Source organism: Cololabis saira, chromosome 7, assembly GCF_033807715.1.
Source record: "Cololabis saira isolate AMF1-May2022 chromosome 7, fColSai1.1, whole genome shotgun sequence".
Lineage (NCBI taxonomy): Eukaryota > Metazoa > Chordata > Actinopteri > Beloniformes > Belonidae > Cololabis > Cololabis saira.
Genome location: NC_084593.1, coordinates 42434838 through 42572224, shown reverse-complemented (window position 1 = coordinate 42572224; position 137387 = coordinate 42434838). Strand labels below are relative to the sequence as shown.

The 137387-nt window shown below is 48.2% G+C and overlaps 68 non-coding genes across 68 annotated transcripts; all 68 read left to right on the top strand.

Moving 5' to 3' along the window:
* The first annotated feature begins 40276 nt into the window (after positions 1-40276).
* trnav-cac (transfer RNA valine (anticodon CAC)) lies at positions 40277-40349 on the top strand. Its single transcript has one exon. It is a non-coding gene; the product is annotated as a tRNA-Val (tRNA).
* Positions 40350-40793: 444 nt separating this feature from the next.
* On the top strand, positions 40794-40865 carry trnad-guc (transfer RNA aspartic acid (anticodon GUC)). The gene has a single exon. It is a non-coding gene; the product is annotated as a tRNA-Asp (tRNA).
* Positions 40866-41750: 885 nt separating this feature from the next.
* On the top strand, positions 41751-41823 carry trnav-cac (transfer RNA valine (anticodon CAC)). Its single transcript has one exon. It is a non-coding gene; the product is annotated as a tRNA-Val (tRNA).
* A 444-nt stretch (positions 41824-42267) lies between these two features.
* trnad-guc (transfer RNA aspartic acid (anticodon GUC)) lies at positions 42268-42339 on the top strand. The gene has a single exon. It is a non-coding gene; the product is annotated as a tRNA-Asp (tRNA).
* An 864-nt stretch (positions 42340-43203) lies between these two features.
* trnav-cac (transfer RNA valine (anticodon CAC)) lies at positions 43204-43276 on the top strand. The gene has a single exon. It is a non-coding gene; the product is annotated as a tRNA-Val (tRNA).
* Positions 43277-44843: 1567 nt separating this feature from the next.
* On the top strand, positions 44844-44916 carry trnav-cac (transfer RNA valine (anticodon CAC)). Its single transcript has one exon. It is a non-coding gene; the product is annotated as a tRNA-Val (tRNA).
* Positions 44917-45360: 444 nt separating this feature from the next.
* Positions 45361-45432, top strand: trnad-guc (transfer RNA aspartic acid (anticodon GUC)). Its single transcript has one exon. It is a non-coding gene; the product is annotated as a tRNA-Asp (tRNA).
* Positions 45433-46483: 1051 nt separating this feature from the next.
* trnav-cac (transfer RNA valine (anticodon CAC)) lies at positions 46484-46556 on the top strand. The gene has a single exon. It is a non-coding gene; the product is annotated as a tRNA-Val (tRNA).
* Positions 46557-47000: 444 nt separating this feature from the next.
* On the top strand, positions 47001-47072 carry trnad-guc (transfer RNA aspartic acid (anticodon GUC)). Its single transcript has one exon. It is a non-coding gene; the product is annotated as a tRNA-Asp (tRNA).
* A 1051-nt stretch (positions 47073-48123) lies between these two features.
* trnav-cac (transfer RNA valine (anticodon CAC)) lies at positions 48124-48196 on the top strand. The gene has a single exon. It is a non-coding gene; the product is annotated as a tRNA-Val (tRNA).
* A 1701-nt stretch (positions 48197-49897) lies between these two features.
* trnav-cac (transfer RNA valine (anticodon CAC)) lies at positions 49898-49970 on the top strand. Its single transcript has one exon. It is a non-coding gene; the product is annotated as a tRNA-Val (tRNA).
* A 1567-nt stretch (positions 49971-51537) lies between these two features.
* Positions 51538-51610, top strand: trnav-cac (transfer RNA valine (anticodon CAC)). Its single transcript has one exon. It is a non-coding gene; the product is annotated as a tRNA-Val (tRNA).
* Positions 51611-52053: 443 nt separating this feature from the next.
* trnad-guc (transfer RNA aspartic acid (anticodon GUC)) lies at positions 52054-52125 on the top strand. The gene has a single exon. It is a non-coding gene; the product is annotated as a tRNA-Asp (tRNA).
* A 1050-nt stretch (positions 52126-53175) lies between these two features.
* On the top strand, positions 53176-53248 carry trnav-cac (transfer RNA valine (anticodon CAC)). Its single transcript has one exon. It is a non-coding gene; the product is annotated as a tRNA-Val (tRNA).
* A 445-nt stretch (positions 53249-53693) lies between these two features.
* trnad-guc (transfer RNA aspartic acid (anticodon GUC)) lies at positions 53694-53765 on the top strand. Its single transcript has one exon. It is a non-coding gene; the product is annotated as a tRNA-Asp (tRNA).
* A 1051-nt stretch (positions 53766-54816) lies between these two features.
* trnav-cac (transfer RNA valine (anticodon CAC)) lies at positions 54817-54889 on the top strand. The gene has a single exon. It is a non-coding gene; the product is annotated as a tRNA-Val (tRNA).
* Positions 54890-56269: 1380 nt separating this feature from the next.
* On the top strand, positions 56270-56342 carry trnav-cac (transfer RNA valine (anticodon CAC)). The gene has a single exon. It is a non-coding gene; the product is annotated as a tRNA-Val (tRNA).
* Positions 56343-56786: 444 nt separating this feature from the next.
* Positions 56787-56858, top strand: trnad-guc (transfer RNA aspartic acid (anticodon GUC)). The gene has a single exon. It is a non-coding gene; the product is annotated as a tRNA-Asp (tRNA).
* A 1065-nt stretch (positions 56859-57923) lies between these two features.
* Positions 57924-57996, top strand: trnav-cac (transfer RNA valine (anticodon CAC)). The gene has a single exon. It is a non-coding gene; the product is annotated as a tRNA-Val (tRNA).
* Positions 57997-58440: 444 nt separating this feature from the next.
* On the top strand, positions 58441-58512 carry trnad-guc (transfer RNA aspartic acid (anticodon GUC)). Its single transcript has one exon. It is a non-coding gene; the product is annotated as a tRNA-Asp (tRNA).
* A 1067-nt stretch (positions 58513-59579) lies between these two features.
* On the top strand, positions 59580-59652 carry trnav-cac (transfer RNA valine (anticodon CAC)). Its single transcript has one exon. It is a non-coding gene; the product is annotated as a tRNA-Val (tRNA).
* A 444-nt stretch (positions 59653-60096) lies between these two features.
* trnad-guc (transfer RNA aspartic acid (anticodon GUC)) lies at positions 60097-60168 on the top strand. Its single transcript has one exon. It is a non-coding gene; the product is annotated as a tRNA-Asp (tRNA).
* A 1568-nt stretch (positions 60169-61736) lies between these two features.
* Positions 61737-61808, top strand: trnad-guc (transfer RNA aspartic acid (anticodon GUC)). Its single transcript has one exon. It is a non-coding gene; the product is annotated as a tRNA-Asp (tRNA).
* Positions 61809-63148: 1340 nt separating this feature from the next.
* trnad-guc (transfer RNA aspartic acid (anticodon GUC)) lies at positions 63149-63220 on the top strand. Its single transcript has one exon. It is a non-coding gene; the product is annotated as a tRNA-Asp (tRNA).
* Positions 63221-64271: 1051 nt separating this feature from the next.
* On the top strand, positions 64272-64344 carry trnav-cac (transfer RNA valine (anticodon CAC)). The gene has a single exon. It is a non-coding gene; the product is annotated as a tRNA-Val (tRNA).
* Positions 64345-64788: 444 nt separating this feature from the next.
* trnad-guc (transfer RNA aspartic acid (anticodon GUC)) lies at positions 64789-64860 on the top strand. The gene has a single exon. It is a non-coding gene; the product is annotated as a tRNA-Asp (tRNA).
* Positions 64861-67177: 2317 nt separating this feature from the next.
* On the top strand, positions 67178-67250 carry trnav-cac (transfer RNA valine (anticodon CAC)). Its single transcript has one exon. It is a non-coding gene; the product is annotated as a tRNA-Val (tRNA).
* Positions 67251-67694: 444 nt separating this feature from the next.
* trnad-guc (transfer RNA aspartic acid (anticodon GUC)) lies at positions 67695-67766 on the top strand. The gene has a single exon. It is a non-coding gene; the product is annotated as a tRNA-Asp (tRNA).
* Positions 67767-68630: 864 nt separating this feature from the next.
* Positions 68631-68703, top strand: trnav-cac (transfer RNA valine (anticodon CAC)). Its single transcript has one exon. It is a non-coding gene; the product is annotated as a tRNA-Val (tRNA).
* A 444-nt stretch (positions 68704-69147) lies between these two features.
* On the top strand, positions 69148-69219 carry trnad-guc (transfer RNA aspartic acid (anticodon GUC)). Its single transcript has one exon. It is a non-coding gene; the product is annotated as a tRNA-Asp (tRNA).
* Positions 69220-70474: 1255 nt separating this feature from the next.
* trnad-guc (transfer RNA aspartic acid (anticodon GUC)) lies at positions 70475-70546 on the top strand. Its single transcript has one exon. It is a non-coding gene; the product is annotated as a tRNA-Asp (tRNA).
* An 863-nt stretch (positions 70547-71409) lies between these two features.
* trnav-cac (transfer RNA valine (anticodon CAC)) lies at positions 71410-71482 on the top strand. Its single transcript has one exon. It is a non-coding gene; the product is annotated as a tRNA-Val (tRNA).
* Positions 71483-71926: 444 nt separating this feature from the next.
* Positions 71927-71998, top strand: trnad-guc (transfer RNA aspartic acid (anticodon GUC)). Its single transcript has one exon. It is a non-coding gene; the product is annotated as a tRNA-Asp (tRNA).
* Positions 71999-72862: 864 nt separating this feature from the next.
* Positions 72863-72935, top strand: trnav-cac (transfer RNA valine (anticodon CAC)). The gene has a single exon. It is a non-coding gene; the product is annotated as a tRNA-Val (tRNA).
* Positions 72936-73379: 444 nt separating this feature from the next.
* trnad-guc (transfer RNA aspartic acid (anticodon GUC)) lies at positions 73380-73451 on the top strand. Its single transcript has one exon. It is a non-coding gene; the product is annotated as a tRNA-Asp (tRNA).
* A 2190-nt stretch (positions 73452-75641) lies between these two features.
* trnav-cac (transfer RNA valine (anticodon CAC)) lies at positions 75642-75714 on the top strand. Its single transcript has one exon. It is a non-coding gene; the product is annotated as a tRNA-Val (tRNA).
* Positions 75715-76147: 433 nt separating this feature from the next.
* On the top strand, positions 76148-76219 carry trnad-guc (transfer RNA aspartic acid (anticodon GUC)). Its single transcript has one exon. It is a non-coding gene; the product is annotated as a tRNA-Asp (tRNA).
* Positions 76220-77280: 1061 nt separating this feature from the next.
* On the top strand, positions 77281-77353 carry trnav-cac (transfer RNA valine (anticodon CAC)). Its single transcript has one exon. It is a non-coding gene; the product is annotated as a tRNA-Val (tRNA).
* A 444-nt stretch (positions 77354-77797) lies between these two features.
* Positions 77798-77869, top strand: trnad-guc (transfer RNA aspartic acid (anticodon GUC)). Its single transcript has one exon. It is a non-coding gene; the product is annotated as a tRNA-Asp (tRNA).
* An 8091-nt stretch (positions 77870-85960) lies between these two features.
* On the top strand, positions 85961-86032 carry trnad-guc (transfer RNA aspartic acid (anticodon GUC)). The gene has a single exon. It is a non-coding gene; the product is annotated as a tRNA-Asp (tRNA).
* A 1051-nt stretch (positions 86033-87083) lies between these two features.
* Positions 87084-87156, top strand: trnav-cac (transfer RNA valine (anticodon CAC)). Its single transcript has one exon. It is a non-coding gene; the product is annotated as a tRNA-Val (tRNA).
* Positions 87157-87600: 444 nt separating this feature from the next.
* On the top strand, positions 87601-87672 carry trnad-guc (transfer RNA aspartic acid (anticodon GUC)). The gene has a single exon. It is a non-coding gene; the product is annotated as a tRNA-Asp (tRNA).
* An 866-nt stretch (positions 87673-88538) lies between these two features.
* Positions 88539-88611, top strand: trnav-cac (transfer RNA valine (anticodon CAC)). The gene has a single exon. It is a non-coding gene; the product is annotated as a tRNA-Val (tRNA).
* Positions 88612-89055: 444 nt separating this feature from the next.
* Positions 89056-89127, top strand: trnad-guc (transfer RNA aspartic acid (anticodon GUC)). The gene has a single exon. It is a non-coding gene; the product is annotated as a tRNA-Asp (tRNA).
* A 1052-nt stretch (positions 89128-90179) lies between these two features.
* On the top strand, positions 90180-90252 carry trnav-cac (transfer RNA valine (anticodon CAC)). The gene has a single exon. It is a non-coding gene; the product is annotated as a tRNA-Val (tRNA).
* Positions 90253-90696: 444 nt separating this feature from the next.
* Positions 90697-90768, top strand: trnad-guc (transfer RNA aspartic acid (anticodon GUC)). Its single transcript has one exon. It is a non-coding gene; the product is annotated as a tRNA-Asp (tRNA).
* Positions 90769-91816: 1048 nt separating this feature from the next.
* On the top strand, positions 91817-91889 carry trnav-cac (transfer RNA valine (anticodon CAC)). The gene has a single exon. It is a non-coding gene; the product is annotated as a tRNA-Val (tRNA).
* A 433-nt stretch (positions 91890-92322) lies between these two features.
* trnad-guc (transfer RNA aspartic acid (anticodon GUC)) lies at positions 92323-92394 on the top strand. Its single transcript has one exon. It is a non-coding gene; the product is annotated as a tRNA-Asp (tRNA).
* A 1052-nt stretch (positions 92395-93446) lies between these two features.
* trnav-cac (transfer RNA valine (anticodon CAC)) lies at positions 93447-93519 on the top strand. Its single transcript has one exon. It is a non-coding gene; the product is annotated as a tRNA-Val (tRNA).
* A 433-nt stretch (positions 93520-93952) lies between these two features.
* trnad-guc (transfer RNA aspartic acid (anticodon GUC)) lies at positions 93953-94024 on the top strand. Its single transcript has one exon. It is a non-coding gene; the product is annotated as a tRNA-Asp (tRNA).
* Positions 94025-95076: 1052 nt separating this feature from the next.
* On the top strand, positions 95077-95149 carry trnav-cac (transfer RNA valine (anticodon CAC)). The gene has a single exon. It is a non-coding gene; the product is annotated as a tRNA-Val (tRNA).
* A 444-nt stretch (positions 95150-95593) lies between these two features.
* On the top strand, positions 95594-95665 carry trnad-guc (transfer RNA aspartic acid (anticodon GUC)). Its single transcript has one exon. It is a non-coding gene; the product is annotated as a tRNA-Asp (tRNA).
* Positions 95666-96539: 874 nt separating this feature from the next.
* Positions 96540-96612, top strand: trnav-cac (transfer RNA valine (anticodon CAC)). The gene has a single exon. It is a non-coding gene; the product is annotated as a tRNA-Val (tRNA).
* A 444-nt stretch (positions 96613-97056) lies between these two features.
* On the top strand, positions 97057-97128 carry trnad-guc (transfer RNA aspartic acid (anticodon GUC)). Its single transcript has one exon. It is a non-coding gene; the product is annotated as a tRNA-Asp (tRNA).
* An 864-nt stretch (positions 97129-97992) lies between these two features.
* Positions 97993-98065, top strand: trnav-cac (transfer RNA valine (anticodon CAC)). Its single transcript has one exon. It is a non-coding gene; the product is annotated as a tRNA-Val (tRNA).
* Positions 98066-99445: 1380 nt separating this feature from the next.
* trnav-cac (transfer RNA valine (anticodon CAC)) lies at positions 99446-99518 on the top strand. The gene has a single exon. It is a non-coding gene; the product is annotated as a tRNA-Val (tRNA).
* A 444-nt stretch (positions 99519-99962) lies between these two features.
* Positions 99963-100034, top strand: trnad-guc (transfer RNA aspartic acid (anticodon GUC)). Its single transcript has one exon. It is a non-coding gene; the product is annotated as a tRNA-Asp (tRNA).
* Positions 100035-102724: 2690 nt separating this feature from the next.
* Positions 102725-102797, top strand: trnav-cac (transfer RNA valine (anticodon CAC)). Its single transcript has one exon. It is a non-coding gene; the product is annotated as a tRNA-Val (tRNA).
* A 444-nt stretch (positions 102798-103241) lies between these two features.
* Positions 103242-103313, top strand: trnad-guc (transfer RNA aspartic acid (anticodon GUC)). The gene has a single exon. It is a non-coding gene; the product is annotated as a tRNA-Asp (tRNA).
* A 1546-nt stretch (positions 103314-104859) lies between these two features.
* trnav-cac (transfer RNA valine (anticodon CAC)) lies at positions 104860-104932 on the top strand. Its single transcript has one exon. It is a non-coding gene; the product is annotated as a tRNA-Val (tRNA).
* A 444-nt stretch (positions 104933-105376) lies between these two features.
* Positions 105377-105448, top strand: trnad-guc (transfer RNA aspartic acid (anticodon GUC)). The gene has a single exon. It is a non-coding gene; the product is annotated as a tRNA-Asp (tRNA).
* A 1052-nt stretch (positions 105449-106500) lies between these two features.
* trnav-cac (transfer RNA valine (anticodon CAC)) lies at positions 106501-106573 on the top strand. Its single transcript has one exon. It is a non-coding gene; the product is annotated as a tRNA-Val (tRNA).
* A 444-nt stretch (positions 106574-107017) lies between these two features.
* On the top strand, positions 107018-107089 carry trnad-guc (transfer RNA aspartic acid (anticodon GUC)). The gene has a single exon. It is a non-coding gene; the product is annotated as a tRNA-Asp (tRNA).
* An 887-nt stretch (positions 107090-107976) lies between these two features.
* On the top strand, positions 107977-108049 carry trnav-cac (transfer RNA valine (anticodon CAC)). Its single transcript has one exon. It is a non-coding gene; the product is annotated as a tRNA-Val (tRNA).
* Positions 108050-109772: 1723 nt separating this feature from the next.
* trnav-cac (transfer RNA valine (anticodon CAC)) lies at positions 109773-109845 on the top strand. Its single transcript has one exon. It is a non-coding gene; the product is annotated as a tRNA-Val (tRNA).
* A 433-nt stretch (positions 109846-110278) lies between these two features.
* trnad-guc (transfer RNA aspartic acid (anticodon GUC)) lies at positions 110279-110350 on the top strand. Its single transcript has one exon. It is a non-coding gene; the product is annotated as a tRNA-Asp (tRNA).
* A 1255-nt stretch (positions 110351-111605) lies between these two features.
* On the top strand, positions 111606-111677 carry trnad-guc (transfer RNA aspartic acid (anticodon GUC)). Its single transcript has one exon. It is a non-coding gene; the product is annotated as a tRNA-Asp (tRNA).
* Positions 111678-112563: 886 nt separating this feature from the next.
* On the top strand, positions 112564-112636 carry trnav-cac (transfer RNA valine (anticodon CAC)). The gene has a single exon. It is a non-coding gene; the product is annotated as a tRNA-Val (tRNA).
* The last annotated feature ends 24751 nt before the right edge of the window (positions 112637-137387 follow it).

Below are 137387 nucleotides of genomic sequence, written 5' to 3'. Positions count from 1 at the left end.
AGTAAGAGAGAGTTCAGGCGCCATGTTCTAAATGTCTGAGGTTGCTCTGGGAAAGACAATTCAAAAGAAAGGGGGGCGTGGTCAGAAACAACAATTCTATAGTATGTGATGCGGTCAGTAACAGTCATTAACCGAGTGTCGAGGAGAAAATAATCGATTCGAGAATTAGTAATGTGAACTGGGGAGAAAAAGGAGAATGCTCCTCCGGTTGGGTAATTAAACCTCCATGGATCGAACAACCCGTACTGTTCTATGTAGTAATGACTGATCTTGGCGGTTCTAGAAAGCGGTCCAGGTTTAGCAGTGGAGCGATCTAACTCAGGACAGAGGACACAGTTAAAATCCCCACCGATAATTCAAAAACCTCGGGCAGGGCTGAGAAAAAAGACTTAAAGGAGCATGAGGCAGGATTGAGAAAATTCGTATACGTTTCAAGTTTTCTAGTAATAATGTCAGATGAAGCGTTCCAAACCAAAAAGAATGAGCCCTCTAGTGTATCTCTCCGTTGCCTTGAACAGGCTGTGTGCTGCAAAATGCGCTGCAATTGTGGGGCCGAATTTCCCGCACTGTCCTGCGGATGTGACGTCAAATGACGCTGCATACGCGTTCTCCCCGTTCTCCCGTGCCGGCTTTGCTGTTGGCTGCAGTACCCCCGACGGCCGTCGTGGTATGCTAATGAGTCTCATTTCTTAAAAGGAGCCTCATGCTCCTTTAATAAAAGTCTCGTCATCCCAGTTAGTTGCATATACATTTGCTAGGATTACAGGTTTATTTAGGAGTTTACCAGTGACTATCACATATCTACCGTTTGGATCGGCAATACTTTTCTCAGCTTTAAATGAAATATTTTTATGAGTAAGTCTGGCAGTTCCCCTGGCCTTTGCATTGAATCTCGAGTGGAAAACCTCCCCAACCTCCCCAGCTTCTTTTGATTTTATTAACCCCAGCGTTGCATAAGAGTGTTTCCTGCAGGAACGCTATGGCCACATTCAGTTGAGAGAGGTGAGCCAGTACTCCTTTTTACTGGGAGGTTCAAGCCCTTTACGTTCCATGAGATCAAATTGAGCTTTCTATTGTTAACCCCATTGGCAGGAGAGGTAAAACTGTATATATAAAGTAAATCCATGAAAGAATATTTTGTTCAATAACCAGGCAATGTAGGTGAACATAGCTGTTGTTATTATAATGGGAAAAAAGAAGGTGCGAGACAAGAAAAAGAAAAGGAAAAAACAACAAAAAAAACACAAACAAGAGGATAATCCCCCCACCCCCCTAACCTCACAGCACTTAAACCAACCAGGTGCTGTCTACCCGAATATTACAATTACCTTTAAGATGCATTAAACCTAACACATGCATCTTGGCACTCGTCACTGAACACTCAAACTGGAAGTGGCAGCTTATCTTATCCAAAATTAACCAACTAAGAGCTGATTAGTAAAAAGTGAGTGGGAAGTGACAATAACAGCAACGCCGCAGTTACAAAACAGCATTGACTGTGACCGTAATTTCTATCAGCGTTGCCATTACCATCATCATCATTATCACCACCGTTATTAGTTTAGAAAAGCAAATAACTAAGGAAAAAATAAGTGGAAAAAAAATAAATTAGAAAGTAAAAAAAAAGAATAGAATTGGTGTTAAAGAATAGAAAGTGACTGTTAGAAACGACAAATCGTAGCATATTTGCATTTCGTGCAAAACGTATCACTGTCACAGCAGGTCATAAATGCACGCTTGCTGTAAATGGTAACCTTAAACTGTTTCCTCCAAAAACACAAATAGGAACAGGAACAAGTGAAACAGATGCATCTGGCCGGAAACTTAATTATAATGTTCCCCGTGGGAAACAAGTAACAAGTGGTAGCCTTAGATTGTTTTTCAATACAAAAAATAGTTAAATTGAACAGGGTTATGTCTGAGACTCAGTACTATAATTGACAGCAGTCCGACACAGGCAGTGAACACATCCTCACTTACCGGCTGTGACAAGGTGAAACCTGTCCAGAGTCCACAGTGCTCAACTGCCTGTCCGATGGTGCACCACGGGCTGATCGTGAGACCAGCCAGGTAATCCTCCAATGCGGGCATATTGTCACTCTCTGTCACACCTGGCGTACACCTCAGTCGTTAGCTTTGACAAAGGCAGCTGCATCCTGCGGCATTTTGAACTCTTGTTTGGACCCACTGAACATGAACCAGAGCGTTGCAGGATATGCAAGCGAGTATTTCACACCCGCCTGCTGAAGCTGCTTCTTCACTGGGTTGAAAGCGGCTCTCCTTCGTACCAGATTGGTGCTGAGTTCCGGGTAAAAACGAATCTTCTGCCCACGGTATTTCAGCTGGCCAGCACGCTCCAAGGATAAACGCAGAATCAGTTCTTTCGTTGTAGTGATGCAGACGTGCAATCATGGCTCTTGGAGGCCCGTTTGGCAGCGGTGATCTGAGGGCATGGTGGGCGCGATCCACTGCTGGTTTATTAGGGAAGCTCTTCTCTCCAAAGACCTCGACTAAGAAAGTTTCCATGAAGATGGCGGGATGACCACCTTCAACTTTTTCTGGGAGGCCGATGACTCTGATATTCTGCCTTTGTGATCTGTTTTCCTGATCATCCACACGAGCATGGAGCTTTTCATTCTCAGCCTTCAGGTCCGTGTGAGGGAGCACTCCCGGACGGCTACCCTGTTATCCACGTCATTCAAACCGTCCTCCACGTCCTGGATTTTTGCGGCATGAGAGGAGACTGTGGACTGCAGTGTGGCAACCGTGCAACGAAACTCTGACAATATTTCGTCTTTCATGCTGTTCAGCATTCCCTTCAAATCTTCACGTGTAAGTTGAAAGCCAGTGCTGGCGATGGTGTTAGCTTTAGCTTCTGTAGCTTTGTCGGATTTGCTTTCGGTAATTGCGGTTTTGCTCGTGAGGGCTGCTCTCGTGCTGGGTTTTACGCTCATCATGAAGTCCTAGGTGGTTGTTGACTTTAACCACAAAGTCGTATACACAATAAATGTGTGTTTCACGGAATTAAGTTGACGGTTTAAGCTAAAAAATGTCGAAATCAGTGAGGAGTGCAGGAGTTTGTGTCTTCACTCCGCCATGACACCCGGAACTCCCAAACTGATACTATTCTTGACTTAGATTCCACTTCAAAGCTGATGATCATCACTTGCATCTATAATTAAAGTTGTTTTAATACCCATGTCTTCTTTCAGTCTGACAAATAATAATGTAATTTCATTTAAAAGCAATGTGCTCAAGGCAAAATATCATCTGAACATGACCACATATCTTCATAGTATCTTTTATTTTTTTAAACTTAACCCACAAACAAATATTCTCACCACTTCAACTTACCATCACTAAAATAACATTTTAAATATTTCCTGTAAGGTCCAACTTTATCTTAAACTTCTGGCTCCTACAGAAACTATCCTTGAGCAAAAAGTTGCTGTAATCTGCAGACATTAACACACTTCTCATGCAAAATGGGTATAAATAATTCCCCATGTAAAGGGTTTGAGATAACACGCGTGCCTGAAAGTTATATTCTGGGCACGTATAAGGATTATGAGTCATGCTATCGTTTAAAATAGCTGAAAGGGCACAGAGATCTGCACATAACTTGTCAGGCTTCACACAGACACACACGCACACCCGCACACACACACACACACACACTGACGCGATAATAATGGTGTTAAACAAGTGTAGTAGCAGGGAGTGAGACAAGCTTTGACTTTCATTATTCCAGGAAAAGGCTTGTCACATTAAATAGCAACATAATGGGAGGACTGTGGGGGATGGTGGGGATGCAAGAAAACAATTAGCGGTTGAATTAAGATGTGAAATAAAATGTTGGGTTGATAGTTAAAGGAGGATCCACTTCACTGTGGCCTGCTGTATGTGTCAAATCAACATTTTGGTTTATTGTGCTAAATATTTTATACATTTGTCTGTTTAAAAATGAATGAAAGCTTAGATCAATTGAATTGTCTGGAGGGAAAAACTCATCTCTGTTCATTCCTGAGCAAATAAATGCCGATTTATTAGCAGACCAGAGGAGCTGGCCTTGATACTGAAATATGGTACAGCACTGGTTTTCTAAATAGCACTGCATTAGTAAGAGTTGTGCTTTATCTTACTCACCACTTTTACTGACTGTGTGCACAGTGAAGGTCAATACATCTGAACTAAATCCTACAAACCAGTCTCCGAGGCCGTGCTTTTGTAATAGATACAGTATGAGGGCTGGCATTGTTTGGCTGAATGATGCAAGAGCTTCTCTGAAAATGACGCTGTCTGGATCGGAGCATAGTTTTCTCTAAAACCAACTTTTACGTTTCAGCTTTGATGGAAGGGCCACACTGAGAGTCTAAAATGAAGTTAGGACTGTGAGTTCAACCCCTGGGGGAAATTCCCATCAAGAAATAACCAACAAATGAGTTTTTTTAGTGCCCTAGGGCAAAACATGTTCTTTGGCATTGATCAGGCAAGGGGTGTGAAATTCCAGTCTAAAACCTTTTTAACACAGAGTCAAACACGCAAGCATGAACGTACGCACGAACGCACGCAAAAACACAGATACTCACACACACACACACACACACACACACACACACACACACACACACACACACACACACACACACACACACACACACACACACACACACACACACACATTACAAAAACAAACAAAATGGAGCCAAAATAGCACACACAATACAATCAAAACATTAACTCGATTTACCAGACCCAGAAATGGCCATGACCTCAGACAGATGAAACAATGACCAAAACACAGAATTCAAATCAAATTGCCGAAGCAGCAGAGAAAAAAGCATGTTGTGAGATGAAGGCAGGTGATGTTGGGGCAGCGTTGTACACGGTCAGGCCTAAAAATGAAATGCACAGAGCGAATTCAGTGATATAGTGTTTTGAGGAAATGTCCTTAACCTACTGGCATCCAGGGTGCAGACTTCAAGCAAGGAAAACAGAAAGCAAACAGCTACAGGCTGTTGTTATCTTTAAGAGCAAAAAAGATCCAACATCAGACAAGGGACAGAAAACTGTAAATCACTGTAACTGTGTCTGACTTTCAACATTTAAACAATGATTGCTATTCCTTCTTAATCCTGTATAGGGTCATGATGCTAGAGCTTATACCAGCTCATTACAGGGGTACACCGTGGTCAGCTAGTCCATCACTGTGCCTCATGTATCAAAATACAACCATGCACACTCACGGAGTTTACAATCATTAGTCACCCTAATTTACATGTTTAGGGATGTTGGAGGAAGGTGGAGTACCTGGAGAAAACCCACGCCAGCCTGATTTACTAAGATCCTAAATAAAGAGTACTAAATTGCGTGTGCACTGAAAAAGTTTGCACGTGCTGTTGTTGTGTGTTTTGCGGGTGATCAACTAAGATTGCGTGCGCAATTGATAACAGGTGCAAACAGCAGTATTTAAATGAGGTGTTGCGTGTCTTACGGTTTGCGAGCGCAAAATGAAATTTGACGAGTTGGAGTTAGAGATATTAGTGGAAGAGGCAAATTGTTGTGTCGTATTCAGCACCCCTGCCTTGAAAAGCACCCCCTCGTATATTCAATGATAAGTAGACCAAGAAAAAAAACAACACACTGACACTTCAATATATTTATATATACACACTCACACAAACACATACTTAGGAGTTTATATTATATATATTTACAAATATTATGGAAGACAACACAGTAAGCAGGCTATTAATTAATGACATCAATAACCATTTACCTGATTTTTGTTATCTGTGACTGTGATTGTGGGAAAGTATGACTATTGTGGAATCCATGAGCGCATTTAAACATGAATCATTAACACAAAACTGGATGCTAAACAAAACGTGACACGGAATGAGAATATAATTTTTGTCAGACGAGGGGGTTCTTTTCACGGCAGGGGTGCTGAATACGGCACAACACCGGGGTATGACTGCAGAACAAGTATAGGCGCACAATAAGAAACACTTTTTTCTCCATGAAAACACGTGATTTATTTATTATCACAAATAAAAAAATGAATGTGCCTCCTGTGGCAACCTTTTGCTGAATAATACTCGATTTAACATTCAAATAAAATATTTCTCCTTTTGCATGTGGAGAATCCTCACAATAAGTTGAGCCATCCCCACCCCAGTCCTCAAATCAGGCACCAACAAGCATTGGTGCGTAATGCTGGGCAGATTAGCACCTTCCTTTCGAACGTATTAAATACAGACGCAATCACAATCCCCGCAATTACTTTCGGGCTTGGTAAATCTCATTGCGTGTGGTAAATGAACCTATTTGCATTTTCCCCTCCCAGTATTTAGCGCTTTCTGGCGGGTACGCCCCATATTGATTATTCATCAGGGCAAAAGTACTAAATGAACAGCCTGTGCTATTTTGCTCATTTGAGAGGCGCAGTCCTCTTTGCACGCTGTTAGTAGATCAGCTTGCACATTGGTTTGCGGGTGATGTCAAGTTTGCACACGTTTTTACGCACGCAAACCTTTAGTAAATCAGGCCCTGAGTCTTTTACATTTTTCATTCTCACTTTCTCTCACTTTCACATGACCCTGGATCTTTTTTTAACTTGGCCTTCTCACCAGAACTGCCTCTCTTCTTTTCATTCAGCACTCAGACTCTTCGGGTTATTGGTCATGGGCTTGTTGTTGTGGAAACAGTATACAGTTGTGGTGGGGATGGCAGTGCACACACAGAGGTGGGGGTAGTTATAGTGATTAAGCTCATGTGATCCCCGGGTGCAAATAACATCACAGGCCATGTTTTCAAATAAAGGAAGAACAGGGATGGCTGTAAACAGAAAGTCAATAGTTTGGATTCAAACAGTACTGTCAAGCCCACATCAATACACAGAGGAGGGTGAAGACAAATTCAATAATAAACAATAAAACACTCATAGATGATGCTTCATTTTCAACAATGAACTCAATCAGATTTACATAAGTCTTTTTGTCGATGTCCAATGCTGATAACTGTTAAAAATCCAATAACCTCCTGCCACACAAGTTCTTGTTAATCTTGTTTGAATTTCGGAATATTTTTGTTATTTTTTACTAGTTATTTTGCACTATTAAATTAATCTTATATCTCTGCCTTCATATTCATCCCCCATGAGTCTGTAAATTGAAGAATCCTTCTGATTAAAGTAAATTTCTAATCAGAGGGGCAATCTTAATTAATTAATTTATGAATTAATTAATTCATTTTCCAACAGTTTCCATGAGGAGAATTATCATAATCAAATCAGTCCAGTATTCAGATAATGATGGATTATTAGAACATGTCGTGTATCCCACCTCTGCGTAGCTGGTTCTACACATGCATAAGCATGTTTTCTGGGGTAAAGGATCTGAAGCCACTGGCTTCATACATCCTCCTCCCACTCATCAGAATCTCACCATGACTTGACATCAACTCCTGACAACTTAAGTCCACTTCTTTGTATTGGTAAAAATACAAAATGACTTGGCTCAGTTCTTCAAGAGTTCACTGAGAGCCCTCCAGAGATGTTTTTCTTTCTGCTGTCCAGATTACTTATTGTGACAGAGATATTGCTGCTTGTCTGCCCTCTTACACATCTCCATAAATGAGTGACAGGTCTTGTATGACTCACTGTAAGGGTTTAGCTGGAGAAAGTTGGAGAAAGTTGTGGCACATCCAGTCATTAATCTCCTCAATGCATTTACCAAGAGCCTGTATAGGGCCTCTGCCTCCTGGTGACACTGTAATATATATCTGCTTGTCATCTGCATAGCTATGGTAACTCATTTTGTTGTTCTTTATAATCTGTGCCAGTGGGAGCATGTAGATGTTAAACAGAAGAGGTCCTAGGATGGGACATCTTTAGAAAGGTTCCATCCCTTCTAAAGGATGCACGATTTAAGGTTTCCTATTGACACAACGTACTTCCTGTTCTCTCACTGTTTTGAACCAGTTTAGTACATATCTGTAAAGACCTGCCCAGTTCTCCAGTCATTTGAGTAAAATATTGTGATCAACTGTATCATATGCAGCACTGAGATCCGGTAAAACTAAGACCGACATGTTCCCAGTGTCTGTATTCAGTCATATGTGAACACTTTGGTCAGAGAGACTCAGTGCTGTGGTGCTGTCTAAAACCTGACTGGAAGGCGTCATAGCAGTTATTTTTGGTTAAAAAGTTATTTAGCTGTTGAAAACCCCCTTTTTTCAATGATCTTCCTTAAAATGGAAGATTTGAGATGGGCCTGTAGTTGTTCATTTGTGTCCCAAGATTATCCTTTTTCAGCAGATGTTAAAATTATAGCAGTTTTTTGTGCCTCGAGATTACACCTGACATTAAAAACAAGTTCACAATCTGTAAAAGTTCTGACTCCAAAATATTTTAGACCTTTTTGAAAAAAACTTGTGTGTAGGATGTCTAAACAGGAAGAGTATGAGTTCAGCTGACTTAAGATGTCCTCCAGGTCTTTGCTGTTAATGGGATGCAACTGAGTCATAGTATTTAAACAGGTTTTCTTTTTCAAACCAACATGGAATATAGATGGACCTTTAGTAAACTTACAGACTTCAGTCAATAAATCAGACATTAGAGATAGACACAAGGTATGAAGAGCTTCAAAGTCGTGATTTCATACAAATAATCTGTGAGAACAGGTAGTCAAGTAACTTTTAGTAGCAGAAATTGTGGTTATCAAGCCTTGTCTAATGTGCAAGATCAAAAATGTGACATAATTCATTGAAGGTAATAACTGGCTATTTTTTTCACATAGTACTTTTACCCTTTTATGTGGCAGTGTGCTACATTAGTGCACTAAACCTAACAGAAATAATGACTTAAAAATACATTTTTGATTCGCATAAACTATGTTTGAGTTTTCAACCAAATACTTAAGCAATGCTCTGCTCACACGTACTTCTCTTTATGTCAAACCATTCAAAAGTTATGGCAGAAAGTAGGAACTATCAAATATGGACCAATCAGATGAAGGTGGGGGGGGCTTTGGCGTCTATCATCGCCACGGTATGGCTGACAAAGTCACGTGGTGACTGAGTTGCACACTTTTCAAAACAACGGGGGAAGGTTTCTCCACCCAGTGGTGACTGAAAGTATTGGAGGCCTGATGGTCGGGGTACTAAAATGTCTGTGTGGGTTAGTAATAACGAAAGTAAAACTACATGAAAACATGGTCTGCATGAGAGACCGTCGGCACGTTACACAGTAATGGGCAAAACCAACAATGCAAACATAATCATTATGTTTGCATTGTCGTTTCTGCTTATTCTTGTGACTTCCTCAGCCTTCTTCCCTTTTGCCTCACCACGTGTATGAACAGCCATTGTGGCGTGGTCCGCCATTTTGTTGTAGGTCCACGTGACGTTGTCCGCCATTTTTCTTTTGTTCCGCGTGATGTTACGTGGTCCGCCATTATGGTTGTATGTCCACGTGATGTGACGTTCTTCTTATACACACACACACACACACACACACACACACTCACACTCACACTCACACTCACACTCACACTCACTCACTCACACACACTGACACACACATACACGCGCCGACACACACACAGATGATCAGAAGTTTGTGTTTAATGTTTAGTTAGTTGTTGTTTATGTGTAGTTTAGGCATCGGAATTTAACCCAAGTGTTGTTTTACCATCTTTTTGACACTTGTGTAAATAAATTCTGATTTGAATGAGAGAAGTTGTTTGTTTATTTTATACATGTTTGTCACAACTGCTGGTTGCAAAGGTCTGTGCTCAGACTAATTCCTTCACTATTATTCTGAGGAATAACTGTTACCTTGAGACACTTTATTACAATATTAGTATAACACACTATTTATTATACTGTACTTACTATGTTTATAGTACATTTAGTTTACAGTACACTTGTTCAGTTTCCTTTTTACTGTATTTTTTTATTTTTTATTTTTCATACTTATAATTTATCTTTATAGTTTATTTAGTCTGAGTTCATGTTGTCCGAATTTGAGCTGCTGAAGCACCCGAATTTCCCCTCTGGGGATCAATAAAGGACTATCTTATCTTATCTTATCTTATCTTATCTTATCTTATCTTTCCATAACGCGGTAGACGGTTGTCATAAGCAATAACAGGGACACAGATCCAAAGTTAATGTGGCTTTTTTTAAACAGTTAATTGACGCTTCTTAATAGGAAGCAAATATTCCTTCACACGAAATAGAAACTGATATTTTAACCTGGAAGAAAAAGTCTTGTGCTTTAACTGCAGATTAAACTAGGCTTTATCTTCAGTGACATTAAACTGTGTTCTCTCACAGTTTTGATAATTAGTTCCTGTTTTATTTTGAATTCTGTGTCTTTGTTTCAGTTACGTCTTGACTGCCCTTGTTCCAATCTGCCCTGATCGTCTGCACCTGTGGCTCGTCAAGCCTTCTGTGTATATCTTGTCTTGTCTTTCCCTTGCTCCCTGCTGGTCCACACTGTGTCGTCCCTCCACGTTTCCGGTCTGGTTTTTGGATTTTGTCATGTTCATGCTCTGTTTTTTTTTTTGCAATCTTGCCCAAGAGCACTTTTATTTAAGTTAATAAACACGTTTTTTGGAACTACTGCCTCCACAGTCTCATGCGTCTGTGTCCTATCAACCACTGCCTTGACATGTTCAGTACAAGCAGAAAGTCTCGTTATGATTTTGTCCTTTAACTGTAGCCTCAATTAACATTTGGCATCAAACCAAATTGTTTGTGGGGAAAGTTTTGGGTGATCAGCTGCCTGTTCATCTTAGCAGCTCAGTTGGTTGTCGGTTGGTGGTTCAATCCCTCTTCTCACGGTACTTGTAACTGCATCTGTGGTCTCTACATACTGTATTATTTCCCCAACCCAGCCACAGATCATTAGTGATTATCGTGAGAAAAGTGTTCCAACCTATTTTGAAGGAGATGATTATTGCTTTGAAAACTGAATCATGTGAAGAATACCACTTCTGACACCAAGATTATTCTGTAAAAATGACCACAGTCAGATTCGAAAGCAAAGGCTTGTCTGTTTTCTATTTTCAATCATTTGTTTCTTAAGGGAGTGTACTTGCTATCATATGATAAAAAGCCACTGGGTTTATTAAAAACAAGATTATTTATGCTTCTCTAAGACACATGCCCTGTGGCTTCATTTATAAAAGAGTGCGCAGGATTCATACTAAAAGTGCACGTAAAGCCAAAATCCGGATTTATAAAACCATGTGCACGCACACTTGCACGCAATGTTCGCTTTATAAATCACAGTCCAGCTGGAAGGTTGCGCAGGTGAATTCGGCTCATATCCCGCCCTCTACACGCCCACTTTTGTACCATTAATGGCCAATGCAAAGTAGTGTTTGCGTATGAATGAGCCTGCTGAGCATGCGCAGCGGCTTCCTGCAGCCTGTTTGGGCGTCAGGATGAATGAGACGCATGATGAGATGTTTCGAGCCACCGTGCCACTAAATTTCACGGAGACTGAGATCGAGATCTTGTGGATGAGGTGGAGGCCAGGAAAACTACTGTACATTATTTGGTGGTCACAGTAAAAGTATAAATAGTATTAAATAAAGCGAGTGAAAATAAAACGTTGTGAGGCGCAAGGGCGCAATTTCCACTGGGAACAGGGGGGATATGCCCCCCCCCCCCCCCCCTCCCCACTTTTCAAACTCATGTTTTTGTCCCCCCCACTTTTTACAGTTTAAGAACTAACGGTAGGCTCAGCCTGTAATTATAAATCATCAAGACACCCTGTGCGAAGACGGGACGGGAGCCCCGCTCCCCCTCCTCCCCTCCCCTCGGGGAGGGGAGGGGTTGCCGCGTAACCTACGGCGTAACCCTACGATAGGCTCTGCGTTGATTTAACATGGAACTATAATTTAGGCATAATTAGGCTTAACTAGTGTGTGGGTGTGTGACAGACGTGCATGGGACAATTGTGAAATACGGAATAAACTGCGTTCCGTATTGGTTCAATACGTAACGCAACTTTTAATTCCCAATTACGTAACAATTCCGTATTTCAAGGGACGGGTGGCAAGCCCACTCACCGCGGCTGCAGCTCCAGCAGCAGCTGAGCTGAGCGACGCTGTGCTTCAAACACAGACGGACACAATCAGCGGTATTATATTATAAGTCTGATATGTGATGACATTATTAAGAGTATGACATGAATCTGGCTTCATTTCACCACCTGACCGCCTGCGTTGCCAGTTCCCAATTTCTTAAGAATGTTCCTATGGGAGGGTCCAGGTTGGCGTAGGGATACGCAGATTTTTCGGTTAGTTTTTTCTTTTTAAATCCCAACCTTTTCTATAAAGGGTGGCTTGCGCATCTTTCAAGCCCTGTTTTGTGCGCAAGCAAGCTTTATAAATGAGGCCCCTGGTCATTATGTTTTAATATGATTTCAGAAGGCAAAACAACAGAGTTTGAGCCTGTAGAAATACACAAATTGATCTGAAGGGGGAGACAATCTCCTGTCTTACAGGCCTACATTTCACATTCACTGAGCTGACTCTTTGTGAGACCTAATAGGACATGAAGGTGGAGTAAATAAAACAAAGCTTATATCAATTGGAGTCCATACATGTGGCGCCACAGTAGTTTTTAGTGACAGTGCAGCAATCTGCTGCTCTAATTGGCTTGAAACCAATTCAGAAGAAGTTGAAGCGGGCGGTATAGGAAGGAAATACAATGCTACCAAGTGGACCTATCATATTTGTCGCAATCCATGTCAAACTGAAGCTTAAGTGCGTTTCTGGGCAGGTGCACATTCAGACTGGTTGAGGTCACAACTCCAGTTCTCCCTGCTGTGGTGGACATAAATCATCATTTTGACATATAAGTTATAGAAAGCAGACGGAACATTGTAATGTCTTACTGTATGTAATAGAAATTGGTATTGTGTATATACACACATATATGTAGTATATTAGACAGACAAAATGTATAAGCTTGATCTAAAGTTGACCCAGGCCGTGTTCCACAGAAGGATCCTTCTGTTGTTTAATCTTTGGACATGTACCATGTAACTGGGTCATTTGTGTGACATTTTGCAGTCCAGAAAATGACAATGTAAATCATCATGTGGTAGAAGAAGGATGTAGTGCATATGCAGTATATGAAATAGTGTTTGGTCTAACATGGAATGTATGAGGTTTGAGTTGTTTAGATGGTGAAAAGGGGCTCCTCTATGACCCTCCCTCCATCTAGAGCATGAAACTGTGGGAACAGCAGACAGGCAGGGTGCCTTCTCTCAGCAGCACGGTGCTTGCGGCAGTGGCAAGATGAAAGCTGGGAACGAAACGACAGGGACTGTTGCAGCCTGGGGAGCATGTTTGCTGTATCAGGGATGAGCCCCCTGGGTTTTTAGTGTCCCAGCAAATCGGAGGCTCATTTCTGTCTTTTGCTCTTCTCATATCCAGGTGTGAAGTGCTGCAGCTCTTGAGATATAAAGTTTGGTCCTCTGTTCTTTTGTTCAGACTATGTATTCCGGCTTTAATTACACACAGTCCTGACTGCAATCTTTACTGTGCAGCCTCCCACCAACCTTGATAGGTAATGAAACATGGAGCCAAGTACTCTGTCTCTCTCCCCGTCTCTCTATATATATATATATATATATATATATATATATATATATATATATATATATATATATATATATATATATATATATATATATATATATATATATATATATATATATTTTAACAACCTTGTGAGATATATATGTATATATTATATACATGTCTCACAAGGTTGTTAAAAGCTTCTAAAACTAACATTTTCTCTTTCTCTCGTTCTTCTTAGCATTTTATTACTGCCCCTGTTCATGGATCACTTTGTTGCCCCAAGTGAGACATTTAGATTTATTCTTACAGCCAGTGTGTACAGGACTTTAAAGCACTACTTAGTAAATTTCAACTGGTTGCATATTGACTCTTGTTAAGGAGCTTGACTTAGTTGGTACTCCCTTAATGTAATTTTTCAGCTCCCTGGATTGTGATCTATATCAGCATTGAAATGGCTCAGGATGTGTGAAAAAATCCTCCAACAGCTGTAGTCTGGTGATAGATGAGACCAGTTATGGGAGGTGAAGATGATTGATGGTGAAGTACAGTAGTAGTAGTACTCGTTATTTGTGTGAAATTACTTAGTGGATACTTCTTTACTGTCATTCCAGCATTTTAAACATCTTCATCTCAAATGAGACTTCAATTCCTAGTCACTGATTGTTTCCTTACCATCTTAAACTCGTATAAGGCTTCCTGGCCAGAAACATCGGCTATCACATTGTTAGAATGCGCACTATAGTTCAGAAAACTCCTCCTTTACTTGTTTACAGTTTGAAATGCTTAAAGCACTGGCCTATTGTTATTCTATCAAACATTAATACTTTAACTGACTGACAACTGAATTCATTCTTTCTGTTTGTTTGGAGTCTAGCCTAAGGAATACTCAGTGGCATTTCTAATTACTGCCTCAACTCTTCCAGCTACTCTCACCATATTACATCAAAGTTTTTACCATGAAGTCTTTGGTACTGATAGTTCCAGTCTCGGCTGAAAATTTGAAAAGAGAGACTTAACCAATACAGATGGTTCTCAGAGAATAAAGAGTTGGAGGACATTTTGCAGATATAAAAATAAGAGATCTGCTACTCTTCTAACTGTTTTCCAACCAAATTCATTTTTTCTATTTTTCCTATTTTTTAAATCTACTTCTTTTTCATTCATACTTCACAACATGGTTTCGCTTTGAGGATACATGAAGACCTGAAGTCTTATTATGTGCATGCCGTGGCCATATTGCAATCGTCCAGAATGGCCCAAATGGCAATGTTGCTGGCATTTTGCTAACAAACTAAAGTTGTAAAAGTCCCACTGCGCACCAGCGGGTGTACAGCATGACCCCGCTCTGATATGGAAAAAAAAAAGTCCAATAAAACATGGCCTGGAAAACCTGAAAAATGAAGGCGATATATTAGTATACAGAAAAGGTTTCCCTTTTCTTATTATTAGGGCCCGAGCACTTAAAGTGCGAAGGCCCTATTGTATCTGTAGGAATTTTTTCTTCTTTCTTTATTTTTCCAAAGAAAGGAGGGCCTTTTTCCCACCCTAAACGTGCCCCACAAGTCACTAAATTTTGCACGCAAGCCAGGCCTGGCGAAAAATTTGATATTTAATTGTTTGCATTGATGGGCGTGACAAAATGGCTCAACAGCGCCCCCTAGAAAACTTTGTGCCTCAAGCCCCACAATGGCGCCATGGCTGAAACCAAACAGGAAGTTGGCCATATTGAATTAATCGTGTAATTTTGGCGCAATTTATGCCATTCCTTCGGCAGTTAATGCAGACCGAACTGTAACGTGCACCTAGGTGTTTTATACATCAAAATGTGCGTCTCCATCCTGCGACGATGCGCTCTACTTTTCTCAGTCAAAAGCGTTACCATGGCGACGCAAGACGCCTCTTCTTCTGATTGGTTGGTATGTGATAGTTCTTATTTTCTGCAATAACTTTTGAATGGTTTGACATAAAGACTCGTGGGTGGTGTCATCGGACTCCGTTAAGCTTAAATAGGGGACTTATGCTTTAAGGTGCATACACTCATCATTCTGAAGTATTTTTTATTTCTGATCATGTATTGTTTTTCATGTTTAAAAAAAGGCAAAAAACAGCTAAAAAGATTTTCTCTTCAAGTATTTACACATCTGATTCTTTCCATGCCATTTTTATTTTTCCGTCTTTTGTTAAAGGGGACCTATTATGCAAAACACGTTTTTTCTTGCTTTAACATATATAAAGTGGTCTCCCCTCAGCCTGCCAACTCAGAGAAGGAGGAAAGCAACCAAATTCTGCAGTGTCTCTACAGCCGCCCGGATGATCCGTCCAGTGACTTCATGTCATGTGACTTCTACGAGCCGTTCAGATTATTCGCATTTTCGTCACGTAACCAAAATGCAAACCACGCCCACAACAATAAAACTGTGTAACTGCATGCGAGCGTCCGACTATCGCGTAGCACTGCGTGACATCGGACGCTCTCTGTCCATCTCCCTCCAGCCAGCTGCCACTTTATTGAGGTTTTTGTAGTGAAATGAGGAGGAATCATAGAGATATTTTAACTAACTGGATCAGCCGTTCCTCATCCATGACTGTTCCCTACAGCGCTTTCAACCGGCTTTCAACCGTCTTTCAACACGAGCGGTTGGAAGAAAATAGAAGCAGGGCGTCCGACAAATGTTCAGCTCAAAACGGCGCGCCGCGCAGCTCTGCGTCGCTGTGTCGCTGCTGCCAGTTAGGACAGTCCAATAGAAAATAAAGCAATGGAATTGATTTTGTCGCTAACGCTCGCTCGCATTGCATGCAGTTATGACACGGTGTATCTCCGCCGGGTGGAGCTTCCGCCATTTTTTCGTAGCGTTGTATCGTGTCATTCAGGCAGCCAATCAGCACAGAGCCTCATTATCATAGCCCCGCCCACTCAGAATCCCGCATAGAGAAGGAGGTTAGAGAATGGGAAGATAAAGACATGGCTCAGAGGCTGAATTTCTAATTTATTTAGCAAAAACAATCAAAAGCTTGTTTTTAAGACATTCAAGGCCTGTCTAAAATAGGGATTAGATGCCATAATAGGTCCCCTTTAAATAAATAAAACCCTTGTCTGCGGTCTGAGGTGACGGTCCATTGTCTGCCAGAGCTGGTGGCAGTTTCTCGGTGCCGTCTCGTCAACACATTCTGATGATGAAATGGAAGATGATTACATGCTGACACACCATCAGATTAATTGTGTTTTTGTGTAACCTGAAGCACTATCAGACCTAAAGTCATTTTGAACTCCATCAAAAGTGTGTGTGCGTGTGTGTAGTTACATCATTACTTTAATTTGTGAATGTGAATGAGATTCCTTTGATTCATTCAGACATTCTGGGTCTACAAAACATCAGTGTGTGTGTGTCTCTGTGTGTGTGTGTGTGTGTGTGTGTGTGTGTGTGTGTGTGTGTGTGTGTGTGTGTGTGTGTGTGTGTGTGTGTGTGTGTGTGTGTGTGTGTGTGTGTGTGTGTGTGTGTGTGTGTGTGTGTGTGTGTGTGTGTGTGTGTGTGTGTGTTCTTCTTAGTGTAACACCCAGCAGCCTACTTACCTTGGTGGTGCAGTAGAAAAACAAAAATAAGCCTTTTAAGACAAAAAAAGACAAGCTTAAATAGGGGACTTTAAGGTGCATACACTCATCATTCTGAAGTATTTTTTCTTTCTGATCATTTATTGTTTTTCAAATACATGTTTAAAAAAAGGCAAAAAACAGCTGCAACATTTTTCTTCAAGTATTTACACATCTGATTCTTTCCATGCCATTTTTCTTTTTCCGTCTTTTGTTAAAGGGGACCTATTATGAATAACACATTTTTTCTTGCTTTAACATATATAAAGTGGTCTCCCCTCAGCCTGCCAACTCAGAGAAGGAGGAAAGCAACCAAATTCTGCAGTGTCTGTACAGCAGCAAATCACAAACACCCCTCTTACTGTTACGAATATTTATAACTTAGATTAGTGTTAAATTGGGTCGTGATTCTTTTTCATCTGAAGAAAATGCAAAATTGGATGAAATCTTTAATCCCAGCACGGACCCTATTAATCCTATTCTTGATTGCTTTTTGGCTTTGAGTGTTTGCTGACCCTCAAAGTCTACAACGAAGAACGGCTCCTGGTCAAGTGCAACAGCTTAAATAAAAATGATCTATCATGATGGAACAGGAACTGACACAGCTGCTGTTTAATGTTAACCATAATTTAAATGATCAGCATAGTAATTTATTATTAGGGCCCGAGCACTGACAGTGTGAAGGCCCTATTGTATCTGTAGGAATTGTTTTCCTCATTTTTTTTTTCTCGTTTTTATTTTTCCGATGAAATTAGGGCCTTTTTGCCCCCCCTAAACGTGCCCCAAAAGTCACCAAATTTTAAACACAAGCCAGGCCTGGCAAAAAATTTGATATTTAATGGTTTGCATTAATGGGCGTTGCCTAATGGCTCAACAGCGCCCCCTAGAAAACTTTGTGCCTCAAGCCCCACAATACGGTTTGACGTACATGCACGAAGATCGGTACACACCTGTATCATGTCGCAACTTAAAGAAAAGTCTCTTGGCGCCATGGCCGAAACCGAACAGGAAGTAAGCCATTTTGAATTAATCGTGTAATTTTGCCGCAATTTATGCCATGTCTTCGGCAGTTAATACAGCCCGAACTGTAACATGCACCCAGGTGTGTTATACATCAAAATGTGCGTCTCGATCCTGCGACAACGCGCATTACTTTTCTCAGTCAAAAGCATTAACGTGGTGATGATAGATGCCCCTTCTTCTGATTGGTTGTCCCTATTTTCTGACTATAACTTTTAAATGGTTTGACATAGAGAGTCGTGGGTGGTGTCATCGGACTCGGTTTTGAGTACTTGACCTTCATTGGCATGAATTATCCCCGCCCCTTTTTCTGATTGGTCGATATTTGATAGATCCTATTTTCTGCCATAACCTTTGAATGGTATGACATACATAGTTGTGTGGGTGGTGTCATTGGATTCGGTTTTGACTCCTTCACCTTAATTGGTGTAAATTAGCCCCAGCCCTTCTTCTGATTGGTCGATATGTGATAGTTAATGGTTTGCATTAATGGGAGTGGCAAAATTGCTCAACAGCGCCCCCTAGAAAACTTTGTGCCTCGAGCCCCACAATACGGTTTGATGTACATGCACAAAAATCGGTACACACCTGTATCATGGCGCAACTTAAAGAAAAGTCTCTTGGCGCCATGTCCGAAACCGAACAGGAAGTCGGCCATTTTGAATTAATCGTGCCATTTTGCTGAAATTTATGTCATTCCTTCGGCAGTTAATACGGCCCGAACCATAACGTGCACCCAGGTGTGTTATATATCAAAATATGCGCCTCCATCCTGTGACAACACGCATTACTTTTCTCTTTCAAAAGTGTTACCGTGGTGACGCTAGACGCCAAAAAGTGCACCCACCCTTCATCTGATTGGTTCAGACAGAAAAAACTTTGTGCCTCAAGCCCCACAATACGATTTGAAGTACATGAACGAAAATCGGTACACACCTGTATCATGTCGCAACTTAAAGAAAAGTCTCATGGCGCCATGGCCGAAACCGAACAGGAAGTCGGCCATTTTGAACATTTTGAATTAATCATGTAATTTTGGCGCAATTTATGCCATTCCTTCGGCAGTTAATACGGCCCAAACCGTAACGTGCACCCAGGTGTGTTATACATCAAAATATGCGTCTCCATCCTGCGACTACGCGCATTACTTTTCTCTTTCAGCAGTGTTACTGTGGCGACGCTAGACGCCAAAAAGCGTGCCCTCCCTTTCTGATTGGTCCATGTTTGATAGTTCCCCAAAAGTCACCAAAGTTTGCATGCAAGCCAGGCCTGGTGATAAATTTGATATTTCATGGTTTTCATTAATAGGCATGGCAAGATGGCTGAACAGCGCCCCCTAGAAAACTTTTCTTTACCATAACTTTTGAATGGTTTGACATAAAGAGTCGTGGGTGGTGTCATCGGACTCAGTATTGAGTCCTTGACCGTAATTGGTGATAAATAGCCCCGCCCCTTCTTCTGATTGGTTGTCCCTATTTTCTGACTATAACTTTTGAATGGTTTGACATACAGAGTCGTGGGTGGTGTCATCGGACTCTGTATTGAGTCCTTGACCTTCATTGGCCTGAATTAGTCCCGCCCCTTCTTCTGATTGGTTGTCCCTATTTTCTGCTATAACTTGTGAATGGTTCGACGTAGGAAGTCGTGGGTGGTGTCATTTCTGATATGATTATGGGGGACGGTGGCCATGAGTGCGAGAGCCCGTTCATCGCTGCTTGCAGCTTTGTTATTGTTTTAGACTTCAAAAGTCTGATGGAAGCCAATTTTTTTTATTTCCCATCTCCCTTATAGATCATAAAAAGCAATCCCAACTCCATGCTATTGTGTCAGTTTACTGTATATCAGCCACAGAAAAGGAAATAACCTCTGTAATGGAAAAGAAGAAGTGTTAGCAAATGCATCAAGTAACGTAGCAGCAGGGGAATCAGATGTGCTGCACGAACAGTAAAACACCTGCAGATTAAATTACAAGCAGACCCTGGAAACAAGATACCCTCAAGAAGTGAACATTGTTGAAAAGTGTTAGACATGCAGATACATTACTTGTATTATTTGAAATGTACCTTTTTCCTGCATTAATTTTTTGTAAAATATGATATGATCATCAGAAGTCACAATAACAAACATAAAGTCATGAAGTTAATAATATTTATAATTTCTATTGTCTTTATTGTCTAAATTTGGAGCCTGATCTGCCTATTAACTATAGGCCTATATCTAAACTCCCCTTCTTGTCAAAAATCTTAGAAAAGGTTGTTGCCAACAAACTCATTTCTGTATTAGAAAGGCACAATATTTTTGACAAGTTCCAGTCGGGATTGAGAAAGATGCACTCTCCTGAAACTGCTCTCTTGAAAGTTTCCAATTACATTTCAATGTCTACTGATGCAGGTGACTGCATTGTGCTAGTCTTACTTGACCTCAGCTCTGCCTTTGATACAGTTGACCACCATATCCTGATCAAATGACTCCGTGACAGTGCAGGCATTACCCTAGACTGGATAACATCTTACCTCTCTGACAGAAACTTCTCAGTTTCAAATGGTGACCTTTCATCAGACTCCTCTCCACTGTACTGTGGTGTCCCGCAAGGTTCAGTTTTGGAGCCACTTTTATTTTCTCAGTATCTGCTACCCTTGTGACATAAACAGTTACAACTTCCCCTATAATTTATATGCTGATGACATCCAACTACATTTTTCTGTTAACCCAGATGAAGTTACAAAGCTATCCATACTCCAAGATTGTATTGGTGCAATAAGAAACTGGATGACAGACAACTATTTGCAGCTAAACGACAGTAAAACTGAGGTTCTGCTTATTGCTCCAGATAAATCACTCCACTAGTTCTTGGACGCATCACCACATTTTCCAATGCTGTTCACTCTAACCCGCGCAATCTGGGGGTAATATTTGACCAATCACTATCATTTGATTCCCACATTAAACAATTGACAAACCGGGGTGATGGTCCCTCTGTTTAAAAAGGGGGACCGGAGAGTGTGTTCCAACTATAGGGGGATCACACTTCTCAGCCTCCCCGGGAAAGTCTACGCCAAGGTACTGGAGAGGAGATTACGGCTGATAGTTGAACCTCGGATTCAGGAGGAACAATGCGGTTTTCGTCCCGGTCGCAGAACACTGGACCAGCTCTACACCCTCTGCAGGGTTCTCGAGGGTTTATGGGAATTTGCCCAACCAGTCTACATGTGCTTTGTGGATCTGGAGAAGGCATTTGACCATGTCCCTCGTGCCATTCTGTGGGGGGTGCTCGGTGAGTATGGCGTCCGGGGCCCTCTACTAAGGGCTGTCTGGTCTCTGTATGATCGGAGCAGGAGTCTGGTTCGCATTGCCGGCAGTAAGTCAGACTTGTTCCCGGTGCATATTGGACTCCGGCAGGGCTGCCCTTTGTCACCGGTCCTGTTCATAATTTTTATGGACAGGATTTCTAGGCGCAGCCAGGGGCCGGAGGGGATCCGGTTTGGGAACCACAGGATTTCGTCTCTGCTTTATGCGGATGACGTTGTCCTGTTGGCTTCATCGGACCGGGACCTTCAGCATGTACTGGGGCGGTTTGCGGCCGAGTGCGATGCGGCAGGAATGAGGATCAGCACCTCCAAGACCGAGGCTATGGTTCTCCACCGGGAAAGGTTGGCGTGCCTTCTCCGGGTGGGTGGAGAAGTCCTGCCTCAGGTGGAGGAGTTCAAGTATCTCTGGGTCTTGTTCACGAGTGAGGGAACGATGGAGCGTGAGATTGACAGACGGATCGGTGCAGCGTCCGCAGTTATGCGGTCGATGTACCGGACCGTCGTGGTGAAGAAGGAGCTGAGTCGAAAGGCGAAGCTCTCTAGTTACCGGTCAATCTACGCACCTACCCTCACCTATGGTCATGACCTTTGGGTAGTGACCGAAAGGACAAGATCGCGGATACAAGCGGCCGAGATGAGTTTCTTCCACAGGGTGGCTGGACGCTCCCTTAGAGATAGGGTGAGGAGTTCGGTCACCCGGGAGGAGCTCGGAGTCGAGCCGCTGCTCCTTCACATTGAGAGGAGTCAGCTGAGGTGGCTTGGGCATCTGTACCGGATCCTCCTGGACGCCTCCCTAGGGAGGTGTTCCAGGCATGTCCCTCCTCCCTAGGGAGGTGTTCCAGGCATGTCCTACCGGGAGGAGACCCCGGGGAAGACCCAGGACACGTTGGAGAGACTATGTCTCTCGGCTGGCCTGGGAACGCCTCGGACTCCCCTCGGAGGAGCTGGAGGAAGTGTCTGGGGTGAGGGAAGTCTGGGCATCCCTGCTGAGGCTGCTGCCCCCGCGACCCGGGAACGGATAAGCGGCGGACGATGGATGGATGTATATTATTATAAGATGTTTCCCTGCTTCAACACAGTCGCTGAATCCATTTATATGGGGATTTACTGGCCTTCAGCACTAAACCCAGGACCCGATATCACTGAGAAAAACAACCCCTGAGGGACACATGAATATCCACAAAACTCATGTCGACAAACTTCCACACCCACTCCAGGACCGAAGAGGAATTACAATTTCACATGATGTAGATGTGCAACCATTTTGAAGCCCTGACAATATGTTTTCATCTTTATTATAAAGTGGCTATGTATTGTTCTGTGAACCAATGAAGTGACACCACTGTTGACCGGAAATACTTTTCAGATGCTGTGGTCCATTTTTAATACATGCTTATGGAACAACTCCCATCTACGGAGCCCCTCTGGTGACATTTGAAAAAAATAAAATGCGTGGCCACGAGATATTAACTTGTGGCCATGCATTAATTCTCTCGTGGCCATGACTTATTAATGCGTGGCCACGTATTTATTTTTTTTTTTCAAAATAATGCGTGGCCATGAGTTAATATCTCGTGGCCATTTTGATGTATAACACACCTGGGTGCACGTTACGGTTCGGGCTGTATTAACTGCTGAAGGAATGGCATAAATTGCGCCAAAATTACACGATTAATTCAAAATGGCTTACTTCCTGTTCGGTTTCGGCCATGGCGCCAAGAGACCTTTCTTTAAGTTGCAACATGATACAAGTGTGTACCGATTTTCTTGCATGTACGTCAAACTGTATTGTGGGGCTTGAGGCACAAAGTTTTCTAGGGGGCGCTGTTGAGCCATTTTGCCACGCCCATTAATGCAAACCATTAAATATCAAATTTTTTGCCAGGCCTGGCTTGAGTGCAAAATTTGGTGACTTTTGGGGCACGTTTAGGGGGGCAAAAAGGCCCTCATTTCGCCGGAAAAATTAAAATGAAGAAAAAAAAAATCCTATAGATACAATAGGGCCTTCGCACTGTAAGTGCTCGGGCCCTAACAGTGGACTCCAAATGTTAAACCCCTACTTTATATTCAGTTTTCTTTTTCCACTGCAGCAGAACTGAACTGCTTCACTAAAACTTATGACCAATAAGCCAGTGTTGGATGGTTACATTTTTCTAAATTAAAGGAGCAAAATATTATTTTCTACCTTTTTTTCCCCATTGTACCAAGCTTGTACCTAACCGTGACTTCTGTGTACCGTTAAACCCCTATGTATGCCAAGGTAAATTGCGCCCCCCCCCCCCCAAATTTTTAGCACCAGCCGCCACTGGTATATACATCAAGCAAAGTAAATCATTTAGTAAATTAATTATTCTCTGACTCTTCAGCAGGTTGTCCCTGTATTTTTGTTAGTTCCCAAAGTTTGAAATCAGTGCATCTGTACCTTGAAGTCCTCTCTATTTAAGGACCGTGGATGACGTTCTTTGTGTAGTTCTCCAGGCCTTTTTTTCCTCCGAGGTTTTGAAGACGATGCAAAGTTTACTGACTTGGATTAATTTCAGTCAAAACCTTTGCTGCTATTTCTGATTGATCCAGAAATAACTCTGAGCTCCCATTTGGACTGTTGGAAAAAGAATGGGGCAGGAAAAAGATCAATCTGAGCCAGCAAGAGAGGGGAATGTGAAAGAGAATTTAAAAGACATAGTGAGTGACAGGAGAAAGAGGAAAAAATGGAAAATATCACCCAATGGTTGGTATCTGCTTCAATCACCGGTATGCTCACTGCATGGTGTTAAAAGGAGGGAAAACAAGTGCACAGTATGTGAAGAAGAGACTGCATTATTAGTGACACAAGAAAATATGAAAGATGAGCACGATAAAACCATGAGTTTCACTTAAACTTCACTGGATGTCATTTTGAATCAACATTAATGGTTATTGGCTAGAAAATGAATAATAAAGCACCATGAAATGGGGCATTCAGTAATACCAGCACAAGCTCACAATCAGGTGGTAGAGTGGCACCATTCAACAGCTAAACCTTTAACGCTAAATATTTAAGCAGCCTTCATATTACGGTACACAATTCTCATTTTTACTATGGGAACTATGAGGAAGGAAGCAAGGAGACAACGAGCTGCAACATTCAACGAGAGGATGACAACAAGAGAGACGAAGCATCCATGTCTGAATAAATCATTGCACAAACAACTCGCATCTCGCACTACTGCTTTCTTCCCTTGCCCTTTTCAAATGAAGCGCTCCCGCTGTATATGTGGTTTTACATCATTTCCCAAATCACTTCTCCAGTGTGTTTTGTGGAAAAAATATGATCTGGAGAGCAGATTTGCTGTTTTCCTGACATTAAACCTGGTTATTTAACATCGTGCAGCCCAGATGCTGAAAGAAAACATCACCACTTTTACACGTGGATGGTTATGTTACGACACACTTTACTGTCATTACAGTACATACTATCTTATCACAAGTGCAACAAGCAGCAGTATACAGTAGCTACAATATATACAAATATGTGCAGGTACAAGCAGTACTATAGACAGAATTAAAGGTGGGGGCATACTATCAACATGGTAAACTGATGGTTAGAAATATTAGGAAGATACAAATGGATTTGTGCAACAAACGTATGTACATTAAGCAGAACTATGGGCGTAATTTAGAGATAGATACGTACAATTATATTTTGAATGTACACAAAGCAGTGCAGGGGACCTAAAACGGCAAAAGATATCACTTCAGTATAATTGTATATAATTTTAACTAATGGGGATTAAGGAGGAGACTTACTTGCCTTCAAAGCCTCTAGTGGCCATTCAATGAAGTGCACCTCTTGATTTGTTTCAAGCAGGAAAACCAGATGTTACCCTTCGAACCCTTCGACAGTGTTATCTCCACAATTGAAGTCCAGGCCTGTATTCAAATATAAGACTTTCACCATCTTTTAGTTTCATGTTGATCAAAAGATTTTAGCTTTAAGCAGACTGAATGTTTTGCTGTTGCCAGTAAAATGAAATGAATGTTCTTATTTTTAAACATTTTATACATCCAAAATCTGCACAAAGAATGTTTGAAAAAAAAAACATTTTTCATTATGTTTCTTCATGAATGTGAAATCATTCTGGCAGCTCTTCCTCCACGTGACTGCATTAGGGGGTTAATTAGCATTCACAAAACCGGTCCATCTGGTCTTTTGGAGTATCATCACCAAAGGATGTAATACAGGAATGGTGTCCCAAGGCAGCCCATATGTTCCTGGTGCCAAGGCATGGCATGCAGCCACCCAAAACATTGTCATTGTTCACTAAGAGGCGCATTTAATGACATTCAGGTTCTTTTTAATAGAAACTGTCAGGCCAAACAAATAAAGAGCTGGCAACAAAAAACCTCTCAAAGGTCTATTACTGCCTGGCATATGAAAAATAAACAGAGAAAAGGGCGAAAAGTGAGTCATTAATTGAAGCGTGTGTTCTCTAAAACCCTCCAGAGCGTCATAGATGAATCCCACTTTATGGTTCACGAATGTTCCAAAAGGAACATTAAATCAAAAGGCAACAACAGTCCAAAATGTTGGTTATAAGGATGTGATAATCTTGATTGTTTAAGTTTAAATGGACAGCACTGTAATTGATCACAACATTCTCTCGCAGAATCTTGGACGTATTTCTGGGATTGAAAGATCCACTTTCTGATGGCTTGAGTCATTTTTGATATGCTTGAATCAAGTTTGTTCTTATAAACCTATTCAACAGCACAATCTCGGTCCAGTGATATTGTACATCAGAGCATTGGTGCATATTTAGTTTTGACCACAGTGTTTGTACAGCTGGAACCAATACTGAGATACATACAATAATATTTTATATAAGAAACTGATTTTTATTGACTGATAAATCTTTAGCAATAAAATGTATCACAGACAGAAAAGAGACAAGAAAGTAAGGGAAGAGTGATGGGGGGTCGAAGACATGGATAGATAAGAGAGCAGCAACAAGTTAACGAATTGCAAGATGAGGGGAGTTAGAAGAGGACTGAACTGTTTCCAGAAGAGATGTAGGAGTAGGAAGTAAAAATAAAAAAAAATAAACCCAACCTCACTGTCACTAGTCTTCAGTGTCTTCTGTTGCTTATTAAGGGATTACAGTTGGTGTGATACCGATACCAGTACCGGGAACACTCGCAGATACTCTTAAACATGATATGACATCTGATTGATTGCAGATCCTTCCGTGTTAAAAAAAAACGCATTTGTGGATTGAGTCACGTCAGGGGAGTGTGAAAAGTCACACACAAATGCAACGCAGCCCACAGATTGTAAATTAGGTTACATTTGTGTGTGTATCTTGTCCTACGCACGTGTGAATTGTTCTGTGCATTTTTGAATCGGCCTGTGCATTTATAACTCTTGTCCTGTGCAGTTGTGGAACGGTCTGTGCATTTGTGGATCGGCGTGTGCATTTGTGAATCGGTCTGTGCATTTGTGAATTATGAGACTGTTCTAGCCCCATAGAACTGCAGCAGGAAACTCTGTAGTGAGCCTTTTAGAAATGAGAGAAATCCTCAAAAGAAAGCTAGAAATCAGATCAATGATGGACAAAACTCTGTCTCCTGGATGACCAGCTCCTGTCAGTCATTGGAAATGGTTTGTAATCAAAATTCAGCTATTGGAAATCTAGATGTCTAAATGAGATGACGGCATGTCTTTTTCCAGCCTTCTACAGATCAATTACTCCTGATCGTTTGTCTTCAGAGAGCTTTCTTTTGTGAGGTATGGTTCATGCCAACAGATTAGATTTAGACAGATTTTATTTGTCATATTGGATTAGCATCGGAATTGGAATTCCGATGCAATGGCAATGTGGCACAGTAGTGAATATATAATATTTTTAGTTTCGATAAATAAACTAAAAAATAAGTATATTTACACAAAATGAGATGTGATATGTAATGTTTGTTTCACAGCAGTATGGCAGATAGATCCTGAGTGGGTGAGGTAGTCCCGTGTAGGTGGGGTGGGGGCATGGTTAGGAAGATAGTGCTCAGCAGTCTTATGGCATGTGGGAAGAAACTGTTTGTGAGTCTGGCTGTCCTGCTCTGTACGCTTCGGAATCTTCTTCCAGATGCCAGCAGGAGGAACAGTCCATGGTGGGGGTGGGAGAGGTCTCTGGTGATGTTTTGAGCCCAGGTCAAGAAGTGTTTTTTTGCATTATCCTGGAGTGAAGTCCCAGTGATTTTCTCCGGTGTCCTCACAACCCTCTGTAGGGACTTCCATTTTGAGGCACATCAGGCCGCCGCCCAGACTGAGATGGAGCTCGTGAGGATGCTTTCTATAGTTCTTCTGTAGAAGGTGGTGAGAATGGGAGGGGGAAGACTTGCTCTCCTCATCCTTTGCAGAAAGTGCATGCACAGCCAGTGTGGTTTGACCAGGTGAGAGAGTCAATTATCAGCATTCCCAGGAACCTGATGCTGCTGGCCATCTCCACTGCAGAGTTGTTTATGGTGAGAGGAGTGTGGCTGGGCTGGTTATTCCTGAAGTCCACCATGATTTATTTTGTTTTAGAGACATCCATGATCAAGTTGTTAGTTACACACCAGTCGGCCAGATGTGTTATCTCCTCTCTGTAGTCCTGCTTGTCATTGTTCCTTATGAGGCCCACTACTGTAGTGTCGTCTGCAAACTTCACGATGTGGATGGTGGGCAACCTGGCGCAGCAGTCGTGGGTCAACAATGTAAACAGCAGTGGACTCAGGACGCAGCCCTTGGGGGAACCGGTGTTCAGGAGATGGCATTTGAGAGGTTTTTTCCCACCCGCACGCGCTGAGGTCTGTTTCTGAGGAAATCCCAGCAAACCAGTTGCACAGGTGGTTACTGTATCCAAGAGGGAGCAGTTTATGTATCAGGTGTTGTGGGATGATCATGTTAAATGCGGAGCTGAATTCCAGAAAGAGCATCTGCACGTGTGTTTTTCCCCTCCAGGTGTTATAGGCTCCGATGCAGTGTAGAGGAGATGGTGTCTTCCGTGGTGCAGTTGGGGCTACAGTGGTTCCTCGTTTTTTGAGGGGGTTGCGTTAAAAAAAGAACGCTTGATAGGAGAAATCTGTGAAGTAGTAACCTTTATTTTTTTTCCAATTATTATACAAGGTTTCAAATTGCGGAGATCAGCACCGCCCCACCGCGACCCGATTGATTGGATTTAAACAGGAGAAAATGAAAAATGATTATAAAAAAAACAATAAGTACAGTAGGACAAATTGTGACTCGCTCGTATTTCACCGCTCTTCTGACTGTGCCGCTGCATCCTGACTCTGCTTTCCTCTGCCTTTTGGGCCCAACCGCAAGTGCCTCAGCAGTGCAGAACGTTTGTCAACATTATGGGTTTCGGAGAAAATTTGAGAACATTTGATGCATTTGATTAGCTGATTTACGTACATGTACATGTAAAGTAAATATTAAACCGTAACGTTATTGAAACAGGACACTGTTTAGCCGATCAGAATGCAGAACACAATGCACAATTCAAATCCGTGAAGCAGCCAGACCGTGAAAGGTGAACCGTGTTATAGTGAGGGATTACTGTATACGCAAACTGGTTTGGGTCAAAGGTTGGAGGGAGTCTGGAGACCATGTGCTTCTTTACCAGCTGCTCAAAAGACTTCATCATGATAGGTGTGAGTGTTACAGGAGGGTAGTCGTTGAGGGAGGAGTTTGTGTTTTACTTGGGTACTGGTATGATGGTGGCAGTCTTGAAGCAGGATGATACCACAGCCAGATGCAGTGAGGTGTTGAAGATGTCTGTGAAAACCCCAGTCCGCTGGTCAGCACATTCCTTCAGCACCTTTCCTGGTATGTTGTCAGGTCCAGCTGCTTTCTCAGAGTTGTATGGACATCAGTTGGTTCCAGACAGAATATCTGCTCGTCTGGGTGAGGAGTGTTTTTTGTTGCTGGGGAGGTGTTTAATTCCTCGAATTGCTCCTGTCTGTACCTGAATGTTGTTAGCCCTTCGAAGCTAACGGCGTCGTCTGGTACTGATGGGTTCAGCCAGGTTTCTGTGAGAATAATGGAACAGCAGTCCCTTGTTTCACTTGTGGTTGCCAGGTACAGCTTTAGGTGGTCCAGTTTGTTCTCAAGGGATCGGAACCGGTTAACCTTTAGCTTAGCTTTTAGCCCCAGTCAACACTCCCGCTTACACTTCCTGCTGCACCATCACTGTCTCCACCACTGGCAGACAGTGTTGATACGAGGCTCCGCTACTCCTCCGGCTCCTGGATGTGAACGCCGCAGTAGTCTGAGGCTGCATAGAAGCTCCAGAGTGGTCACAACTATGTTCCCGGAGCTGCTGAAGTTTAGTATTTTCCTGGCGGTCATATACCGTGTCGGAGTAGTTTCACTGCTAGTTTCTGTCAGAAATATGCAAACTATTGGTATTTTTTGGTATAAAATTAAATGTAGCTATCAGAGCATTTGCAGCCGCTGCCATCCTGGGCACCGCCAGCTGCTTTTAATGAACAGCAAACCATGTTTGAGTGTCTTTCATCAGTCAAGTAGCTCTAAACCACACTTCCAAACTTAATCTACTCAAAAACAAACTATAAACTGATATGAAGGATTGTGTGCATGTGTAGGCTATTTTTTAATTATTTATTGGTTTCAATCAGGTTTTATTTTATTTTATGTGTAAGTATTTTATATACTATGTGAGAAAGTGAGCAACCCCTCCCCTTCTCACCATCACCGGACTTTTTTTTAATGTGTGTGGCAGATTGGAGGATTGGTCGTGGTCTGCGGGGGAGCAGCACACAGGTCTGCCTGGTTCTGCTGATTGTGGCACACCTGTGTCCAATCAACCTCTCCACCCTGCCTGGGTTTATAAACAGCAGCTGTATACCAGAAGAGGGGTCTTCTGAATGGAGGAAGCTTGTGGAGAGGCTATCCTCAATGTGCCATTTTTTTAGAACTGATTTTGCCTTCGCCTGTATGTCTTTGTGCTTTTTTTTTTTGCACACAATAAAAAGCCTTATTTTTTTGGCATTCCACGCTCTGCAAGGTTCTTTTTACACCTCATCACCCAGGTCCAGTTTTGCCTTGTCCCCTTGTACGTGAGGAGGCCGCTCTGGTTCCTCACATTTGGTGTCAGGAGTGGGATCATTGGCGCCACCTGAAAAACTGGAGAGAAGAGGTGGGAAGCGAGGCCGTGGGTTTGAAGGAGTCTGGGAGACCCGGTGACCAGGAGGAGTCTGGGAGACCCGGTGACCAGGAGGAGGCTTGTAACCGGGAGGAAGCGTCCTCGGCAACCGGGAGGAAGCGTCCGGCAACTGGAGGAAGTGGCTGATTTCCTGTCTCGCAACGGGGTTGGCGAGACTCCAGAGGGGGAGGGAAGTGTGAGAAAGTGAGCAACCCCTCCCCTTCTCACCATCACCTGACTTTTTTTTAATGTGTGTGGCAGAGTGGAGGATTGGGCGTGGTCTGCGGGGGAGCAGCACACAGGTGTGCCTGGTTCTGCTGATTGTGGCACACCTGTGTCCAATCAACCTCTCCACCCTGCCTGGGTTTATAAACAGCAGCTGCATACCAGAAGGGGGGTCTGCTGAATGGAGGAAGCTTGTGGAGAGGCTATCCTCAATGTGCCATTTTTTTAGAACTGATTTTGCCTTCGCCTGTATGTCTTTGTGCTTTTTTTTTTGCACACAATAAAAAGCCTTATTTTTTTTGGCATTCCACGCTCTGCAAGGTTCTTTTTACACCTCATCACCCAGGTCCAACTCATGCTGCAAGTCTGAAATTAGAGAAACACAGGAAAACACTCAACGGGCACACAAGACCTTTGGAGTCTGCAAGACAGAAAACAAACAAACAGAAACGGGAACAGGCAGAGACACAAACAGCAACCATTCCAGGTCTCTAAAACTAAATCATGACTAGGCTACTGCGATTATCTGTCCCAAAACTGTGGGGTGAGTATGCAGGTGAGTGAACAGGTGTGTACATCTAGAATAGAATAGAAAGATTTCATTGTCATTGCATGTCAGACATAAAATGAAATTTGGAATTCTTCTCCATTTTGTGCCACAATAAATAAAATGCCATTAAAGTAAGATAAAATAATTAAAAAATATAAATAAAAGCAAGGCAGAGTAGAATTACATTTACAGTGTCTGTATTCCTTGCTGTTGTATGATTTCACCAGGATTTGTTCTTATGGACTGGTGTGGTTTTTATTTTTGTTTGTTTGTTTTTAAGTGCTGATGGCTCTGGGAAAAAATCTGTCTCTGAGCCTTTTGGTCCTGGCATTAGCGGTCCTGTAGCACCGGCCTGAGGGCATCAGGTTGAATAGATGATGTCCTGGGTGAGTCCTTCACAATGTTTGTCGCTCTGCTTGCGAATCGTGAGCTGGCAATATTGTCCAGGGAGGGTAGAGAGGACCTGGTGATGTTCTGAGCTGTGTTGATCACCCTCTGCAGGACTCTCCAGTCTGGTGCTGTACACCCAGCGTACCACACTGTGATGCAGTATGCCAGGATGCTTTCCACGGTTGCTCTGTAGAAGGACACCAGCAGCTTCTTCTCCATGCCGTTTCTCCTGAGAATCCTTATGAAATTGAGATGTTGTTGAGCCTTCTTCACGTCTTGGTGTTGGAAGACCAGGAGAGGTTGTCCATGAAGTGGACGCCCAAGAATGTAAAGGTCTGGACTCTTTCAACGCAGTCTCCATTGATGAACAGAGGGGCCAGCTCTGCCCTGTGTTTACGGAAGTCCAGGTTGGTGATATGCTGTATTCCCTGCCACATCTTTCGTGGGTTATTTTCAGTGAAGTGCTTGTCAATTTTCCTTTTAACGGGATCCTTGGCTTTTTTGATGCCTCTCCATAGGTTGTTTGTATAATAGTGTGAAAACAAGGCTTTACCTGAACTGCAACTACAGTGGAGGAGGGAGGGCACAAACCCCACCACCCGAGAGACCAGAAGCTGACAAGGAAGAAACCCGAACGCAGGCCACCAGCAGCCAAACGGAGGACCAGAAGAGGGACAGGAGGAAACCTCCCGCCAGCATCTTGTGATGTGTACATCTGTTGAGTGTAAAGATGTCTAAAACTGAGGAGCAGAGAGTCCCGGGGTTTGTAAGACAGCGTCCCCCACGCCTGGACCCCCCAACCCCTCAGACCTAAGTGAATGTGTGGGTGAGTCATGTAGAGGTGCAGGAGGAGTAGAAGAGCACAAAGCCAGGATGCAGGGCCAGCGGTACTGGCCCTGATAGGCACCCACGTTCCCCACAGGCCAAACCAGGGCGGGGTGGCTCCGGTCCACCAAGCCCGGCCAGGGCCACGCCACACTCCCAGGAGTGGGCCCCTTCCGCTGTCAGAGCCCCCACTGTGGAGCGGGACATGGTACAAACAATCCTCCATTCAGACCCACCACAAAGAACCTGAGAATAAGTCCCCCGGCTGCCACGCCCTTCCGGCACCCCCCACGGGGGGAGACCCACCCCCCGAACGCGGGGCACAGACGCCGGGGCACATGCCCCCCCGCCCCAACGATGTGTTTTAGGCTGAGCTTATAGCAACAGATACTAGTCTAATAAAACAGCATTTTAAGCAAATGATTAATAACAGGCCTCTACGGATATGTCTGTGAAATAAGATGCTGCCCACCCACACAAACAGACATTTTCTGTCAAATGAGCTGCATATGTTTACCACAAGACACAGATACATGTAAATCTCTGATGCGTATGCACACAAAGTCATTATTCTGCATTTAGATGTTCCGTTTGCAACAATCAAATGCAAATGAAGACATTTACAAAACCAAATAACGCAGCCTGATTTAATTTGCATGCATTTTGCTGAGATACTTTTGGTACACAGGTTTATTAATGGGACTTACTGCCTGTATTCAGCAGCAAAGCTTTTGAATTAAGCACACTACCCCACTAAGCTTCCATGTGAACTAAGATTACAGGAGGTGGGACGGCATGTTCCCTGTTATTCAAGCGGATGATTCATCTCAGGATTTCCCATGAGTTTTTAGACTTAACTAAATTTTACAATTTGAACATAACCCCCCCCCAGAACTCTGAGATCATTTTTGCCAACAGTAACAGCATTGCATCACATAACTTCTGAGCTTCATCTAGTGGACAGACACCTGACACCATCCTGGTGGAGCTCGCAATAATTCATTTTTCCCTCCATGATGGCAAACGTTGCCAACCGGGAGACATAAAAAAAAAGCCAACTCACGATGCTTCCTATACTATGTAGCTAAGCACCATACAAAGTGCTTTGTATTCTTGACCAACATAAAATAAAAATAATTCACCCAATACCACGTCTATTGGGTGAAAAAGAGAAGTTGTAGGCCTGGAGTATGGAGCTAGATCAGTCTCATAATTCACAATTGCACAGACCGATTCACAAATGCACAGGACAAATTCACAAATGCACAGACCGATTCACAAATGCACAGGACAAAATTCACAAATGCACAGACCGATTCACAAATGCACACACCGATCCGCAAATGCAGAGGACAAGATTCACAAATGAACAGGCCGATTCACAAATGCACAGAACAATTCACACGTGCGTAGGGCAAGATACACAAATGTATTTTTGATGCACACACAAATATAACTGATTTACAAAGGTTTTTTTTGTCTGTGAGCTGCGCTGGATTGGCATGTGACTTTTGAGACTCCCCTGACGTGACTCGATTCACATATGCGTTTTTTCTTAACACGGAAGGATCTGCAACCAATCAGATGTCTTCCTTTGTTTCAGCCAATCATAAGAGCGAACCCCACGTGGGGGACGATTTACTCATGAACCAATCAGATTAAAGGGGCGGATACACCTGCTGTTTGAATTGCGTTCGCGTCGTTTGCTTAGAAAAGAGATTCAATATTTTGAGTTGGTGGAGTAAAGATAGATAAACAAGACAGCAACATGGGATGGAGAGGAGATCACTGCTCTGCTTTTCTTGTGATCTCGTAAAGAAAATAGCACGATCGGAGATGGTTTGTCGGGCCGTTCAACCAGAGCCGTCGGGAGACTGGAGAGCTCTAAGTCCTGCCGATGCAGGTAATTGATGATGAGAAACAGCAGAGGTATTTATGTATTTGCTCGTTTTGGTTTGACGACGTGTTACATGGGATTGTTCCGCTGATTCAGCTCAGAACCAGACGGACCGCAGTAGAGAGCAGGCTGTGCTACCTGACGGGAACGAGCTGAAGCGGCCAGGTGGAGCAGCATGCGCATGTCGTCAGGAGATTAATTTACCGAAATATCTGGAGCAAAGTTGGTATCAGTCGACTGATAACTGAAGAACCTCTGTATCCAGCTCAGATGATTGATGATCGGTGGGTAAACCCTCCACCAGCAGCATCACCGCTGCATCTTCTGACGAGCCCTGACCTATGCATCTCTTGCCTTGGCCCAGAGCAGCTGGACCCATCAGCCACCCTCCACTCATCCCAGCCAGGGGACTTCGCTGAAGAGGTCGGCGAAGAGAATGGTGGGTGCCCCCAAACGACGGAGCTTGACGAGCCAGCTCTCCTCTAAAGTGGATCGCTTGGCCGCCGACATGGAGCAGATGAAGGCGCTCCTCCTTAATCGACAGCCTGTTGCTGGCCAGGTGGAACCTGCCATGCCAGGGTCTGTTCTGTGGTCGCCGCCGCCAGAGGAGGCCATGTTAGGTTCCTAAATCAACATACATAAATTAATAACTTAGGAAAGACACAGAGACTGTTAGAAATTATTTTTCAGGCCTTCTGCGCAAAGTCGGAGCCCTGCAGAGCAACATGGCTCTCTGTGGCTCTCGATGAAATGCTTGCTGGCTCCTTCTTTGCATCACGCTTTTATTGAGAAAACTGACAGGAACATGACCATTTTAAGACAACCAATGGTAGACAGTGGATGGACAATGGGAGGAAACAAACAGATAAACAGGACATTTCAGTTGAAGAGCAACTAATCTATGATATGCAGAGCCAACAGACATCTTTTCGTCCAGGAAGCAGGAACACATGGAGACACACACGTCAAGCACCGGAAATCTGCAACAAAAAAACCACAAACCGGCACGGAGCCGACCAAAGCACTGATCGCAGTCTGAGCTAAGCTACTGCTACCGCTACCTAACCCCAAAAACTACAGAGCAAGCATGCAGGTGAACAAGCCAGTGTGTGTGTCTATGTGTGTGTATGTGTGTGTGTGTGTGTGTGTGTGTGTATATGTGTGTGCGTGCGTGTGTGTGTACATGTCTTTGTGGCTATGTGTGTGTGTGTATGTATATGTGATTTCCACCTTAACCCAGAGGTAGGAATTGCAGTTCTGATACCGGCCCCCTACCTCCGGCCGGGTCAAGATGACCCTCATCAGAGACCCGGCGAACATTCTGGCTCTGACTCAGGAGTTGTCCGTCCTACTGGCGAAGGGCGCCATCGTGCCAGTAGACCCCCTGCTGCAGCCCCAGGGGTTCTACTCGACTGCTGCTGTTTGACACGGCAGGCCTGCCCAAGGGCAGTGGTCTGCCCAGGACCGCACACACTAGTGCTGGAGCTCCGCGCTGTGCACCTCGCACTCAAGCACTTTTTACCTCACCTGTGGGGGAGGCACATGCTGATTCGGTCGGACAATATGTCCACTGTCTCCCAGATCAACCACCAGGGGGGCACCAGGTCTGCACAGCTGCTGCAGGTGTCCCGTGGGCCGCTCCTCGCCTGCTCAGCCTGTGGGTGATGTACCTGCCAGGGGACAGGAATCAGGTGGCGGACTTCCTTTCCCGGCAGAAGCCTCCCCCGGGAGAGTGGCGGCTTCATCCGGAGGTAGTGGGGATGATTTGCGTCCTCTTTGACAGAGCAGTGGTGGACCTCTTCACCTCGGGCGACTCGGCTCACTGCCCCCTCTGGTTCTCTTGGACAGAGGAGACCAGTCCTCTGGGTCATGATGCCCTAGGGCACGAGTGGCCCGACGGGCTCCTGTACGCCTTTCTCCCACTACCTTTGATCCTGCCGACGTTGCAGATGGTTCAATTCAATTCAATTTTATTTATATAGCGTCTAATACAACAGATGTTGTCTCTAGACGCTTTCCAGAGATCCAGAACATGAACATAAACATAAACATAAACATAAACCCCCGATCAATTATTATATAAACAATGGCAGGTAAAAACTCCCATAGTGGGAGAAAAGCCTTAAGCCAAACAGTGGCAAGTAAAAACTCCCCTTTAGGAGGGAAGAAACCTTGAGCAGGACCAGGCTCATAAGGGGGGACCCTCCTGCCGAAGGCCAGACTGGGGGAGTCAGGGACGTCAGCAGCACACAGCAGGCAGGTGGAAGCAGCAGCGGGATGACCAGAGGTGTGGGGGGGGGGGGGGGGGGGTGCGTCAGCAGCACACAACAGTCATGTAGAAGCAGCAGTGGGATGACCAGAGGGGGGGGGGGGGGGGGTGCAGGCAGGCGGAATCAGCAACAGCAGACATCCATGTAGGCAGGTGGAAGCAGCAAGGGGATGACCGGGGATGGGGGGGGGGGGGGGGGGCGGGAACACAGGCCAGAACGCAGCTCCCGAGGCTCCAGCCTGGAAACATGCACAAAAGAGAAAAAAGGGGGGCCGGCACAAGAAACTACAGGAACGATGGACAAAAATGATAGCTATGAGATATTTATAATAAATAAAAATGGTAATGGAGAAGAGAGGCAGGGAAAAGGAGAGGAGAAGAAGGGTGAGAGGCACCGCCCAGCGGATCATGTCGGTGCCCCCCTGCAGCATAAGCCTATAGCAGCATATCTACCGCAAAGCTATATTTGAGACTAACTATTATAGTTTTGTTCTATAGCTGCAACTATGACTACTGACTCTAACACACTAGACTAGCCACTTGGTGGCCCCTTCTGGCCAGGGAAACCATAATTCCCACTGCTGCGGAGGCTCTGCTGCGGCGCGCCATGGCGCCTCCCCAACCGGAGGGACCTTCTGTCCCAGCTGGGAGCTCGGATTTGGCACCCCGACCCCCGTCGCCTTCAACTTTGGGTCTGGCCACTGCAGGACCCGACCCATTAGTGTCAAGCTGTACTGAGCCCGTCAGGGCTACCATCTTGAATGCCTGTGCACCTTCCCCCCGCCTCCAGTATGAGTGCAAGTGGAGGAGATTCTCTGCCTGGTGTGCAGACAGGGCAGAGGACCCTGCGCTTTGTCCCCCCCATTTCTCAAGGGGGCTCTGAGGCGGGTCCTGCCTGAGATGGAACCCAGATGGCTCAGGGGATAGGTTGTGGCCGAACGTGGCGTTCCTGCCCAAGGTCCTGCCACGCACCCATACTAATCGGCCTATCCAGCTGGCCCGGTTCGACCCCCAGCCTGTGGAGAGTGGGCCCAGCCCTTTGTGCCCCGTACGGGCCCTCGCTGCTTATGTTGATGCTACAGCGCCTGTGAAACGGTCGGAGCAGCTTTTTATCTGCCATGGTGGCCATAACCGAGGTCGTGCTGTTTCTAGACAGCGCCTGTCCCAATGGGTGGTGGACACCATCGAGCATAAATACAGGGCCAGTGGCCGCCCCTTGCCAACGGGAGTGAGGTGCCACTCGACCAGAAGCGTCTCAGCTTCTTGGGCTGCCCTGAAGGGGGTGCCTCTAGAGGACATCTGCACTGCGGCTTCATGGACGTCGCCTGACACATTCTCCAGATTCTACAGAATCAACGTCGCCACTCCCCAACAGTTGGATGTGGTTCTGCTCCCAGGTTCTTCTGCCCCTGGTCAATGATGTAGGTGACCGGGATTATTTGTGACGTTGTTGGTATTTGGCATCCAGTGCTTACAGCACCGCCTGGCGGTCATTAATGGACGAAATAGAATGAAAGTTACGACTGTAACTACGGTTCTATGAGTCCCAGATGACCGCCAGGTCTTCCGATCACTCAGAATCCTCGTGCTTTTGCGAGAAGATTCTAGGAACCGATCCCATGCCGATGCCGGAAGATATACCCCTTCCGGGGGTCATGCAGGGGTCACGGGGGACGTGACATTGTTGTTATTTGTACTCAACATGCGCATGCGCGAGCGGAGATATCCAGTGCTTACAGCACCGCCTGGCGGTCATCCGGGACTCATAGAACCGTAGTTACAGTTGTAACTTTCATTCTATAAACCCTGAGTCCTTCCTTCATCAACAATCCTAACAGTTATCAGCCATGCAATGCTCCTGTGTAGCACACTGGCAATTCAATTATTTGATGCTCACAAAGGAGAAGGAGCAGGTTGAGGATCCTGCCAGGGCCTTCACCATCTCAAACATCATGAAACATCTGTGGATGGAATTGAGATGAGCAGTGCATGAATTGTTTTTTTTTTAAATAAAAATAAGTGAAAATCTCCCCAAAAAGAAGTAAAACAGTAATTAAAAAAACATGAATACATGCACAAATATGACTTTTCCTACCTTTTGATCCACATTGGACAAAGTTTTGCTGCAGAACTGATTTGAAAGCTGTAGATGATAGGAAAAAAAAAGTATTTTCCTTAAAATATTTAAATTTGTCAACTTTAATATTATGCTTAAAAATCAGGTCATCTTACTTCCTCTGAGCTTTCTGCAGGGATGCCAACTACTGTGAGAGGAAATCATCTCTCTTGAATCCAACCATGAAATACAGGTGATTGGATAGTAATAGATTTGCTGCAGTAAAATGAATGAGAAGTATTTATTAAGGATGCAAGTGTAGGAGAAGGACTACAGGCCATGGAGGTGAGGAAAACTCTTAATTTAGCAAACACACTTTTTTAAGTTTCATCTAATTTTACTGATGAACCCTAAACAAGGGCACATACGTTCCAGGTGAAATAAATATTTCTTCAAGGTATCACTGCAATTCAGCAATGAAGTTCACAAGAGTTTTTCTTACTGGATCTTCAAAAAGCACCACAAATTCATCTACAAAATGACTGATATCTATCGAAGAGAAAACTCGGGTCCAACAGCTGTATGCACCAGTTCATGTGTGGAAAAAGTTACTCAAGTGCTGTCAGGGTATATTTTTTCAACCGTTTCTCAAACAAGAAGCCCCAAAGCCAATATGTCAAAACTCCAAGTACGTTTTGTCGACAAAGTATTTGATTTATAACAACTTAAAAATACATATGCAACAAAGATGGTGCCCCCAAAAGGAACAACACCCGCAACAAAATGCAACAGAACGCAAGATCAATTTTCTCCACCCCAATGTAGTGGGTATCATATGAAACTAAAAAAGCTACACTTTCAGATGATACTGAATCTAATAATTTCCGGGCCGACCACTTCATGCCAATTTCAAAAACAATTGGAAAGCAAAAATTAACATTTCACAGCCCGCACATCCGATTGCGTGTTCATCACACACTACGTCAGCAAATCCCCAAACTATTAAGCAGTATATTTTAATTCCTTACCGTTTCATTGTCATTTTCAGTGTATCCACACCATTCTTTGACCATAATTCACAGCTTAATCCTTCATAGTAGTGAAACTGCTTCATCCGCCGTCATTTCATATCCTGCCGGTCGCAGCCATTTTGTTGACTACTTGTGGCTTTTGAGAATTTACGTAAACCCCTTTAGACATTTTACATGTTGCAACCTTTCATCAGCATGAGTTAACATCAGCATGAGTCTTTGAGAGCAGCCAGGAGAAAACCTGCAGTATCCATCTTACTGTCAAGAATTGTAGCAGAGTTTTTTACAGGATTTTATTTTTATGCCCGCCATTTTCAAAGCATGTCTGTTTCCGTAGTGTAGTGGTTATCACGTTCGCCTCACATGCGAAAGGTCCCCTGTTCGAAACTGGGCGGAAACATGTATGACTTTGCAATAACATTATTTGGACTTGGAAAACCACTCCAGTCCTCTTCTTGGTGCACAGGACAGGAAGGCCGACCATCTCTTTCTCGCATTGGGTCTCATGCAGAAATTAATTTTGTTGCAGTTCCACAACTGACCAAAAGCCAGTCATTCTCCATTAACGTACACTAGCTCCACCACCAGACCCCAGCAGCAGAGGTTCCGAGAGGGGGTCCTCGGAGGTGCGGGGAACCCCGGACCAGCTGGACCAGAGCCTCGCGGCAAACCGAGCCGAGGCTCGCGGGGCTTCACCTGCATTCCCGTCGCGCTGAGACCGCGGAGAGCCGAGAATCGAGGACCGATATAATAGATTAAAAAGAGATGGACACTGACTTTCCAATGACATTGGTACACAGTTATTAAGTTCCTGCAATCAGGAAGATCTTTTGGCACAAAGCTGTCCTCGTTAGTATAGTGGACAGTATCTCTGCCTGTCACGCAGAAGACCGGGGTTCGATTCCCCGACGGGGAGACTTCTTGTTTCGTACGATGATACCTACATGATTGAGTCAAGTAAACATTGGTCATTAAGAAAATAGACTAGCAGTTGCTGTCTGCCTGCCAAAGAAGCTTCTAAATGCTGCAGCGTGATCAGAGGAAACTCTGATTGAGGGTGGTTTTTATACACACAGAAAATGTCATTGAAGAAGTAAAAAGAGCAGTTATTTAGGACAGCATCTAGAGCATCTCTGGGAGAATCGCTTTTTATGCCCGCCGTCGCCTCGTCCCAGACACAGACTGACAGAACGGCCCTGTAAGCCACTCACCAACCCGTCTCACCGCCCCGCTGCTCAGAAACTCACCTTTGACTCACCGTCCAGACCCGGAGCCATCCAAAGACCCGGCTCACCGTGTGAACCCGGGGACCCGCTGTTAAGCTCCCCCCCGACCAGCCACCGGAGTGAAAGAGCCAGCCCGCAGAAAGCCACTCACCAACCCGTCTCACCGCCCCGCTACTCAGCAACTCACCTTTGACTCACCATCCAGACCCGGAGCCACCCAAAGACCCGGCTCACCGTGCGAACCCGGGGACCCGCTGTTAAGCCCCCCCTCACCAGCCACCGGAGTGAAAGAGCCAGCCCGCGGAGCTGGAGGACCGGGGCCCTGGTACCCTAAACACCCAGACGCTCTCGGTACCTTGGACAGCACTCATGGACAGCACTCTGTCAGGTGCCACCACCACAATGTCAGACCACAATAACAGCAGAAATGGGTTCCATGGTGTAATGGTTAACATCAGCATGAGTCTTTGAGAGCAGCCAGGAGAAAACCTGCAGTATCCATCTTACTGTCAAGAATTGTAGCAGAGTTTTTTACAGGATTTTATTTTTATGCCCGCCATTTTCAAAGCATGTCTGTTTCCGTAGTGTAGTGGTTATCACGTTCGCCTCACACGCGAAAGGTCCCCTGTTCGAAACTGGGTGGAAACATGTTTGACTTTGCAATAACATTATTTGGACTTGGAAAACCACTCCAGTCCTCTTCTTGGTGCACAGGACAGGAAGGACGACCATCTCTTTCTCGCATTGGGTCTCATGCAGAAATTAATTTTGTTGCAGTTCCACAACTGACCAAAAGCCAGTCATTCTCCATTAACGTACACTAGCTCCACCACCAGACCCCAGCAGCAGAGGTTCCGAGAGGGGGTCCCCGGAGGTGGGGGGAACCCCGGACCAGCTGGACCAGAGCCTCGCGGCAAACCGAGCCGAGACTCGCGGGGCTTCACCTGCATTCCCGTCGCGCTGAGACCGCGGAGAGCAGAGAATCGAGGACCGATATAAAAGATTAAAAAGAGATGGACACTGACTTTCCAATGACATTGGTACACAGTTATTAAGTTCCTGCAATCAGGAAGTTATTTTGGCACAAAGCTGTCCTCGTTAGTATAGTGGACAGTATCTCTGCCTGTCACGCAGAAGACCGGGGTTCGATTCCCCGACGGGGAGACTTCTTGTTTCGTACGATGATACCTACATGATTGAGTCAAGTAAACAATGGTCATTAAGAAAATAGACTAGCAGTTGCTGTCTGCCTGCCAAAGAAGCTTCTAAATGCTGCAGCGTGATCAGAGGAAACTCTGATTGAGGGTGGATTTTATACACACAGAAAATGTCATTGAAGAAGTAAAAAGAGCAGTTATTTAGGACAGCATCTAGAGCATCTCTGGGAGAATCGCTTTTTATGCCCGCCGTCGCCTCGTCCCAGACACAGACTGACAGCACGGCCCTGAAAGCCACTCACCAACCCGTCACCCCCCTTTGACTCAACCTCCAGACCCGGAGCCACCCAGAGACCCGGCTCACCGTGCGAACCCGGGGTCCCGATGTTAAGCTCCCCCCGACCGGCCACCGGAGTGAAAGAGCCAGCCCGCAGAAAGCCACTCACCAACCCGTCTCACCGCCCCGCTGCTCAGCAACTCACCTTTGACTCACCATCCAGACCCGGAGCCACCCAAAGACCCGGCTCACCATGCGAACCCGGGGACCCGCTGTTAAGCCCCCCCCCCACCAGCCACCGGAGTTAAAGAGCCAGCCCGCGGAGCTGGAGGACCGGGGCCCTGGTACCCTAAACACCCAGACACTCTCGGTACCATGGACAGCACTCATGGACAGCACTCTGTCAGGTGCCACCACCACAATGTCAGTCCACAATAACAGCAGAAGTGGGTTCCATGGTGTAATGGTTAACATCAGCATGAGTCTTTGAGAGCAGCCAGGAGAAAACCTGCAGTATCCATCTTACTGTCAAGAATTGTAGCAGAGTTTTTTACAGGATTTTATTTTTATGCCCGCCATTTTCAAAGCATGTCTGTTTCCGTAGTGTAGTGGTTATCACGTTCGCCTCACACGCGAAAGGTCCCCTGTTCGAAACTGGGCGGAAACCTGTATGACTTTGCAATAACATTATTTGGACTTGGAAAACCACTCCAGTCCCCTTCTTGGTGCACAGGACAGGAAGGCCGACCATCTCTTTCTCGCATTGGGTCTCATGCAGAAATTGGCTTTTGGTCAGTTGTGGAACTGCAACAAAGTTAGTCATTCTCCATTAACGTACACTAGCTCCACCACCAGACCCCAGCAGCAGAGGTTCCGAGAGGGGGTCCCCGGAGGTGCGGGGAACCCCGGACCAGCTGGACCAGAGCCTCGCGGCAAACCGAGCCGAGACTCACGGGGCTTCACCTGCATTCCCGTCGCGCTGAGACCGCGGAGAGCCGAGAATCGAGGACCGATATAAAAGATTAAAAAGAGATGGACACTGACTTTCCAATGACATTGGTACACAGTTATTAAGTTCCTGCAATCAGGAAGTTCTTTTGGCACAAAGCTGTCCTCGTTAGTATAGGGGACAGTATCTCTGCCTGTCACGCAGAAGACCGGGGTTCGATTCCCCGACGGGGAGACTTCTTGTTTCGTACGATGATACCTACATGATTGAGTCAAGTAAACAATGGTCATTAAGAAAATAGACTAGCAGTTGCTGTCTGCCTGCCAAAGAATTTTCTAAATGCTGCAGCTTGATCAGAGGAAACTCTGATTGAGGGTGGATTTTATACACACAGAAAATGTCATTGAAGAAGTAAAAAGAGCAGTTATTTAGGACAGCATCTAGAGCATCTCTGGGAGAATCGCTTTTTATGCCCGCCGTCGCCTCGTCCCAGACACAGACTGACAGCACGGCCCTGAAAGCCACTCACCAACCCGTCTCACCGCCCCGCTGCTCAGAAACTCACCTTTGACTCACCGTCCAGACCCGGAGCCATCCAAAGACCCGGCTCACCGTGCGAACCCGGGGACCCGCTGCTAAGCTCCCCCCCGACCATCCACCGGAGTGAAAGAGCCAGCCCGCAGAAAGCCACTCACCAACCCGGCTCACCGCCCCGCTGCTCAGCAACTCACCTTTGACTCACCCTCCAGACCCGGAGCCACCCAGAGACCCGGCTCACCCTGCGAACCCGGGGTCCCGCTGTTAAGCTCCCCCCGACCGGCCACCGGAGTGAAAGAGCCAGCCCGCAGAAAGCCACTCACCAACCCGTCTCACCGCCCCGCTGCTCAGCAACTCACCTTTGACTCACCATCCAGACCCGGAGCCACCCAAAGACCCGGCTCACCGTGCGAACCCGGGGACCCGCTGTTAAGCCCCACCCTCACCAGCCACCGGAGTGAAAGAGCCAGCCCGCGGAGCTGGAGGACCGGGGCCCTGGTACCCTAAACACCCAGACGCTCTCGGTACCATGGACAGCACTCATGGACAGCACTCTGTCAGGTGCCACCACCACAATGTCAGACCACAATAACAGCAGAAGTGGGTTCCATGGTGTAATGGTTAACATCAGCATGAGTCTTTGAGAGCAGCCAGGAGAAAACCTGCAGTATCCATCTTACTGTCAAGAATTGTAGCAGAGTTTTTTACAGGATTTTATTTTTATGCCCGCCATTTTCAAAGCATGTCTGTTTCCGTAGTGTAGTGGTTATCACGTTCGCCTCACACGCGAAAGGTCCCCTGTTCGAAACTGGGCGGAAACATGTATGACTTTGCAATAACATTATTTGGACTTGGAAAACCACTCCAGTCCTCTTCTTGGTGCACAGGACAGGAAGGCCGACCATCTCTTTCTCGCATTGGGTATCATGCAGAAATTAATTTTGTTGCAGTTCCACAACTGACCAAAAGCCAGTCATTCTCCATTAACGTACACTAGCTCCACCACCAGACCCCAGCAGCAGAGGTTCCGAGAGGGGGTCCCCGGAGGTGGGGGGAACCCCGGACCAGCTGGACCAGAGCCTCGCGGCAAACCGAGCCGAGACTCGCGGGGCTTCACCTGCATTCCCGTCGCGCTGAGACCGCGGAGAGCCGAGAATCGAGGACCGATATAAAAGATTAAAAAGAGATGGACACTGACTTTCCAATGACATTGGTACACAGTTATTAAGTTGCTGCAATCAGGAAGTTATTTTGGCACAAAGCTGTCCTCGTTAGTATAGTGGACAGTATCTCTGCCTGTCACGCAGAAGACCGGGGTTCGATTCCCCGACGGGGAGACTTCTTGTTTCGTACGATGATACCTACATGATTGAGTCAAGTAAACAATGGTCATTAAGAAAATAGACTAGCAGTTGCTGTCTGCCTGCCAAAGAAGCTTCTAAATGCTGCAGCTTGATCAGAGGAAACTCTGATTGAGGGTGGATTTTATACACACAGAAAATGTCATTGAAGAAGTAAAAAGAGCAGTTATTTAGGACAGCATCTAGAGCATCTCTGGGAGAATCGCTTTTTATGCCCGCCGTCGCCTCGTCCCAGACACAGACTGACAGCACGGCCCTGAAAGCCACTCACCAACCCGTCTCACCGCCCCGCTGCTCAGAAACTCACCTTTGACTCACCGTCCAGACCCGGAGCCATCCAAAGACCCGGCTCACCGTGCGAACCCGGGGACCCGCTGCTAAGCTCCCCCCCGACCATCCACCGGAGTGAAAGAGCCAGCCCGCAGAAAGCCACTCACCAACCCGGCTCACCGCCCCGCTGCTCAGCAACTCACCTTTGACTCACCCTCCAGACCCGGAGCCACCCAGAGACCCGGCTCACCCTGCGAACCCGGGGTCCCGCTGTTAAGCTCCCCCCGACCGGCCACCGGAGTGAAAGAGCCAGCCCGCAGAAAGCCACTCACCAACCCGTCTCACCGCCCCGCTGCTCAGCAACTCACCTTTGACTCACCATCCAGACCCGGAGCCACCCAAAGACCCGGCTCACCGTGCGAACCCGGGGACCCGCTGTTAAGCCCCACCCTCACCAGCCACCGGAGTGAAAGAGCCAGCCCGCGGAGCTGGAGGACCGGGGCCCTGGTACCCTAAACACCCAGACGCTCTCGGTACCATGGACAGCACTCATGGACAGCACTCTGTCAGGTGCCACCACCACAATGTCAGACCACAATAACAGCAGAAGTGGGTTCCATGGTGTAATGGTTAACATCAGCATGAGTCTTTGAGAGCAGCCAGGAGAAAACCTACAGTATCCATCTTACTGTCAAGAATTGTAGCAGAGTTTTTTACAGGATTTTATTTTTATGCCCGCCATTTTCAAAGCATGTCTGTTTCCGTAGTGTAGTGGTTATCACGTTCGCCTCACACGCGAAAGGTCCCCTGTTCGAAACTGGGCGGAAACATGTATGACTTTGCAATAACATTATTTGGACTTGGAAAACCACTCCAGTCCTCTTCTTGGTGCACAGGACAGGAAGGCCGACCATCTCTTTCTCGCATTGGGTATCATGCAGAAATTAATTTTGTTGCAGTTCCACAACTGACCAAAAGCCAGTCATTCTCCATTAACGTACACTAGCTCCACCACCAGACCCCAGCAGCAGAGGTTCCGAGAGGGGGTCCCCGGAGGTGGGGGGAACCCCGGACCAGCTGGACCAGAGCCTCGCGGCAAACCGAGCCGAGACTCGCGGGGCTTCACCTGCATTCCCGTCGCGCTGAGACCGCGGAGAGCCGAGAATCGAGGACCGATATAAAAGATTAAAAAGAGATGGACACTGACTTTCCAATGACATTGGTACACAGTTATTAAGTTGCTGCAATCAGGAAGTTATTTTGGCACAAAGCTGTCCTCGTTAGTATAGTGGACAGTATCTCTGCCTGTCACGCAGAAGACCGGGGTTCGATTCCCCGACGGGGAGACTTCTTGTTTCGTACGATGATACCTACATGATTGAGTCAAGTAAACAATGGTCATTAAGAAAATAGACTAGCAGTTGCTGTCTGCCTGCCAAAGAAGCTTCTAAATGCTGCAGCTTGATCAGAGGAAACTCTGATTGAGGGTGGATTTTATACACACAGAAAATGTCATTGAAGAAGTAAAAAGAGCAGTTATTTAGGACAGCATCTAGAGCATCTCTGGGAGAATCGCTTTTTATGCCCGCCGTCGCCTCGTCCCAGACACAGACTGACAGCACGGCCCTGAAAGCCACTCACCAACCCGTCTCACCGCCCCGCTGCTCAGAAACTCACCTTTGACTCACCGTCCAGACCCGGAGCCATCCAAAGACCCGGCTCACCGTGCGAACCCGGGGACCCGCTGCTAAGCTCCCCCCCGACCATCCACCGGAGTGAAAGAGCCAGCCCGCAGAAAGCCACTCACCAACCCGGCTCACCGCCCCGCTGCTCAGCAACTCACCTTTGACTCACCCTCCAGACCCGGAGCCACCCAGAGACCCGGCTCACCCTGCGAACCCGGGGTCCCGCTGTTAAGCTCCCCCCGACCGGCCACCGGAGTGAAAGAGCCAGCCCGCAGAAAGCCACTCACCAACCCGTCTCACCGCCCCGCTGCTCAGCAACTCACCTTTGACTCACCATCCAGACCCGGAGCCACCCAAAGACCCGGCTCACCGTGCGAACCCGGGGACCCGCTGTTAAGCCCCACCCTCACCAGCCACCGGAGTGAAGGAGCCAGCCCGCGGAGCTGGAGGACCGGGGCCCTGGTACCCTAAACACCCAGACGCTCTCGGTACCATGGACAGCACTCATGGACAGCACTCTGTCAGGTGCCACCACCACAATGTCAGACCACAATAACAGCAGAAGTGGGTTCCATGGTTTAATGGTTAACATCAGCATGAGTCTTTGAGAGCAGCCAGGAGAAAACCTACAGTATCCATCTTACTGTCAAGAATTGTAGCAGAGTTTTTTACAGGATTTTATTTTTATGCCCGCCATTTTCAAAGCATGTCTGTTTCCGTAGTGTAGTGGTTATCACGTTCGCCTCACACGCGAAAGGTCCCCTGTTCGAAACTGGGCGGAAACATGTATGACTTTGCAATAACATTATTTGGACTTGGAAAACCACTCCAGTCCTCTTCTTGGTGCACAGGACAGGAAGGCCGACCATCTCTTTCTCGCATTGGGTCTCATGCAGAAATTAATTTTGTTGCAGTTCCACAACTGACCAAAAGCCAGTCATTCTCCATTAACGTACACTAGCTCCACCACCAGACCCCAGCAGCAGAGGTTCCGAGAGGGGGTCCCCGGAGGTGGGGGGAACCCCGGACCAGCTGGACCAGAGCCTCGCGGCAAACCGAGCCGAGACTCGCGGGGCTTCAACTGCATTCCCGTCGCGCTGAGACCGCGGAGAGCCGAGAATCGAGGACCGATATAAAAGATTAAAAAGAGATGGACACTGACTTTCCAATGACATTGGTACACAGTTATTAAGTTGCTGCAATCAGGAAGTTATTTTGGCACAAAGCTATTCTCGTTAGTATAGTGGACAGTATCTCTGCCTGTCACGCAGAAGACCGGGGTTCGATTCCCGACGGGGAGACTTCTTGTTTCGTACGATGATACCTACATGATTGAGTCAAGTAAACAATGGTCATTAAGAAAATAGACTAGCAGTTGCTGTCTGCCTGCCAAAGAAGCTTCTAAATGCTGCAGCTTGATCAGAGGAAACTCTGATTGAGGGTGGATTTTATACACACAGAAAATGTCATTGAAGAAGTAAAAAGAGCAGTTATTTAGGACAGCATCTAGAGCATCTCTGGGAGAATCGCTTTTTATGCCCGCCGTCACCTCGTCCCAGACACAGACTGACAGCACGGCCCTGAAAGCCACTCACCAACCCGTCACCCCCCTTTGACTCACCCTCCAGACCCGGAGCCACCCAGAGACCCGGCTCACCGTGCGAACCCGGGGTCCCGCTGTTAAGCTCCCCCCGACCGGCCACCGGAGTGAAAGAGCCAGCCCGCAGAAAGCCACTCACCAACCCGTCTCACCGCCCCGCTGCTCAGCAACTCACCTTTGACTCACCATCAAGACCCGGAGCCACCCAAAGACCTAGCTCACCGTGCGAACCAGGGGACCCGCTATTAAGCCCCCCCCTCACCAGCCACCGGAGTGAAGGAGCCAGCCCGCGGAGCTGGAGGACCGGGGCCCTGGTACCCTAAACACCCAGACGCTCTCGGTACCATGGACAGCACTCATGGACAGCACTCTGTCAGGTGCCACCACCACAATGTCAGACCACAATAACAGCAGAAGTGGGTTCCATGGTTTAATGGTTAACATCAGCATGAGTCTTTGAGAGCAGCCAGGAGAAAACCTACAGTATCCATCTTACTGTCAAGAATTGTAGCAGAGTTTTTTACAGGATTTTATTTTTATGCCCGCCATTTTCAAAGCATGTCTGCTGTTAAGCCCCCCCCCACCAGCCACCGGAGTTAAAGAGCCAGCCCGCGGAGCTGGAGGACCGGGGCCCTGGTACCCTAAACACCCAGACACTCTCGGTACCATGGACAGCACTCATGGACAGCACTCTGTCAGGTGCCACCACCACAATGTCAGTCCACAATAACAGCAGAAGTGGGTTCCATGGTGTAATGGTTAACATCAGCATGAGTCTTTGAGAGCAGCCAGGAGAAAACCTGCAGTATCCATCTTACTGTCAAGAATTGTAGCAGAGTTTTTTACAGGATTTTATTTTTATGCCCGCCATTTTCAAAGCATGTCTGTTTCCGTAGTGTAGTGGTTATCACGTTCGCCTCACACGCGAAAGGTCCCCTGTTCGAAACTGGGCGGAAACCTGTATGACTTTGCAATAACATTATTTGGACTTGGGAAAACCACTCCAGTCCCTTCTTGGTGCACAGGACAGGAAGGCCGACCATCTCTTTCTCGCATTGGGTCTCATGCAGAAATTGGCTTTTGGTCAGTTGTGGAACTGCAACAAAGTTAGTCATTCTCCATTAACGTACACTAGCTCCACCACCAGACCCCAGCAGCAGAGGTTCCGAGAGGGGGTCCCCGGAGGTGCGGGGAACCCCGGACCAGCTGGACCAGAGCCTCGCGGCAAACCGAGCCGAGACTCACGGGGCTTCACCTGCATTCCCGTCGCGCTGAGACCGCGGAGAGCCGAGAATCGAGGACCGATATAAAAGATTAAAAAGAGATGGACACTGACTTTCCAATGACATTGGTACACAGTTATTAAGTTCCTGCAATCAGGAAGTTCTTTTGGCACAAAGCTGTCCTCGTTAGTATAGGGGACAGTATCTCTGCCTGTCACGCAGAAGACCGGGGTTCGATTCCCCGACGGGGAGACTTCTTGTTTCGTACGATGATACCTACATGATTGAGTCAAGTAAACAATGGTCATTAAGAAAATAGACTAGCAGTTGCTGTCTGCCTGCCAAAGAATTTTCTAAATGCTGCAGCTTGATCAGAGGAAACTCTGATTGAGGGTGGATTTTATACACACAGAAAATGTCATTGAAGAAGTAAAAAGAGCAGTTATTTAGGACAGCATCTAGAGCATCTCTGGGAGAATCGCTTTTTATGCCCGCCGTCGCCTCGTCCCAGACACAGACTGACAGCACGGCCCTGAAAGCCACTCACCAACCCGTCTCACCGCCCCGCTGCTCAGAAACTCACCTTTGACTCACCGTCCAGACCCGGAGCCATCCAAAGACCCGGCTCACCGTGCGAACCCGGGGACCCGCTGCTAAGCTCCCCCCCGACCATCCACCGGAGTGAAAGAGCCAGCCCGCAGAAAGCCACTCACCAACCCGGCTCACCGCCCCGCTGCTCAGCAACTCACCTTTGACTCACCCTCCAGACCCGGAGCCACCCAGAGACCCGGCTCACCCTGCGAACCCGGGGTCCCGCTGTTAAGCTCCCCCCGACCGGCCACCGGAGTGAAAGAGCCAGCCCGCAGAAAGCCACTCACCAACCCGTCTCACCGCCCCGCTGCTCAGCAACTCACCTTTGACTCACCATCCAGACCCGGAGCCACCCAAAGACCCGGCTCACCGTGCGAACCCGGGGACCCGCTGTTAAGCCCCACCCTCACCAGCCACCGGAGTGAAAGAGCCAGCCCGCGGAGCTGGAGGACCGGGGCCCTGGTACCCTAAACACCCAGACGCTCTCGGTACCATGGACAGCACTCATGGACAGCACTCTGTCAGGTGCCACCACCACAATGTCAGACCACAATAACAGCAGAAGTGGGTTCCATGGTGTAATGGTTAACATCAGCATGAGTCTTTGAGAGCAGCCAGGAGAAAACCTGCAGTATCCATCTTACTGTCAAGAATTGTAGCAGAGTTTTTTACAGGATTTTATTTTTATGCCCGCCATTTTCAAAGCATGTCTGTTTCCGTAGTGTAGTGGTTATCACGTTCGCCTCACACGCGAAAGGTCCCCTGTTCGAAACTGGGCGGAAACATGTATGACTTTGCAATAACATTATTTGGACTTGGAAAACCACTCCAGTCCTCTTCTTGGTGCACAGGACAGGAAGGCCGACCATCTCTTTCTCGCATTGGGTATCATGCAGAAATTAATTTTGTTGCAGTTCCACAACTGACCAAAAGCCAGTCATTCTCCATTAACGTACACTAGCTCCACCACCAGACCCAGCAGCAGAGGTTCCGAGAGGGGGTCCCCGGAGGTGGGGGGAACCCCGGACCAGCTGGACCAGAGCCTCGCGGCAAACCGAGCCGAGACTCGCGGGGCTTCACCTGCATTCCCGTCGCGCTGAGACCGCGGAGAGCCGAGAATCGAGGACCGATATAAAAGATTAAAAAGAGATGGACACTGACTTTCCAATGACATTGGTACACAGTTATTAAGTTGCTGCAATCAGGAAGTTATTTTGGCACAAAGCTGTCCTCGTTAGTATAGTGGACAGTATCTCTGCCTGTCACGCAGAAGACCGGGGTTCGATTCCCCGACGGGGAGACTTCTTGTTTCGTACGATGATACCTACATGATTGAGTCAAGTAAACAATGGTCATTAAGAAAATAGACTAGCAGTTGCTGTCTGCCTGCCAAAGAAGCTTCTAAATGCTGCAGCTTGATCAGAGGAAACTCTGATTGAGGGTGGATTTTATACACACAGAAAATGTCATTGAAGAAGTAAAAAGAGCAGTTATTTAGGACAGCATCTAGAGCATCTCTGGGAGAATCGCTTTTTATGCCCGCCGTCGCCTCGTCCCAGACACAGACTGACAGCACGGCCCTGAAAGCCACTCACCAACCCGTCTCACCGCCCCGCTGCTCAGAAACTCACCTTTGACTCACCGTCCAGACCCGGAGCCATCCAAAGACCCGGCTCACCGTGCGAACCCGGGGACCCGCTGCTAAGCTCCCCCCCGACCATCCACCGGAGTGAAAGAGCCAGCCCGCAGAAAGCCACTCACCAACCCGGCTCACCGCCCCGCTGCTCAGCAACTCACCTTTGACTCACCCTCCAGACCCGGAGCCACCCAGAGACCCGGCTCACCCTGCGAACCCGGGGTCCCGCTGTTAAGCTCCCCCCGACCGGCCACCGGAGTGAAAGAGCCAGCCCGCAGAAAGCCACTCACCAACCCGTCTCACCGCCCGCTGCTCAGCAACTCACCTTTGACTCACCATCCAGACCCGGAGCCACCCAAAGACCCGGCTCACCGTGCGAACCCGGGGACCCGCTGTTAAGCCCCACCCTCACCAGCCACCGGAGTGAAAGAGCCAGCCCGCGGAGCTGGAGGACCGGGGCCCTGGTACCCTAAACACCCAGACGCTCTCGGTACCATGGACAGCACTCATGGACAGCACTCTGTCAGGTGCCACCACCACAATGTCAGACCACAATAACAGCAGAAGTGGGTTCCATGGTGTAATGGTTAACATCAGCATGAGTCTTTGAGAGCAGCCAGGAGAAAACCTACAGTATCCATCTTACTGTCAAGAATTGTAGCAGAGTTTTTTACAGGATTTTATTTTTATGCCCGCCATTTTCAAAGCATGTCTGTTTCCGTAGTGTAGTGGTTATCACGTTCGCCTCACACGCGAAAGGTCCCCTGTTCGAAACTGGGCGGAAACATGTATGACTTTGCAATAACATTATTTGGACTTGGAAAACCACTCCAGTCCTCTTCTTGGTGCACAGGACAGGAAGGCCGACCATCTCTTTCTCGCATTGGGTATCATGCAGAAATTAATTTTGTTGCAGTTCCACAACTGACCAAAAGCCAGTCATTCTCCATTAACGTACACTAGCTCCACCACCAGACCCCAGCAGCAGAGGTTCCGAGAGGGGGTCCCCGGAGGTGGGGGGAACCCCGGACCAGCTGGACCAGAGCCTCGCGGCAAACCGAGCCGAGACTCGCGGGGCTTCACCTGCATTCCCGTCGCGCTGAGACCGCGGAGAGCCGAGAATCGAGGGACCGATATAAAAGATTAAAAAGAGATGGACACTGACTTTCCAATGACATTGGTACACAGTTATTAAGTTGCTGCAATCAGGAAGTTATTTTGGCACAAAGCTGTCCTCGTTAGTATAGTGGACAGTATCTCTGCCTGTCACGCAGAAGACCGGGGTTCGATTCCCCGACGGGGAGACTTCTTGTTTCGTACGATGATACCTACATGATTGAGTCAAGTAAACAATGGTCATTAAGAAAATAGACTAGCAGTTGCTGTCTACCTGCCAAAGAAGCTTCTAAATGCTGCAGCTTGATCAGAGGAAACTCTGATTGAGGGTGGATTTTATACACACAGAAAATGTCATTGAAGAAGTAAAAAGAGCAGTTATTTAGGACAGCATCTAGAGCATCTCTGGGAGAATCGCTTTTTATGCCCGCCGTCGCCTCGTCCCAGACACAGACTGACAGCACGGCCCTGAAAGCCACTCACCAACCCGTCTCACCGCCCCGCTGCTCAGAAACTCACCTTTGACTCACCGTCCAGACCCGGAGCCATCCAAAGACCCGGCTCACCGTGCGAACCCGGGGACCCGCTGCTAAGCTCCCCCCCGACCATCCACCGGAGTGAAAGAGCCAGCCCGCAGAAAGCCACTCACCAACCCGGCTCACCGCCCCGCTGCTCAGCAACTCACCTTTGACTCACCCTCCAGACCCGGAGCCACCCAGAGACCCGGCTCACCCTGCGAACCCGGGGTCCCGCTGTTAAGCTCCCCCCGACCGGCCACCGGAGTGAAAGAGCCAGCCCGCAGAAAGCCACTCACCAACCCGTCTCACCGCCCCGCTGCTCAGCAACTCACCTTTGACTCACCATCCAGACCCGGAGCCACCCAAAGACCCGGCTCACCGTGCGAACCCGGGGACCCGCTGTTAAGCCCCACCCTCACCAGCCACCGGAGTGAAGGAGCCAGCCCGCGGAGCTGGAGGACCGGGGCCCTGGTACCCTAAACACCCAGACGCTCTCGGTACCATGGACAGCACTCATGGACAGCACTCTGTCAGGTGCCACCACCACAATGTCAGACCACAATAACAGCAGAAGTGGGTTCCATGGTTTAATGGTTAACATCAGCATGAGTCTTTGAGAGCAGCCAGGAGAAAACCTACAGTATCCATCTTACTGTCAAGAATTGTAGCAGAGTTTTTTACAGGATTTTATTTTTATGCCCGCCATTTTCAAAGCATGTCTGTTTCCGTAGTGTAGTGGTTATCACGTTCGCCTCACACGCGAAAGGTCCCCTGTTCGAAACTGGGCGGAAACATGTATGACTTTGCAATAACATTATTTGGACTTGGAAAACCACTCCAGTCCTCTTCTTGGTGCACAGGACAGGAAGGCCGACCATCTCTTTCTCGCATTGGGTCTCATGCAGAAATTAATTTTGTTGCAGTTCCACAACTGACCAAAAGCCAGTCATTCTCCATTAACGTACACTAGCTCCACCACCAGACCCCAGCAGCAGAGGTTCCGAGAGGGGGTCCCCGGAGGTGGGGGGAACCCCGGACCAGCTGGACCAGAGCCTCGCGGCAAACCGAGCCGAGACTCGCGGGGCTTCAACTGCATTCCCGTCGCGCTGAGACCGCGGAGAGCCGAGAATCGAGGACCGATATAAAAGATTAAAAAGAGATGGACACTGACTTTCCAATGACATTGGTACACAGTTATTAAGTTGCTGCAATCAGGAAGTTATTTTGGCACAAAGCTATTCTCGTTAGTATAGTGGACAGTATCTCTGCCTGTCACGCAGAAGACCGGGGTTCGATTCCCCGACGGGGAGACTTCTTGTTTCGTACGATGATACCTACATGATTGAGTCAAGTAAACAATGGTCATTAAGAAAATAGACTAGCAGTTGCTGTCTGCCTGCCAAAGAAGCTTCTAAATGCTGCAGCTTGATCAGAGGAAACTCTGATTGAGGGTGGATTTTATACACACAGAAAATGTCATTGAAGAAGTAAAAAGAGCAGTTATTTAGGACAGCATCTAGAGCATCTCTGGGAGAATCGCTTTTTATGCCCGCCGTCACCTCGTCCCAGACACAGACTGACAGCACGGCCCTGAAAGCCACTCACCAACCCGTCACCCCCCTTTGACTCACCCTCCAGACCCGGAGCCACCCAGAGACCCGGCTCACCGTGCGAACCCGGGGTCCCGCTGTTAAGCTCCCCCCGACCGGCCACCGGAGTGAAAGAGCCAGCCCGCAGAAAGCCACTCACCAACCCGTCTCACCGCCCCGCTGCTCAGCAACTCACCTTTGACTCACCATCAAGACCCGGAGCCACCCAAAGACCTAGCTCACCGTGCGAACCAGGGGACCCGCTATTAAGCCCCCCCCTCACCAGCCACCGGAGTGAAGGAGCCAGCCCGCGGAGCTGGAGGACCGGGGCCCTGGTACCCTAAACACCCAGACGCTCTCGGTACCATGGACAGCACTCATGGACAGCACTCTGTCAGGTGCCACCACCACAATGTCAGACCACAATAACAGCAGAAGTGGGTTCCATGGTTTAATGGTTAACATCAGCATGAGTCTTTGAGAGCAGCCAGGAGAAAACCTACAGTATCCATCTTACTGTCAAGAATTGTAGCAGAGTTTTTTACAGGATTTTATTTTTATGCCCGCCATTTTCAAAGCATGTCTGTTTCCGTAGTGTAGTGGTTATCACGTTCGCCTCACACGCGAAAGGTCCCCTGTTCGAAACTGGGCGGAAACATGTATGACTTTGCAATAACATTATTTGGACTTGGAAAACCACTCCAGTCCTCTTCTTGGTGCACAGGACAGGAAGGCCGACCATCTCTTTCTCGCATTGGGTCTCATGCAGAAATTAATTTTGTTGCAGTTCCACAACTGACCAAAAGCCAGTCATTCTCCATTAACGTACACTAGCTCCACCACCAGACCCCAGCAGCAGAGGTTCCGAGAGGGGGTCCCCGGAGGTGCGGGGAACCCCGGACCAGCTGGACCAGAGCCTCGCGGCAAACCGAGCCGAGACTCGCGGGGCTTCACCTGCATTCCCGTCGCGCTGAGACCGCGGAGAGCCGAGAATCGAGGACCGATATAAAAGATTAAAAAGAGATGGACACTGACTTTCCAATGACATTGGTACACAGTTATTAAGTTCCTGCAATCAGGAAGTTCTTTTGGCACAAAGCTGTCCTCGTTAGTATAGTGGACAGTATCTCTGCCTGTCACGCAGAAGACCGGGGTTCGATTCCCCGACGGGGAGACTTCTTGTTTCGTACGATGATACCTACATGATTGAGTCAAGTAAACAATGGTCATTAAGAAAATAGACTAGCAGTTGCTGTCTGCCTGCCAAAGAAGTTTCTAAATGCTGCAGCTTGATCAGAGGAAACTCTGATTGAGGGTGGATTTTATACACACAGAAAATGTCATTGAAGAAGTAAAAAGAGCAGTTATTTAGGACAGCATCTAGAGCATCTAGAGCATCTCTGGGAGAATCGCTTTTTATGCCCGCCGTCGCCTCGTCCCAGACACAGACTGACAGCACGGCCCTGAAAGCCACTCACCAACCCGTCTCACCGCCCCGCTGCTCAGAAACTCACCTTTGACTCACCGTCCAGACCCGGAGCCATCCAAAGACCCGGCTCACCGTGCAAACCCGGGGACCCGCTGTTAAGCTCCCCCCCGACCAGCCACCGGAGTGAAAGAGCCAGCCCGCAGAAAGCCACTCACCAACCCGGCTCACCGCCCCGCTGCTCAGCAACTCACCTTTGACTCACCCTCCAGACCCGGAGCCACCCAGAGACCCGGCTCACCGTGCGAACCCGGGGTCCCGCTGTTAAGCTCCCCCCGACCGGCCACCGGAGTGAAAGAGCCAGCCCGCAGAAAGCCACTCACCAACCCGTCTCACCGCCCCGCTGCTCAGCAACTCACCTTTGACTCACCATCCAGACCCGGAGCCACCCAGAGACCCGGCTCACCGTGCGAACCCGGGGACCCGCTGTTAAGCCCCCCCCCCCCCCCACCAGCCACCGGAGTGAAAGAGCCAGCCCGCGGAGCTGGAGGACCAGGGCCCTGGTACCCTAAACACCCAGACGCTCTCGGTACCATGGACAGCACTCATGGACAGCACTCTGTCAGGTGCCACCACCACAATGTCAGACCACAATAACAGCAGAAGTGGGTTCCATGGTGTAATGGTTAACATCAGCATGAGTCTTTGAGAGCAGCCAGGAGAAAACCTGCAGTATCCATCTTACTGTCAAGAATTGTAGCAGAGTTTTTTACAGGATTTTATTTTTATGCCCGCCATTTTCAAAGCATGTCTGTTTCCGTAGTGTAGTGGTTATCACGTTCGCCTCACACGCGAAAGGTCCCCTGTTCGAAACTGGGCGGAAACATGTATGACTTTGCAATAACATTATTTGGACTTGGAAAACCACTCCAGTCCCCTTCTTGGTGCACAGGACAGGAAGGCCGACCATCTCTTTCTCGCATTGGGTCTCATGCAGAAATTGGCTTTTGGTCAGTTGTGGAACTGCAACAAAATTAGTCATTCTCCATTAACGTACACTAGCTCCACCACCAGACCCCAGCAGCAGAGGTTCCGAGAGGGGGTCCCCGGAGGTGCGGGGAACCCCGGACCAGCTGGACCAGAGCCTCGCGGCAAACCGAGCCGAGACTCACGGGGCTTCACCTGCATTCCCGTCGCGCTGAGACCGCGGAGAGCCGAGAATCGAGGACCGATATAAAAGATTAAAAAGAGATGGACACTGACTTTCCAATGACATTGGTACACAGTTATTAAGTTCCTGCAATCAGGAAGTTATTTTGGCACAAAGCTGTCCTCGTTAGTATAGTGGACAGTATCTCTGCCTGTCACGCAGAAGACCGGGGTTCGATTCCCCGACGGGGAGACTTCTTGTTTCGTACGATGATACCTACATGATTGAGTCAAGTAAACAATGGTCATTAAGAAAATAGACTAGCAGTTGCTGTCTGCCTGCCAAAGAAGTTTCTAAATGCTGCAGCTTGATCAGAGGAAACTCTGATTGAGGGTGGATTTTATACACACAGAAAATGTCATTGAAGAAGTAAAAAGAGCAGTTATTTAGGACAGCATCTAGAGCATCTAGAGCATCTCTGGGAGAATCGCTTTTTATGCCCGCCGTCGCCTCGTCCCAGACACAGACTGACAGCACGGCCCTGAAAGCCACTCACCAACCCGTCTCACCGCCCCGCTGCTCAGAAACTCACCTTTGACTCACCGTCCAGACCCGGAGCCATCCAAAGACCCGGCTCACCGTGCAAACCCGGGGACCCGCTGTTAAGCTCCCCCCCGACCAGCCACCGGAGTGAAAGAGCCAGCCCGCAGAAAGCCACTCACCAACCCGGCTCACCGCCCCGCTGCTCAGCAACTCACCTTTGACTCACCCTCCAGACCCGGAGCCACCCAGAGACCCGGCTCACCGTGCGAACCCGGGGTCCCGCTGTTAAGCTCCCCCCGACCGGCCACCGGAGTGAAAGAGCCAGCCCGCAGAAAGCCACTCACCAACCCGTCTCACCGCCCCGCTGCTCAGCAACTCACCTTTGACTCACCATCCAGACCCGGAGCCACCCAGAGACCCGGCTCACCGTGCGAACCCGGGGACCCGCTGTTAAGCCCCCCCCCCCCCCCCCACCAGCCACCGGAGTGAAAGAGCCAGCCCGCGGAGCTGGAGGACCAGGGCCCTGGTACCCTAAACACCCAGACGCTCTCGGTACCATGGACAGCACTCATGGACAGCACTCTGTCAGGTGCCACCACCACAATGTCAGACCACAATAACAGCAGAAGTGGGTTCCATGGTGTAATGGTTAACATCAGCATGAGTCTTTGAGAGCAGCCAGGAGAAAACCTGCAGTATCCATCTTACTGTCAAGAATTGTAGCAGAGTTTTTTACAGGATTTTATTTTTATGCCCGCCATTTTTAAAGCATATCTGTTTCCGTAGTGTAGTGGTTATCACGTTCGCCTCACACGCGAAAGGTCCCCTGTTCGAAACTGGGCGGAAACATGTATGACTTTGCAATAACATTATTTGGACTTGGAAAACCACTCCAGTCCTCTTCTTGGTGCACAGGACAGGAAGGCCGACCATCTCTTTCTCGCATTGGGTCTCATGCAGAAATTAATTTTGTTGCAGTTCCACAACTGACCAAAAGCCAGTCATTCTCCATTAACGTACACTAGCTCCACCACCAGACCCCAGCAGCAGAGGTTCCGAGAGGGGGTCCCCGGAGGTGGGGGGAACCCCGGACCAGCTGGACCAGAGCCTCGCGGCAAACCGAGCCGAGACTCGCGGGGCTTCACCTGCATTCCCGTCGCGCTGAGACCGCGGAGAGCCGAGAATCGAGGACCGATATAAAAGATTAAAAAGAGATGGACACTGACTTTCCAATGACATTGGTACACAGTTATTAAGTTGCTGCAATCAGGAAGTTATTTTGGCACAAAGCTGTCCTCGTTAGTATAGTGGACAGTATCTCTGCCTGTCACGCAGAAGACCGGGGTTCGATTCCCCGACGGGGAGACTTCTTGTTTCGTACGATGATACCTACATGATTGAGTCAAGTAAACAATGGTCATTAAGAAAATAGACTAGCAGTTGCTGTCTGCCTGCCAAAGAAGCTTCTAAATGCTGCAGCTTGATCAGAGGAAACTCTGATTGAGGGTGGATTTTATACACACAGAAAATGTCATTGAAGAAGTAAAAAGAGCAGTTATTTAGGACAGCATCTAGAGCATCTCTGGGAGAATCGCTTTTTATGCCCGCCGTCGCCTCGTCCCAGACACAGACTGACAGCACGGCCCTGAAAGCCACTCACCAACCCGTCTCACCGCCCCGCTGCTCAGAAACTCACCTTTGACTCACCGTCCAGACCCGGAGCCATCCAAAGACCCGGCTCACCGTGCGAACCCGGGGACCCGCTGCTAAGCTCCCCCCCGACCATCCACCGGAGTGAAAGAGCCAGCCCGCAGAAAGCCACTCACCAACCCGGCTCACCGCCCCGCTGCTCAGCAACTCACCTTTGACTCACCCTCCAGACCCGGAGCCACCCAGAGACCCGGCTCACCCTGCGAACCCGGGGTCCCGCTGTTAAGCTCCCCCCGACCGGCCACCGGAGTGAAAGAGCCAGCCCGCAGAAAGCCACTCACCAACCCGTCTCACCGCCCCGCTGCTCAGCAACTCACCTTTGACTCACCATCCAGACCCGGAGCCACCCAAAGACCCGGCTCACCGTGCGAACCCGGGGACCCGCTGTTAAGCCCCACCCTCACCAGCCACCGGAGTGAAAGAGCCAGCACGCGGAGCTGGAGGACCGGGGCCCTGGTACCCTAAACACCCAGACGCTCTCGGTACCATGGACAGCACTCATGGACAGCACTCTGTCAGGTGCCACCACCACAATGTCAGACCACAATAACAGCAGAAGTGGGTTCCATGGTGTAATGGTTAACATAAGCATGAGTCTTTGAGAGCAGCCAGGAGAAAACCTACAGTATCCATCTTACTGTCAAGAATTGTAGCAGAGTTTTTTACAGGATTTTATTTTTATGCCCGCCATTTTCAAAGCATGTCTGTTTCCGTAGTGTAGTGGTTATCACGTTAGCCTCACACGCGAAAGGTCCCCTGTTCGAAACTGGGCGGAAACATGTATGACTTTGCAATAACATTATTTGGACTTGGAAAACCACTCCAGTCCCCTTCTTGGTGCACAGGACAGGAAGGCCGACCATCTCTTTCTCGCATTGGGTCTCATGCAGAAATTGGCTTTTGGTCAGTTGTGGAACTGCAACAAAATTAGTCATTCTCCATTAACGTACACTAGCTCCACCACCAGACCCCAGCAGCAGAGGTTCCGAGAGGGGGTCCCCGGAGGTGCGGGGAACCCCGGACCAGCTGGACCACAGCCTCGCGGCAAACCGAGCCGAGACTCACGGGGCTTCACCTGCATTCCCGTCGCGCTGAGACCGCGGAGAGCCGAGAATCGAGGACCGATATAAAAGATTAAAAAGAGATGGACACTGACTTTCCAATGACATTGGTACACAGTTATTAAGTTCCTGCAATCAGGAAGTTATTTTGGCACAAAGCTGTCCTCGTTAGTATAGTGGACAGTATCTCTGCCTGTCACGCAGAAGACCGGGGTTCGATTCCCCGACGGGGAGACTTCTTGTTTCGTACGATGATACCTACATGATTGAGTCAAGTAAACAATGGTCATTAAGAAAATAGACTAGCAGTTGCTGTCTGCCTGCCAAAGAAGTTTCTAAATGCTGCAGCTTGATCAGAGGAAACTCTGATTGAGGGTGGATTTTATACACACAGAAAATGTCATTGAAGAAGTAAAAAGAGCAGTTATTTAGGACAGCATCTAGAGCATCTAGAGCATCTCTGGGAGAATCGCTTTTTATGCCCGCCGTCGCCTCGTCCCAGACACAGACTGACAGCACGGCCCTGAAAGCCACTCACCAACCCGTCTCACCGCCCCGCTGCTCAGAAACTCACCTTTGACTCACCGTCCAGACCCGGAGCCATCCAAAGACCCGGCTCACCGTGCAAACCCGGGGACCCGCTGTTAAGCTCCCCCCCGACCAGCCACCGGAGTGAAAGAGCCAGCCCGCAGAAAGCCACTCACCAACCCGGCTCACCGCCCCGCTGCTCAGCAACTCACCTTTGACTCACCCTCCAGACCCGGAGCCACCCAGAGACCCGGCTCACCGTGCGAACCCGGGGTCCCGCTGTTAAGCTCCCCCCGACCGGCCACCGGAGTGAAAGAGCCAGCCCGCAGAAAGCCACTCACCAACCCGTCTCACCGCCCCGCTGCTCAGCAACTCACCTTTGACTCACCATCCAGACCCGGAGCCACCCAGAGACCCGGCTCACCGTGCGAACCCGGGGACCCGCTGTTAAGCCCCCCCCCCCCCCCACCAGCCACCGGAGTGAAAGAGCCAGCCCGCGGAGCTGGAGGACCAGGGCCCTGGTACCCTAAACACCCAGACGCTCTCGGTACCATGGACAGCACTCATGGACAGCACTCTGTCAGGTGCCACCACCACAATGTCAGACCACAATAACAGCAGAAGTGGGTTCCATGGTGTAATGGTTAACATCAGCATGAGTCTTTGAGAGCAGCCAGGAGAAAACCTGCAGTATCCATCTTACTGTCAAGAATTGTAGCAGAGTTTTTTACAGGATTTTATTTTTATGCCCGCCATTTTTAAAGCATATCTGCACTAGCTCCACCACCAGACCCCAGCAGCAGAGGTTCCGAGAGGGGGTCCCCGGAGGTGGGGGGAACCCCGGACCAGCTGGACCAGAGCCTCGCGGCAAACCGAGCCGAGACTCGCGGGGCTTCACCTGCATTCCCGTCGCGCTGAGACCGCGGAGAGCCGAGAATCGAGGACCGATATAAAAGATTAAAAATAGATGGACACTGACTTTCCAATGACATTGGTACACAGTTATTAAGTTGCTGCAATCAGGAAGTTATTTTGGCACAAAGCTGTCCTCGTTAGTATAGTGGACAGTATCTCTGCCTGTCACGCAGAAGACCGGGGTTCGATTCCCCGACGGGGAGACTTCTTGTTTCGTACGATGATACCTACATGATTGAGTCAAGTAAACAATGGTCATTAAGAAAATAGACTAGCAGTTGCTGTCTGCCTGCCAAAGAAGCTTCTAAATGCTGCAGCTTGATCAGAGGAAACTCTGATTGAGGGTGGATTTTATACACACAGAAAATGTCATTGAAGAAGTAAAAAGAGCAGTTATTTAGGACAGCATCTAGAGCATCTCTGGGAGAATCGCTTTTTATGCCCGCCGTCGCCTCGTCCCAGACACAGACTGACAGCACGGCCCTGAAAGCCACTCACCAACCCGTCTCACCGCCCCGCTGCTCAGAAACTCACCTTTGACTCACCGTCCAGACCCGGAGCCATCCAAAGACCCGGCTCACCGTGCGAACCCGGGGACCCGCTGCTAAGCTCCCCCCCGACCATCCACCGGAGTGAAAGAGCCAGCCCGCAGAAAGCCACTCACCAACCCGGCTCACCGCCCCGCTGCTCAGCAACTCACCTTTGACTCACCCTCCAGACCCGGAGCCACCCAGAGACCCGGCTCACCCTGCGAACCCGGGGTCCCGCTGTTAAGCTCCCCCCGACCGGCCACCGGAGTGAAAGAGCCAGCCCGCAGAAAGCCACTCACCAACCCGTCTCACCGCCCCGCTGCTCAGCAACTCACCTTTGACTCACCATCCAGACCCGGAGCCACCCAAAGACCCGGCTCACCGTGCGAACCCGGGGACCCGCTGTTAAGCCCCACCCTCACCAGCCACCGGAGTGAAAGAGCCAGCACGCGGAGCTGGAGGACCGGGGCCCTGGTACCCTAAACACCCAGACGCTCTCGGTACCATGGACAGCACTCATGGACAGCACTCTGTCAGGTGCCACCACCACAATGTCAGACCACAATAACAGCAGAAGTGGGTTCCATGGTGTAATGGTTAACATCAGCATGAGTCTTTGAGAGCAGCCAGGAGAAAACCTACAGTATCCATCTTACTGTCAAGAATTGTAGCAGAGTTTTTTACAGGATTTTATTTTTATGCCCGCCATTTTCAAAGCATGTCTGTTTCCGTAGTGTAGTGGTTATCACGTTCGCCTCACACGCGAAAGGTCCCCTGTTCGAAACTGGGCGGAAACATGTATGACTTTGCAATAACATTATTTGGACTTGGAAAACCACTCCAGTCCTCTTCTTGGTGCACAGGACAGGAAGGCCGACCATCTCTTTCTCGCATTGGGTATCATGCAGAAATTAATTTTGTTGCAGTTCCACAACTGACCAAAAGCCAGTCATTCTCCATTAACGTACACTAGCTCCACCACCAGACCCCAGCAGCAGAGGTTCCGAGAGGGGGTCCCCGGAGGTGGGGGGAACCCCGGACCAGCTGGACCAGAGCCTCGCGGCAAACCGAGCCGAGACTCGCGGGGCTTCACTTGCATTCCCGTCGCGCTGAGACCGCGGAGAGCCGAGAATCGAGGACCGATATAAAAGATTAAAAAGAGATGGACACTGACTTTCCAATGACATTGGTACACAGTTATTAAGTTGCTGCAATCAGGAAGTTATTTTGGCACAAAGCTCTCCTCGTTAGTATAGTGGACAGTATCTCTGCCTGTCACGCAGAAGACCGGGGTTCGATTCCCCGACGGGGAGACTTCTTGTTTCGTACGATGATACCTACATGATTGAGTCAAGTAAACAATGGTCATTAAGAAAATAGACTAGCGGTTGCTGTCTGGCTGCCAAAGAAGCTTCTAAATGCTGCAGCTTGATCAGAGGAAACTCTGATCGAGGGTGGATTTTATACACACAGAAAATGTCATTGAAGAAGTAAAAAGAGCAGTTATTTAGGACAGCATCTAGAGCATCTCTGGGAGAATCGCTTTTTACGCCCGCCGTCGCCTCGTCCCAGACACAGACTGACAGCACGGCCCTGAAAGCCACTCACCAACCCGTCACCCCCCTTTGACTCACCCTCCAGACCCGGAGCCACCCAGAGACCCGGCTCACCGTGCGAACCCGGGGTCCCGCTGTTAAGCTCCCCCCGACCGGCCACCGGAGTGAAAGAGCCAGCCCGCAGAAAGCCACTCACCAACCCGTCTCACCGCCCCGCTGCTCAGCAACTCACCTTTGACTCACCATCAAGACCCGGAGCCACCCAAAGACCTGGCTCACCGTGCGAACCAGGGGACCCGCTATTAAGCCCCCCCCTCACCAGCCACCGGAGTGAAGGAGCCAGCCCGCGGAGCTGGAGGACCGGGGCCCTGGTACCCTAAACACCCAGACGCTCTCGGTACCATGGACAGCACTCATGGACAGCACTCTGTCAGGTGCCACCACCACAATGTCAGACCACAATAACAGCAGAAGTGGGTTCCATGGTTTAATGGTTAACATCAGCATGAGTCTTTGAGAGCAGCCAGGAGAAAACCTACAGTATCCATCTTACTGTCAAGAATTGTAGCAGAGTTTTTTACAGGATTTTATTTTTATGCCCGCCATTTTCAAAGCATGTCTGTTTCCGTAGAGTAGTGGTTATCACGTTCGCCTCACACGCGAAAGGTCCCCTGTTCGAAACTGGGCGGAAACATGTATGACTTTGCAATAACATTATTTGGACTTGGAAAACCACTCCAGTCCTCTTCTTGGTGCACAGGACAGGAAGGCCGACCATCTCTTTCTCGCATTGGGTCTCATGCAGAAATTAATTTTGTTGCAGTTCCACAACTGACCAAAAGCCAGTCATTCTCCATTAACGTACACTAGCTCCACCACCAGACCCCAGCAGCAGAGGTTCCGAGAGGGGGTCCCCGGAGGTGGGGGGAACCCCGGACCAGCTGGACCAGAGCCTCGCGGCAAACCGAGCCGAGACTCGCGGGGCTTCAACTGCATTCCCGTCGCGCTGAGACCGCGGAGAGCCGAGAATCGAGGACCGATATAAAAGATTAAAAAGAGATGGACACTGACTTTCCAATGACATTGGTACACAGTTATTAAGTTGCTGCAATCAGGAAGTTATTTTGGCACAAAGCTATTCTCGTTAGTATAGTGGACAGTATCTCTGCCTGTCACGCAGAAGACCGGGGTTCGATTCCCCGACGGGGAGACTTCTTGTTTCGTACGATGATACCTACATGATTGAGTCAAGTAAACAATGGTCATTAAGAAAATAGACTAGCAGTTGCTGTCTGCCTGCCAAAGAAGCTTCTAAATGCTGCAGCTTGATCAGAGGAAACTCTGATTGAGGGTGGATTTTATACACACAGAAAATGTCATTGAAGAAGTAAAAAGAGCAGTTATTTAGGACAGCATCTAGAGCATCTCTGGGAGAATCGCTTTTTATGCCCGCCGTCACCTCGTCCCAGACACAGACTGACAGCACGGCCCTGAAAGCCACTCACCAACCCGTCACCCCCCTTTGACTCACCCTCCAGACCCGGAGCCACCCAGAGACCCGGCTCACCGTGCGAACCCGGGGTCCCGCTGTTAAGCTCCCCCCGACCGGCCACCGGAGTGAAAGAGCCAGCCCGCAGAAAGCCACTCACCAACCCGTCTCACCGCCCCGCTGCTCAGCAACTCACCTTTGACTCACCATCAAGACCCGGAGCCACCCAAAGACCTGGCTCACCGTGCGAACCAGGGGACCCGCTATTAAGCCCCCCCCTCACCAGCCACCGGAGTGAAGGAGCCAGCCCGCGGAGCTGGAGGACCGGGGCCCTGGTACCCTAAACACCCAGACGCTCTCGGTACCATGGACAGCACTCATGGACAGCACTCTGTCAGGTGCCACCACCACAATGTCAGACCACAATAACAGCAGAAGTGGGTTCCATGGTTTAATGGTTAACATCAGCATGAGTCTTTGAGAGCAGCCAGGAGAAAACCTACAGTATCCATCTTACTGTCAAGAATTGTAGCAGAGTTTTTTACAGGATTTTATTTTTATGCCCGCCATTTTCAAAGCATGTCTGTTTCCGTAGTGTAGTGGTTATCACGTTCGCCTCACACGCGAAAGGTCCCCTGTTCGAAACTGGGCGGAAACATGTATGACTTTGCAATAACTTTATTTGGACTTGGAAAACCACTCCAGTCCTCTTCTTGGTGCACAGGACAGGAAGGCCGACCATCTCTTTCTCGCATTGGGTCTCATGCAGAAATTAATTTTGTTGCAGTTCCACAACTGACCAAAAGCCAGTCATTCTCCATTAACGTACACTAGCTCCACCACCAGACCCCAGCAGCAGAGGTTCCGAGAGGGGGTCCCCGGAGGTGGGGGGAACCCCGGACCAGCTGGACCAGAGCCTCGCGGCAAACCGAGCCGAGACTCGCGGGGCTTCAACTGCATTCCCGTCGCGCTGAGACCGCGGAGAGCCGAGAATCGAGGACCGATATAAAAGATTAAAAAGAGATGGACACTGACTTTCCAATGACATTGGTACACAGTTATTAAGTTGCTGCAATCAGGAAGTTGTTTTGGCATAAAGCTGTCCTCGTTAGTATAGTGGACAGTATCTCTGCCTGTCACGCAGAAGACCGGGGTTCGATTCCCCGACGGGGAGACTTCTTGTTTCGTACGATGATACCTACATGATTGAGTCAAGTAAACAATGGTCATTAAGAAAATAGACTAGCAGTTGCTGTCTGCCTGCCAAAGAAGCTTCTAAATGCTGCAGCTTGATCAGAGGAAACTCTGATTGAGGGTGGATTTTATACACACAGAAAATGTCATTGAAGAAGTAAAAAGAGCAGTTATTTAGGACAGCATCTAGAGCATCTCTGGGAGAATCGCTTTTTATGCCCGCCGTCGCCTCGTCCCAGACACAGACTGACAGCACGGCCCTGAAAGCCACTCACCAACCCGTCACCCCCCTTTGACTCACCCTCCAGACCCGGAGCCACCCAGAGACCCTGCTCACCGTGCGAACCCGGGGTCCCGCTGTTAAGCTCCCCCCGACCGGCCACCGGAGTGAAAGAGCCAGCCCGCAGAAAGCCACTCACCAACCCGTCTCACCGCCCCGCTGCTCAGCAACTCACCTTTGACTCACCATCCAGACCCGGAGTCACCCAAAGACCCGGCTCACCGTGCGAACCCGGGGACCCGCTGTTAAGCCCTCCCCTCACCAGCCACCGGAGTGAAAGAGCCAGCCCGCGGAGCTGGAGGACCGGGGCCCTGGTACCCTAAACATCCAGACGCTCTCGGTACCATGGACAGCACTCATGGACAGCACTCTGTCAGGTGCCACCACCACAATGTCAGACCACAATAACAGCAGAAGTGGGTTCCATGGTTTGATGGTTAACATCAGCATGAGTCTTTGAGAGCAGCCAGGAGAAAACCTGCAGTATCCATCTTACTGTCAAGAATTGTAGCAGAGTTTTTTACAGGATTTTATTTTTATGCCCGCCATTTTCAAAGCATGTCTGTTTCCGTAGTGTAGTGGTTATCACGTTCGCCTCACACGCGAAAGGTCCCCTGTTCGAAACTGGGCGGAAACATGTATGACTTTGCAATAACATTATTTGGACTTGGAAAACCACTCCAGTCCTCTTCTTGGTGCACAGGACAGGAAGGCCGACCATCTCTTTCTCGCATTGGGTCTCGTGCAGAAATTAATTTTGTTGCAGTTCCACAACTGACCAAAAGCCAGTCATTCTCCATTAACGTACACTAGCTCCACCACCAGACCCCAGCAGCAGAGGTTCCGAGAGGAGGTCCCCGGAGGTGCGGGGAACCCCGGACCAGCTGGACCAGAGCCTCGCGGCAAACCGAACCGAGGCTCGCGGGGCTTCACCTGCATTCCCGTCGCGCTGAGACCGCGGAGAGCCGAGAATCGAGGACCGATATAAAAGATTAAAAAGAGATGGACACTGACTTTCCAATGACATTGGTACACAGTTATTAAGTTCCTGCAATCAGGATGTTCTTTTGGCACAAAGCTGTCCTCGTTAGTATAGTGGACAGTATCTCTGCCTGTCACGCAGAAGACCGGGGTTCGATTCCCCGACGGGGAGACTTCTTGTTTCGTACGATGATACCTACATGATTGAGTCAAGTAAACAATGGTCATTAAGAAAATAGACTAGCAGTTGCTGTCTGCCTGCCAAAGAAGCTTCTAAATGCTGCAGCTTGATCAGAGGAAACTCTGATTTAGGGTGGATTTTATACACACAGAAAATGTCATTGAAGAAGTAAAAAGAGCAGTTATTTAGGACAGCATCTAGAGCATCTCTGGGAGAATCGCTTTTTATGCCCCCCGTCGCCTCGTCCCAGACACAGACTGACAGCACGGCCCTGAAAGCAACTCACCAACCCGTCTCACCGCCCCGCTGCTCAGAAACTCACCTTTGACTCACCGTCCAGACCCGGAGCCATCCAAAGACGCGGCTCACCGTGCGAACCCGGGGACCCGCTGTTAAGCTCCCCCCCGACCAGCCACCGGAGTGAAAGAGCCAGCCCGCAGAAAGCCACTCACCAACCCGGCTCACCGCCCCGCTGCTCAGCAACTCACCTTTGACTCACCCTCCAGACCCGGAGCCACCCAGAGACCCGGCTCACCGTGCAAACCCGGGGTCCCGCTGTTAAGCTCCCCCCGACCGGCCACCGGAGTGAAAGAGCCAGCCCGCAGAAAGCCACTCACCAACCCGTCTCACCGCCCCGCTGCTCAGCAACTCACCTTTGACTCACCATCCAGACCCGGAGCCACCCAAAGACCCGGCTCACCGTGCGAACCCGGGGACCCGCTGTTAAGCCCCCCCCCCACCAGCCACCGGAGTGAAAGAGCCAGCCCGCGAAAGGTCCCCTGTTCGAAACTGGGCGGAAACATGTATGACTTTGCAATAACATTATTTGGACTTGGAAAACCACTCCAGTCCTCTTCTTGGTGCACAGGACAGGAAGGCCGACCATCTCTTTCTCGCATTGGGTCTCATGCAGAAATTAATTTTGTTGCAGTTCCACAACTGACCAAAAGCCAGTCATTCTCCATTAACGTACACTAGCTCCACCACCAGACCCCAGCAGCAGAGGTTCCGAGAGGGAGTCCCCGGAGGTGGGGGGAACCCCGGACCAGCTGGACCAGAGCCTCGCGGCAAACCGAGCCGAGACTCGCGGGGCTTCACCTGCATTCCCGTCGCGCTGAGACCGCGGAGAGCCGAGAATCGAGGACCGATATAAAAGATTAAAAAGAGATGGACACTAAATTTCCAATGACATTGGTACACAGTTATTAAGTTGCTGCAATCAGGAAGTTATTTTGGCACAAAGCTGTCCTCGTTAGTATAGTGGACAGTATCTCTGCCTGTCACGCAGAAGACCGGGGTTCGATTCCCCGACGGGGAGACTTCTTGTTTCGTACGATGATACCTACATGATTGAGTCAAGTAAACAATGGTCATTAAGAAAATAGACTAGCAGTTACTGTCTGCCTGCCAAAGAAGCTTCTAAATGCTGCAGCTTGATCAGAGGAAACTCTGATTGAGGGTGGATTTAATACACGCAGAAAATGTCATTGAAGAAGTAAAAAGAGCAGTTATTTAGGACAGCATGTAGAGCATCTCTGGGAGAATCGCTTTTTATGCCCGCCGTCGCCTCGTCCCAGACACAGACTGACAGCACGGCCGTGAAAGCCACTCACCAACCCGTCACCCCCCTTTGACTCACCCTCCAGACCCGGAGCCACCCAGAGACCCGGCTCACCGTGCGAACCCGGGGTCCCGCTGTTAAGCTCCCCCCGACCGGCCACCGGAGTGAAAGAGCCAGCCCGCAGAAAGCCACTCACCAACCCGTCTCACCGCCCCGCTGCTCAGCAACTCACCTTTGACTCACCATCCAGACCCGGAGCCACCCAAAGACCCGGCTCACCGTGCGAACCCGGGGACCCGCTGTTAAGCCCCCCATCACCAGCCACCGGAGTGAAAGAGCCAGCCCGCGGAGCTGGAGGACCGGGGCCCTGGTACCCTAAACATCCAGACGCTCTCGGTACCATGGACAGCACTCATGGACAGCACTCTGTCAGGTGCCACCACCACAATGTCAGACCACAATAACAGCAGAAGTGGGTTCCATGGTTTAATGGTTAACATCAGCATGAGTCTTTGAGAGCAGCCAGGAGAAAACCTACAGTATCCATCTTACTGTCAAGAATTGTAGCAGAGTTTTTTACAGGATTTTATTTTTATGCCCGCCATTTTCAAAGCATGTCTGTTTCCGTAGTGTAGTGGTTATCACGTTCGCCTCACACGCGAAAGGTCCCCTGTTCGAAACTGGGCGGAAACATGTATGACTTTGCAATAACTTTATTTGGACTTGGAAAACCACTCCAGTCCTCTTCTTGGTGCACAGGACAGGAAGGCCGACCATCTCTTTCTCGCATTGGGTCTCATGCAGAAATTAATTTTGTTGCAGTTCCACAACTGACCAAAAGCCAGTCATTCTCCATTAACGTACACTAGCTCCACCACCAGACCCCAGCAGCAGAGGTTCCGAGAGGGGGTCCCCGGAGGTGGGGGGAACCCCGGACCAGCTGGACCAGTGCCTCGCGGCAAACCGAGCCGAGACTCGCGGGGCTTCAACTGCATTCCCGTCGCGCTGAGACCGCGGAGAGCCGAGAATCGAGGACCGATATAAAAGATTAAAAAGAGATGGACACTGACTTTCCAATGACATTGGTACACAGTTATTAAGTTGCTGCAATCAGGAAGTTGTTTTGGCATAAAGCTGTCCTCGTTAGTATAGTGGACAGTATCTCTGCCTGTCACGCAGAAGACCGGGGTTCGATTCCCCGACGGGGAGACTTCTTGTTTCGTACGATGATACCTACATGATTGAGTCAAGTAAACAATGGTCATTAAGAAAATAGACTAGCAGTTGCTGTCTGCCTGCCAAAGAAGCTTCTAAATGCTGCAGCTTGATCAGAGGAAACTCTGATTGAGGGTGGATTTTATACACACAGAAAATGTCATTGAAGAAGTAAAAAGAGCAGTTATTTAGGACAGCATCTAGAGCATCTCTGGGAGAATCGCTTTTTATGCCCGCCGTCGCCTCGTCCCAGACACAGACTGACAGCACGGCCCTGAAAGCCACTCACCAACCCGTCACCCCCCTTTGACTCACCCTCCAGACCCGGAGCCACCCAGAGACCCTGCTCACCGTGCGAACCCGGGGTCCCGCTGTTAAGCTCCCCCCGACCGGCCACCGGAGTGAAAGAGCCAGCCCGCAGAAAGCCACTCACCAACCCGTCTCACCGCCCCGCTGCTCAGCAACTCACCTTTGACTCACCATCCAGACCCGGAGTCACCCAAAGACCCGGCTCACCGTGCGAACCCGGGGACCCGCTGTTAAGCCCTCCCCTCACCAGCCACCGGAGTGAAAGAGCCAGCCCGCGGAGCTGGAGGACCGGGGCCCTGGTACCCTAAACATCCAGACGCTCTCGGTACCATGGACAGCACTCATGGACAGCACTCTGTCAGGTGCCACCACCACAATGTCAGACCACAATAACAGCAGAAGTGGGTTCCATGGTTTGATGGTTAACATCAGCATGAGTCTTTGAGAGCAGCCAGGAGAAAACCTGCAGTATCCATCTTACTGTCAAGAATTGTAGCAGAGTTTTTTACAGGATTTTATTTTTATGCCCGCCATTTTCAAAGCATGTCTGTTTCCGTAGTGTAGTGGTTATCACGTTCGCCTCACACGCGAAAGGTCCCCTGTTCGAAACTGGGCGGAAACATGTATGACTTTGCAATAACATTATTTGGACTTGGAAAACCACTCCAGTCCTCTTCTTGGTGCACAGGACAGGAAGGCCGACCATCTCTTTCTCGCATTGGGTCTCGTGCAGAAATTAATTTTGTTGCAGTTCCACAACTGACCAAAAGCCAGTCATTCTCCATTAACGTACACTAGCTCCACCACCAGACCCCAGCAGCAGAGGTTCCGAGAGGAGGTCCCCGGAGGTGCGGGGAACCCCGGACCAGCTGGACCAGAGCCTCGCGGCAAACCGAACCGAGGCTCGCGGGGCTTCACCTGCATTCCCGTCGCGCTGAGACCGCGGAGAGCCGAGAATCGAGGACCGATATAAAAGATTAAAAAGAGATGGACACTGACTTTCCAATGACATTGGTACACAGTTATTAAGTTCCTGCAATCAGGATGTTCTTTTGGCACAAAGCTGTCCTCGTTAGTATAGTGGACAGTATCTCTGCCTGTCACGCAGAAGACCGGGGTTCGATTCCCCGACGGGGAGACTTCTTGTTTCGTACGATGATACCTACATGATTGAGTCAAGTAAACAATGGTCATTAAGAAAATAGACTAGCAGTTGCTGTCTGCCTGCCAAAGAAGCTTCTAAATGCTGCAGCTTGATCAGAGGAAACTCTGATTTAGGGTGGATTTTATACACACAGAAAATGTCATTGAAGAAGTAAAAAGAGCAGTTATTTAGGACAGCATCTAGAGCATCTCTGGGAGAATCGCTTTTTATGCCCCCCGTCGCCTCGTCCCAGACACAGACTGACAGCACGGCCCTGAAAGCAACTCACCAACCCGTCTCACCGCCCCGCTGCTCAGAAACTCACCTTTGACTCACCGTCCAGACCCGGAGCCATCCAAAGACGCGGCTCACCGTGCGAACCCGGGGACCCGCTGTTAAGCTCCCCCCCGACCAGCCACCGGAGTGAAAGAGCCAGCCCGCAGAAAGCCACTCACCAACCCGGCTCACCGCCCCGCTGCTCAGCAACTCACCTTTGACTCACCCTCCAGACCCGGAGCCACCCAGAGACCCGGCTCACCGTGCAAACCCGGGGTCCCGCTGTTAAGCTCCCCCCGACCGGCCACCGGAGTGAAAGAGCCAGCCCGCAGAAAGCCACTCACCAACCCGTCTCACCGCCCCGCTGCTCAGCAACTCACCTTTGACTCACCATCCAGACCCGGAGCCACCCAAAGACCCGGCTCACCGTGCGAACCCGGGGACCCGCTGTTAAGCCCCCCCCCCACCAGCCACCGGAGTGAAAGAGCCAGCCCGCGAAAGGTCCCCTGTTCGAAACTGGGCGGAAACATGTATGACTTTGCAATAACATTATTTGGACTTGGAAAACCACTCCAGTCCTCTTCTTGGTGCACAGGACAGGAAGGCCGACCATCTCTTTCTCGCATTGGGTCTCATGCAGAAATTAATTTTGTTGCAGTTCCACAACTGACCAAAAGCCAGTCATTCTCCATTAACGTACACTAGCTCCACCACCAGACCCCAGCAGCAGAGGTTCCGAGAGGGGGTCCCCGGAGGTGCGGGGAACCCCGGACCAGCTGGACCAGAGCCTCGCGGCAAACCGAGCAGAGACTCGCGGGGCTTCACCTGCATTCCCGTCGCGCTGAGACCGCGGAGAGCCGAGAATCGAGGACCGATATAAAAGATTAAAAAGAGATGGACACTGACTTTCCAATGACATTGGTACACAGTTATTAAGTTGCTGCAATCAGGAAGATATTTTGGCACAAAGCTGTCCTTGTTAGTATAGTGGACAGTATCTCTGCCTGTCACGCAGAAGACCGGGGTTCGATTCCCCGACGGGGAGACTTCTTGTTTCGTACGATGATACCTACATGATTGAGTCAAGTAAACAATGGTCATTAAGAAAATAGACTGGCAGTTGCTGTCTGCCTGCCAAAGAAGCTTCTAAATGCTGCAGCTTGATCAGAGGAAACTCTGATTGAGGGTGGATTTTATACACACAGAAAATGTCATTGAAGAAGTAAAAAGAGCAGTTTTTTAGGACAGCATCTAGAGCATCTCTGGGAGAATCGCTTTTTATGCCCGTCGTCGCCTCGTCCCAGACACAGACTGACAGCACGGCCCTGAAAGCCACTCACCAACCCGTCACCCCCCTTTGACTCACGCTCCAGACCCGGAGCCACCCAGAGACCCGGCTCACCGTGCGAACCCGGGGTCCCGCTGTTAAGCTCCCCCCGACCGGCCACCGGAGTGAAAGAGCCAGCCCGCAGAAAGCCACTCACCAACCCGTCTCACCGCCCCGCTGCTCAGCAACTCACCTTTGACTCACCATCCAGACCCGGAGTCACCCAAAGACCCGGCTCACCGTGCGAACCCGGGGACCCGCTGTTAAGCCCCCCCTCACCAGCCACCGGAGTGAAAGAGCCAGCCCGCGGAGCTGGAGGACCGGGGCCCTGGTACCCTAAACACCCAGACGCTCTCGGTACCTTGGACAGCACTCATGGACAGCACTCTGTCAGGTGCCACCATCACAATGTCAGACCACAATAACAGCAGAAGTGGGTTCCATGGTGTAATGGTAAACATCAGCATGAGTCTTTGAGAGCAGCCAGGAGAAAACCTGCAGTATCCATCTTACTGTCAAGAATTGTAGCAGAGTTTTTCACAGGATTTTATTTTTATGCCCGCCATTTTCAAAGCATGTCTGTTTCCGTAGTGTAGTGGTTATCACGTTCGCCTCACACGCGAAAGGTCCCCTGTTCGAAACTGGGTGGAAACATGTATGACTTTGCAATAACATTATTTGGACTTGGAAAACCACTCCAGTCCTCTTCTTGGTGCACAGGACAGGAAGGCCGACCATCTCTTTCTCGCATTGGGTCTCATGCAGAAATTAATTTTGTTGCAGTTCCACAACTGACCAAAAGCCAGTCATTCTCCATTAACGTACACTAGCTCCACCACCAGACCCCAGCAGCAGAGGTTCCGAGAGGGAGTCCCCGGAGGTGCGGGGAACCCCGGACCAGCTGGACCAGAGCCTCGCGGCAAACCGAGCCGAGACTCGCGGGGCTTCACCTGCATTCCCGTCGCGAAGAGCCGAGAATCGAGGACCGATATAAAAGATTAAAAAGAGATGGACACTGACTTTCCAATGACATTGTTACACAGTTATTAAGTTCCTGCAATCAGGAAGTTCTTTTGGCACAAAGCTGTCCTCGTTAGTATAGTGGACAGTATCTCTGCCTGTCACGCAGAAGACCGGGGTTCGATTCCCCGACGGGGAGACTTCTTGTTTCGTACGATGATACCTACATGATTGAGTCAAGTAAACAATGGTCATTAAGAAAATAGACTAGCAGTTGCTGTCTGCCTGCCAAAGAAGTTTCTAAATGCTGCAGCTTGATCAGAGGAAACTCTGATTGAGGGTGGATTTTATACACACAGAAAATGTCATTGAAGAAGTAAAAAGAGCAGTTATTTAGGACAGCATCTAGAGCATCTAGAGCATCTCTGGGAGAATCGCTTTTTATGCCCGCCGTCGCCTCGTCCCAGACACAGACTGACAGCACGGCCCTGAAAGCCACTCACCAACCCGTCTCACCGCCCCGCTGCTCAGAAACTCACCTTTGACTCACCGTTCAGACCCGGAGCCATCCAAAGACCCGGCTCACCGTGCGAACCCGGGGACCCGCTGTTAAGCTCCCCCCCGACCAGCCACCGGAGTGAAAGAGCCAGCCCGCAGAAAGCCACTCACCAACCCGGCTCACCGCCCCGCTGCTCAGCAACTCACCTTTGACTCACCCTCCAGACCCGGAGCCACCCAGAGACCCGGCTCAGCGTGTGAACCCGGGGTCCCGCTGTTAAGCTCCCCCCGACCGGCCACCGGAGTGAAAGAGCCAGCCCGCAGAAAGCCACTCACCAACCCGTCTCACCGCCCCGCTGCTCAGCAACTCACCTTTGACTCACCATCCAGACCCGGAGCCACCCAGAGACCCGGCTCACCGTGCGAACCCGGGGACCCGCTGTTAAGCCCCCCCCCCCACCAGCCACCGGAGTGAAAGAGCCAGCCCGCGGAGCTGGAGGACCAGGGCCCTGGTACCCTAAACACCCAGACGCTCTCGGTACCATGGACAGCACTCATGGACAGCACTCTGTCAGGTGCCACCACCACAATGTCAGACCACAATAACAGCAGAAGTGGGTTCCATGGTGTAATGGTTAACATCAGCATGAGTCTTTGAGAGCAGCCAGGAGAAAACCTGCAGTATCCATCTTACTGTCAAGAATTGTAGCAGAGTTTTTTACAGGATTTTATTTTTATGCCCGCCATTTTCAAAGCATGTCTGTTTCCGTAGTGTAGTGGTTATCACGTTCGCCTCACACGCGAAAGGTCCCCTGTTCGAAACTGGGCGGAAACATGTGTGACTTTGCAATAACATTATTTGGACTTGGAAAACCACTCCAGTCCTCTTCTTGGTGCACAGCACAGGAAGGCCGACCATCTCTTTCTCGCATTGGGTCTCATGCAGAAATTAATTTTGTTGCAGTTCCACAACTGACCAAAAGCCAGTCATTCTCCATTAACGTACACTATCTCCACCACCAGACCCCAGCAGCAGAGGTTCCGAGAGGGGGTCCCCGGAGGTGGGGGGAACCCCGGACCAGCTGGACCAGAGCCTCGCGGCAAACCGAGCCGAGACTCTCGGGGCTTCACCTGCATTCCCGTCGCGCTGAGACCGCGGAGAGCCGAGAATCGAGGACCGATATAAAAGATTAAAAAGAGATGGACACTGACTTTCCAATGACATTGGTACACAGTTATTAAGTTGCTGCAATCAGGAAGTTATTTTGGCACAAAGCTGTCCTCGTTAGTATAGTGGACAGTATCTCTGCCTGTCACGCAGAAGACCGGGGTTCGATTCCCCGACGGGGAGACTTCTTGTTTCGTACGATGATACCTACATGATTGAGTCAAGTAAACAATGGTCATTAGAAAATAGACTAGCAGTTGCTGTCTGCCTGCCAAAGAAGCTTCTAAATGCTGCAGCTTGATCAGAGGAAACTCTGATTGAGGGTGGATTTTATACACACAGAAAATGTCATTGAAGAAGTAAAAAGAGCAGTTATTTAGGACAGCATCTAGAGCATCTCTGGGAGAATCGCTTTTTATGCCCGCCGTCGCCTCGTCCCAGACACAGACTGACAGCACGGCCCTGAAAGCCACTCACCAACCCGTCTCACCGCCCCGCTGCTCAGAAACTCACCTTTGACTCACCGTCCAGACCCGGAGCCATCCAAAGACCCGGCTCACCGTGCGAACCCGGGGACCCGCTGTTAAGCTCCCCCCCGACCAGCCACCGGAGTGAAAGAGCCAGCCCGCAGAAAGCCACTCACCAACCCGGCTCACCGCCCCGCTGCTCAGCAACTCACCTTTTCTCACAAGTCTTTTTATTGATCATTTAGACATATATTTGTTCATACATTCCAGGCTTTTTTTTCTACATACAAAAGTAACGTTTTACAAAATGGCTATAAAAGGATATTATACAAGAATAAAATAAAAACATATCAGATGCAATGAATTATATTATTATCGTAAAACTTAAAATAAAATAAAACGACTGAAAGAAAGGAAAAAAACAAAAAACAAAAACAAAACAAACAAAAGGTTGACTGGGAAACCCATCCCTGGTAAGCTACCCTCCCCTCACCTGTCGTGCCTCCCCTCCCTCCCCCCACGAAGACCCTACCTACTACTGTATGTCAGGAGCTGTAATGTGTTTGCTGAGAGACGTGCTGCTGTGTTGGGTTTACATATTTGCAAGGTATGATATAAGAGGTTGCCAGGTTTTATTGAAGTGTTGAACACTGTCTTTCAGAATGTGTCTAATCCTTTCCAGATGGAGAGTGTTAGTTATGGCCTCTACCCACATCTTAGATGTTGGCGCATTTACATTTTTCCATAGTGTGAGAACTATTTTCTTTGCAATTATAAGGCTGTATGAGACAAAGCATTGTTGTGCTTTGTTTAGTTTGTTGAGAGTGTCAGATACCCCAAGAATGATGAGTAGAGGTTCTGGTTTGATCGCAATCCTCATGACCTCAGACATTATATTAAAAACATCAATCCAAAATGAATTAATCTTGGGGCATGTTACATAACTATGAATATGCGTTGCGACAGAGGATTTACATTTATCACATATGGGTGAGACCTCTGGATATATATTATGTAATTTTTCTTTTGAGTAGTGAAGCATATGTATTATTTTGAATTGAATAAGGCAATGTCTTGCACTGTGTGAACAGGTATTGATCTTCTCAAGGGCCCTGTCCCATAAATCCCCTGGGATCTGTTCACCAAGTTCTTTCTCCCATTTATTTCTATGTAAATGGTCAGGGGGTGGCTTAGTGATAAGAGGGTGTTATAAATACGGGTTATCAGTTTTGCTTCAGTTGGCTGCAGTTTCAAACAGTCATCTAATGATGATTTTGATTCCGTCTCAAAATCTTTCAAATGTTTCCGTATGTAGTCCCTGATTTGCAAGTAGTGAAAAAAATGCTTATTCCCCAATCCAAATTTCTGCTGCAGTTGTAAAAATGAAGCAAATACTCCTCCTATATATAAATCTCCAACGCATCTAATACCCTTCTCACTCCACACAGAGAATGCTCTGCTTAAACCAGAGGGGGCAAAGGTGGGGTTTCTATCTATCGATAATGCATGGGACACAGATTTAAGATTGAAATTGGATTTGATTTGTTTCCAGATACAGATCATGTTGTGAATAATAGGATTATTGTTATATAATAACCTACTGATCTTAGTTGGAGCCAGTAGTGTCGCAGCCAGTGACCATGGATGACAGTCCTCCCGCTCCATCAGCAGCCATTTAGGTGGAGGTGTTGTAGTATTTAGCCAGAATGTCACAGTCTTAATCGCTGATGCCCAGTAATAGAGCAAAAAATTTGGGAGTGACAATCCTCCCGCCGATTTTGGCCTGCAAAGATATTTCTTGCTTATTCTAGGGGGTTTGTGACTCCACAAAAAGGGAGTAATTAGAGAGTCTAATTGTTTAAAAAATGTTTTCTTAAGGAAGACTGGGATGTTTTGAAACAGATATAATATTTGCGGGAGAAAGACCATTTTCACCGCATTTATTCTTCCAATTAACGAAATCGGGAGTGAGTCCCAAAATAACAACCTAGCACGTAATCTTTCTATAAGGGGAGGGAAGTTTTCTTGTAAAAGAGAGGTATGATGTCTTGTCACTTCTATCCCCAAGTAGGTGAATTTTTCTGAGGAGATTCTAAATGGAAACTTGATCAGGGGTGACACGTCCTCCATGTGGACCGGCATCAGAACACTTTTTGTCCAGTTAATTCGGTAACCTGAGAAGGTTCCAAACAGATCAATTTTATCTAAAAGCGCTGGAATAGTAACATGTGGACGTGTTAAATGGAGAAGGATGTCATCCGCGTACAGGGATATTTTACTACTTGTTCCTTTAGTGGTGTAACCATGTATCTGAGGGTCCAGCCTTATACTTTGAGCCAAAGGCTCAATGGCAAGAGCGAAGATTAAAGGGGAGAGGGGGCATCCCTGCCTCGTTCCTCTGCACAACTTAAATGAGGAGGATAATGTTCTATTGGTTAGAATTTGCGCCGTAGGATTATTATAGATGAGTTTGATTAACGACAGAAATCTAGCGCCGAGATTGAATCTGCTAAGGACTTCAAATAAGTAATTCCATTCAATCTGGTCAAAAGCCTTCTGAGCGTCAAGCGAGAGTATGACGAGATCGCTGGATGGTCCTCTCTTTGTGTACATGATATTAAAGAGACGTCTAAGATTGGAGGTGGAGTTCCTATTCGGTACAAAACCCGTCTGATCTGGGTGAATAAGTTTCTCTAGCAAGGAATTTAATCTGCTGGCCAGTATTTTGGAGAACAATTTCCCATCAACATTCAGGAGCGAGATAGGACGATATGCATCTACTTGCTGCGGGTCTTTCCCTTTTTTATGAATCACTATGATCACAGCTTCAGTCAAAGTCGGCGGCAAAACACCATTTGTCTGGGCATGTTCAAATACTCTTAATAAATAAGGGGATAATTTTTCACTATATGTTTTATATAGTTCTCCAGGAAGACCATCGGGACCTGGTGTTTTATTATTTTTCAATGAGGCAGTAGCCCTCTGTACCTCTGCAACTGTAAGCCCAGCGTTCAGTGATTCACAATCTTCCACACCCAATTTGGGAAGGTCGCATTTATCTAGAAATCCATTCACAATTTCAGAATTCGGGGTAGATTTAGAAGTATACAATTCAGTAAAAAATTCAAGAAACCTACTATTTATATCTTTAGGTTTTGTGAGGATCTTGTTGTCGCGGGCCTTTATCATATGTATTGTCCTATCGTTCTCCATTTTCCGAAGTTGCCGGGCTAATAATTTATGTGGTTTATCACCGAATTCAAAGAACCTCTGCCTGGTATAAAGGAATGCTTTACTTATTTTCCCAGACATAATTTCATTGTATTCGTACTTCAGTGTTGCTATTTTCCCATGCAGATCTTTAGATGGGGACTGAGCATTTTCTCTGTCAAGTAACTTGATCCGTTTTTCTAAATCCTTTAACTTGGTCATATTTTCTTTTTTCTTTGATGCTTCAAATGAGATTATGCTACCTCTAATATAGGCTTTGAACGCTTCCCAAAGGGTGGAAGGTGAAATCTCAGGAGTGTCATTCTTCTCAAAGTACAGGGAAATTTGATCATTCAGATATTCCCGGAATTTCTTATCAGTGAGAAGTTGTGGATTTAGTCTCCAAGATGTATGGGGTTTATCCATATGGTCTAAGCGTACCGAAAAGGAAAGGGGGCTGTGATCTGAAATTACAATGCTGTGATACCGCACATCTAATACAAAAGGTGCAAGTCTGGCATCGACTAGGAAGTAGTCTATCCTACTATAGGAATTATGCACAGGTGAATAAAATGAATAGTCTCTACCTGAGGGGTTCATTATCCGCCATATGTCTAGGATGTTTGTATTACTTATGTATGTATTCAGATATTCACTTGAAGTTTTACTTGAGAGGTTTGTTGTGGAGGATCTATCAAGATAAGTATCCAAAACGGTATTAAAATCCCCTCCAATTATCAAATTAGTTTGTGAGATATCCGGTATCAATGCGAAGACTTTTTGAAAAAATACAGGGTTGTCTGTATTGGGGGCGTAAATATTCACTAGAGTAAGGGAGATATTGTGTATTTCTCCAATGACTATAATATAGCGACCCTCTTTATCAGTAAACATTTTTTTCTGCACAAAAGGAACACCTTTTCTAAATAAAATTGCTGCACCCCTTGCTTTGGATGAGAAAGTGGAGTGATAAATTTCACCTATCCACCTTGTCCTAAGCCTGCCATGTGAGTTATTATTCAGATGCGTCTCCTGTAAGAACATAATGTCTGAGGCCAGTGTTTTAAGATGGGACAAAACCTTCCCTCTTTTGACAGGATTATTTACTCCTCGTACATTCCAACTGGAAAATGTGAGATTTCTTATCCCTGCGTTATTGACATTCGTAGTCATCAGCAGTTATGGAACAGTATTGTACAATCAGTGTCTCAGCTGACATGCAAAACCTTTTCGTAGGGTCTTCGTATCCCTCCCACCCCGCCACTGTACGCCCATCTACTAGTCCCTTCCCCCACCCAAATTTCCCTCCCCAGGTCAACCACAACCACAAAATAACAAGAACAAACAAAACTACTCTAGCCAGTTCAAAATGAATGGCGCGAGCCTTCTTAGGGAAGCTAAATAAAATAACTAATGTTACTACCCTACATTTGTTGATGGCCTGCTGCTAACTTCTAAATTGGTCCACCAACTCTGACATTCAGTAACAAGATATTTAAATGGAAGGGGAACGAACGATCAAGTAGTAACACGCACTTATTCAAACTTGAAATCCACAGTAGCTTGCAGCAAAAAATACAAACCTTATACATGGATAAACATAAGAAAAAACAAAAAAGTTATGGCTTTCGCCTCAGGAAAAACCTAACCGCAATCTTAAGATTTTCTATGAACTAGGAGCAAAACACTTGAAGGAACTTTAAAGTAAGCACAGTACCAGAATCAGATATTAATAAGAGACACATAATTAACACAGTGTGGTATTTAAAATGTATCTGCAACCTGAGCCTGAGAACAAATAAAAGCACTGAGAGACCGACAGGGAGAAAGACGTGTTAAAGTCTTCCTCTCTGAGGCTCTGTACCAATATAACCCTTTAAATTATTTCAAAAACAGAAAATAGAATAAACAAAAATTCAGCTTCTCAAATATTGAACCTGGCAGCATCTTCAACCTCTGTAATATGGTTTGTTACTCAGACACAACCAGGTACTTGAAGGCATCATAACCATCTTACACTAGCACTCCAGGGACAAAAAAAATAAATAAGTAAATAAATAAATAATGAAAACCAATCCAGGTTGTGGCGCTAGTGAACTGGGCTTTAGGATGTTAACTAAAAAGAGCTGGGATTCACCTTTTATCATATTGCAAACAAATAAAAATAAACACTCACATTGCTATACTCAGCATTCTTAACCTTAATTACTGTAGTGAGACAGAAGGAGTAGGAATAGGCATACCTCAAACGAAATCTAATCATAAATCTAGGGTCCCACAAATGACATCCCGCAAGTTTCACATTCTTACCGCCATGAGGCGCAGGTTGCATACGCGCGTCTTGACTGTGACAGTGACTGCTGTGGCGGCGGCAGCCGCCGGGCGGCTATGCAGACTGAGAACCATGATTTAAAAGTTCAAACGTTCCCCGATGTTGACGGCCCCGGAGCGGAGATTTGCTCGGCGTATTCCTCGGCCTTTTTAGGGTCTGTGAAGGAAGTCTGTGTGCCGTTGTGGGTAATCAGGAGTCTTGCGGGATAAAGTAATCCATACCTGACGTCGGGCTTGTCACGCAGCAGCTCTCTGGCGCGGCTGAATAATGCCCTTCGCTTAGCCACGGCAGGAGGGTAATCCGGGAAAACTTGAACCCTTTTACCGTTGTGGTAGAGTTGTTTCGCCGCCCTGGCTTTCCGTAAAATTTCCTCCAACACATGATAATAGTGGAGCCTCAGGATGAAGGGTCTAGGAGGCTCGGCAGGGTCGGGTCTCCTCCGGAGGGTCCGGTGCGCTCGGTCAATCAGCGGCTTCTCATCCAGGGACAGCACGTCTTGTAGCAGCCCGGCAATATAGTCGCGCGGCTTGGATCCTTCTACTCCCTCCGGGATTCCGGTGATTCTAATGTTGTGTCTCCTTGATCGGCCCTCCAAGTCCTCACATTTTGAAGTTAATTTCTCCACTTCAGAGTTTAGTCTCGCAACTTGGTGCTGGAGAGCAGTAACATCGTCGGAGTGGAGTGAGGCTGACTTCTCCAGGTCTTTAATAGTTTTCTCGTGCGTTGCTTGGGTCCCCTCAAGTGCTGAAATGGATGATTGAATTTCCTTTTTAGTTGTGGCTAATTCGTCCCTCCACTCGGTGCATACAATTTGTATGCGTGCATCAATGGAAGCACAGATATCGTCTTTAATCTGCGTGATTTCGTTTCGCAGGGCAGAAATAGCGGTCAATAATGCACGGTTTGGCGGGTCGCCCTGCTCACACACATCATCAGGTGCAGCCCCATAACTGGAGTCCGAGGGCTGGTCGGGGCCCGTTTCTTGTTGGTCGGTTTTTCGAGATTTTACCTTTTTCGACATCGTCTTCTTATGTCAATCTTAGTGCTGCGCTTGTGCGTGTCTTCTTGCGTCGTTCCGAAGATCTTTAGAGCGGATTTATTAAAGTTTTGTGTTTTAATAAAGATAAGGTTGTCAGAGCTATCGCAAACACGTCTTACTCCTCCATCACGCAACAGCGCCCCAGCAACTCACCTTTGACTCACCCTCCAGACCCGGAGCCACCCAGAGACCCGGCTCACCGTGCGAACCCGGGGTCCCGCTGTTAAGCTCCCCCCGACCGGCCACCGGAGTGAAAGAGCCAGCCCGCAGAAAGCCACTCACCAACCCGTCTCACCGCCCCGCTGCTCAGCAACTCACCTTTGACTCACCATCCAGATCCGGAGCCACCCAGAGACCCGGCTCACCGTGCGAACCCGGGGACCCGCTGTTAAGCCCCCCCCCCCCACCAGCCACCGGAGTGAAAGAGCCAGCCCGCGGAGCTGGAGGACCAGGGCCCTGGTACCCTAAACACCCAGACGCTCTCGGTACCATGGACAGCACTCATGGACAGCACTCTGTCAGGTGCCACCACCACAATGTCAGACCACAATAACAGCAGAAGTGGGTTCCATGGTGTAATGGTTAACATCAGCATGAGTCTTTGAGAGCAGCCAGGAGAAAACCTGCAGTATCCATCTTACTGTCAAGAATTGTAGCAGAGTTTTTTACAGGATTTTATTTTTATGCCCGCCATTTTTAAAGCATATCTGTTTCCGTAGTGTAGTGGTTATCACGTTCGCCTCACACGCGATAGGTCCCCTGTTCGAAATTGGGCGGAAACATGTATGACTTTGCAATAACATTAATTGGACTTGGAAAACCACTCCAGTCCTCTTCTTGGTGCACAGGACAGGAAGGCCGACCATCTCTTTCTCGCATTGGGTCTCATGCAGAAATTAATTTTGTTGCAGTTCCACAACTGACCAAAAGCCAGTCATTCTCCATTAACGTACACTAGCTCCACCACCAGACCCCAGCAGCAGAGGTTCCGAGAGGGGGTCCCCGGAGGTGGGGGGAACCCCGGACCAGCTGGACCAGAGCCTCGCGGCAAACCGAGCCGAGACTCTCGGGGCTTCACCTGCATTCCCGTCGCGCTGAGACCGCGGAGAGCCGAGAATCGAGGACCGATATAAAAGATTAAAAAGAGATGGACACTGACTTTCCAATGACATTGGTACACAGTTATTAAGTTGCTGCAATCAGGAAGTTATTTTGGCACAAAGCTGTCCTCGTTAGTATAGTGGACAGTATCTCTGCCTGTCACGCAGAAGACCGGGGTTCGATTCCCCGACGGGGAGACTTCTTGTTTCGTACGATGATACCTACATGATTGAGTCAAGTAAACAATGGTCATTAAGAAAATAGACTAGCAGTTGCTGTCTGCCTGCCAAAGAAGCTTCTAAATGCTGCAGCTTGATCAGAGGAAACTCTGATTGAGGGTGGATTTTATACACACAGAAAATGTCATTGAAGAAGTAAAAAGAGCAGTTATTAAGGACAGCATCTAGAGCATCTCTGGGAGAATCGCTTTTTATGCCCGCCGTCGCCTCGTCCCAGACACAGACTGACAGCACGGCCCTGAAAGCCACTCACCAACCCGTCTCACCGCCCCGCTGCTCAGAAACTCACCTTTGACTCACCGTCCAGACCCGGAGCCATCCAAAGACCCGGCTCACCGTGCGAACCCGGGGACCCGCTGTTAAGCTCCCCCCCGACCATCCACCGGAGTGAAAGAGCCAGCCCGCAGAAAGCCACTCACCAACCCGGCTCACCGCCCCGCTGCTCAGCAACTCACCTTTGACTCACCCTCCAGACCCGGAGCCACCCAGAGACCCGGCTCACCGTGCGAACCCGGGGTCCCGCTGTTAAGCTCCCCCCGACCGGCCACCGGAGTGAAAGAGCCAGCCCGCAGAAAGCCACTCACCAACCCGTCTCACCGCCCCGCTGCTCAGCAACTCACCTTTGACTCACCATCCAGACCCGGAGCCACCCAAAGACCCGGCTCACCGTGCGAACCCGGGGACCCGCTGTTAAGCCCCCCCCTCACCAGCCACCGGAGTGAAAGAGCCAGCCCGCGGAGCTGGAGGACCGGGGCCCTGGTACCCTAAACACCCAGACGCTCTCGGTACCATGGACAGCACTCATGGACAGCACTCTGTCAGGTACCACCACCACAATGTCAGACCACAATAACAGCAGAAGTGGGTTCCATGGTGTAATGGTTAACATCAGCATGAGTCTTTGAGAGCAGCCAGGAGAAAACCTGCAGTATCCATCTTACTGTCAAGAATTGTAGCAGAGTTTTTTACAGGATTTTATTTTTATGCCCGCCATTTTCAAAGCATGTCTGTTTCCGTAGTGTAGTGGTTATCACGTTCGCCTCACACGCGAAAGGTCCCCTGTTCGAAACTGGGCGGAAACATGTGTGACTTTGCAATAACATTATTTGGACTTGGAAAACCACTCCAGTCCTCTTCTTGGTGCACAGCACAGGAAGGCCGACCATCTCTTTCTCGCATTGGGTCTCATGCAGAAATTAATTTTGTTGCAGTTCCACAACTGACCAAAAGCCAGTCATTCTCCATTAACGTACACTAGCTCCACCACCAGACCCCAGCAGCAGAGGTTCCGAGAGGGGGTCCCCGGAGGTGGGGGGAACCCCGGACCAGCTGGACCAGAGCCTCGCGGCAAACCGAGCCGAGACTCTCGGGGCTTCACCTGCATTCCCGTCGCGCTGAGACCGCGGAGAGCCGAGAATCGAGGACCGATATAAAAGATTAAAAAGAGATGGACACTGACTTTCCAATGACATTGGTACACAGTTATTAAGTTGCTGCAATCAGGAAGTTATTTTGGCACAAAGCTGTCCTCGTTAGTATAGTGGACAGTATCTCTGCCTGTCACGCAGAAGACCGGGGTTCGATTCCCCGACGGGGAGACTTCTTGTTTCGTACGATGATACCTACATGATTGAGTCAAGTAAACAATGGTCATTAAGAAAATAGACTAGCAGTTGCTGTCTGCCTGCCAAAGAAGCTTCTAAATGCTGCAGCTTGATCAGAGGAAACTCAGATTGAGGGTGGATTTTATACACACAGAAAATGTCATTGAAGAAGTAAAAAGAGCAGTTATTTAGGACAGCATCTAGAGCATCTCTGGGAGAATCGCTTTTTATGCCCGCCGTCGCCTCGTCCCAGACACAGACTGACAGCACGGCCCTGAAAGCCACTCACCAACCCGTCACCCCCCTTTGACTCACCCTCCAGACCCGGAGCCACCCAGAGACCTGGCTCACCGTGCGAACCCGGGATCCTGCTGTTAAGCTCCCCCCGACCGGCCACCGGAGTGAAAGAGCCAGCCCGCAGAAAGCCACTCACCAACCCGTCTCACCGCCCCGCTGCTCAGCAACTCACCTTTGACTCACCATCCAGACCCGGAGCCACCCAAAGACCCGGCTCACCATGCGAACCCGGGGACCCGCTGTTAAGCCCCCCCCCCCCACCAGCCACCGGAGTTAAAGAGCCAGCCCGCGGAGCTGGAGGACCGGGGCCCTGGTACCCTAAACACCCAGACACTCTCGGTAACATGGACAGCACTCATGGACAGCACTCTGTCAGGTGCCACCACCACAATGTCAGACCACAATAACAGCAGAAGTGGGTTCCATGGTGTAATGGTTAACATCAGCATGAGTCTTTGAGAGCAGCCAGGAGAAAACCTGCAGTATCCATCTTACTGTCAAGAATTGTAGCAGAGTTTTTTACAGGATTTTATTTTTATGCCCGCCATTTTCAAAGCATGTCTGTTTCAGTAGTGTAGTGGTTATCACGTTCGCCTCACACGCGAAAGGTCCCCTGTTCGAAACTGGGCGGAAACATGTATGACATTGCAATAACATTATTTGGACATGGAAAACCACTCCAGTCCTCTTCTTGGTGCACAGGACAGGAAGGCCGACCATCTCTTTCTCGCATTGGGTCTCATGCAGAAATTGGCTTTTGGTCAGTTGTGGAACTGCAACAAAATTAGTCATTCTCCATTAACGTACACTAGCTCCACCACCAGACCCCAGCAGCAGAGGTTCCGAGAGGGGGTCCCCGGAGGTGCGGGGAACCCCGGACCAGCTGGACCAGAGCCTCGCGGCAAACCGAGCCGAGACTCACGGGGCTTCACCTGCATTCCCGTCGCGCTGAGACCGCGGAGAGCCGAGAATCGAGGACCGATATAAAAGATTAAAAAGAGATGGACACTGACTTTCCAATGACATTGGTACACAGTTATTAAGTTCCTGCAATCAGGAAGTTCTTTTGGCACAAAGCTGTCCTCGTTAGTATAGTGGACAGTATCTCTGCCTGTCACGCAGAAGACCGGGGTTCGATTCCCCGACGGGGAGACTTCTTGTTTCGTACGATGATACCTACATGATTGAGTCAAGTAAACAATGGTCATTAAGAAAATAGACTAGCAGTTGCTGTCTGCCTGCCAAAGAAGCTTCTAAATGCTGCAGCTTGATCAGAGGAAACTCTGATTGAGGGTGGATTTTATACACACAGAAAATGTCATTGAAGAAGTAAAAAGAGCAGTTATTTAGGACAGCATCTAGAGCATCTCTGGGAGAATCGCTTTTTATGCCCGCCGTCGCCTCGTCCCAGACACAGACTGACAGCACGGCCCTGAAAGCCACTCACCAACCCGTCTCACCGCCCCGCTGCTCAGAAACTCACCTTTGACTCACCGTCCAGACCCGGAGCCATCCAAAGACCCGGCTCACCGTGCGAACCCGGGGACCCGCTGTTAAGCTCCCCCCCGACCAGCCACCGGAGTGAAAGAGCCAGCCCGCAGAAAGCCACTCACCAACCCGGCTCACCGCCCCGCTGCTCAGCAACTCACCTTTGACTCACCCTCCAGACCCGGAGCCACCCAGAGACCCGGCTCACCGTGCGAACCCGGGGTCCCGCTGTTAAGCTCCCCCCGACCGGCCACCGGAGTGAAAGAGCCAGCCCGCAGAAAGCCACTCACCAACCCGTCTCACCGCCCCGCTGCTCAGCAACTCACCTTTGACTCACCATCCAGACCCGGAGCCACCCAAAGACCCGGCTCACCGTGCGAACCCGGGGACCCGCTGTTAAGCCCCCCCCCCCACCAGCCACCGGAGTGAAAGAGCCAGCCCGCGGAGCTGGAGGACCGGGGCCCTGGTACCCTAAACACCCAGACGCTCTCGGTACCATGGACAGCACTCATGGACAGCACTCTGTCAGGTACCACCACCACAATGTCAGACCACAATAACAGCAGAAGTGGGTTCCATGGTGTAATGGTTAACATCAGCATGAGTCTTTGAGAGCAGCCAGGAGAAAACCTGCAGTATCCATCTTACTGTCAAGAATTGTAGCAGAGTTTTTTACAGGATTTTATTTTTATGCCCGCCATTTTCAAAGCATGTCTGTTTCCGTAGTGTAGTGGTTATCACGTTCGCCTCACACGCGAAAGGTCCCCTGTTCGAAACTGGGCGGAAACATGTATGACTTTTCAATAACATTATTTGGACTTGGAAAACCACTCCAGTCCTCTTCTTGGTGCTCAGGACAGGAAGGCCGACCATCTCTTTCTCGCATTGGGTCTCATGCAGAAATTAATTTTGTTGCAGTTCCACAACTGACCAAAAGCCAGTCATTCTCCATTAACGTACACTAGCTCCACCACCAGACCCCAGCAGCAGAGGTTCCGAGAGGGGGTCCCCGGAGGTGCGGGGAACCCCGGACCAGCTGGACCAGAGCCTCGCGGCAAACCGAGCCGAGACTCGCGGGGATTCACCTGCATTCCCGTCGCGCTGAGACCGCGGAGAGCCGAGAATCGAGGACCGATATAAAAGATTAAAAGGAGATGGACACTGACTTTCCAATGACATTGGTACACAGTTATTAAGTTCCTGCAATCAGGAAGTTCTTTTGGCACAAAGCTGTCCTCGTTAGTATAGTGGACAGTATCTCTGCCTGTCACGCAGAAGACCGGGGTTCGATTCCCCGACGGGGAGACTTATTGTTTCGTACGATGATACCTACATGATTGAGTCAAGTAAACAATGGTTAAGAAAATAGACTAGCAGTTACTGTCTGCCTGCCAAAGAAGCTTCTAAATGCTGCAGCTTGATCAGAGGAAACTCTGATTGAGGGTGGATTTAATACACACAGAAAATGTCATTGAAGAAGTAAAAAGAGCAGTTATTTAGGACAGCATCTAGAGCATCTCTGGGAGAATCGCTTTTTATGCCCGCCGTCGCCTCGTCCCAGACACAGACTGACAGCACGGCCCTGAAAGCAACTCACCAACCCGTCTCACCGCCCCGCTGCTCAGAAACTCACCTTTGACTCACCGTCCAGACCCGGAGCCATCCAAAGACGCGGCTCACCGTGCGAACCCGGGGACCCGCTATTAAGCTCCCCCCCGACCAGCCACCGGAGTGAAAGAGCCAGCCCGCAGAAAGCCACTCACCAACCCGGCTCACCGCCCCGCTGCTCAGCAACTCACCTTTGACTCACCCTCCAGACCCGGAGCCACCCAGAGACCCGGCTCACCGTGCGAACCCGGGGTCCCGCTGTTAAGCTCCCCCCGACCGGCCACCGGAGTGAAAGAGCCAGCCCGCAGAAAGCCACTCACCAACCCGTCTCACTGCCCCGCTGCTCAGCAACTCACCTTTGACTCACCATCCAGACCCGGAGCCACCCAAAGGCCTGGCTCACCGTGCGAACCCGGGGACCCGCTATTAAGCCCCCCCCTCACCAGCCACCGGAGTGAAAGAGCCAGCCCGCGGAGCTGGAGGACCGGGGCCCTGGTACCCTAAACACCCAGACGCTCTCGGTACCATGGACAGCACTCATGGACAGCACTTTGTCAGGTGCCACCACCACAATGTCAGACCACAATAACAGCAGAAGTGGGTTCCATGGTGTAATGGTTAACATCAGCATGAGTCTTTGAGAGCAGCCAGGAGAAAACCTACAGTATCCATCTTACTGTCAAGAATTGTAGCAGAGTTTTTTACAGGATTTTATTTTTATGCCCGCCATTTTCAAAGCATGTCTGTTTCCGTAGTGTAGTGGTTATCACGTTCGCCTCACACGCGAAAGGTCCCCTGTTCGAAACTGGGCGGAAACATGTATGACTTTGCAATAACATTATTTGGACTTGGAAAACCACTCCAGTCCTCTTCTTGGTGCACAGGACAGGAAGGCCGACCATCTCTTTCTCGCATTGGGTCTCATGCAGAAATTAATTTTGTTGCAGTTCCACAACTGACCAAAAGCCAGTCATTCTCCATTAACGTACCCTAGCTCCACCACCAGACCCCAGCAGCAGAGGTTCCGAGAGGGGGTCCCCGGAGGTGGGGGGAACCCCGGACCAGCTGGACCAGAGCCTCGCGGCAAACCGAGCCGAGACTCGCGGGGCTTCACCTGCATTCCCGTCGCGGAGAGCCGAGAATCGAGGACCGATATAAAAGATTAAAAAGAGATGGACACTGACTTTCCAATGACATTGGTACACAGTTATTAAGTTCCTGCAATCAGGAAGTTCTTTTGGCACAAGGCTGTCCTCGTTAGTATAGTGGACAGTATCTCTGCCTGTCACGCAGAAGACCGGGGTTCGATTCCCCGACGGGGAGACTTCTTGTTTCGTACGATGATACCTACATGATTGAGTCAAGTAAACAATGGTCATTAAGAAAATAGACTAGCAGTTGCTGTCTGCCTGCCAAAGAAGCTTCTAAATGCTGCAGCTTGATCAGAGGAAACTCTGATTGAGGGTGGATTTTATACACACAGAAAATGTCATTGAAGAAGTAAAAAGAGCAGTTATTTAGGACAGCATCTAGAGCATCTCTGGGAGAATCGCTTTTTATGCCCGCCGTCGCCTCGTCCCAGACACAGACTGACAGCACGGCCCTGAAAGCCACTCACCAACCCGTCTCACCGCCCCGCTGCTCAGAAACTCACCTTTGACTCACCGTCCAGACCCGGAGCCATCCAAAGACCTGGCTCACCGTGCGAACCCGGGGACCCGCTGTTAAGCTCCCCCCCGACCAGCCACCGGAGTGAAAGAGCCAGCCCGCAGAAAGCCACTCACCAACCCGGCTCACCGCCCCGCTGCTCAGCAACTCACCTTTGACTCACCCTCCAGACCCGGAGCCACCCAGAGACCCGGCTCACCGTGCGAACCCGGGGTCCCGCTGTTAAGCTCCCCCCGACCGGCCACCGGAGTGAAAGAGCCAGCCCGCAGAAAGCCACTCACCAACCCGTCTCACCGCCCCGCTGCTCAGCAACTCACCTTTGACTCACCATCCAGACCCGGAGCCACCCAAAGACCCGGCTCACCGTGCGAACCCGGGGACCCGCTGTTAAGCCCCCCCCCCCACCAGCCACCGGAGTGAAAGAGCCAGCCCGCGGAGCTGGAGGACCGGGGCCCTGGTACCCTAAACACCCAGACGCTCTCGGTACCATGGACAGCACTCATGGACAGTACTCTGTCAGGTGCCACCACCACAATGTCAGACCACAATAACAGCAGAAGTGGGTTCCATGGTGTAATGGTTAACATCAGCATGAGTCTTTGAGAGCAGCCAGGAGAAAACCTACAGTATCCATCTTACTGTCAAGAATTGTAGCAGAGTTTTTTACAGGATTTTATTTTTATGCCCGCCATTTTCAAAGCATGTCTGTTTCCGTAGTGTAGTGGTTATCACGTTCGCCTCACACGCGAAAGGTCCCCTGTTCGAAACTGGGCGGAAACATGTATGACTTTGCAATAACACTATTTGGACTTGGAAAACCACTCCAGTCCTCTTCTTGGTGCACAGGACAGGAAGGCCGACCATCTCTTTCTCGCATTGGGTCTCATGCAGAAATTAATTTTGTTGCAGTTCCACAACTGACCAAAAGCCAGTCATTCTCCATTAACGTACCCTAGCTCCACCACCAGACCCCAGCAGCAGAGGTTCCGAGAGGGGGTCCCCGGAGGTGGGGGGAACCCCGGACCAGCTGGACCAGAGCCTCGCGGCAAACCGAGCCGAGACTCGCGGGGCTTCACCTGCATTCCCTTCGCGGAGAGCCGAGAATCGAGGACCGATATAAAAGATTAAAAAGAGATGGACACTGACTTTCCAATGACATTGGTACACAGTTATTAAGTTCCTGCAATCAGGAAGTTCTTTTGGCACAAGGCTGTCCTCGTTAGTATAGTGGACAGTATCTCTGCCTGTCACGCAGAAGACCGGGGTTCGATTCCCCGACGGGGAGACTTCTTGTTTCGTACGATGATACCTACATGATTGAGTCAAGTAAACAATGGTCATTAAGAAAATAGACTAGCAGTTGCTGTCTGCCTGCCAAAGAAGCTTCTAAATGCTGCAGCTTGATCAGAGTAAACTCTGATTGAGGGTGGATTTTATACACACAGAAAATGTCATTGAAGAAGTAAAAAGAGCAGTTATTTAGGACAGCATCTAGAGCATCTCTGGGAGAATCGCTTTTTATGCCCGCCGTCGCCTCGTCCCAGACACAGACTGACAGCACGGCCCTGAAAGCCACTCACCAACCCGTCTCACCGCCCCGCTGCTCAGAAACTCACCTTTGACTCACCGTCCAGACCCGGAGCCATCCAAAGACCTGGCTCACCGTGCGAACCCGGGGACCCGCTGTTAAGCTCCCCCCCGACCAGCCACCGGAGTGAAAGAGCCAGCCCGCAGAAAGCCACTCACCAACCCGGCTCACCGCCCCGCTGCTCAGCAACTCACCTTTGACTCACCCTCCAGACCCGGAGCCACCCAGAGACCCGGCTCACCGTGCGAACCCGGGGTCCCGCTGTTAAGCTCCCCCCGACCGGCCACCGGAGTGAAAGAGCCAGCCCGCAGAAAGCCACTCACCAACCCGTCTCACCGCCCCGCTGCTCAGCAACTCACCTTTGACTCACCATCCAGACCCGGAGCCACCCAAAGACCCGGCTCACCGTGCGAACCCGGGGACCCGCTGTTAAGCCCCCCCCCCCACCAGCCACCGGAGTGAAAGAGCCAGCCCGCGGAGCTGGAGGACCGGGGCCCTGGTACCCTAAACACCCAGACGCTCTCGGTACCATGGACAGCACTCATGGACAGCACTCTGTCAGGTACCACCACCACAATGTCAGACCACAATAACAGCAGAAGTGGGTTCCATGGTGTAATGGTTAACATCAGCATGAGTCTTTGAGAGCAGCCAGGAGAAAACCTGCAGTATCCATCTTACTGTCAAGAATTGTAGCAGAGTTTTTTACAGGATTTTATTTTTATGCCCGCCATTTTCAAAGCATGTCTGTTTCCGTAGTGTAGTGGTTATCACGTTCGCCTCACACGCGAAAGGTCCCCTGTTCGAAACTGGGCGGAAACATGTATGACTTTTCAATAACATTATTTGGACTTGGAAAACCACTCCAGTCCTCTTCTTGGTGCACAGGACAGGAAGGCCGACCATCTCTTTCTCGCATTGGGTCTCATGCAGAAATTACTTTTGTTGCAGTTCCACAACTGACCAAAAGCCAGTCATTCTCCATTAACGTACACTAGCTCCACCACCACACCCCAGCAGCAGAGGTTCCGAGAGGGGGTCCCCGGAGGTGCGGGGAACCCCGGACCAGCTGGACCAGAGCCTCGCGGCAAACCGAGCCGAGACTCGCGGGGATTCACCTGCATTCCCGTCGCGCTGAGACCGCGGAGAGCCGAGAATCGAGGACCGATATAAAAGATTAAAAGGAGATGGACACTGACTTTCCAATGACATTGGTACACAGTTATTAAGTTCCTGCAATCAGGAAGTTCTTTTGGCACAAAGCTGTCCTCGTTAGTATAGTGGACAGTATCTCTGCCTGTCACGCAGAAGACCGGGGTTCGATTCCCCGACGGGGAGACTTATTGTTTCGTACGATGATACCTACATGATTGAGTCAAGTAAACAATGGTCATTAAGAAAATAGACTAGCAGTTGCTGTCTGCCTGCCAAAGAAGCTTCTAAATGCTGCAGTTTGATCAGAGGAAACTCTGATTGAGGGTGGATTTTATACACACAGAAAATGTCATTGAAGAAGTAAAAAGAGCAGTTATTTAGGACAGCATCTAGAGCATCTCTGGGAGAATCGCTTTTTATGCCCGCCGTCGCCTCGTCCCAGACACAGACTGACAGCACGGCCCTGAAAGCCACTCACCAACCCGTCACCCCCCTTTGACTCACCCTCCAGACCCGGAGCCACCCAGAGACCCGGCTCACCGTGCGAACCCGGGATCCCGCTGTTAAGCTCCCCCCGACCGGCCACCGGAGTGAAAGAGCCAGCCCGCAGAAAGCCACTCACCAACCCGTCTCACCGCCCCGCTGCTCAGCAACTCACCTTTGACTCACCATCCAGACCCGGAGCCACCCAAAGACCCGGCTCACCATGCGAACCCGGGGACCCGCTGTTAAGCCCCCCCCCCCCCCCCCCCCACCAGCCACCGGAGTTAAAGAGCCAGCCCGCGGAGCTGGAGGACCGGGGCCCTGGTACCCTAAACACCCAGACACTCTCGGTAACATGGACAGCACTCATGGACAGCACTCTGTCAGGTGCCACCACCACAATGTCAGACCACAATAACAGCAGAAGTGGGTTCCATGGTGTAATGGTTAACATCAGCATGAGTCTTTGAGAGCAGCCAGGAGAAAACCTGCAGTATCCATCTTACTGTCAAGAATTGTAGCAGAGTTTTTTACAGGATTTTATTTTTATGCCCGCCATTTTCAAAGCATGTCTGTTTCCGTAGTGTAGTGGTTATCACGTTCGCCTCACACGCGAAAGGTCCCCTGTTCGAAACTGGGCGGAAACATGTATGACTTTGCAATAACATTATTTGGACTTGGAAAACCACTCCAGTCCTCTTCTTGGTGCACAGGACAGGAAGGCCGACCATCTCTTTCTCGCATTGGGTCTCATGCAGAAATTAATTTTGTTGCAGTTCCACAACTGACCAAAAGCCAGTCATTCTCCATTAACGTACACTAGCTCCACCACCAGACCCCAGCAGCAGAGGTTCCGAGAGGGGGTCCCCGGAGGTGGGGGGAACCCCGGACCAGCTGGACCAGAGCCTCGCGGCAAACCGAGCCGAGACTCTCGGGGCTTCACCTGCATTCCCGTCGCGCTGAGACCGCGGAGAGCCGAGAATCGAGGACCGATATAAAAGATTAAAAAGAGATGGACACTGACTTTCCAATGACATTGGTACACAGTTATTAAGTTGCTGCAATCAGGAAGTTATTTTGGCACAAAGCTGTCCTCGTTAGTATAGTGGACAGTATCTCTGCCTGTCACGCAGAAGACCGGGGTTCGATTCCCCGACGGGGAGACTTCTTGTTTCGTACGATGATACCTACATGATTGAGTCAAGTAAACAATGGTCATTAAGAAAATAGACTAGCAGTTGCTGTCTGCCTGCCAAAGAAGCTTCTAAATGCTGCAGCTTGATCAGAGGAAACTCTGATTGAGGGTGGATTTTATACACACAGAAAATGTCATTGAAGAAGTAAAAAGAGCAGTTATTTAGGACAGCATCTAGAGCATCTCTGGGAGAATCGCATTTTATGCCCGCCGTCGCCTCGTCCCAGACACAGACTGACAGCACGGCCCTGAAAGCCACTCACCAACCCGTCACCCCCCTTTGACTCACCGTCCAGACCCGGAGCCACCCAGAGACCCGGCTCACCGTGCGAACCCGGGGTCCCGCTGTTAAGCTCCCCCCGACCGGCCACCGGAGTGAAAGAGCCAGCCCGCAGAAAGCCACTCACCAACCCGTCTCACCGCCCCGCTGCTCAGCAACTCACCTTTGACTCACCATCCAGACCCGGAGCCACCCAAAGACCCGGCTCACCGTGCGAACCCGGGGACCCGCTGTTAAGCCCCCCCCCCACCAGCCACTGGAGTGAAAGAGCCAGCCCGCGGAGCTGGAGGACCAGGGCCCTGGTACCCTAAACACCCAGACGCTCTCGGTACCATGGACAGCACTCATGGACAGCACTCTGTCAGGTGCCACCACCACAATGTCAGACCACAATAACAGCAGAAGTGGGTTCCATGGTGTAATGGTTAACATCAGCATGAGTCTTTGAGAGCAGCCAGGAGAAAACCTGCAGTATCCATCTTACTGTCAAGAATTGTAGCAGAGTTTTTTACAGGATTTTATTTTTATGCCCGCCATTTTCAAAGCATGTCTGTTTCCGTAGTGTAGTGGTTATCACATTCGCCTCACACGCGAAAGGTCCCCTGTTCGAAACTGGGCGGAAACATGTATGACTTTGCAATAACATTATTTGGACTTGGAAAACCACTCCAGTCCTCTTCTTGGTGCACAGGACAGGAAGGCCGACCATCTCTTTCTCGCATTGGGTCTCATGCAGAAATTAATTTTGTTGCAGTTCCACAACTGACCAAAAGCCAGTCATTCTCCATTAACGTACACTAGCTCCACCACCAGACCCCAGCAGCAGAGGTTCCGAGAGGGGGTCCCCGGAGGTGGGGGGAACCCCGGACCAGCTGGACCAGAGCCTCGCGGCAAACCGAGCCGAGACTCTCGGGGCTTCACCTGCATTCCCGTCGCGCTGAGACCGCGGAGAGCCGAGAATCGAGGACCGATATAAAAGATTAAAAAGAGATGGACACTGACTTTCCAATGACATTGGTACACAGTTATTAAGTTGCTGCAATCAGGAAGTTATTTTGGCACAAAGCTGTCCTCGTTAGTATAGTGGACAGTATCTCTGCCTGTCACGCAGAAGACCGGGGTTCGATTCCCCGACCGGGAGACTTCTTGTTTCGTACGATGATACCTACATGATTGAGTCAAGTAAACAATGGTCATTAAGAAAATAGACTAGCAGTTGCTGTCTGCCTGCCAATGAAGCTTCTAAATGCTGCAGCTTGATCAGAGGAAACTCTGATTGAGGGTGGATTTTATACACACAGAAAATGTCATTGAAGAAGTAAAAAGAGCAGTTATTTAGGACAGCATCTAGAGCATCTCTGGGAGAATCGCTTTTTATGCCCGCCATCGCCTCGTCCCAGACACAGACTGACAGCACGGCCCTGAAAGCCACTCACCAACCCGTCACCCCCCTTTGACTCACCCTCCAGACCCGGAGCCACCCAGAGACCCGGCTCACCGTGCGAACCCGGGGTCCCGCTGTTAAGCTCCCCCCGACCGGCCACCGGAGTGAAAGAGCCAGCCCGCAGAAAGCCACTCACCAACCCGTCTCACCGCCCCGCTGCTCAGCAACTCACCTTTGACTCACCATCCAGACCCGGAGCCACCCAAAGACCCGGCTCACCGTGCGAACCCGGGGACCCGCTGTTAAGCCCCCCCCTCACCAGCCACCGGAGTGAAAGAGCCAGCCCGCGGAGCTGGAGGACCGGGGCCCTGGTACCCTAAACACCCAGACGCTCTCGGTACCATGGACAGCACTCATGGACAGCACTCTGTCAGGTACCACCACCACAATGTCAGACCACAATAACAGCAGAAGTGGGTTCCATGGTGTAATGGTTAACATCAGCATGAGTCTTTGAGAGCAGCCAGGAGAAAACCTGCAGTATCCATCTTACTGTCAAGAATTGTAGCAGAGTTTTTTACAGAATTTTATTTTTATGCCCGCCATTTTCAAAGCATGTCTGTTTCCGTAGTGTAGTGGTTATCACGTTCGCCTCACACGCGAAAGGTCCCCTGTTCGAAACTGGGCGGAAACATGTATGACTTTGCAATAACATTATTTGGACTTGGAAAACCACTCCAGTCCTCTTCTTGGTGCACAGGACAGGAAGGCCGACCATCTCTTTCTCGCATTGGGTCTCATGCAGAAATTAATTTTGTTGCAGTTCCACAACTGACCAAAAGCCAGTCATTCTCCATTAACGTACACTAGCTCCACCACCAGACCCCAGCAGCAGAGGTTCCGAGAGGGGGTCCCCGGAGGTGGGGGGAACCCCGGACCAGCTGGACCAGAGCCTCGCGGCAAACCGAGCCGAGACTCACGGGGCTTCACCTGCATTCCCGTCGCGCTGAGACCGCGGAGAGCCGAGAATCGAGGACCGATATAAAAGATTAAAAAGAGATGGATACTGACTTTCCAATGACATTGGTACACAGTTATTAAGTTCCTGCAATCAGGAAGTTCTTTTGGCACAAAGCTGTCCTCGTTAGTATAGTGGACAGTATCTCTGCCTGTCACGCAGAAGACCGGGGTTCGATTCCCCGACGGGGAGACTTCTTGTTTAGTACGATGATACCTACATGATTGAGTCAAGTAAACAATGGTCATTAAGAAAATAGACTAGCAGTTGCTGTCTGCCTGCCAAAGAAGTTTCTAAATGCTGCAGCTTGATCAGAGGAAACTCTGATTGAGGGTGGATTTTATACACACAGAAAATGTCATTGAAGAAGTAAAAAGAGCAGTTATTTAGGACAGCATCTAGAGCATCTCTGGGAGAATCGCTTTTTATGCCCGCCGTCGCCTCGTCCCAGACACAGACTGACAGCACGGCCCTGAAAGCCACTCACCAACCCGTCTCACCGCCCCGCTGCTCAGCAACTCACCTTTGACTCACCGTCCAGACCCGGAGCCACCCAAAGACCCGGCTCACCGTGCGAACCCGGGGACCCGCTGTTAAGCTCCCCCCCGACCAGCCACCGGAGTGAAAGAGCCAGCCCGCAGAAAGCCACTCACCAACCCGGCTCACCGCCCCGCTGCTCAGCAACTCACCTTTGACTCACCCTCCAGACCCGGAGCCACCCAGAGACCCGGCTCACCGTGCGAACCCGGGGTCCCGCTGTTAAGCTCCCCCCGACCGGCCACCGGAGTGAAAGAGCCAGCCCGCAGAAAGCCACTCACCAACCCGTCTCACCGCCCCGCTGCTCAGCAACTCACCTTTGACTCACCATCCAGACCCGGAGCCACCCAAAGACCCGGCTCACCGTGCGAACCCGGGGACCCGCTGTTAAGCCCCCCCCTCACCAGCCACCGGAGTGAAAGAGCCAGCCCGCGGAGCTGGAGGACCGGGGCCCTGGTACCCTAAACACCCAGACGCTCTCGGTACCATGGACAGCACTCATGGACAGCACTCTGTCAGGTGCCACCACCACAATGTCAGACCACAATAACAGCAGAAGTGGGTTCCATGGTGTAATGGTTAACATCAGCATGAGTCTTTGAGAGCAGCCAGGAGAAAACCTGCAGTATCCATCTTACTGTGAAGAATTGTAGCAGAGTTTTTTACAGGATTTTATTTTTATGCCCGCCATATTTAAAGCATATCTGTTTCCGTAGTGTAGTGGTTATCACGTTCGCCTCACACGCGAAAGGTCCCCTGTTCGAAATTGGGCGGAAACATGTATGACTTTGCAATAACATTATTTGGACTTGGAAAACCACTCCAGTCCTCTTCTTGGTGCACAGGACAGGAAGGCCCACCATCTCTTTCTCGCATTGGGTCTCATGCAGAAATTAATTTTGTTGCAGTTCCACAACTGACCAAAAGCCAGTCATTCTCCATTAACGTACACTAGCTCCACCACCAGACCCCAGCAGCAGAGGTTCCGAGAGGGGGTCCCCGGAGGTGGGGGGAACCCCGGACCAGCTGGACCAGAGCCTCGCGGCAAACCGAGCCGAGACTCGCGGGGCTTCACCTGCATTCCCGTCGCGCTGAGACCGCAGAGAGCCGAGAATCGAGGACCGATATAAAAGATTAAAAAGAGATGGACACTGACTTTCCAATGACATTGGTACACAGTTATTAAGTTGCTGCAATCAGGAAGTTATTTTGGCACAAAGCTGTCCTCGTTAGTATAGTGGACAGTATCTCTGCCTGTCACGCAGAAGACCGGGGTTCGATTCACCGACGGGGAGACTTCTTGTTTCGTACGATGATACCTACATGATTGAGTCAAGTAAACAATGGTCATTAAGAAAATAGACTAGCAGTTGCTGTCTGCCTGCCAAAGAAGCTTCTAAATGCTGCAGCTTGATCAGAGGAAACTCTGATTGAGGGTGGATTTTATACACACAGAAAATGTCATTGAAGAAGTAAAAAGAGCAGTTATTTAGGACAGCATCTAGAGCATCTCTGGGAGAATCGCTTTTTATGCCCGCCGTCGCCTCGTCCCAGACACAGACTGACAGCACGGCCCTGAAAGCCACTCACCAACCCGTCTCACCGTCCCGCTGCTCAGAAACTCACCTTTGACTCACCGTCCAGACCCGGAGCCATCCAAAGACCCGGCTCACCGTGCGAACCCGGGGACCCGCTGTTAAGCTCCCCCCCGACCATCCACCGGAGTGAAAGAGCCAGCCCGCAAAAAGCCACTCACCAACCCGGCTCACCGCCCCGCTGCTCAGCAACTCACCTTTGACTCACCCTCCAGACCCGGAGCCACCCAGAGACCCGGCTCACCGTGCGAACCCGGGGTCCCGCTGTTAAGCTCCCCCGACCGGCCACCGGAGTGAAAGAGCCAGCCTGCAGAAAGCCACTCACCAACCCGTCTCACCGCCCTGCTGCTCAGCAACTCACCTTTGACTCACCATCCAGACCCGGAGCCACCCAAAGACCCGGCTCACCGTGCGAACCCGGGGACCCGCTGTTAAGCCCCCCCCTCACCAGCCACCGGAGTGAAAGAGCCAGCCCGCGGAGCTGGAGGACCGGGGCCCTGGTACCCTAAACACCCAGACGCTCTCGGTACCATGGACAGCACTCATGGACAGCACTCTGTCAGGTGCCACCACCACAATGTCAGACCACAATAACAGCAGAAGTGGGTTCCATGGTGTAATGGTTAACATCAGCATGAGTCTTTGAGAGCAGCCAGGAGAAAACCTGCAGTATCCATCTTACTGTCAAGAATTGTAGCAGAGTTTTTTACAGGATTTTATTTTTATGCCCGCCCTTTTCAAAGCATGTCTGTTTCCGTAGTGTAGTGGTTATCACGTTCGCCTCACACGCGAAAGGTCCCCCGTTCGAAACTGGGCGGAAACATGTGTGACTTTGCAATAACATTATTTGGACTTGGAAAACCACTCCAGTCCTCTTCTTGGTGCACAGCACAGGAAGGCCGACCATCTCTTTCTCGCATTGGGTCTCATGCAGAAATTAATTTTGTTGCAGTTCCACAACTGACCAAAAGCCAGTCATTCTCCATTAACGTACACTAGCTCCACCACCAGACCCCAGCAGCAGAGGTTCCGAGAGGGGGTCCCCGGAGGTGGGGGGAACCCCGGACCAGCTGGACCAGAGCCTCGCGGCAAACCGAGCCGAGACTCTCGGGGCTTCACCTGCATTCCCGTCGCGCTGAGACCGCGGAGAGCCGAGAATCGAGGACCGATATAAAAGATTAAAAAGAGATGGACACTGACTTTCCAATGACATTGGTACACAGTTATTAAGTTGCTGCAATCAGGAAGTTATTTTGGCACAAAGCTGTCCTCGTTAGTATAGTGGACAGTATCTCTGCCTGTCACGCAGAAGACCGGGGTTCGATTCCCCGACGGGGAGACTTCTTGTTTCGTACGATGATACCTACATGATTGAGTCAAGTAAACAATGGTCATTAAGAAAATAGACTAGCAGTTGCTGTCTGCCTGCCAAAGAAGCTTCTAAATGCTGCAGCTTGATCAGAGGAAACTCTGATTGAGGGTGGATTTTATACACACAGAAAATGTCATTGAAGAAGTAAAAAGAGCAGTTATTTAGGACAGCATCTAGAGCATCTCTGGGAGAATCGCTTTTTATGCCCGCCGTCGCCTCGTCCCAGACACAGACTGACAGCACGGCCCTGAAAGCCACTCACCAACCCGTCTCACCGCCCCGCTGCTCAGAAACTCACCTTTGACTCACCGTCCAAACCCGGAGCCATCCAAAGACCCGGCTCACCGTGCGAACCCGGGGACCCGCTGTTAAGCTCCCCCCCTACCAGCCACCGGAGTGAAAGAGCCAGCCCGCAGAAAGCCCTTCACCAACCCGGCTCACCGCCCCGCTGCTCAGCAACTCACCTTTGACTCACCCTCCAGACCCGGAGCCACCCAGAGACCCGGCTCACCGTGCGAACCCGGGGTCCCGCTGTTAAGCTCCCCCCGACCGGCCACCGGAGTGAAAGAGCCAGCCCGCAGAAAGCCACTCACCAACCCGTCTCACCGCCCCGCTGCTCAGCAACTCACCTTTGACTCACCATCCAGACCCGGAGCCACCCAAAGACCTGGCTCACCGTGCGAACCCGGGGACCCGCTATTAAGCCCCCCCCTCACCAGCCACCGGAGTGAAAGAGCCAGCCCGCGGAGCTGGAGGACCGGGGCCCTGGTACCCTAAACACCCAGACACTCTCGGTACCATGGACAGCACTCATGGACAGCACTCTGTCAGGTACCACCACCACAATGTCAGACCACAATAACAGCAGAAGTGGGTTCCATGGTGTAATGGTTAACATCAGCATGACTCTTTGAGAGCAGCCAGGAGAAAACCTGCAGTAGCCATCTTACTGTCAAGAATTGTAGCAGAGTTTTTTACAGGATTTTATTTTTATGCCCGCCATTTTCAAAGCAACCCGGGGTCCCGCTGTTAAGCTCCCCCCGACCGGCCACCGCAGTGAAAGAGCAAGCCCGCAGAAAGCCACTCACCAATCCGTCTCACCGCCCCGCTGCTCAGCAACTCACCTTTGACTCACCATCCAGACCCGGAGCCACCCAAAGACCCGGCTCACCGTGCGAACCCGGGGACCCGCTGTTAAGCCCCCCCCCCACCAGCCACCGGAGTGAAAGAGCCAGCCCGCGGAGCTGGAGGACCGGGGCCCTGGTACCCTAAACACCCAGACGCTCTCGGTACCATGGACAGCACTCATGGACAGCACTCTGTCAGGTACCACCACCACAATGTCAGACCACAATAACAGCAGAAGTGGGTTCCATGGTGTAATGGTTAACATCAGCATGAGTCTTTGAGAGCAGCCAGGAGAAAACCTGCAGTAGCCATCTTACTGTCAAGAATTGTAGCAGAGTTTTTTACAGGATTTTATTTTTATGCCCGCCATTTTCAAAGCATGTCTGTTTCCGTAGTGTAGTGGTTATCACGTTCGCCTCACACGCGAAAGGTCCCCTGTTCGAAACTGGGCGGAAACATGTATGACTTTGCAATAACATTATTTGGACTTGGAAAACCACTCCAGTCCTCTTCTTGGTGCACAGGACAGGAAGGCCGACCATCTCTTTCTCGCATTGGGTCTCATGCAGAAATTAATTTTGTTGCAGTTCCACAACTGACCAAAAGCCAGTCATTCTCCATTAACGTACACTAGCTCCACCACCAGACCCCAGCAGCAGAGGTTCCGAGAGGGAGTCCCCGGAGGTGCGGGGAACCCCGGACCAGCTGGACCAGAGCCTCGCGGCAAACTGAGCCGAGACTCGCGGGGATTCACCGGCATTCCCGTCGCGCTGAGACCGCGGAGAGCCGAGAATCGAGGACCGATATAAAAGATTAAAAAGAGATGGACACTGACTTTCCAATGACATTGGTACACAGTTATTAAGTTCCTGCAATCAGGAAGTTCTTTTGGCACAAAGCTGTCCTCGTTAGTATAGTGGACAGTATCTCTGCCTGTCACGCAGAAGACCGGGGTTCGATTCCCCGACGGGGAGACTTCTTGTTTCGTACGATGATACCTACATGATTGAGTCAAGTAAACAATGGTCATTAAGAAAATAGACTAGCAGTTGCTGTCTGCCTGCCAAAGAAGCTTCTAAATGCTGCAGCTTGATCAGAGGAAACTCTGATTGAGGGTGGATTTTATACACACAGAAAATGTCATTGAAGAAGTAAAAAGAGCAGTTATTTAGGACAGCATCTAGAGCATCTCTGGGAGAATCGCTTTTTATGCCCGCCGTCGCCTCGTCCCAGACACAGACTGACAGCACGGCCCTGAAAGCCACTCACTAACCCGTCTCACCGCCCCGCTGCTCAGAAACTCACCTTTGACTCACCGTCCAGACCCGGAGCCATCCAAACACCCGGCTCACCGTGCGAACCCGGGGACCCGCTGTTAAGCTCCCCCCCGACCAGCCACCGGAGTGAAAGAGCCAGCCCGCAGAAAGCCACTCACCAACCCGGCTCACCGCCCCGCTGCTCAGCAACTCACCTTTGACTCACCATCCAGACCCGGAGCCACCCAGAGACCCGGCTCACCGTGCGAACCCGGGGTCCCGCTGTTAAGCTCCCCCCGACCGGCCACCGCAGTGAAAGAGCCAGCCCGCAGAAAGCCACTCACCAATCCGTCTCACCGCCCCGCTGCTCAGCAACTCACCTTTGACTCACCATCCAGACCCGGAGCCACCCAAAGACCCGGCTCACCGTGCGAACCCGGGGACCCGCTGTTAAGCCCCCCCCCCCACCAGCCACCGGAGTGAAAGAGCCAGCCCGCGGAGCTGGAGGACCAGGGCCCTGGTACCCTAAACACCCAGACGCTCTCGGTACCATGGACAGCACTCATGGACGGCACTCTGTCAGGTGCCACCACCACAATGTCAGACCACAATAACAGCAGAAGTGGGTTCCATGGTGTAATGGTTAACATCAGCATGAGTCTTTGAGAGCAGCCAGGAGAAAACCTGCAGTAGCCATCTTACTGTCAAGAATTGTAGCAGAGTTTTTTACAGGATTTTATTTTTATGCCCGCCATTTTCAAAGCATGTCTGTTTCCGTAGTGTAGTGGTTATCATGTTGGCCTCACACGCGAAAGGTCCCCCGTTCGAAACTGGGCGGAAACATGTATGACTTTTCAATAACATTATTTGGACTTGGAAAACCACTCCAGTCCCCTTCTTGGTGCACAGGACAGGAAGGCCGACCATCTCTTTCTCGCATTGGGTCTCATGCAGAAATTAATTTTGTTGCAGTTCCACAACTGACCAAAAGCCAGTCATTCTCCATTAACGTACACTAGCTCCACCACCAGACCCCAGCAGCAGAGGTTCCGAGAGGGAGTCCCCGGAGGTGCGGGGAACCCCGGACCAGCTGGACCAGAGCCTCGCGGCAAACCGAGCCGAGACTCGCGGGGATTCACCTGCATTCCCGTCGCGCTGAGACCGCGGAGAGCCGAGAATCGAGGACCGATATAAAAGATTAAAAAGAGATGGACACTGACTTTCCAATGACATTGGTACACAGTTATTAAGTTCCTGCAATCAGGAAGTTCTTTTGGCACAAAGCTGTCCTCGTTAGTATAGTGGACAGTATCTCTGCCTGTCACGCAGAAGACCGGGGTTCGATTCCCCGACGGGGAGACTTCTTGTTTCGTACGATGATACCTACATGATTGAGTCAAGTAAACAATGGTCATTAAGAAAATAGACTAGCAGTTGCTGTCTGCCTGCCAAAGAAGCTTCTAAATGCTGCAGCTTGATCAGAGGAAACTCTGATTGAGGGTGGATTTTATACACACAGAAAATGTCATTGAAGAAGTAAAAAGAGCAGTTATTTAGGACAGCATCTAGAGCATCTCTGGGAGAATCGCTTTTTATGCCCGCCGTCGCCTCGTCCCAGACACAGACTGACAGCACGGCCCTGAAAGCCACTCACTAACCCGTCTCACCGCCCCGCTGCTCAGAAACTCACCTTTGACTCACCGTCCAGACCCGGAGCCATCCAAAGACCCGGCTCACCGTGCGAACCCGGGGTCCCGCTGTTAAGCTCCCCCCGACCGGCCACCGCAGTGAAAGAGCCAGCCCGCAGAAAGCCACTCACCAACCCGTCTCACCGCCCCGCTGCTCAGCAACTCACCTTTGACTCACCATCCAGACCCGGAGCCACCCAAAGACCCGGCTCACCGTGCGAACCCGGGGACCCGCTGTTAAGCCCCCCCCCCCCACCAGCCACCGGAGTGAAAGAGCCAGCCCGCGGAGCTGGAGGACCGGGGCCCTGGTACCCTAAACACCCAGACGCTCTCGGTACCATGGACAGCACTCATGGACAGCACTCTGTCAGGTACCACCACCACAATGTCAGACCACAATAACAGCAGAAGTGGGTTCCATGGTGTAATGGTTAACATCAGCATGAGTCTTTGAGAGCAGCCAGGAGAAAACCTGCAGTAGCCATCTTACTGTCAAGAATTGTAGCAGAGTTTTTTACAGGATTTTATTTTTATGCCCGCCATTTTCAAATCATGTCTGTTTCCGTAGTGTAGTGGTTATCACGTTCGCCTCACACGCGAAAGGTCCCCTGTTCGAAACTGGGCGGAAACATGTATGACTTTGCAATAACATTATTTGGACTTGGAAAACCACTCCAGTCCTCTTCTTGGTGCACAGGACAGGAAGGCCGACCATCTCTTTCTCGCATTGGGTCTCATGCAGAAATTAATTTTGTTGCAGTTCCACAACTGACCAAAAGCCAGTCATTCTCCATTAACGTACACTAGCTCCACCACCAGACCCCAGCAGCAGAGGTTCCGAGAGGGGGTCCCCGGAGGTGCGGGGAACCCCGGACCAGCTGGACCAGAGCCTCGCGGCAAACCGAGCCGAGACTCGCGGGGCTTCACCTGCATTCCCGTCGCGGAGAGCCGAGAATCGAGGACCGATATAAAAGATTAAAAAGAGATGGACACTGACTTTCCAATGACATTGGTACACAGTTATTAAGTTCCTGCAATCAGGAAGTTCTTTTGGCACAAGGCTGTCCTCGTTAGTATGGTGGACAGTATCTCTGCCTGTCACGCAGAAGACCGGGGTTCGATTCCCCGACGGGGAGACTTCTTGTTTCGTACGATGATACCTACATGATTGAGTCAAGTAAACAATGGTCATTAAGAAAATAGACTAGCAGTTGCTGTCTGCCTGCCAAAGAAGCTTCTAAATGCTGCAGCTTGATCAGAGGAAACTCTGATTGAGGGTGGATTTTATACACACAGAAAATGTCATTGAAGAAGTAAAAAGAGCAGTTATTTAGGACAGCATCTAGAGCATCTCTGGGAGAATCGCTTTTTATGCCCGCCGTCGCCTCGTCCCAGACACACTCTGACAGCACGGCCCTGAAAGCCACTCACTAACCCGTGTCACCGCCCCGCTGCTCAGAAACTCAGCTTTGACTCACCCTCCAGACCCGGAGCCATCCAAAGACCCGGCTCACCGTGCGAACCCGGGGACCCGCTGTTAAGCTCCCCCCCGACCAGCCACCGGAGTGAAAGAGCCAGCCCGCAGAAAGCCACTCACTACCCCGGCTCACCGCCCCGCTGCTCAGCAACTCACCTTTGACTCACCCTCCAGACCCGGAGCCACCCAGAGACCCGGCTCACCTTGCGAACCCGGGGTCCCGCTGTTAAGCTCCCCCCGACCGGCCACCGGAGTGAAAGAGCCAGCCCGCAGAAAGCCACTCACCAACCCGTCTCACCGCCCCGCTGCTCAGCAACTCACCTTTGACTCACCATCCAGACCCGGAGCCACCCAAAGACCCGGCTCACCGTGCGAACCCGGGGACCCGCTGTTAAGCCCCCCCCCCACCAGCCACCGGAGTGAAAGAGCCAGCCCGCAGAAAGCCACTCACCAACCCGTCTCACCGCCCCGCTGCTCAGCAACTCACCTTTGACTCACCATCCAGACCCGGAGCCACCCAAAGACCCGGCTCACCGTGCGAACCCGGGGACCCGCTGTTAAGCCCCCCCCCCCACCAGCCACCGGAGTGAAAGAGCCAGCCCGCGGAGCTGGAGGACCGGGGCCCTGGTACCCTAAACACCCAGACGCTCTCGGTACCATGGACAGCACTCATGGACAGCACTCTGTCAGGTACCACCACCACAATGTCAGACCACAATAACAGCAGAAGTGGGTTCCATGGTGTAATGGTTAACATCAGCATGAGTCTTTGAGAGCAGCCAGGAGAAAACCTGCAGTATCCATCTTACTGTCAAGAATTGTAGCAGAGTTTTTTACAGGATTTTATTTTTATGCCCGCCATTTTCAAAGCACGTCTGTTTCCGTAGTGTAGTGGTTATCACGTTCGCCTCACACGCGAAAGGTCCCCTGTTCGAAACTGGGCGGAAACATGTATGACTTTTCAATAACATTATTTGGACTTGGAAAACCACTCCAGTCCTCTTCTTGGTGCACAGGACAGGAAGGCCGACCATCTCTTTCTCGCATTGGGTCTCATGCAGAAATTAATTTTGTTGCAGTTCCACAACTGACCAAAAGCCAGTCATTCTCCATTAACGTACACTAGCTCCACCACCAGACCCCAGCAGCAGAGGTTCCGAGAGGGGGTCCCTGGAGGTGCGGGGAACCCCGGACCAGCTGGACCAGAGCCTCGCGGCAAACCGAGCCGAGACTCGCGGGGCTTCACCTGCATTCCCGTCGCGGAGAGCCGAGAATCGAGGACCGATATAAAAGATTAAAAAGAGATGGACACTGACTTTCCAATGACATTGGTACACAGTTATTAAGTTCCTGCAATCAGGAAGTTCTTTTGGCACAAGGCTGTCCTCGTTAGTATAGTGGACAGTATCTCTGCCTGTCACGCAGAAGACCGGGGTTCGATTCCCCGACGGGGAGACTTCTTGTTTCGTACGATGATACCTACATGATTGAGTCAAGTAAACAATGGTCATTAAGAAAATAGACTAGCAGTTGCTGTCTGCCTGCCAAAGAAGCTTCTAAATGCTGCAGCTTGATCAGAGGAAACTCTGATTGAGGGTGGATTTTATACACACAGAAAATGTCATTGAAGAAGTAAAAAGAGCAGTTATTTAGGACAGCATCTAGAGCATCTCTGGGAGAATCGCTTTTTATGCCCGCCGTCGCCTCGTCCCAGACACACTCTGACAGCACGGCCCTGAAAGCCACTCACTAACCCGTCTCACCGCCCCGCTGCTCAGAAACTCACCTTTGACTCACCGTCCAGACCCGGAGCCATCCAAAGACCCGGCTCACCGTGCGAACCCGGGGACCCGCTGTTAAGCCCCCCCCCCACCAGCCACCGGAGTGAAAGAGCCAGCCCGCAGAAAGCCACTCACAAACCCGTCTCACCGCCCCGCTGCTCAGAAACTCACCTTTGACTCACCGTCCAGACCCGGAGCCATCCAAAGACCCGGCTCACCGTGCGAACCCGGGGTCCCGCTGTTAAGCTCCCCCCGACCGGCCACCGGAGTGAAAGAGCCAGCCCGCAGAAAGCCACTCACCAACCCGTCTCACCGCCCCGCTGCTCAGCAACTCACCTTTGACTCACCATCCAGACCCGGAGCCACCCAAACACCCGGCTCACCGTGCGAACCCGGGGACCCGCTGTTAAGCCCCCCCCCCACCAGCCACTGGAGTGAAAGAGCCAGCCCGCGAAAGGTCCCCTGTTCGAAACTGGAAGGAAACATGTATGACTTTGCAATAACATTATTTGGACTTGGAAAACCACTCCAGTCCTCTTCTTGGTGCACAGGACAGGAAGGCCGACCATCTCTTTCTCGCATTGGGTCTCATGCAGAAATTAATTTTGTTGCAGTTCCGCAACTGACCAAATGCCAGTTATTCTCCATTAAAGTACACTAGCTCCACCACCAGACCCCAGCAGCAGAGCTTCCGAGAGGGGGTACCCGGAGGTGCGGGGAACCCCGGACCAGCTGGACCAGAGCCTCGCGGCAAACCGAGCCGAGACTCGCGGGGCTTCACCTGCATTCCCGTCGCGCTGAGACCGCGGAGAGCCGAGAATCGCGTACCGATATAACAGATTAAAAAGAGATGGACACTGACTTTCCAATGACATTGGTACACAGTTATTAAGTTCCTGATATCAGGAAGTTATTTTGGCGAAAAGCTGTCCTCGTTAGTATAGTGGACAGTATCTCTGCCTGTCACGCAGAAGACCGGGGTTCGATTCCCCGACGGGGAGACTTCTTGTTTCGTACGATGATACCTACATGATTGAGTCAAGTAAACAATGGTCATTAAGAAAATAGACTAGCAGTTGCTTTCTGCCTGCCAAAGAAACTTCCAGATGCTGCAGCTGGATCAGAGGAAACTCTGATTGAGGTAGGATTATATACACACAGAAAATGTCATTGAAGAAGTAAAAAGAGCAGTTATTTAGGACAGCATCTAGAGCATCTCTGGGAGAATCGCTTTTTATGCCCGCCGTCGCCTCGTCCCGGACACAGACTGACAGCGCGGCCCTGGAAGCGACTCACCAACGCGGCTCACCGTCCCGCTGCTCAGAAACTCACCTTTGACTCACCGTCCAGACCCGGAGCCACCCAAAGACCCGGCTCACCGTGCGAACCCGGGGACCCGCTGTTGAGCTCCCGCCCGACCGGCCACCGGAGTGAAAGAGCCAGCCCGCAGAAAGCCACTCACCAACCCGGCTCACCGCCCCGCTGCTCAGCAACTCACCTTTGACTCACCGTCCAGACCTGGAGCCACCCAAAGACCCGGCTCACCGTGCGAACCCGGGGACCCGCTGTTAAGCCCCCCCCCCACCAGCCACCGGAGTGAAATAGCCAGCCGGCGGAGCTGGAGGACCAGGGCCCTGGTACCCTAAACACCCAGACGCTCTCGGTACCATGGACAGCACTCATGGACAGCACTCTGTCAGGTGCCACCACCACAATGTCAGACCACAATAACAGCAGAAGTGGGTTCCATGGTGTAATGGTTAACATCAGCATGAGTCTTTGAGAGCAGCCAGGAGAAAACCTGCAGTATCCATCTTACTGTCAAGAATTGTAGCAGAGTTTTTTACAGGATTTTTTTTTTATGCCCGCCATTTTCAAAGCATGTCTGTTTCCGTAGTGTAGTGGTTATCACGTTCGCCTCACACGTGAAAGGTCCCCTGTTCGAAACTGGGCGGAAACATGTATGACTTTGCAATAACATTATTTGGACTTGGAAAACCACTCCAGTCCTCTTCTTGGTGCACAGGACAGGAAGGCCGACCATCTCTTTCTCGCATTGGGTCTCATGCAGAAATTAATTTTGTTGCAGTTCCACAACTGACCAAAAGCCAGTCATTCTCCATTAACGTACACTAGCTCCACCACCAGACCCCAGCAGCAGAGGTTCCGAGAGTGGGTCCCCGGAGGTGCGGGGAACCCCGGACCAGCTGGACCAGAGCCTCGCGGCAAACCGAGCCGAGACTCGCGGGGCTTCACCTGCATTCCCGTCGCGCTGAGACCGCGGAGAGCCGAGAATCGCAGACCGATATAAAAGTTTAAAAGGAGATGGACACTGACTTTCCAATGACATTGGTACACAGTTATTAAATTCCTACAATCAGGAAGTTCTTTGGGCAAAAAGCTGTCCTCGTTAGTATAGTGGACAGTATCTCTGCCTGTCACGCAAAAGACCGGGGTTTGATTCCCCGACGGGGAGACTTTTTGATTTGTACGATGATACCTACATGATTGAGTCAAGTAAACAATGGTCATTAAGAAAATAGACTAGCAGTTGCTTTCTGCCTGCCAAAGAAACTTCCAGATGCTGCAGCTTGATCAGAGGAAACTCTGATTGAGGTAGGATTATATACACACAGAAAATGTCATTGAAGAAGTAAAAAGAGCAGTTATTTAGGACAGCATCTAGAGCATCTCTGGGAGAATCGCTTTTTATGCCCGCCGTCGCCTCGTCCCGGACACAGACTGACAGCGCGGCCCTGGAAGCGACTCACCAACGCGGCTCACCGTCCCGCTGCTCAGAAACTCACCTTTGACTCACCGTCCAGACCCGGAGCCACCCAAAGACCCGGCTCACCGTGCGAACCCGGGGACCCGCTGTTGAGCTCCCGCCCGACCGGCCACCGGAGTGAAAGAGCCAGCCCGCAGAAAGCCACTCACCAACCCAGCTCACCGCCCCGCTGCTCAGCAACTCACCTTTGACTCACCGTCCAGACCCGGAGCCACCCAAAGACCCGGCTCACCGTGCGAACCCGGGGACCCGCTGTTAAGCTCCCCCCCGACCGGCCACCGGAGTGAAAGAGCCAGCCCGCGGAGCTGGAGGACCAGGGCCCTGGTACCCTAAACACCCAGACGCTCTTGGTACCATGGACAGCACTCATGGACAGCACTCTGTCAGGTGCCACCACCACAATGTCAGACCACAATAACAGCAGAAGTGGGTTCCACGGTGTAATGGTTAACATCAGCATGAGTATTTTACCCCTTTTACACCAAACTGGTTCCAGGGCTGGTTCTGGGCTAGACTTAGACTTGGCACCAGTTCTTTGGTTTTACACAGCCTAAGCACCGGCTCCTGGCTCTTAAAACTGGAGTAAACACAGGTCTGGAGAATGACTGGCTTTTGGTCAGTTGTGGAACTGCAACAAAATGCGCAAAATGCAAAATGCAAAGTGCGCACTCCCGCAACTTGCGTAAGGGTTTAGGGCTGTCCCATTCCTACAGTCGTTAAGTGCGCGAGGGCTCCCGGCAGACATTTTGAGCCCTTACTGCCCCCTTCCCGTAAGTCAGCATCCCCGCACACTTTGGGAAAGGGAATTACCCACAGTTCGTTGCGTTGTGACATGAAAGGAGGTTACCAGCGAGAATGTAAACAAAACAGGGGGCGGAGGAAAAGAATTCACGTGCGACTGCGAGACGAAAGAAGTTCACCTGTAAATATAAATACATATCCCACTGGTGATTTAAATTCAGAAACTGTTGTCCCGTGATGATTTTTCAACGGCCCTATTATTTCCTTTACAAACAAGGAGCGACCAACAAACGGAGGGAAGAAAACCAAAATAAGGACAAATGACGTTTTGGACTTTCTTCAAGACTAAAGACAGGAAAAGAGGCTGAGGGAGCTGGATGAAAAGGAGGAGGAGAGGGACAGGAAGAGGGATGACCAGTTATCTAAGTCAATTGCCATTTTTGGGAAGATGGAGGACAAAATGTAGTTTTCTTCATAATTTTCTTATTCATAATTTGAGGTTCAATTTCTTTTGTTTTCATTTTATATTAGACAAATCCTCAGTTGACCTGGGGCCCGTTTCACAAAGCAGGTTTAGTGAAAACTCTGAGTCTGTTAACTCTGAAATTAGGGAAACTCTGAGTTTTCCGTTTCACAAAGGGAGGTAACTCAAACCAGAGAAAGAGAGGTAACTCTAGCCCGTTTCACAAAGAGAGGTAACTTAAGCTCTCGGTCAGTTACCGTAGTAACAGACGCTCTGAACCTAACCTGGTCGGGACCAGGTTTATATCGTGAAACCTGGAGTTTCTCTGCGTCTCCGCCTCTTTCAGAGCCGCACGCACATTTGATTTCCTCATTCATTCAGTCAGCAGGCGAGTTTTGGCGAAGTTCTGCCATCTGTCATTAAAAACAGAGTCAGTATATATATTAGAAGTCCATTGTCACGAACATGGCATGTCCTTTTGATGAAGACACAATTGATGAAGGTGCAGAATGAATGCGCAGAGAATTAAATATACGTCGGGAGATGGTTATCAGACCGCGTAATACATGTATATTACAGTACATAGTCTCATTACAGGCAAAGCAATATATGTTAATCCTTTATTTGTTATAATTTTGATGATTGAATTGTTTAATGATTTCATAATATATTCTAATTGTTTGAGATTTTTTATTTGGGGTTTTCATAAACTGTGAGCCATAGGCTAATCATCAAAATTATAACAAATAAAGGCTTGAAATATCTCACTTTGCATGTAGTGGGAAATAATATTTGTTTCACCTTAAGTTGAATTTACTACGAATGAAGTTTTGCAATATATTCAAATTTTCCGACCTCCACCTGTATATTATTACATGAATAAATAAGAGTATAATACAGGGGTCTCCAACTCCGGTCCTGGATCCACCGATCCAGCATGTTTTAGGTGTCTCCCTGCATGAACACACCTGATTCTAATCAATGGTCGTCATTACACTTGTCATCAAGGTCCGGACAGTTCTGTTGCTGATACAGCTCCTTGTATCATGGTGTTCTGAAGCAGGGAAACATCTAAAACATGCTGGATAGGTGCTCTCCCGCAGGACCGGAGTTGGAGACCCCTGGCTTAATATGTGTCTGTATTGGTTCAATACGGAACGCAACGTTTAATTCCCAATTACGGAACAATTCCGTATTTCAAGGGACGGGTGGCAAGCCTACATAAACCTGTCCAAGCCATCAAGGAGTTCCACAGGATTGCAGGTGAATGATGTAGAGATCTGTTAAATTAATTTTATATTATTCTGTGCTGCGGTGTTACTGTTGTTACATGTTCAAATTCGCCGTATGCGCGCATTAAAATCTCTAATTCCATTCGGATGAAAAAGGACACGGCGTGAAGTATGTGGATCTTCAGATGCAAAATAATGTTTCCTCAAAGGGATTTTGTAAATTGAAATGATAAATAAAGTTTAAAATAAAAAAAAATAAAAAGTATGTCGCTCTTTTGTTGTCGCCGGTTGCCATGGTGAATCCTTGTATCAGCGCTCTACTGATGATGGCTTTTGATTTCCCTCACGCACGAGCTTAACTCCAGGTGAAACTACTTAGAGTTGAGTAAATTACCTCAAATCCGCTGTTCTGGAACCGAAAACTCAGAATTTCCGATCTCAGAGTAGATCAACTAAGAGTTCAGGATTTGACTCAGAGTTTGTTGAACCTGCTTTGTGAAACGGACCCCTGAGGGGTATTCCAGGAAGCAGGTTCAACAAATTCAGAGTTTAAACCTGAACTCCGAGTTGACTTAACCTGAGAAAGGAAAGTCGGAGTTTTCGGTTCCAGAACAGCGGATATGAGTTAGTTCAATCAACTCTGAGTTTGTTAAGCTCGAGCTAAAAAGCCATCATCAGTAGAGCCCTGATACAAGGATTCACCATGGCAACCAGCGACAACAAAAGAGCAACATACTTTTTCTTTTTTCTTTTTAAACTTTATTTAACATTTCAATTTACAAAATCCCTTTGAGGAAACATTAATTTGCATCTGAAGATCCACATACTTCACGCCACTGGAGTTAGAAGTGTCAAATACGTGTGCATGGCGAGTATGAGAGCATATTTCAGAAAAAAAAACACGAAACACGAGGATAGAAATGGCGTGGGGGAAAGTTGCTGCAGTCAATGTGTAAGTTTGAATGCAGTATTCATTTAACATTTAAGTGTTTCTCAATCCTGGTCCTCGTGGGCCCCTGTCCTGCATGTTTTAGATGTTTCCCTGCACCAACACACCTGATTCTAATTAAAGGTCCTCATTAGCTTGTCACCAAGGTCTGCACAGTTCTGTTGATGACACAGGTACTTTTATCACGGTGTGCTGAAGCAGGGAAACATCTAAAACATGCAGGACAGGGGCCCACGAGGACCAGGGTTGAGAAAGCACAGTGTCTTATAGTATTACAGATTAAAAAAGTGGTGGAATGGTATTGAATGAAATTTTATTGTCATTTAGATCAGGGGCAGCCGCCACACCTCGGCTTCAGGGGAAAATGTTTTTTTTTTATTTTTTTTTATGCATTTATGGAATTACTCTGTGTCTATTTGTATTGATTTATTCTATTACTTAATACATATAAAATAACTACAAATGCATATCAGAAAAACATGACGGATTTCACTAGGTATTATCTTTCCCAACACTTATACCCCCCCCCCCCGGTGGTCGGTCGCTATCAATCTGGTACAAATCTTTCTTTTTTACTCTCTCCCTCTCTTTCTGTCTTCTGCTCCCTCTCTTTGCTTTTTGCATTTGGACTTTAACTGTTTGAAGTTAAACTGGGATGTCCCTGTGATATTGTTGCACTAACATAGTGAATAAAATACAATGCGTTTGTTAGATACGCTTTTTCTGCTCTCTCTGCCGCTTGCCCCATTGGCTGAATTGACGCCACTGAGGAAGGAGACGGAGAGAAACTCAGGCTTTATTGAAGTAAACCTGCTAGGGAGCAGGTTAGGTTCACAGGCTCAGTTGCCATGGTAACTGACTCAGAGTTTGAGTTAACTCGCTTTTTGGAACTGAAAACTCTGGATTTCCCTCATCTCAGGCTTAACAAACGCAGGATTTTCACTAAACCCGCTTCCTGGAATACCCCTCTGGTGTTGAATAAACAAGACTTGCTTTTCTTTAATCTGAGTACAGTGTTTGAATTAACATTTCCTTTGTTAACAGAAATGCATAGATGTAAATACTAGCAAGACAGTTTTAGATCCAACACAAACAAGTCAGGCAGTAATTTGGTTATTCATTTATTTATGACCACAAAATTTAAACAATTTCAGCAAGTTGAACAAAAACGTTGCAGTAAATAGTAATAATATAACTGTAATTGTTACGTCCCTGTAAATGAACAGAAGGCGTAAGAGCCGTGTCTGTCACGTGAACATGTTGAAACCATTCCATGTTAGAGAGGTAGGGTTATTAGCGGCAGAGCCTGTAACCACCTCTATGTTGGACAATGTTCGAACCTGGCCAATAAAGCTGATTCTGATTCTGATTCTGATTCTGATTGGTTCTAATGTTCGGGGTGAATCTGATTCGCAGGTGCCAGAGGATGATGGGTTGAGGTTGCGTGCGTTTCCCACACAACATCCTCGGTTATGCAACTCGGAAATGATTGCCAAATTGCCAGATCACTTAAGTCACTTACTTCCCGAACACCGGAGTGATGTTGTCCAGCTAGTTGCCGATTTTCCTGTAATATTTGGGGATGTTCCTACTCGCACTACTGTGCTAGAGCATGATATTGACGTGGGGCGCGCCAGGCCTATTAAACAGCACGCGTACCGCGTCAATCCCACCAAACGAGCGCTCATGAAAAAAGAGGTGGAGTATTTGATCTCAAATGGTTTAGCGCGGTCGAGTTCGAGTCCGTGGAGCTCTCCCTGTCTATTACAGGCTAAATCAGACGGCAGCCCTAGGTTTTGTACTGATTACAGGAAGGTTAACGCAGTCACTGTGCAAGATTCTTATCCTCTCCCTAGAATGGAAGACTGTGTGGATAACTTGGGTTCTGCTGCATTTGTGACTAAGTTAGACTTGCTTAAGGGTTACTGGCAGGTGCCATTAACGCGCCGTGCTTCTGAAATATCTGCTTTTGTTACTCCTGATCATTTCATGCAGTATGACGTCATGGCCTTTGGTATGTGCAACGCACCGGCCACTTTTCAGAGGCTCGTTAACATTGTGTTGGAGGGGGTGCCCAACTGAATGCTTATTTAGACGATTTAATTGTGTATTCTGGGGACTGGGCGGAGCACATTAAACTCCTCAGAATTGTGTTCGAGCGTTTAGCGAAAGCCTCTTTGACTCTGAATTTGGCTAAATGTGAGTTTGGTAAGGCTACAGTCACTTACCTAGGCAAAGAAGTGGGGCAAGGACAAGTTCGGCCTGTTGAGGCTAAGGTTGCTGCTATTTCCGCCTACCCCGCTCCTACCACTCGGCGTGGCTTGCGCCAGTTTTTAGGCGCAGCGGGCTACTACAGGTCTTTCTGTGCCAACTTCGCCACCGTTGCCCACCCCTTGACCAGTCTGTTAAGTCCGAAAAGAGCATTTATCTGGTCTCCTCCGTGTCAACATGCATTTGAGTCCATTAAATCTCTCCTGTGCAGTGCGCCCGTGTTGGCTGCTCCTGACTTCTCCCGTCCCTTTTCTCTAGAGGTGGATGCCAGTGGGGTGGGAGCTGGAGCTGTGCTGCTGCAAGAGTCTGTGAGTGGGGTCAATCATCCTGTCTGTTACTTCTCACGAAAATTCAACAAACATCAGGTGAATTATTCGACCATTGAGAAGGAGGCGCTGGCTATGTTACTTGCGCTGCAATACTTCGAGGTGTATGTTGGGTCAAGTCCGCTGCCAGTTGTCTGTTACACCGACCACAACCCTCTAGTATTTTTGCAGCGCATGCGTAACCATAACCAACGGCTCATGCGGTTGGCTGTCCTCATTCAGGATTATAATTTGGAAATCCGACACAAGAGGGGAGCAGATAATGTTCTGGCTGATGCCCTATCTCGGGCTTGGTGTTAAATCATATCAACATATTTTTGAGGGCATATGTTTGATTTTGAGGGTGGGGGTGTTACGTCCCTGTAAATGTACTATTTAGGGCCCGAGCACCTTCAGTGCGAAGGCCCTATTGTATCTGTAGGAATTTTTCTTTCTTTTTTCTTTCTTTTTTCTTCTGACGAAAGGAGGGCCTTTTTGCCCCCCTAAACGTGCCCAAAAAGTCACCAAATTTTGCATGCAAGTCAGGCCTGGCGAAAAATTTGATATTTAATGGTTTACATTAATGGGCGTGGCAAAATGGCTCAACAGCGCCCCCTGGAAAACTTTGTGCCTCAAGCCCCACAATACGGTTTGACGTACATGCACAAAAATCGCTACACACCTGTATCAGTACACAACTTAAAGAAAAGTCTCCTGGCGACATGGCCGAAACCGAACAGGAAGTCAGCCATTTTGAATTAATCGTGTCACTTTGGCGCAATTTATGCCATTCCTTCGGCAGTTAATACGGCCCGAACCGTAACGTGCACCCAGGTGTGTTATACGTCAAAATGTGCGTCTACATCCTGCGACTATGCGCATTACTTTTCTCTTTCAAAAGCGTTACCATGGCGACGCTAGACGCCAAAAAGCGCGCCCACCCGTCATCTGGTTGGTTCAGACAGAAAAAACTTTGCGCCTCAAGCCCCATAATACGGTTTGACGTACATGAACGAAAATCGGTACACACCTGTATCATGTCGCAACTTAAAGAAAAGTCTCTTGGCGCCATGGCCGAAACCGAACAGGAAGTCGGCCATTTTGAACATTCTGAATTAATCGCGTAATTTTGGAGCAATATGAGCCATTCCTTCGAGAATTAATACGGCCCGAACCGTAACATGCACCCAGGTGTGTTATACATCAAAATGTGCGTCTCCATCCTGCGACTACGCGCATTACTTTTCTCTTTCAAAAGTGTTACCGTGGCGACGCTAGACGCCAACAAGCGCACCCCCCCTTCATCTGATTGGTCCATATTTGATAGTTCCCCAAAAGTCACCAAATTTTGCATGCAAGGCAGGCCTGGCGATAAATTTGATATTTCATGGTTTGTATTAATGGGCGTGGAAAAATGGCTCAACAGCGCCCCCCGGAAAACTTTGTGCCTCAAGCCCCACAATACGGTTTGACGTACATGCACGAAAATCGGTACACACCTGTATCATGTCGCAACTTAAAGAAAAGTCTCTTGGCGCCATGGCCGAAACCGAACAGGAAGTCGGCCATTTTGAATTAATTGTGTAATTTTGGTGCAATTTATGCCATTCTTTCGGCAATTAATACGGCCCGAACCGTAACGTGCACCCAGGTGTGTTATACATCAAAATGTGCGTCTTCATCTTGCGATTACGCGCATTACTTTTCTCTTTCAAAAGTGTTACCGTGGCGACGCTAGACGCCAAAAAGCGTGCCCCCCTTCATCTGATTGGTCCATATTTGATAGTTCTCCAAAAGTCACCAAATTTTGCACGCAAGCCAGGCCTGGCGATAAATTTGATATTTCATGGTTTGCATTAATGGGCGTGGCCTAACGGCTCAACAGCGCCCCCTAGAATAATTTTCTCTGCCATAACTTTTGAAAGGTTTGACATAAAGAGTCGTGGGTGGTGTCATGGGACTCGGTATTGAGTCCTTGACCATAATTGGTGAAAATTAGCCCCGCCCCTTCTTCGGATTGGTTGTCCCGATTTTCTGCTATAACATTTGAATGGTTTGACATAGAGAGTCGTGGGTGGTGTCATCAGATTCTGTATGGAGTCCTTGACCTTCATTGGCCTGAATTAGCCCCGCCCCTTCTTCTGATTGGTTGTCCCTTTTTTCTGCTATAACTTTTGAATGGTTTGACATAGGAAGTCGTGGGTGGTGTCATTTCTGATATGCTTATGGGGGCGGTGGCCGTGAGTGCGAGGGCCCGTTCATCGCTGCTTGCAGCTTTAATTTTGTTTACTATTTTTATTCATTTATGAGTGTCTGCTACTGGGGTGCAGAGGTTTAATTGGCCATCACTAAATCACCTGTGAGCTCAGGTCCTCTGGTGTGGGAGGAGTTGGAGCTGCTGCAGGTGTGCTGATGAAGAGCGACGCCCACCTCTACCAGAAGCCAACCAGAGGGAACCTCTCCCCCTACAAAGCTGCTGCTGGAGCAGTGCTCGTTGGCAGTCGTCTCACTCAAACCCATGTGTGAAGACGTGCTGTCCATCCTGGAGGTTGTGTGAGCTTTGGGGCTAAATGTTTGGTTTCCCTCAGCCTTTCTGCCCTTAAGTTTGGTTCCTGCTAAATCTTGTTTGTTGAAGCACTTGTGAATGGAAGCAGTAGGATCAATACTAGATGGCTCCAACGCCTGACTATGTAAAAGCCTAATTTTTTTTGGAGGATTGATTTAGAATAGTCAGTTTAGTATAGGTAATTTTGTTGTACTTTTGTTTTTGTTAAAGGTTAGGTTTAGTTAGTGGATTTATTATTTTAAGGTTAGGGTCCAGTTCTTATGCTTGTTTCTTTGGTTTACGTTGGAGTCATTTTCTTTATATAAACTTTAGTTCTTTGGATTTAATTTGTAAACTGCTTCCGATCACTATTGTAAATAATCACGTGCATCATTTTTTTTTCTTTCAACCTGAACAAAAGAACCATTGGGTCAAAAATAAAACATATCTTTACTTGCAAAACATGCCTTTCATTTGCGGATTCTGTGATCCCTAGTAGCAGAGTACGTAATAGTAATATTTAGCTCAGGTTACCATCAGTTTACACGCTCTCTTACAAAAATGAAATGACATCATGCTCAAAATGGAAAGTAATATTAGTTGGTCATAACACAGATGGAATGTTTAACTCAGGATACCATCAGTTTACACGCTCTTACAAAAATGAAATTACACGGTGAGCCGGGTCTTTGGGTGGCTCCGGGTCTGGACGGTGAGTCAAAGGTGAGTTTCTGAGCAGCGGGGTGGTGAGACGGGTTGGTGAGTGGCTTTCAGGGCCGTGCTGTCAGTCTGTGTCTGGGACGAGGCGACGGCGGGCATAAAAAGCGATTCTCCCAGAGATGCTCTAGATGCTGTCCTAAATAACTGCTCTTTTTACTTCTTCAATGACATTTTCTGTGTGTATATAATCCTACCTCAATCAGAGTTTCCTCTGATCCAGCTGCAGCATTTAGAAGCTTCTTTGGCAGGCAGACAGCAACTGCTAGTCTATTTTCTTAATGACCATTGTTTACTTGACTCAATCATGTGCTCCTGGGGTCTGGTGGTGGAGCTAGTGACTGACATGCTTTCAAACCTGCGGGCATGACGAGAAAAATCCTGTAAAATATCTCTGCTACAATTCTTGACAGCAAGATGAAAATAAATGTAATAAATGTATGGCTTCATATAAGTTGTCCTGTTGTGGTAGAATAAAAATATCACCACTAAGATGTCATGGGTGTGAAAACAAACGATTGAGAAAAAACATTTTTTTCCCTTTTTTTTAAAGCAGGCAGTTTCTTTTTTTTCTTGTAAAGTTGGATATAATGTAAAGTGTAGGTGAATGGAGAATGACTGGCCTTTGGTCAGTTGTGGAACTGCAACAAAATTAATTTCTGCATGAGACCCAATGCGAGAAAGAGATGGTCGGCCTTCCTGTCCTGTGCACCAAGAAGAGGACTGGAGTGGTTTTCCAAGTCCTAATAATGTTATTGCAAAGTCATACATGTTTCCGCCCAGTTTCGAACAGGGGACCTTTCGCGTGTGAGGGAAACGTGATAACCACTACACATTTTCTTCTGTTCAACAAAAACAGAACTGAAGTAGTTGTCTTTGGACCAAAGAAAAGCGTTTAAGAGTCAGGATGCAGCTTCAGCTATTACAGCCACAAACCACTAAGGCACAAAATCTGGGTTCAGTCATGGACTCAGAGCTGAACCTTCAGAGACACATTAAAACAATTACAAGTCAGCCTTCTATCACCGGAAAAATATCTCCAGGATCAAAGGACTAATGTCTAAGCAGGACCTTGAAAAGTTCATCCATGTGTTTATCTTCAGTGGATGTTATTACTGCAACAATGTCTTCACAGGTCTGTCGAAAAAGTCCATCAGACCGCTACAGCGGATCCAGAATGCTGCTTCTCCACAGCACTCCAGTTCTGAGATCTTTACACTGGCTCCCTGTACCTCAGAGAATAGACTTTATAATTCTTCTGTTGTCATACTCCACTCTACGGAGCCCCTGACAAAGAAGGAGTCCACACATGAGTCACCAAATTCAAAAATGTAATTTATTAAAGTAAAAATTAAATCAAAATAAACCAAAAGTATATGTAGGTTTAAATGTAGAGTGTCAGTCATGTATGCTGTGTGTAGGTGAATGAAGTGTTCTGAGTGCAAGTGTTGTATGCAGGAGGAAAGAATACTTAGTTCCTCATTGGCAGGTGGAAACCCAGAACCAAGCCCAAGTGTGGGAGCAGCAAGAGGAGCAGCAAGAGGAGCAGCAAGAGGAGCAGCAAGGGGAGCAGCAAGGGGAGCAGCAAGGGGGGGAGCAAGAGGAGCAGCAAGAGGGGGAGCAGCAAGAGGGGGAGCAGCAAGAGGGGGAGCAGCAAGAGGGGGAGCAGCAAGAGGAGCAGCAAGAGGGGGAGCAGCAAGAGGGGGAGCAGCAAGAGGGGGAGCAGCAAGAGGGGGAGCAGCAAGAGGGGGAGCAGCAAGAGGAGCAGCAAGAGGAAGCCAGATCAAGCAAGCCAAAGACTGCAAGGCTAGAGAGCCCCTAAATACCCTGGCTCACACATACACACACAGGTGAGGCCAATTGGGCTGACGACCTGCCACAACTTCCATCCAGGAAGCAGAATGGCCAATCAGGAGGGAGAGGGGCAGGCCGTCACAGCACGTAAAGTTGTTCTCCGTGGGCGCGTAAAAACAAGTACATGGGAGTATTGCTGGAACAGGAGACCCTCCAGTTGCTCCTGCTCTGTTTATGAATGGAAATGACATTACAGGATTTAGCTGAGATGAATTTTAACCTGGTTGCAAGTAAACAACTTTACGTGCTCACTTAAAGGTTTCACGCACGCGCGTAAAAGTTTCACGCGCGCATGTAAAACTCATTATATGAAAAAAATCTGTGTCCCTTTAGGGCAGGGGTGTCGGACTCCAGTCCTCGAGGGCCGGTGTCCCTGCAGGTTTTAGATGTTTTCCTGCTTCTTTGCACCATGATACAAGTGACTGTGTCATCAACAGAACTATCCAGACTTTGATGACAAGCTGGTGACGATGATTAATTAGAATCAGGTGTGTTAAAGCAGTGAAACATCTAAAACCTGCAGGGACACCGGCCCTCGAGGACCAGGATTGGTGACCCCTGATCTAAAACATGCAGGACACCGGCCCTTCTGGGATTCAGTTTGACACCTGTGCTTTAGGGGCTCCGTACCACTCTGCTGTTCTCCGGCTGTGGTGTAAAATTCCACTCACTCACCTTCTGGCCACACCTCCCAATCAGCCCAATCAGCCACACCTGGTCCCAGCTGCATCCCATTCCCCAGACACCTTATAAGCAGCTCCAGTTCATTCACTCACTGCCAGATTGTCTGAGCTTCATGCCTGACCTTTCAGCATTCACCTGTGGACTGACTTCCCGGTACCGACTGATCTTCCCTCTGATCTTCTCTTCTTGTCTCTGCCCCGGTAAACACTACTGCCTTCTGTTCCTCACCACGAGAGGAGTCTGTTTGGTTGTTTACCTGCTTTGAGTATAAATAAAGATCACTGTTACTGCTATCTGAGTTGTGTTGCATTTGGGTCCTGCCACAGCCCGTGACATCTGTTAGTTTATAAATCACTGAATGAATAGGACCAAAATACATGAGACTTGTTGCTGCCATAGCAACCGTCCAAACTTCTCAGGTCGTCTGGTTTGTTTCTGCTCTGTGTCCCCAGAACCAGAACCAAACATGGAGAAGCAGCATTCAGCTTCTATGCTCCACAAATCTAGAACAAACTTCCAGAAAACTGCAGGAACGCTGAAACCCTTGATTCCTTTAAATAAAGGTTAAAACTCATTTGTTACAGCTGCTTTTGACTGAATTATTTAAACTATTCCGAATTTAACTTTAAACAATTCAGTACTACATTGTAACTCTAGTTTAAGTCTAACTTTTCTTTGTTACTATTTGTCATATCTATTATCACATCTATTTTTCTCTTTATTCTGTTTTCATCATGTAAAGAACCCCCAATTGCCTCATTGCTGAGATGTGCTATACAGATAAACTTGCATTGCCTTTTGTAGAGCTTTGGACACATGTTAATGGTCAGTTCAACGAGGGCTGACGATTAGCAGCACCTGTAACTTATCTTAAATCCTATGAAAGCAGTAAGGGGGTACTTAGGATTGCGCATGTGAGTTTTTCTTTCTGCCTCAAATTTTGTTAAATAAAAAATTTGGTGTTCATACATACAGATAGATAGATAGATAGAACTTTATTAATCCCCAAAGGGAAATTCAACTGTCCAGCAGCTCATCAAAACATAAAAATCAACCACACTTCCACTCAGACAATAAAAGCACATTAGTATTAAAATAAACATGAAATGTAAGGTTTAAAAATGGCATGTAAAGTGCAAACTAAAATATAGTCCAGTTGTGGCAGAGGTGAGTGTGTGAGACCGAGTTCAGGAGGAGTTAAACAGTCTTATTGCTGTGGGGACGAAGGATCCCCTGAATCGCTCCGTTCTGCAGCGCAGATGTTCATCTTATGTTGTACTTGCTCAACAACACAAACCAGCTTGTATGTTTTTGTCATGATTTTTACACATAACTGAATGTGATGCTAATGAATCAAGCATTTATATGCAGTAATACAAATAAACTTTTTTTTATCCACTTGCCAGTAAATCAATACCACTCCGTCTGTATGACTCAGTAAAGTGCTCACGTGACTAGAGGTTGTGCAGCTGCTCATGAACATATGATCATTTTACTGCAACTGTGACTGTGAAAGTCTTCGGTTGATGTTAAATGTTGTAAAATGTTATAAAGCTAATGTGTCTAAAGTCACAGCTGGAAACGCTGGTTGGACGGCAGGGAGAACTGAATAATGTGTGAGCATGAAACACTCACTGCTGCAGGTTTGCAGCACACTTGACATGCTGCTGCGTGCTGCCCTGCCTGTTAACAGAATACGGGCAGAGCGAATGGCGGGGACCTGAAGGCTGGACCTGATGTACGACAGAGAGGACACCGCAGCAGGAAGCAGGAACACAGCTTCCTCCAACTCCCGCCGTGTGAATTCAAACTCAGCTCATCCTGGGAAGGTTACTTTGAAATATAGATGTTTCCTCAGGGTTAATTATGAGTTTGACATTGTTTCTACTGCCAGGAAACAGTGTTACACTCCGCAGAAATAATGGCTCTGCTGTCTTATGTCAGCTCCTGACAGCAGATTCAGGTTGCTCAGGGAAATGGACATTCATTTGATTGACAGATGGCAAGTGATGAAGGTCCAATCAGAGTCAGAGCTCAGAATGTGTGCGAGCTGCCAAAGGATGGAGCCTGTGTGTTTATCGTCTGGTGGTCCATGTTGTCCTGAAACATGCCAAAAGAAGAAGAGCAAATGCTTGAGCATCCTACTGTTACTCAGTCTCCAGCTGAGAGAAACATAAACCAGTTTCCTTGTAGCCAGATGCTCTTGCTGCAGAGAGGGGTGATGCTCTTAGGTATATGGCAGGACTGAAAAAGAAAAGAAGCTGGGCAGCAAGGAGGGAGCCACAAAGATAAAAGGAGGGAGAGGAAAGAGAGGCTGAGACAGAGGAAAATGAAAGGAGAGAGATCCAGGTTTGACTGCAATGCTGTAAGAGCTGCAGCTCAGGAAACATCTTTAAACCTCTACTGCCACTCTGTGGTCAGAGTGGGTTATAAAGGCGTTACGGAGGTTTCTGAGAGGCTGATTTATCATTCTGACCCAACAGAGTTCAAATACACCTTCACTGTGCTGCACTTATTCAAAGTCTGTCACCAATGTATGTTGAAGAAAGACATGAGAAGGACTGCAGCTTTTTTTTTTTTTGAGAAAGCCAATTCCCAATGAGTTTCTGAATTTCCTTCCTAAAAGTGAATAATGAAAGATTTAAATGAGAGTACCTCAGTATGTATAACCTGAAAAGAAACATTGTTAAGGTTTGTGAGAGGTATTACCAGACCAGGGAAGATTGAACATGTCATTAATATCTTCTATTTCTGTGTAAATATTCTACCAAACTATAAAACTTGGTTATTTGACATGTAAACGATGCTAAATGTCACTTTAACACAGATATAACTTGTTTGATTACAGTCCAAAGCTTCTTTTCCATCTTATGATCTTCTCTTACGTCTCGTTTCCGTGAACATGATGAACAATGTGCAAGTCCTGGATGTTGCTGCTGACCAGACAACATGCTGCCGTTGAGCAACTGCTGTCTGATTATCTCCAGTTAGTCTGCAGTATTAAGGCTGAATTATGGTTCTGCGTTAAATCAACGCAGAGTCTACGCCGTAGGGTAGGTGGCTACGCGGGAGTCTCTCCGTAGCCTACGCCGTAGCCTGACCTGCACCTCCCAAAAAATGTAACTACACGTCGAGGCGACGCAGACCCAACGCAGACCGAGAGGGCTGGGATTGGTTTGCTTGGTAGCAACGCATTTCCGGTTCAGAGACTGGAATGACTCAAAAACTCTGGTGAGTGACTCGTACAAACTCAGTCCAAGAATCAAGTTTTCCAAAAGTAACTTTTTGACGTGCAGGAAAACCTCTTTTCATCAAATCCGTGCTGCTGCAGTCTTGCCTAACAGACAGTTAGAAGCTGAGGTTTTCTTTTTGGGTTTGCGCACTCTGTATTTGTGGTTGTGGAATCAAGATACCTGTTTGGTTTGCTAAGTGTAGCTGTGTGAAAAGCTATTACCAAGAAGTGGCTTAAGCCAGATGCTCCTTCATTAGATGATTGGTCCGACATCATTTACGGTATCTTTGTAATGGAGGGGATAACGTTCTCTATGAGGCTGCAACAATCATAATTTGAAGCAATCTGGGAAGATTGGAAAAGTTATATTTCCCTGAGACGCCCTGCTTTTGTTTGAGATGTATTTCATTTACCCATTTGTCTTTATATAATGTTTTTTTTTCTCTTTATCTTAATGAAAACACCCTATGTTTATGTTTTTGTTCTTTTTCTGTTTGAAAGACAGAGAAAAAAAAAGAAAAATGGATTGCAGTGTAGATATAATGTGGCTTATGTTATGCTGCTGTAATGCTCGTGTGATTCCGAATAATAAATAAAAGCAAAAGTCTTTGAGTCTGTTGACAGTTATTTTGACGTGGGTAGCAACAACACAGCAATAAACAACCAGAAAAAGATCATTCATGCATGTGCTGCGCACATCCAAAGTTGAAATGTCCCAAGTTTATCTGTGGGGACCCTATCCATACTATTGCTCAAATAGGACCATTGCTGAGTTTTGTTGGAGGCTTAAAATAGCTGTTTATCCTGATATAGTGCATCACTCCCTTTTCTGCAAACATATATTCCTGTCTGAATCAAAACCCGTTCCATTCACCAGCAGCTGCTAACAGGATTGGGATGGACTGTAACAGCTGGAGGGGCAGCATTATGTGAAGAAGAATCTTTTTTTCTGTCAACAGATAAAAAGCAATTTAAAAGTCTCTGGTTTTGTTACTGTTAAATTAAAACAATGATAAGCGAATAATCTGGCTGGATAACGTGATGGACTCTACCAGAAATGGAAGCGTGATAAAAGGACCAAAAAGTGGCTGAGCAAATTAACAATTGATCTAATTGTGTGTACCGAATCGACACAGTGAGAGCTGGGCCAGTAACCATGGTGATTTAGCTGTCTGGAACCCGTGGACCTGAACATTTGGCAGATATTTAATACCGAGCACGTGCACAGGGAAGCCATCCTGAGTAGAGTCTCTTCTTGGAAACAGCTCCTCTTTTATTTGACGGGAGATGACGGATGGGACATCAAACTTTGGAGGTTCTGCAGCTTCAGCAGAAGTAAGACAGCTGTTGTACCACTTACCACCATACGGTGGCGCTGTTGCTCTACAATGGGAATACCTGAAAAACGCTGCAGTGTGGCTGAACAAGACATAACACCCCTCCTTTTTTATTAAATTTTTTTTTATTCTTTATTTCATTCAAAATAATACAACAAACAACTCAACACAAACACAAACGTTCCTAACCCGTGAGTGAAAGGGGGCAGGAAGAAGAAGAATCTTATTTACTCTGCCCCTTTTTTCCAAGAAGTCAAATTACAAAGAACCTAAATTAAAAAATTTAAAAAGCAACAACTAAGTAAATAAAAAAAAAACTAAAATCAAATCAAATAGCCGTCGGCTATGGGTATGTCAATCAAACTTAACTAACATTTATCATTATATGTCGTTAACATTTTGGCTTTAATTGTTCTTTTGAATGTAATGTTTGATTTGGAGTCTTTGGTTTCTTTATTCAGATTGTTCCATAAATTGATTCCTTTCACAGAAACACAACGTTCCATCAATTTAGTCCTGAATCTTGGTTTTTTAAAGATCTCTGTTCCTTTTAAGTTGTACTTGCTTTCTCTTTTTTCGAATCATTTCTGAATGTAAATTGGTAACGTTTTTTTAAGAGCTTTAAACATAATTTGCAGAATACTATATTCTACTAATTCATGAAATTTCAATAATTTTAACTGAAGGAATAATGGATTTGTTGAATCTCTATATCGTTTTCTACTGATTATTCTTATGGCTCTTTTTTGCAAAATGAAAATTGACTGAATAAATGTTTTACAGACGTTTCCCCAAACTTCAACACAGTAGGTCAGATATGGAACAATCAAGGTGTTATATAAAATGTACAATGCTTTGTTGTCCAATAAATCCTTTACCTTGTGTTTTTGATATTTTTTATCTTTGTATAATGTATATGTGATTTCCAATTAAAATTCTCATCCAGCATGACACCCAAAAAATTTGGTTCCCCTTACTCTATTAATTTCAATACTATCTATATTAATTGAAGTGTCTGTGTCTCTCCTTCTGTTACTAAATATCATGAAGTTTGTTTTTTTAAGATTCAGCGATAATTTATTTACATCAAACCATGTTTTTATTCTTTTAAATTATTTTTTAACCACATTCAACACCTGTGTTATATCTTCCCCAGAATAACATAGTTATAGTAGTGTCGTCCTCCTATTGTCTCCCAGGCTGTTCGTTCTCATTCCCTACATCCCACCATGCTTTAGCCCGGCTTTCATACATTTTGGGGACTTCGTTAACATTTCTTAACCCTAAAACCCACCTTGGCTTGTCTCTATCTAACAGGTGCAGGCATAGACGGAGGATGCATATGGTGGCAAACTTGACACATGAATAACAAAGAGTGATTTGTCGTGGGATTTGGGAATGGCAGAGATATAGTTTTGCAGCTTGGTGAGACAGGTTCCTTCTGATAAAACGAAAACAGTGAAGATTTGGTTTGACCTTGTTACAGTACTTCACCTCATTCACTACTTCAGGGATTTCCTCCATAATCCTGACCTGAAATACTTCATGATCAGGGGCATCATTTATAAAGCTTGCTTGCGCACAAAACAGGGCTTGAAAGATGCGCAAGCCACCTTCTACACAAAGGTTGGGATTTAAAAAGAAAAAACTAACCGAAAAATGTGCGTATCCCTACGGCAACCCTGACCCTCCCGTGGGAACAGTCTTAAGATATGGGGAACTGGCGACGCAGGCGGTGAGGTGGTGAAATGAAGCCATATTCATGTCATATCCTCCCCAATCTGACCAGCGATGACATGTTTAGTCGCATGCTCTCGCTCCGTTGCTGGTTGTATCGGTGGTGTTCAGAAAACGACGTGGCCTTTATTGACAATTGGGAAACGTTCTGGGGAAAGCCCGGTCTGATTAGAAGAGACGGCATTCATCCCACCCGGGATGGTGCTGCTCTTGTCTCTAGTAATTTGGCCTGTTTCATTAGACCCTCTCCCTGACATCGCAGGGTCCAGGCCAGGATGCAGAGCTGTAGTTTAACACACTTCTCTGCTGCTTCTCGAGGACCAACGCCTGCCAACAAAACTATAAGATTACATGATGTAACTGGTAACTATACTAACTGGTAAATCTAACCAGGTGCCTAGCAAAATAGAAGTGGTTGCAGTTCCCCGCCCTCCACTAGTTCACCAGGTGTGGCGTTATAGAGGCGTTAACCAAAATAATCTTGTAAAAATTAAAACCAATGCACATTTGGTACCAATAAGGGACCGAAAAATTAGATGCGGACTACTAAATATACGATCGTTAAGCTCCAAGTCTCTGTTAGTAAATGATATAATTACAGAGAGTAGGAGTGATGTTTTCTGCTTAACAGAAACATGGTTACAGGAGGAAGAGTATGTTAGTTTGAATGAATCAACTCCGCCCGGCTACTTTAATCATCACAATTCCTAGAAACCCGGGCCGAGGCGGAGGAGTCGCAGCAATTTATAACTCCAGTCTCCAAACAAAAATTGAACCTAAGTGCAATTATAATACGTTTGAAAGCCTCACGCTTAGTCTGAAATTTCCGAGCCGGAAATCAGAGAAGCCAGTTGTGTTAGTGGTAGTGTACCGGCCCCCTGCTGGCGCTTATCTAGAGTTTTTGTCAGAATTTTCAGATTTCCTTTCTGGATTATTGATCAGCACAGATAAAAACATCATAGTGGGTGATTTTAATATTCATATGGATGTTGAAAGCGATAATCTTAAATTAGCTTTCAATTCTCTTCTAGAATCAATGGGTATCTCACAAAAAGTGGACGGGCCGACGCACTGTTTTAATCATACTCTCGATCTCGTTCTCACCTACGGTGTTGAAACTGATGATCTATTGGTGTCACCTGTAAACTCCCTTTTATCCGACCATTATTTAATAACGTTTGAATTGAATGTTGTTGATGTTGAAGTGCAGGGCAGGAGGTATTATTTTAGCAGATGTTTGTCTGATGAAGCTATTGCTAAATTTAAGGAGACCATTGCTCATCTTGCGACAGTGGAAAATAGTGAAGCCTCTACTGAAGCAATAGAGGCCAGTGACCTGGGTTCTACCCCTGATGTTGATGTTGATTTTCTTGTTAGTAACACTGCTGATCTGTTGCATTCAGCTTTAGATGAAGTTGCTCCTTTGAAAAGGAGGGTTTCTAGCCACAGGAGCTTAACTCCCTGCTACAATTCAGATATTCACATGTTGAAACAAAGCGTGCGTAAAATGGAAAGGAAGTGGCACTCTTGTAAGTCTGTAGACTTCTATCGTGAATGGAAAGATATTCTAATAGTATATAAAAAAGCCATTCGCAAAGAAAGAACAGCTTATTATTCAACGTTGATAGAGGATAACAAAAGTAACCCACGTTTTCTGTTCAGCACTGTAGCCAGGCTGACAAAGAGTCACAGCTCTGTGGAGCTGTGTATTCCTGCAGCTCTCAGTAGTGAAGACTTTATGAGCTTCTTTAACAATAAAATCACGAGAATTAGAGAAGAAATCAACCAGCCGGTTGTGGGCGTTTCTTCAGCTTTAGCGACTTCCCTAGGCTCTGACTTGTCTCTAGACTGTTTTGATCCTATAGACCTCCCTGAGCTGACTTCACTCGTTAATAGAGCTAAGTCTACCACATGTATGTTAGACCCCATCCCGACTCGACTATTCAAAAATGTTTTTTCTCTTATTGGTGTGACAATACTGGACCAAATCAACCTATCCCTAAGTTTAGGATATGTACCACAGGTTTTCAAAGTGGCAGTAATTAAACCTTTACTTAAAAAACCTTCTCTTGACCCAGACACCTTAGCTAATTATAGGCCAATTTCTAACCTTCCATTTGTATCTAAAATTCTGGAAAAGGCAGTTTCAAGCCAATTATGTGACTATTTGTATAGAAATGATCTGTTTGAAGTCTTTCAGTCAGGGTTCAGAATGCATCATAGCACAGAGACAGCACTGGTTCGAGTCACGAATGACCTTCTTATGGCCTCAGATAAGGGATTAGTTTCCATACTGGTTCTGCTGGACCTCAGTGCGGCTTTTGACACTATAGATCATGGCATTTTACTGCACAGGTTAGAGCATGTTGTTGGGATTAAAGGGACAGCTCTACGTTGGTTTAAATCATATCTATCTGACAGGTTCCAGTTTTTTCATGTACATGAGTTTTCTTCAGAACAGTCAAGGGTCTGTTATGGTGTTCCGCAGGGTTCAGTGCTAGGGCCAATCTTGTTCAGTTTATACATGCAGCCATTGGGAAGTATAATCCAGAATCACGGCATACACTTTCATTGTTATGCTGATGATACACAGCTCTACTTGTCTATGAAGCCGGATGAGACAGAACCGTTGGTTAAACTTCAGACATGTCTTAGGGACATCAAGGACTGGATGTCCAGAAATTTCTTGCTTCTAAATTCAGATAAAACAGAGGTTATCATTCTTGGTCCAGAGCATCTTAGGAAGGGACTAGATGGTGTTGTGATGGCTTCCAGTGCAATTGTGAGAAACCTTGGTGTTGTTTTCGATCAGGATTTGTCGTTTAAACCATATGTTAATCAGGTTTGTAAAATAGCGTTTTTCCATCTCCGTAATATTGCAAAAATTAGGAAAATCCTCTCGCAGAGGGATGCAGAAAAACTAGTTCATGCGTTTGTATCTTCTAGACTGGATTACTGTAATGTGTTGTTAGCAGGATGTCCAAGTAATTTGCTGAATAGGCTCCAGCTGATCCAGAATGCAGCAGCACGAGTGCTGACAGGAATTAGCAGGAGAGACCACGTCTCTCCAGTGTTAGCATCGCTCCATTGGCTACCTGTAAAATTCAGAATTCAATTTAAAATTTTATTACTTGCATATAAAGCCCAAAACGGCTTAGCTCCGCAGTATTTACAAGATTTGATAGTGCCTTATGTTCCTGGCCGAGCTCTCTGCTCTCAGGGTGCAGGTTTACTCGTAGTTCCTAGAGTATCTAAATGTAGATTTGGAGGGCGGGCGTTCTGCTATCAGGCACCATTACTTTGGAACCAACTTCCAATCTGGGTTAAGGAGGCTGACACCACCTCCACCTTTAAAACTAAACTTAAAACCTTTCTGTTTAGTAAAGCCTATAGTTAGTGTTTAGTAAACCTCTAGCTGGTGTTGGTAAATCTCTAGGTAGTGTAAACTCTAGTGTGTTAGAGTCAGTAGTCATAGTTGCAGCTATAGAACAAGACTATAATAGTTAGTCTCAAATATAGCTTTGCGGTAGATATGCTGCTATAGGCTTATGCTGCAGGGGGGCACCGACATGATCCGCTGGGCGGTGCCTCTCACCCTTCTTCTCCTCTCCTTTTCCCTGCCTCTCTTGTCCATTACCATTTTTATCTATTATAAATATCTCATAGCTATCATTTTTGTCCATCGTTCCTGTAGTTTCTTGTGCCAGCCACCCTTTTTTCTCTTTTGTGCATGTTTGCAGGCTGGAGCCTCAGGAGCTGCGTTCTGGCCTGTGTTCCCGGCCCCCCTCCCCCATCCCCGGTCATCCCGTTGCTGCTTCCACCTGCCTACGTGGGTGTCTGCTGTTGCTGCTTCCGCCTGCCTGCACCCCGGGGGTGCAGGCGCTGTTTCTCTTATTGCATTTGAATATTGTCCTCTGTAAATCAGATTAAATCTTTTCTTGTCATAGAATGCCCATACAAGTATGTGAAAATGAAAATTCAAATTGAATTATTGCATTTTAATTTCATTTTTGTCCCAAATAACTCATGCATATGTGGAAAATTATAATGCTATTGTGGAATTACATTTGCATTTGAATAAAGTCCCCTATGGGCTTCCATATTTCTGGGCGGACATTAAAGAGTTACTATTTAGAGCCTTTTTGGAATGTATTCAGAAAGGATGTTTGTCCCCAACTATGAAAACAGGTTTAATAACCTTGTTACCAAAACCCAAAAAAGATCTGTTGATGCTAGACAACTGGAGACCAATAACCTTACTATGCAACGATTACAAATTACTTGCTTTAGTTTATGCAAATCGCCTAAAGGTAATACTTGGAAAACCTGTAGAAGAATATCAATCAGCTTTTATAAAGGGAAGATATATTCACAACCATATTCGACTGATTCTGGATATGATGGTGTGGTGGCAAAAATTGTTGTTCAAAAAGAATGTCAGGACACCTCAGCTGTCTTTCTGAAGTTTAATGAAAAGAGGAAAAACATTCAATTGAATGGAGCCACACAGTACAACCGGTCACATGAACCGTCAGTCCTGAGTGAGCTGAATGTGCTTAAAGAAAGGTTATCTTATAGTTGGGGAGCTGGGAAACTAGACAAAACATCACCCATCACCCTGACAACCGTGCCAGGCTCTGTGTCAAAGGAACATGACCTCGGAATAGGAATGTTCACTTGAAAACAGACAGTGTTATACCAAAATTTTCCATTACAATGGATTACCAGTCATTTATTCAATCAGATAGTTTAGTGCTTTTCATAGATTTTTTCAAAGCATTCGACACCATGGAACATGATTTTATGTTTACAGTGCTCAATAAATTCGGATTTGGAGAAGGGTTCTGCAAGGTTATTCAAATGTTTTATAATGATATCTACAGCTATATCTCCCTCAACCCTGGAATGACACCAAAAATTAATATCTTACGTGGAATTAGACAAGGCTGTCCTATTTCGCCCAAATTATTTATTTTATGTACACAAATGCTAGCATATCTAATTGTAAATCACCCTCAAATTAAAGGAATTACCATCTTCGATTATGAATATAGAATAAGTCAATTTGCAGACGACACAGTAATTTTTCTAAAGGATAAATCTATAATTGAAAAAGCCCTAAATATAATATCAATCTTTTCTAAAGCTTCAGGTCTGTGCTTAAACGTGAAGAAATGTGAAATACTACCTCTTCATCCTTGTGCTGAGATAAATATAAGCTCCATCCCTGTTAAAAACTGAATTAAAATACCTATGTTTAACAATGTCTAAAGACAGAAACAAGAGAGAAAAACAAAACATAGAAGAGAAAATAGATAGTATGAAAAAATCTGTCAACCACTGGTTTATGAGAGATCTCTCTATTCTCGGAAGAATCCTACTGACAAAAGCAGAAGGCATATCAAAACCAATATATCCTTGTCAATCTCTTTATGTTCCTCCTCAAATGATTAAAAAGGTAAATTCTGTCATTTTTAATTTCATTTGGAAAAATAAGACCCACTACCTTAAGAAATCTGTGATGGTTAAAGACTATAAAAATGGTGGATTGAAAGCTGCTGATTTTGAATCCATGATTGGTGTATTTAAAGTGAATTGGATAAAAGCTTACTTGGCTCAACCTGAGTCCATATTGTTCCACATACCAAATAATATTTTCCAAAATGTTGGAGGATTAGAATTTTTTTTGAGATGTGACTTTGAAATAACTAAACTGCCAATCAAATTGTCTAATTTCCACAAACAAATACTGCTCTACTGGAAAATGATGTTCACCCACAATTTCACACCGCACAGCTCCACCTTGTGGAATAATAGAACCATCACTATTAACAGGAAGACCTTATTTAAACAACA